Source organism: Arvicanthis niloticus, chromosome 1 (genome assembly GCF_011762505.2).
Source record: "Arvicanthis niloticus isolate mArvNil1 chromosome 1, mArvNil1.pat.X, whole genome shotgun sequence".
Classification (NCBI taxonomy): domain Eukaryota; kingdom Metazoa; phylum Chordata; class Mammalia; order Rodentia; family Muridae; genus Arvicanthis; species Arvicanthis niloticus.
This window is the reverse complement of record NC_047658.1, coordinates 93,358,736-93,499,427: the sequence shown is the minus strand read 5'-3', so window position 1 is coordinate 93,499,427 and position 140,692 is coordinate 93,358,736. Positions and strand designations below refer to the sequence as shown.

The window sequence follows — 140,692 nt, the reverse complement described above, 5'->3', positions numbered from 1 at the left end:
CCATGCCATCCTGACCACAACCATTAAGTGCTAACTCAGCTTCCATTCCAAACTTGATCCCAACATGTGTTGGATCTCAACTCTAACTTGGTAAACTCACCCTACATTTTGACCATGATTATTCCTTAACTGCAGCATTAACCCTCTCTTATGCCTCACATTGCTAGGATAATACCCATGCTTTGTATGTGGTTTGTCAGTGTTTTGTGCTCTGTGTCACAATCCTTGTCCTCCTGGGAACAACTGGTTCTTCCTTAGCAGAAGGGAGATGAGTCCCCTGAAGAGATTAAGACTTTAAGTCTGTGTCTTGCTCTGGTCTCTCAGCTGTATGTCCCTTGAGGGGGTTGAGGAGAAAGATGCATTGTGGGGTCCTTGTCTCAAAGCACTTTCCTCCTAGCAGTGTGGCTCTGGCTGTTGAGGACTGGTGGATGGATAGTCCCAGTTGTGACTTTAGTATATGTCAGCGTCTGTATGGTTTCTCTGGTGGCTTTTCTCTATTTTCGAAGAGGTAAGTCATGCCCCTGAGTTTCCCCAAATTCTACCCATTTTTCTCAGAATAAACCCACACTGGCCAACCTGATACATCCCACAGTCTCATCTCTCCTTTATACTGTCTCTCATACTTCCTGGGGCCCCTGGTATTTATACAACCATCCCCTCTATTGACCTAAGTGACCTCCCCTGTATCTCCCAAATTCACCTCCTGCCTGCCAATTCCTCTCCTGATCCATCTCTTTAAATCCCACCAGCCTTTATTCTGAAGAGGAAAAGAAAGCGAATGACTGACCCCGCTAGGAGGTAAAGTAGCAGGTGCCCTTTGCTGCAAGCTTTACACTTTCCTCTGTCACGTGAGCCTTGGTGCCATCTCTATTGGTTGAAATACTGCCCAAGTTCAGAGGTCACCTTCAAAATCACCTTCCTTGGCATGGTCCCAAACTCATCGGGTAGGCATCCCTAACAGTTAACTTCCAGAACAGATTGGAACTGGGCATCAATCCCTACATGGTTCAGCCTTAAGGTACACAAACCCTTTCTCCCTCCAGATTCTTCAAAGTGACGCCTCCCTCAGGAAACGGGACCCAGAACCAGTATGGGAATGTGCTCTCCCTTCCTCCATCCACCTCTGGCCAGGGTGAGGGACCACCCACCTCAGGAGGCTTTCAGCTCATGCTATCCTCTCCCCCCCCCCCCCCCGGCCGCCCCAGACTAGCCAGCTATAAGTTGTCCTCATTTCTCCAATCTTCTCAGAGCAGAACCTTCCCCAGAGCAAAGCCCAGCAGGACCGAATCTCATCAGATCAGCCAAGTCTAGTCCCTGGACCTTGGCCAGAGCCAGCATTGTCCTAGAATTTGAGGCCACAGCCCAGATTTTGATTCCTTCTCCATGGCTCAGGGCTAGTTACACAGGCACACAGAGGCTTTCTGCAGAAGCTAATACATTGTCTTCTTTCCCTCTGATGGCCATCATAAATCTCTCTTTTCATCAGGCCATGCTCAGCGTTGGGCTGCTAGCCTAGGGAGTGGCCCTGGGTCCTATGGAAATCCACGCATTGAAGTCCACGATGTTGGAGCTCAGAGCCATGAAACAGGTCAGATTAAAGGGTTGTTCCTTACCTTGGGAGTGTCAGAGCAGCCTGTGGTGGGATTAGTGGACTGGAGGTAGAGGAGGAAAGATGTCAAAATATTGCTCAGTTCTCCACACTGGTTCCAAACTCAGGACTGGAAGAAGACGGGGAGGCCTATGAAGAGCCAGACAGTGAGGAGGGCTCTGAATTCTATGAGAACGACTCCAGTCTTGGGCAGGACCAGCCATCCCAGGGTGAGGCCCCACTCTCCCTGGTCCCGACACTTCCCCAACTGTGGGCTGCCAGCCTTTGCTAGAGATGGCTCTCTTTCTCTACCAGATGGGAGTGGCTATGAGAACCCTGAGGATGAACCCATAGGACCAGAGGAGGAAGACTCCTTCTCCAATGGTAATGTGGGGTCCTTGTGGGGCTGGTGGCTAGGAAAGCATGCTTGGAGCTGCAGAGCTCCTGCTGCCGGAGCAACCCCTGGGCTCTCTCTTCCACAGCTGAGTCTTATGAAAATGCAGATGAGGAGCTGGCCCAACCTGTTGGCAGGAAAATGGGTGTGTATCTGAGTGAGTGAGGGTTGTCACTCTTGGAAGAGGCTGAAGACCAGGAGAAAAAGTGACATCTTTGTCTCTCTTCTTGTTCCAGACTTCCTGAGCCCCCATGGGTCTGCATGGGACCCCAGTCGGGAAGCATCTTCGCTTGGTGAGAGTACTTAGGACATCCTTCTTTGGTCAATTTCAGCTGATATAAACTCAGCTCTGACCTGCAAGCCCAAACTTAGCCCTGGTCTTAGACCTGATTCCTAACTCCACCCTCTATCCTGTTTCTCAGTGTTTCTACCATCTCTAACCTTGAAGACCAATCTTGACCCAAATGAACCTGACATAGTTGTTCATGTCTAGAATTCCAACTTGTCGAAGGTTAAGGCAGGAAGACGGTCATGGGCTTGAGGCTAGCCTGGGTACTTTGTGAATTCCAGGCCATCCTAGGCAGAATGAAACTCTGTAACAAAAACGTAACAAAAAATACTCAGCCAGCCAACTAAAAAATTGACCCCAACATCTTCTCCCCTGGAGTTTGACCTTTACCTCACCCCAGTCTAACGCAGACTTCAACCTTGACCCCAGCAGTCTGTATCATTTCCTATGACCTTGACTTTGACTCCTCCCAATTCTGTTCTTGACCCTTCCTTTGGCCTTGGCCATCTTACAACTGAGTAAGATCTTGATGCTGACAGATCAATCCTAGTTTGATATTAGGAGCTTCTACTTCTTGCCTAGCTCCTCTCTCATGGGTAGGCAGCACTTCCCTTCCCCCAAGCCCCAGCAGCATTTCTGGGTTTTTCACTTTCTGTCCCATGCTTAAGCAGGGTCCCAGTCCTATGAAGATATGAGAGGGATCCTGTATGCGGCGCCTCAGCTCCATTCAATGCGGTCTGGTCCTAGTCACGAGGAAGGTGAGTGTCTGCACTGTTCCTAGTTGTCCTCTGAACACACCCCATCTCCAGAGTGTCCTTCTCATCCTAGTCACACTTTTCCTGGTCTTATCCAGATGCAGACTCTTACGAAAACATGGATAAGTCTGAAGACCCAGAACCAGCATGGGGAGGAGAGGGCCACATGGGGACTTGGGGTACCACGTGACTCTCAAGTGACTAGGTGAGCTGGACACTGCCCCTGGGAGAGGGGAGGAAGAGGGAGATAAACAAGGATGGTAATGCAGCACTGACTCTCAGGGAGAGAAAGGGAACAGGTTTCCTGGGTCCCGAATGGGACCTAGACTTCTTCCCTTACTTGTTTGTTTGTTTTTTATGTAGCCTGGACTTCCTTAGGTCTCAAGAACCACATCTGACTCTGAAATCTGGAGATCCCAAGCAGATGGTGTCAGTCAGTCCTAAACAAGTCAATAACCTTGTTTAGGATGTGTGCATGCAGACACACACACACTCACATGCATACACAAGCAAAACTTCCTTCTAACCCTTTTTGCTTTCCCCAAATAAACTCAATTAGCCAATCAAATTCTCTGAAGCATGCCCTTGTGTGGGAGAAGAAGGAATGATGGGGCTGAATCCAGCCCTGAATCACCCTGAGGAAGGAGAACTAAGGTCTGAATACATCCTGGCTCTAGCCTTCCCATGGCCTGGCATTTAGCCACTAACATCCAATGATGCAAATATGATGTTCAGCCACTATTCCATGGTGCCACACAAGGGAGAGACAGTGATGGGACTGGCAGTCTGGCAGTCTGGCAGTCTGTTTGGTTGGAACCCCTGCTCACCACTGCACAAACTGGGAAACCCTGTCTGCCCTTCTCTTGACCCTGCCTGCTTCAGGCTAACAGGTCCCCCTCACCTCCTCAGGCAACCCACCTGAGTGTCTGTCCAGGGGTTCAGCTTCTGACTATATGTGGACACCATCCCAGCTCTGAGCTTACATATCATCACCCCTTGTCTAAGACCTGTAAAACTCCCTTACCTTAGCCCAGGTGTGCCATTTCCCTGCCCCCTCCTCCGTCCTTGGGAACCTGTGAATCTACTCAAGAGCTGCTCTCAATAAATCTGCCTTTATACTTCTTAATTTGGCTTGAATTGGCTCATTTCTTTGGCAGAGAAAATCTACTATCTTGGTGCTGAAGACCTGGGAGGAATTGAGCCTAAAGCCCTGTGTGCTGGGCCCCTGGCCTTAAGGGGACTGTACCTCTCCCCTTCTTTCTCCCCTGACCCCTGCCTGCCATGTTCCTGAAGACGATTCTTCTCACATCCTTCTTCTCACATCCTTTTCTGGTCATGCCCATCTACCCAATGCTTTTACTTGGCTGTGATATCCTCAGCTGCTTTGGGGACACCCTCCTTTCCCTGGCTCCCATAATCTCTCCTGACTCTCATCTTATCCTTTCTCGAGTTGCCTCACAGATCACTACCTGTCCTGTCCTTACCCTACTGAATTCTGTCGACCCCCATGTTGGGATATTTCAACCCCGGTGATTACTACTTACCACCAGATGGTCCTAGTTCTCTTCAAGGACCCTTCTTCCTTCCCTTCCAGATCCTAGTTTCCCATTTCTGAAATCATCACCACAGTCTTAAGCCCATCCATCATTAACCACCTCCTGTTTTAGGGATTTCTAATGCAACACTCCCAGTCTCCCGGTGAATAAGCCTACCACTTAGTACAGAACCTCCACCTCATTAACGAGGCAGTAATCCCAACCTACCCATGGTTACCAACCCCTACCCTCTCTAACATTCCTCCTACAATTTCCCACTTACCATCCTGGACCTAAAAGATGTCTTCTAACTGTTTCCTGCATTCTTGTCTTGGTTAGGGGTTTTATTGCTGTGAACAAACACCATGACCAAGGCAACTCTTATAAGGACAACATTTAATTGGGGCTGGCTTCCAGGTTCAGAGGTTCAGTTCATTATTATCAAGGCTAGAATACCGCAGCATCTAGGCAGGCATGGCACAGGAGGAGGTGAGAATTCTACATCTTCATCTGAAGACTACCAGTAGAATACTGGCTTCCAAGCCACTGGCACACTGACAACTATCTCCCTTCACATTCAACCTTGATGATCTCCCTTCTGGTTCTTCATCTGTGTGCTTTGTGGTGCTGGAGATTACATGTTGGGCTCTGGGTATGCTTGGCCTCTGCTCTATCACCGACCTATAGCCCATCCTCTTCCCTCCTGACACAATACTGTGGAAGGAGAACTGACCATCAGAGAAGCTAAGTGACACACCTACAGTCATACCACTCAAGTCTGAGCATGTAGTCTCTTGCTTAAGTGGAGCCTTACCTTTACACAAACCACACCTGCCAAGCCTTTCTGAGCAAACTGCCATGAGAAAGCACCATGACACGATTTTGTGAAAAGGCATTGGTCACTGATTCCTGATATCTTCCATGGGTCATGTTCTCCCCATCACCGGTGTCCCTAGCTCCAGTGACCTTCTGGAACTCAGACTGGAATCTGAAATCTAGTCTTTCTTTCTTTTAAGAAGTTTAAAGATTTTCATTACTTTATGTGTGTGGGTGGTTTGTCTGCATGTATGTCTGTGCACCACATACTTGCCTGGTACCTGAGGAGGCCAGAAGAGGATGTTGAATCCTTTGGGACTAGAATTACAGGTAGTTGTGAGCCACCACACAGTTGTTGGGAATTGATCCCAGGTTTTCTAGAAGAGCACCCACAGTTCCTAACACCTGAGTCATCTTTCTAGTCTCTAAAACCCAGTCTTTCCTACAAAAGAAATTTCAAAATTTTCTGTGAGAATGACTACATTAAAAAAACCCTTACCATTGTTCATTATATATATATAATTCATATATATATATTATATATATGTATTTTATATATATATATATATATATATATATATATATATATATATATATATATATATTTCAATATATATATATTGTGTATGAGTATTTGCCTGCACATATGTGTACTATGTATGTGCCCGGAATCCACAGAGGTCAGAAGAGGACATCAGATCCCCTGGAACTAGAGTTACAGAGGATTGTGTGGCTCTGGAAACAGAACCCAGGGTCTCTGTAAGAGCTGCAAGTGCTCCTAACTGCTGCTTTTCAGTCCCTATAATGTATAGTTTATCTTTTTTTTTTTTTTTTTTTTGAGACAAGTTCTCACGTATACCAGTCTGGCTTCCAGCTCTCTCTCTAGCTTAGGATGACCTTGGGCTTTTGATCTTCCTGTTTGTACCTCCTGAGTTGTGGAATTGGTGGTGTGTGCCACTGCGCTGGTTCACGTGGTACTGTGGATGGAACACAGTATCCTGTATGTTAGTAAACACTATCAACTGAGAGACTTCCTCAGTCTGCACTATGATGGCCTCAACTCCCATGTTTAACACCAGGGCTCTGGGAAGGATTTTTCTTCATTGTCTATGTCCAGAAAAGAGGCAATTCTTTGTCAGTCCGGACCGCTGTCTCCAGGCAGTAGGTATTCAAACTTCAGTCCATGAACTGCTTGACCATACATTTCTTCACTTACCAATTACAGTGGCTTTGATCTTTATTTCTGTCATCATGAAGATTCTTCTTACTTTTGAGCTCAATTATTAAAAAAAAAAAAAAAGGCTGGGGGTGTGACCCAGTGTTGTAGTACTTGTTTAACATGGGTGAAACCTGGAGTTCCATTCCTAGACCTCAAAGCCCACATCAACAAAGAAACACTCCAGGCTGGAGAGATGGCTCAGTGGTTAAAAGCACTGACTGCTCTTCCAGAGGTCCTGAGTTCAATTCCCAGCAACCACATGGTAGCTCACAACCATCTGTAATGGGGTCTGATGTCCTCTTCTGGTGTGTCTGAAGAGAGCAATGGTGTACTCACAAATATGAAATAAATAAATATTTTATGTGCATTAGTATGAAGGCATCAGAACCCTTGGAACTGGAATTACAAACAGTTGTGAACTGCCAAGTGGGTGCTGGGAATTGAACCTGGGTCCTTTGGAAGGACAGGGCCTTTAACAGCTGAGCCATTTCTCCAGCGCCCTGACTCACAGTTGAGAAAGAGAGAGACACAGAATGCTTGCATGATAACTCCTTTCCTCTCCCACAAAATAACAGCTTAGACAGGAAACCATTAAAGAGAACTTTTTTTTTTGTTTTGTTTTTTTGTTTTTTGTTTTTTTTTGAGACAGGGTTTCTCTGTGTAACCCTGGCTGTCCTGGAACTCACTCTGTAGACCAGGCTTGCCTCGAACCCAGAAATCCGCCTGCCTTTGCCTCCCAAGTGCTGGGATTAAAGGCGTGTGCCACCACAGCCCGGCAAGAGAACTCTTAAAAATTGTAATAATGATGCTGAAGTGAAGTTCTCCATAGCTGATAGCTTCCAGTTGGAGTACGGGTGCAGCTCTGAAGAATCATCCTCTGTAGAAGAAATGCACATTAGGACTCTCAACAATAAGGCCAGGTAACACATGTCTGTAATCCCAGCACAAGGGAAATCAAGCAGAAGAATCATGAGTTCAAGACCAACTTAGGCTAAATATCAAGACTATGTCAAGGTAGGAAAGGTGGATGGGATGAAGGAAATAAGGAACGATGGACAAGAAATACAACGAGTAAACAGGAGATGTAAGATAAAAGCATTTACTCAAGATCTCGTATGGCTTGCCTCTACTTCCCATGTCATTTCCCAGCAATTTGTCACATAAAATCCACCTATTTTAGTTATCCCGCCAAGGTGAATGCATGCTCTTTTATCTCAATCATAATTACTAATATTAACTCTCTCATGACACAAGATACAATAAATTATATCTCCCGGCACATATACGATTTACAGAATAAACACAAAAGGCTGCATCAGAGTTCAAAAGGTCTCACAAGTGAGCTGATAAGAGTCTGTATTGATAACTAATCAGGCCAGTGATAGGAGGAAGCTCCTGGAACCAGGGTTCAAGAGCAGAAAACGGTGGCTTCAAATCCAGGTTGGGACAGGAGAACAGGTGTAGGGGTAGGCAGGTGAGTAGGCAAGGGCAACAGTGGGAAACTGAGAGAAATTGAAGCTTCAGAGAAAGTCAAAGAACCCTTTGCTTATCAGTCTATGATGTACCCAACAGGTATCAGGTGATAGGTTAGTGTGAAGACATAATCATCTCAGTGGAAGGTTGAGCCCTTCCCCCAGCCTCCAGAGAGCGGAAAGAGCTGTTTACCAAAATAGACCAAACAACAATAGGACCTAGGAAGTGAGCCAGCCTGGGAGACCTACAGTCTGCCACTGGAGTGGAGATGAATAGACTGCCTGCTGAGCTTCAGTGAAACACCTCCGGTAGGGCATTAAGGATGCATACCCCTCACTCACTCTGCAGTGCTGAAGTGAAGAAGAGACTCTTCTTGTGTGTGGGGGGGTTCCCCCTTTTTATTTGAAAGTCAAACAATAAACCTTAAGCCTCAATCAGAGAACTTTGTCCTGGCTTCATCTCTTCCCGCCCTCCTGTCCCTTCTCCCATTCCCAGCCTCTCTTTCTGGTGAATCTGGTTGACTGTAGCTACTGGAAGCTACAGTAGATGTCCATCACTTTATGGGCTCCATACGAGGGAGTTACACCTGGTCTGGCCTGTCTGATAAGTTCTTGGATCTGGTTTCCCCAATTTAATTGGGGGGGGGGCAGTTGAGACGGGGGACTTTCTCTGTGTAGTGCTGGCTGTCCTGGGACTCACTCTGTAGACCTCTCTGAATTCAGACCCTTCTGAGTTTTGAAGTTGTATCTTTTCCCAAGCTAGCTAAGTGTGCATAGCCAGAACCCTCGAGCCGAAGCTCCCAGTCTGTCTACAATCACGAGCATGAACCCCAGGCTTCTGTAGGCTAGGTGTAGTAAATGCAAGGCCTTTATCAAGAGTAACCTGCTGTAAATCAAGAAGCATTCATATTTCAATGGTCAGAAAAGAGGGGCCCGAAGGAAGCCTCTTTGCATCAGGGAGAAGTAAGCCTCTTATTTTAATTTGTAATTGTCTTAAAAGTGTTTCTGAGTTGTGCTGTGCTATGATATATGTTGTGTTGATATTGTGTTTGTAGAGGATATCCGACGTGACATGCATGAAAGTGTTTAGTATTGAATGGAACTCCTGCCACACAGAGGTTGAGGACACAAAAGGAGTCCATAGGCCAAGGTCTTCAGCTTCTAATGTCTGTCCCACAAGGCTTTTCCTGTGACTTCTGAGTATGCGGACTACAATTCCCAGGATGCACCAGTCTTTTTTTTTTTTTTTTTTTACCAACCAGGAAAATGGGTTTTTCTAATGGGCGGGTCCTGCGGAAGGCTGAGTCAGAAGGAAATTTGGCCAATGGGAGAACTGTACAGAATCGAAACCCTTTTTTGATTGTACCAAAGGGATTGGAATCTTTGGCGCCTTTGTTTTAGTGGAGGGTAGATGATAGACAGGTAAATTGACCAATGAGGAGGTGGACAGGCGGATCCAGAGCGTATGGGCGGGAAGAGGTGATGACCGGCAGGCAGTTCGTCCAATGAAAGGTACAGACGCTGATGTGGGGGATCCGGCGACTGTGTAGAGGCCGGTGTTTGTGGAAGCTGTGTGGGAGATGGCGGAACCTCTGAGGAGACGTGGTCCGACGTCCCGCGGTGGCCGGTGTCCTCGCGCTCCGCACTCTCCAACTAGGCTCATTCCAGACACCGTGCTTGTGGACTTGGTCAGTGACAGCGACGAAGAGATCCTGGAAGTCGTCGCGGACCCAGTTGAGGTGCCGGTCGCCCGCCTCCCCGCGCCAGCCGCACCTGAGCAGGATAGCGATAGTGACAGTGAAGGGGCGGCCGAGAGGCCTGCAGGAGCCCCGCGTACTTTGGTCCGACGGCGGCGGCGGCGGCTGCTGCTGGATCCTGGAGAGGCGCCGGTTGTTCCTGTGTACTCCGGGAAGGTGCAGCAAGGTCCCCAAGGAGGGTTGCTGAGGGAGTGCTAATACTGGCGTGGTGGGTTTGGCTTGGGGCAGTGCGTGAGTGTTTGCGTGCGTGCGTGAGTGAGTGAGTGAGTGTGTGTGTGTGTGTGCGCGTGCGTGTGTGTGTGCGCGTGCGTGTGTGTGTGTGTGTGTGATGGATACTTGAAGATTGGGGATACGAGGGAGTTAATGTTAGATGTATGGAGTTATCCGGGCTTGTATCTTCGGGCAGAGGGATGCTAGGGAGATTGAGGGAGGCTTGAGGGTCTAGGTACCAGAGAGGATCCGGAAGGACCGGGAACTGGTATTTGGTGCATGCTGGATTTTGAGGTTGGAGGAAACCGGAGAGTTGGATATTTATTGGGGGTGGGATGGGGATTTACAAAGGACTAGGTGTTTCCAGGAACACAGGAGGGTCCTTAGATATTAGGGTGAGGCATATGGCTGGGGCTAGCAAAGTAGTTTAGAAGGAGTAACTAAACCTGCACCCTCAGAGTGCCCTAGGGAAACAGGGTGGGAGGAGGGTACTGGATCATGAGGAAGCTGGCCTCCTAGATGCCATGCCCTTCAGGGACTGGAGTCCTTAGTGAAGACAGGTGTTAGAATCGGGGGAAGAACCATTCCTGTCTTGAGCAGAGTTGGCAGGATGTGAGACCCACCTCCTCTCCCCCTTTTGTTTTTGTAGGTACAGAGCAGCCTCAACCTCATTCCAGATAACTCATCCCTCTTGAAACTTTGCTCCTCTGAGCCTGAAGATGGTAAGAGTGGGCTTGTAGGGAGTGTCCTGCACTGGCTTCTCTGAGACTTCCTAGAGTTTACATCTCTGCAGTTAGTGATGTGCTCTCTCTCTCTCTGTTTCTGTGCTTCAGTGGTATCTAGGGTCTGGAGATAGTGATCAAGTGCTGTCCAGTTGACACACATTTTTGATTCTAAGCATTGGGAAAATGGACTCCTGCATCTAAGCTAGGGGAAAGCCATGGTCTAGAAAGGGGCTGGCTCATTCATCAAGTCACACACAGGAACCTACTTACAGCCATGTCGACCTCTTTCCCCCTTCAGGTCCTAATGGACATAAGGATATGTCAGTTTTTGAGGTTCCTCCCCTTGCCATTCTGATCTGTGTTATCATAATAGGGGTGAAGGGAGTGCTGAGACTTTGTGACATCTTGTTACACCAGCACTTCTACAGGGTTGCATTCCTTGGGAGCACTCTGGAGCCAGAAGACTGTTCTTTGACTTTTATCAGGACTGCCTATTCTCTATTCTTCTCTACTGATAAGTTTTTGCAAACCCTGTAATAAGGCCAGAGACTAAGAGTCAAGGCTAATAGGGGAGTGACACAGTCTGCAAAGACCTTGAACTAAGACTTCTGTTAGGTGAGGGAGTGTGGTAGGCTGATTAAGAGCAGGCTCAGGAGTCATATGGACTGTATTTGAATCCTTCATAAGGGTTTGACTTTGGGCAAGTCTTCCTCATGAGGAAAATGGAGATAATAGTGGATAGATCTTAAATGATTTTTGGTGAGAACTAAAGGAATTTTATGTGTATTTTATTTGCCATGTACATAGGCAAATGTATATTGGTAGGATAGCACCTGGTATGTAGAAGTGTGACATAAAAGATACCTGTGTCCTTGATGGCTGGAGTAATGAATGGCTCAGTGGTTAAAAGCACTGACTGCTCTTCCAAAGGTCTTGAGTTCAATTCTCAGCAACATGGTGGCTCACAACCATCTGTAATGGGATCTGATGCCCTCTTCTGGTGTGTCTGAAGACAGCTACAGTATGCTCGTCATATACATAAAATGAATATCTGTGTCCTTGATGTCCAGAAGTGCAGGGTATCTCAGGAAGGTTTGTGAAAATATAGACTTGGAGTTGGGGAGATGGTCCAGTGGGTAAAAGCACTTGCCATATAAGCCTGGAACCTGACACCTACATAAGAAGCTGGATGGGGTGGGGACACATTCATACTGGGTACAGGAAGAGACTGCTGGAAGCTCACAAACCCAGTGGCAGAAATAACAGGGGAGATACTGACTCAGAAACAGGGTAAAAAGAGAGAAAGTTGTCCTGACCCCAACAAGTATGCTCTGGCATAAACAATGTCTCCATCTCTCCAGTAAATACATCTTAAAAAAAAAAAAAACAGGATCTCAGCCCTACAGCAGCTGCTATATTTAGTTAGGACAGTGTCTCTTAACCTCTGCTCCTCTGTGTTGTGACAGCCAAAATCACCTTCAGACACCTGGAGGCAAACTTGTCTGTGACTGAGAATGAGCATGTAGGGTTTCCTGTCGTAGCTCCCCTTGTTCCATCTCTATCTCGAAGTGTGGAGAACTGAATGATGAGCATGCCCACCCTGAGCCACGTAAAGAAACTTAAGTTCCAGGGAATGTTGTAATGAAAAATAATGCATCGGGACGGGGAGATGGCTCTGTTTGTGCAAGAGCTTGCTGAGCAAGCATGAAAACCTCACTTAGTCCCAAGAATCTACAGCGGAAGGAAAGAGCCAACTGCCAAGAGTTGCTCTCTGATTTCTACATGCTGGATTCATCGCTCACAGACACGTGATTTTTTTTTTTAAAGCATAGTAAATAAGTAAACAATTAAAACACCTTCATATATATACCTGTCTAATACTGGAAAGTACTACATAGGGGCTGAGCATGGTGGCAACGCTGAAAATCCCAGTACTGGAGAGCTGGAGACAGGTGGATGCCTAGGGCTTGCTGGCCAGCCAGCCTGGTCTAACCAGATGCACGGTGCCTGAGGAATGACACTTGAGGTTGACTTCTGGTCTTCACATGTACACATACACACTCAGACATGCCCTTATACATGTGTACATGTATGTTCAAACTGCTGTGTGTGTGCCTCCTATCTTTTAGCATCCCCTCCTTTTGTTAGTGGGGATTGAACTCAATTTTTAGGGCCTCTGGATACTAAACATGTGCTTTATCACTGAAATACACTGCTAGCACCTCTGGTCTACCCACTTTTAGAACAAAACTCAGAAGAACAAAAACTCCAGATTGTGGTCCATGCTGGTCTCCAACTCCTGACCTCTGGCTTAGCCTCTTCAGCACTCTGATTTGCACGTGCCACCACTCCTGGCCTCCTGCCTCTTCCTAAAGCCTTTGACTTGTTTCTTCTTGGCCTCCCCAACCTGGTTATCTTTTAGCTAACCCTTTCCTCTCTCTTCTCTGCTCCTAGAGGCAGATCTGACAGATTCTGGCAGTCCTCTCTCTGAGGATGCCCTGTCTCCAGGTTCTTCTCCCTGGAAAAAGAAGCTGAGGAAGAAGCAAGAGAAAGAAGAAAAGAAGGTGGAAGAATTTGCGTGAGTGAGGCTAGGGCATTAGGGCTCTAGGGGCAGGAAGGGCACTGGAAAGATAGGCTGACGAGACAGGACTTGGGTGGCTTCCAGAAGGTCAAGGAGAAGGGGCTAATGATGAGGCTCAGATGTAGAGGAGGGCAACTTGTCCTGGAGGGTGATACCAGGACCTTCTAGACCATCCTTAGGAATGGTGATGGAATGTGGGGTGTGATTCAGTCTCCACCAGCTATCCCTGCCCACTCTGCTTCTTGTTCCTTATCTGTAAAATGGGGCTGATCATGCACTTGAGAATTGTTGAGTAGCTGAATATTAAGTTAGTGCCTGGTGTCTGTTGAGTACTTGACATTTTCCTAAAGTAAGATTTTGCATTCCTCATTTTGGGGTCATGAACATACAAAAACAATGTCTCTTACTACACATGTGCTGCTGCTGCTGGAAGGTTTTCCTCTATAGATTCTCCACTCAGTCATGTTCCTGGAAGCCTCCAGCCCATGGAGGGAAACGTGCTGAATCTCTCCTTTGCTGCCATCCTGCCCTTCTCTTCTTTCTGTAGGGACCAGGACATCTTTCCTTTGCCCCAGCCTTCACCAAGGAACAAAAGCAGAAAGCATACCGAGGCGCTCCAGAAGTTAAGGTGCTGGGTTGGGGACTTTGGCTGTGGTGAAGAAGGGCAGTTTGAGAGGATCTTCAACCTCAGTTGTCCCAATGTCTTGTCTATACCCAGGGAAGTGAACAAGCGTCTCCAAGATCTCCGGTCCTGCCTGAGCCCCAAGCAACACCAGAGGCCAGCCCTTCAGAACATAGATGATGAGGTGGTCCTAGTGGAAGGGCCTGTCTCGCCACAAAGCCCTCGACTTTTTACACTCAAGATCCGGTGCCGGGCTGACCTGGTCAGATTGCCTGTCAGAACAGTGAGTACTTGGAACCAGCTTGGGCAGGATCAATATCTTTCTTTGGAGAGACGGGTATTGAAATGGTAATATACTAGCAGGAGGAACCCCATCTTCCTTCCAACCATGCTGGGGGTGGGGAGGGCACCCACCTTTTTCATCTCGCCATGTTTTGGCACTTGGTGTTCCATTTGTCTATATTTTTTCTCATTCTTAGCTCTTTTTGGCAAAATTTACCTATTTTTCAAGGCTTCTTAGGCATATCATCTTCAGGCCAGGTATAATGGATAGCACATATTTATAATCTCAGCACATGGGAGGGGAAGGCATGAGGATCTAGAATTTGAAACCACCATGAACTATATAGCTATACCATATTTGAAAAAACAAACACATACACAAAAATACATGGTATCTTTATGAATGTCTTAGTTAGGGTTTTAATACTAGAAAGAGACCGTGACCAAGACAACTCTTATAAAAGAAAACATTTAATTGGGTCTGGGTTACACTTTCAGAAGTTCAGTCCATTATTGTCATGGCAGGAAGCATGGCAGCATGCAGGCAGACATGGTGCTGGAGGAGCTCAGAGTTCTACATCTTCCACACTGGGCAGAGACTGAGCATAGGAGACCTCATAGCCCATCTACATAGCCCATCTCATACCCATATACATCTACATAGTGATGCACTTCCTCAAACAAGGCCACACCTCCATATAGTGCCATTCCCTATGGGCATACATGCAAACACATGAGTCTGTGGGGGCCAAACCCATTTAAGTCACCACACGGAAGATTTTTTTTTTTTTTTAAGGTTTATTTTTTAATTATGTCTGGGTGTTACCAGGTGGCACTGGTGTGTGTATGTGTGTGTATATATATATATATCCATCCTTAATCCCAGTACAGAGGCAAGTGGATCTCTTGAGTTTGAGACCAGCCTGGTCTACAGAACTAGTTCCAGGACATCCAGAGCTACACAAAGAAACCTTGTCTTGACAAACAGCCTCCTCCCACCCCCAGCAAAAATTATGTCTAGGTGTGTGTCTACATTTGGGTATGTGCTCATGAGTACAAGTACCTGTAGAAGTTGAAGCATTGAATTCCCACATGCTAGAGTTACAGACAGTTGTGAGCTGCCTTATATGGGTGCTGGTAACTAAAATCAGACCCTCTGGAAGAGCAGCAGGTGCTTGTAACCACTGAACAATTCTCCCCAACACCTGAAGCTTTTTTTTTTTTTTTTTTTTTTTTAAGAGAATCCTCTAGGCTGAGTGTTCTGCATCTCTCCTTCCTGGGCCTTGTGCTTCTCTCTTATGGTCTTACTGCCTTGGACATGGCAGACAGCACACAATAATTCCTGAGCTCCCCCAACTTTCTGGCAAAGGTTGATATTTGTATAGGAAGATCAGTTCAAGAGGGCTTGCAGAAATGAACCCAGGATGGGCAAGCAGCTAAGCCCAGGCTTGCAAACGGGTGTGCCTTGGCCTCTATAGTGTACTTCTACCATAGACGAGTGGTTGGAGTTGTGCTTTAGTGACAGAGAACTTGGCATAGCGTACATGAGGGTCCATCTCTAGCACTGAGAGAAAACAATGAGTTTACCAAACTTTGTAATGGGAGAGTTCCTCAAAGGCCTAGATGTCTGATTATAAGGAAAAAAGTGGTAGCAGTGTCTGGAGTATGTATGAGACCGTACCTCCTATTCCCTTTTACCTTCTAATCCACAAATCCATGGCTGCACTATTTATTTATTTATCTATTTATCTGTCTATTTATTTATTTATTTGGTGTATGCGTGCATACGTGTACTGTCTATTTTTTTTTTTTTTTTTTGGTTTTTCGAGACAGGGTTTCTCTGTAGCCTGGCTGTCCTGGAACTCACTCTGTAGACCAGGCTGGCCTCGAACTCAGAAATCCGCCTGCCTCTGCCTCCCAAGCGCTGGGATTAAAGGCGTGCGCCACCACCACCCGGCTGTGTACTGTCTTTATAGATAAGTTCCTGTGGGTGTGTGCCTGAGTGCATGGGGTGGAGGGTGTATATGAGTGTATGCATGTGCTTGTAGAAGCCAGAGGATGGGATCTGGTATCCGTTGGTGTTTTGAGATGGGCTCTTCCTGAACCTGGAGCTCGTTGGTACAGTTCTTCATCTCCCCCCTTCAGCACAAGGATCCCGGGTGGGGTCCTACCTGTTATTCCTAGCTTTTCATGTAGTGCTAAAGATCCAAGGCCAGATTTTGCTTACACGCCAGCCACTTTCTGAATGAACCATCTCCTTAGCCCCAGCTATTTAATGTCTCTGTGCTACATGCCAGGACAAGTGCTTCACAGGTAAATATGAAGAATCTCACAAGTAGCCCAGGCCAGAAACTTATATTTGGGGTGGTGGCTCAGGGGTGGGATGTGGAATCTCCAGGCTGGAAGATTCCTTTGTTTGTCTTCTAGTCGGAACCCCTTCAGAATGTGGTGGATCACATGGCCAATCATCTTGGGGTGTCCCCAGACAGGATTCTTTTGCTCTCTGGAGAGACAGAACTGTCTCCTACTGCCACACCTAGGACCCTAAAGCTTGGAGTGGCTGACATCATTGGTGAGTGGAAGGCACGGAAGAGGGGCCTTGTGGAAATTTTGCCATGGGTGGCAAAGTTCCAGAGGCAGGATCTGCTCCTACTACTGTTATCTCCAATCCCGCTTTCCACAGATTGTGTGGTGCTAGCAAGTTCTTCAGCGGCCCCAGAGACGTCCCAGGAGCTCCGGCTCCGGGTGCAGGGGAAGGAGAAACACCAGATGTTGGAGATTTCACTATCTCCTGTGAGTAGAAGGGCTGCCCATGCCCCTCCCCTTCCCTTAGCCAGTCTTCTGTCAGTTTCTCAGTTGCCAAGCAATGTGACTGTTCCTAAACCTGACTTGCTGCAAATGCCCCTCTGTTACTGGGTGCCTACCCAGCCTAGGTCATGCAGAGAAAGAAACTGTTCTGCATTGGTTACTCTTTGTTGCTGTGATACACCACTATGACCAAGGCAACTTACAGATAGAAGGGATCATTTTTGGGCTATGGTTCCAGAGGTTAGAGTCCATGATGACTGAGTTCAGGCAGGCTGCAAGGTTGCTGAAACAGCAGCTGAGAGCATCCCAGGAAACATCTAAAGAACATGCTTTGTTTTGTTTATTTATTCACTTTATATCCTACTAACTGTCCCCCTCCCAGTCACCCCCTCTCAGAATCCTTCAGTCCATCCCCCTCCCATTCTCTGAGAGAGTAGGGCTTCCCCTGGGTATCCCTCCACCCTGGCACTGCAAGTCTCTGGGAGGCTTGTCACTTCCTCCCACACTGAGGCCCGACAAGGCAGCACAGCTAGAACATATCTCATCGTCAGGCAGCAGCTTTTGAGATGAGGAGAGCCCCGCTCCAGTTGTTTGGGACCCACATGAAGACCAAGCTGCACATCTGTGACATACATGCTGGAGGCCTAGGTCCAGCCCATGTATGTCATTTGGTTAGTGGTTCAGTTTCTGAGAGCTCCAAGGGTCCAGGTTAATTGACTCTGTTGGTCTTCCTGTGGAGTTCCTATCCCCTTCAGAGATTTCTTTCAATTAATTAATTTTTTAATGTAGGATGCATTTACCACAACTTGTGGGCTTGGAGTTACAGAAGTTGATTCTCACAGTTCTTTAGACTCACTCCACATTGACTCTTCTTCCTCTCTTTGTAGCTTTGGTAGCATCCAAAGTTCCTTGGTGTATTCCTGATGTCCCTCTGTTTTTTCTTGTGAAGACCTAAATCATAATGGATTAGCCATCTGAACAAGGTGTGACCACATCTTACCTTGATTGTAACTGCAGAGGCCCTAAATGCATTAAGGCCTCATTCACATGTACATGACAGGGTGTATTTGGGGGCACACAGTTCAAGCCATGACACTTTTATAAGTCACATGTAACAACTTACTTAAGAATCCGTGTTCACTCTGTCCATGCTTCTGTTTCAGAAGGGTGTGATTGAAGCTTAAAGAATCTGTTTATTCCATATTCTGTATCTTGGAGTCTTGTTCTCCACGGTTGCCACTATAGTTCCTGAAGAACCTGTGACTAGTTCCCAGAGAGGAGCCTGCCTTCCCCTCCAGGGGTCTCAATCTCCTGATGTGCCCTTGTCTTCCTTTTGTCATGTTTTTTGTTTTGTTTTGCTTAATTTATTTTCAGACAGGGTCTCTTTATGTAACCTAGGGTGGCTGGGGACTCACTTTGTATGTATCCCATGCTGGTCTGAAGCTCACTGGGTAGCCCAGGTTAGCTTGAGACTCACTGGGTAGCCCAAGCTGGTCTAAAATTATGATCTATCTGCCTCCACTCTACAAGTTCAGTCATTTCAGGCATGGGTTGTATGTTTGGTTAAAAGTTAACTTTTTTGTTTTGGTGCTGGCAAATAAATTTACTAGGACATTGGACTTAATGTGTGTGTGTGCGCGCGCGTGTGCACGCCACTGCTTCTAGCCACTGTCTCACATTCTGTCTGTCCCTGTAGGTTCTCCCAGCCTGCCTTTCACATTTTCCCATGTGTTCTTTGTGTCTCTGCAGGATTCTCCTCTGAAGGTCCTCATGTCACAATATGAGGAAGCCATGGGACTCTCGGGACAAAAGCTCACGTTTTTCTTTGATGGGACAAAGCTTTCAGGCAAGGAGCTGCCTGCTGATCTGGGCCTGGAATCTGGAGATCTCATCGAAGTCTGGGGCTGAAGACTTCACCATGTTCAGATGCAGAGCCAAGACATGGGGGCAATAGCTCCCACTTTTATTATGATGATTTTTTGCCCAATAAGGGCTAACAGAAACTGAATTAGAACTCATTTACTTATTTATTTCTGGTGCTGGGGACTGAGCCCTGGACTGTGCATATGCTAAGGACGTATGTATGAAATTGAGGCAAAACCAAGGCATTACCTTTGGCCTGCCTCTAGTAGACTGTAGTGTTGAGCAGGTGGCTACTTGGTAGTTGTGTGGCTGTGTGTATGTTTGTGCTGTATTTGGCAGCCCCTGGGGCATGGAGAAGGAAGGGATCTTGGCTTCCCTGCCATTTCATGGTCACTAGTGCCCTTTACTTCATCTGTTCTGTGACGCTGCCTGTGTTGAATGTGTTGAACTCAATGAGCATTGCTTTGGGTGTCCAGGCCTGGGGTTTGTGCCACAGTTGGGGCCAACAGTGACTTTCATTCTCATTTGGGGGCTGAGAATGTAGTTTGAGGTACATTTCCTGGTGGGGACACTTGATTGCAAGATAAACAGGCAGTGACATATATGCTGAAGTTGAGGACTAGGTAGAAAAGTGTGTAATTTTTAAAGGCTAATGATTGTTGTGTCTTCAGCCTTAGGTATCCACTCTGCCAGCACTCTAGCCAATGTCTGGAACATACTTCCTGGCATGGACACCTAGCCACATTCAAGCACATGCATCTGTTGAGTGTGAGATCTTTCTAGTTCTTGGTCTTCCTCCCTCACGCTCTCTTTCCTGTTAGTACCTACCTAAGATATTTGTATCCTCGAATATGAATGTCCTTATAAGAAAAAGTTCGGAATGCATGTGGTTTTACCATATATACATGGTGTTGTGCAATAGACAGTCTGTTATCACTCAGAATGAGTAATCATCTAGCTACGTTAGCGCCTTCTAGATCCCTGTTGCTCTGACCCTCTGTGAGTGCCACATAGTGGCATTAGATGATTTTACTCACACATTGCCTTAAGAGGGGATGCCCAAGTCTCTGGCTCCTTGGAACCATATTCCAGGCCACAGCAAACATCTTTAATGTGTCCCTTCTGAGCCAGGGTAGGTCATTCTTTGGTGTACTTGTCCAGGCTGGGACTGTGGGTTAGACATGTTCATTTTTCCAGTTTCTTCAGGGTTTTCTTTAGAATGTGGACTGGCCTTTCTTGGCTTCTCTTTCCTTATCTTTACAGCATTTGGTTCTGTTGAAATCCTGGTTTTGGTAGTAGATGCCTATAAAGCACCACATATCTTAATATCCCTTTATCTGATGACCATTTCTTATGCATGGCCACCTTCTGGGTTTTTCTTTGTTAGCTGCTGTCTTCTCCTGAGGTGGCTTCCTTTTGTGTGTGTTTCTTTTCCTTGAGGAGTTGCTTGTGTTCTGGGCAGCTGCAAAAAAACCCCTCAGAATAGCACTTTGTGTATCCAGATGATTTTTACCAGCAGACATTCTTAAATTTAATGTAGACAGTTGGCTTTTGTTAGGAAGTTTTTGGTTTGTTGTGTTTTTAAGGGAAAATACAAAAGAGCTTCCAGAGTGGGTGGGGCTCTAGTGGAGAATCTCAGGATTGACACTTTTGGATTTCTAAGCTAGTTTAAGAAACTTTGATTTTCTTCTGTTAGCTCCATATTTTTGTTCTTTTGTTTTTTCTCTCATATTGAGACCACTAAATGAGACTAGAGTTGTAACTGCTCTGCCCTGGTGTAGATAGACTGTTCTGAGCCCTCAACCCTGGTTCTCTCCGGTTTCTGCTGGCCTGTGCTGGTTGCTGACTATTGTATGTTACTTATAAACTGTCTGAAATGCACCTTTGTGTGGAAGAACAATTTTTATTTTAAATTATAATGAGCCAGTTTTCTAAACATTGTCTACTAAAAAAACCATTAATTGACTAATGTGTAGCCTGATTTCACAGAAGTATGACGACTCCTTTTTTGTGAGAATATATGCCATTCCTTTGACTTTGGTAACATTTAAAAAATCCATGATATAGTATGGCTTCCAGGTTTTTCAGCTCTTGTATGCCCATTAATGAATGAGTCTGAACACACTAGTATGTATCCAATCTCAACCGAATAAAGGGAGATGCCTTTAGATTATGAGCACTTGCTGGTTTCTGTCTTTGTGGCTCTCATGTGATCCCAGTTGACCTTCTTGTGACAGAGACCATTAGTAATTCCCATACACCTATTCTTCCTTGTTTTCCGTTAACAAAATCCACGGCTTGTAACCCATACAGAGCTTGACAGTGAAGACACTGTAGACAGTCCTGAGAGTCTGTGAAGCTGTGTGGACTCCACCATGGATCGAAATTATTAAGGGAAACTTGGCCATGAGATTACCTTGCCTGTAATCACAGCACTTGGGAGACAGTAGGTTTATGAACTTGAGGCTAGCTTGGGCTACACAGCAAGACTATCTAATTTTTTATATGTGGGAAAATATTTGTGCCAGGACTCTTTTTTTTTTTTTTAAAGAGGTTTTTATTTTTTTTAAGATTTATTTATTTATTTAATGCATATGAGTTTACCACCATTGCTCTCTTCAGACACACCAGAAGAGGCATCAGACCCCATTACAGATGGTTGTGAGCCACCATGTGGTTGCTGGGAATTGAGCTCAGGACCTCTGAAAGAGCAGGCAGTGCTCTTAACCACTGAGCCATCTCTCCAGCCGGTGCCAGGACTCTTACAGACTGTTCTTCATCACTGTTCCCTGAAAGTGAACTGTTAATAATATGCATTAACTGTTAATAATATGCATGAGATATCAAAAGGCCTCTATCTAGCTGTAATTCAGCCTCCTGGGGTGGAGGTGGTAGGCTTCCTTTCCAGGGACATGTCTCTGCTTGCTTCCTTCCTGACAATTGGAGGCAGAGTGTTCTATGGACACAGAGACTCTCAGTACTGGAACTCAATGGGAACAAAGGCAGGGAGCCTGTTTCTGGTCTCCGTGCCATATCTTAGGAATCCCACAATGCTCAGATAACTGCCTTGTTGAAATTGCTCATCTAAGGATTTCTGTCACTGATAGCAGCACAGAATATATGGCTATTACAAACAGAAAATTATAGTGGTTCTCGCTGGGCAGTGGACTAATTTTCCAGATGTCTAGTTTCAGGAGTGGAAGGGACATGAATATGTGCCTAACTGCTCTCCAGGCCTGGTGATTCAGGCCTATAATCCTGGTTATTTAGTTGACTGAGGCAGGGTGTTAGAAAGCTCAAGGCCTGCCTGGGCCAGAGTGAATTCAAGGCCAGTTTGGCCAGTGCACTAACAAAACACTGGGCTGAAGGCGTCGCTCAGCAATAGTGTGCTTTCCTGGCTTTAGGGTCAATCCTCAGCTTGTTGAATTCCGTAGGATTGCTCAACCATGTGGTTGGACCTTTGACTCCTTAGCTAGACAGTTTAGTTTCCTCCAGTTTTCCCTTGTACTTAACAAATGCTATTTTTTAAAACTTTAATGAACATATACTGAGTGTCACAGGTCAAGGGTGGCATTTTCCTTGATCTCATTCCTCAGAGCCCCACTACAGAACAGAAGTGGGGCTCTAGAGAGAAACTAAAGGTGAATCAGGTGAGCCTACGGGTCACCCACTGTAGAGCCAGATTTAGATACAAGTGAGCCTGACTCGGGACTCAGAATTCGTGAGATTAACACACTTGAGTGTGTATATAGTGTTCTGGGATCCTGGTAAGACACTGGAGAGATGGCTCAGTGACAGAGTAATTGCTGCAGAGGACCAGAGCTCAGTTCTCAGCATCCACATGAGGCAGGCAGCTCACATCTGCCTGAAACTCCACCCAGGGGACCCAGTGCCCTCTTCTGGCTTCTCCAGGGATTTGTACACACGTGGCCTATACTCACACAGGCATATAAACACATATAATCATTTTTTAAAAATGAAGGGTCAGCTGTGGTGGTACACACCTTTAATCCTGGCTCTCAGGAGGCAGAGGCAGGGGGATCTCTGAGTTCAAGGCCAGCCAGAGTGCTATAGTGAGACCTCCATCTTGACAACAACAAAAAGAAAGTGGGAAGGAGCTGGAAAGATTACTCAGAGGGTCAGAGCACTCACTGCTCTTGCAGAAGAAGACCCAGGTTCAGTTCCCAGCACCCACATAGTGACTCACAACCACCTGTTGACTCCAGTTCCAAGGGTTTCCACATCACCTTTAGACTTCTGAGGGCATCAGGCATATACATACATGCAGACAAAACACACATGCTCGCCAGGCAGTGGTGGCGCACACCTTTAATCCCAGCACTTGGGAGGCAGAGGCAGGTGGATTTCTGAGTTCGAGGCCAGCCTGGTCTACAGAGTGAGTTCCAGGACAGCCAAGGCTATACAGAGAAACCCTGTCTCAAAAAACAAAAAAAAACCAAACCAAAAACACCCAAAAATCATTAAAAAAAAAAAAAAGCCACATGCTCATAAACGTGTGTGTGTGTTCGCGCGCACTGAATCCTGTGACTACAAAAGCGGGGATTTGGGGATTTGAACTAGAAGCCTGGGATTTTTTTCCCTGATGAACATAATTGGCAGGGGGTTTTCCTGTGTAACCCAGGCTGTCCTCTAACTCAAGATCTTTCTGCCTCTGCTTCCCAGACGCTGGGATTGTAGACGTGTCCACCGCACCAGCTATTTTGCCTTTTGTAAAATGTGCTTTTACAGTCTCCAATCTTCCCAGCCCCAATACCTTCTAACTCAGGTTAGTTCTTCCTGAAAGCTTCTGCAGAACTGGTCACATCATTTTTTTTATGTTCCACGTTAGCATGAAGCAGGGCTCTAGCTGTCTCTGCTTCTATTTGCTTGTCTGTTTCTTGCTTTCCCATCCATTTGTAAGTGCTTGGCAAACACTGTCTTGTTTTTTTTCCAGCAATGTCCAGCCCCATGTTCATGATCTCACACACAGTCACTGCCTCCCAGAGTTTCCTGAAGGGATAAATTTCCTGTCTCAAGAAAACCCCATTGTCACCCATCTTAGTGAATGAACTAGAAACTGTGTGTCACTCGTGTCCCCTTTTTGTGCTGAAGATGAAAACCAGGCCTTCATTAAGACTGAGAGGTGCTCTACCACTGAGCTATGTTCCAGCCAGGCTTCATACATTGCTCTGTGATGCTAGGGATGGGGACCCAGGGTCTTAATGCTGGAAGCACTTCACTATTGCCATGTATCTGTAGCCCTGCAAGCCTCACCCTTGATATTTGCTTCATCTTCCTTATCTACACCATAGCTGACCCCCCCCCCCCATCTCTTGATGGGGTTTTGATCTGTAGCCCAGTAGCTTCAAACTTCAGTTTATTCTCAGACCTTTCTGCTCCTCCATCCCATGCCCTGCCTGCAGTCTAGTAAAAGCAGTACTTTCAAAGAATTATAGTAATTTGTATTCAGATTGTGTGTATATTAAGGAAAACAAGCAACCTGGGCGTGGTGGCACACACTTTTAATCCCAGCATTCTGGAGGCAGAGGCAGGCAGATCTCTGTGCACACCTTTAATCTCAGCATTCTGGAGGCAGAAAACTTGGAAGAAATTAAAAGAAAAATGAAAAAACAAGCCAAAAAGCGGGTGGGGGTGGGGGGAGCCTCTGCCCCGCGGGTGCTGAGATAAAAGGCTTAAGTCACCACATCTACTGGGATTTTTTTGTTTTGTTTTTTTTTCAAGACTTTTTGTTTTTGGTTTTTTTTGTTTGTTTGTTTGTTTGTTTCTTTTGTTTTTCGAGACAGGGTTTCTCTGTGTAGCCCTGGCTGTCCTGGAACTCACTCTGTAGACCAGGCTGGCCTTGAACTCAGAAATCGCCTGCCTCTGCCTCCCAAGTGCTGGGATTAAAGGCGTGCGCCACCAGCCAGATTGGGTTTGTTTTAAGATAGGGTTCCTCGGGCTGGAGAAATGGCTCAGCCGTTAAAGGCTAGGCTCACAACCAAAAATATAAGATAGTGTTCCTTTGTGTAGCCTTGGTCATCAGGGAGCTCGCTCTGTAGACCAGGCTGGCCTTGACCTCAGAGACAGGCTGCCTCTGCCTCCTTAGTGCTGGGATTAGAGGCATATGCCATCGCCAGCCTGGTTTTCAGTGTGGGGTACTTAATCTTGGTTCTTCCCATTGCAATTTGTTGGTTCTGAGCCCCTGCCTGTCCTGTAGGGGCCACTAGAGGGCGCGTGGACACCAGTCTTGGTTGGTTGGAAGAAAACTCCGTAAAGCATCCTCCTCTTCCTCCTAATCTATAGGCATCTTTTCTTTAAGTCAGGGTCTCATTCTGTATGTAGCCCTGGCTGACCTGGAATTCGCCACGTAAACCAGGCAGTCCTTGAAGTTGCAAAGATCTCCTTCCCTCTGCCTTCTGAGTCTTGGGATTAAAGGCATGCGCTACTACGCCCAACTCTAAAAGAATCTAAATGTCCATAGTGAAAGCTCATGGTTGGTAAACAAAAGGAAGCAGCAGCTCGCTGCAATTCACAATTACTGAGCAATGAAGCCATCAGCCAGTCACTGAAGAAGAAAGAGAAAACTACTCACTAGTAAAGATGTATTATTTCCAAATAATCCTCTATCTCGTGTGATGACGCGAAATCGGATAAATGGGCATTCCATCTAGGGCGCTTGTCGTTGCCAACTTGCGAGGACCCCTGGAGGCTTCTGGTGGAAGTAGGAACGAGCATCGGGTTACCATAGCGCAGGAACCCAAGAAACCCTGGAGGCTTCCGTAGTTGGTGGCAGGTCACGTGTTCAATGCTTGCACCCGGTGACTTTCTCCGGTAAAGCTCCAGTGTCACATGACCTGCTCTTGGGCAACATGGCGGCAGTTGTGTTGCTGCTCTTGGACTAAACAACAGAGAGTGTGGCGTGCTCCTTCCCGGGGTGAGGAGTACGTCAGCGTGACGAGAGGGACTGGGTTCTGGTCTTCCTGCTTCTGTCCCAGCATCATGTGTCCTCTCCTCTGTCGGAACCAGAGGGAATGACGAAGCCCAGGGCTTTTCGCAGTGGTGCACTGTGCATCGGAGCACGCTCCTAGGCGACGGCGGGCGAGTCTCGCAATCCTTTTTCGAGCCTCCTCCTGTCGGAGGTGAGACCGAAGCGTGGGCGGTTGCGATTCCCCAGGGACCATGGCCGGGTCCGACACGGCGCCGTTCCTCAGCCAAGCAGATGACCCAGATGACGGGCCAGCGTCTGGCCATCCGGGGTTGCCAGGGCCCATGGGGAATCCCAAGTCCGGGGAGCTCGAGGTCCCAGACTGTGAGGGGCTACAGCGCATCACTGGTTTATCTCGGGGCCATTCGACCCTCATAGTGGTGGTGCTGTGCTACATCAACCTCCTGAACTACATGGACCGCTTCACCGTGGCTGGTAGGTACTGACGCTCCGAAGAAGGGACATAGGCAAGGAAGGAGTTCCCCAGAATGGGGTTGCCTCTCCGCACTCATCTTCTGGTTTTTCTTTCCAGGGGTTCTTACAGACATCGAGCAGTTCTTTAATATCGGAGATGGTAGTACCGGCCTCATCCAGACTGGTGAGTGAGGCTCCTGCTCACACAATCCCCCTTTGCTGCCTCAACTAGACCTACATACATGCAGGTTTGCCTAGTGAGGCCTTATTGGCCAGGGCTCTTGGAGGTAATGGTCGTGGCTGCTCTTGGGTTGCGGAGTTGAGCTGGAGCATCACACAGAGGGAGCCGGCTAATTATTAGGAGTCGGCAGGCAACATGCACACCCTCTCTAAGCCCCATCTTTCAGGTCTGTAGAATGAAGCTAGTAATAAAATGGGCTAGTTCTTTAGACTGGTGTGAGAACTAAGACATGCCTTGTGTGGCTCATAGTGGGCACCAGTAAACAACGGCAGGAGTGTTTGGTGCTGCTGTGGTGGTGGTGGTGGGGTCTCTATTTCTTTCTGAGAGCCTATTATGTGCTAGGTCCTAGTAGTGTACCCTAGAAGTGGTAGGAGCCCTACAAGGACGTTGGCGAGGCATTCTTGCCTATGCTTCCATCAGCCAAGAAGTAGTGTTGCCTTTCCTATTTGTACGGGGAGTAGACAGAGCTACCTGTATTTTTATCAGTTATTTGCCCAGGGTCACATGAGCAGATAGGTGAATGAGAATTTGAAACCAGGTATTGAAGTATTTGTTTTCCCTACTCCAGGCCCATGAGGAACTGGAGGCATTTAAGGAGGAAAGAGAACGAAGTCATAGGTCAAGATAGTGTTGAGTTAGAGAGGAAACGTCTTTCTAGAAGGTTTCATTTATCCTTCTATTCAACACATGTGCATTGAGCACGTGTTTTATGCTAGGTTGTGGATTAAAGGAGACACAGTCCTGGCCTACCCAGGAGCTGACACCCTGCTGTGCCTGGGGGGGGGGTAATTAAAATGGGATAATTTTCAGATGGATAAGGCTTATGTCAAAGAATCGTAGAGCCAGCTGTGGTGATACACTCCTTTAATCCCAGCACTTGGGAGGCAAAGGCTGGAGGATCACTGTGAGCTTAGGGTAGCTTATGTACATAGTGAGATCTCTTCTCCCCACTCCCAGAAGGAAAAGAAAATGGCAATCTGATTTTGTCTGAGTTGGACTTTGAAGCAGTTGAGTTTTTGTGAAGCTCAGGAGAGAAATGCAAATGTTCCAGGTAGACAGGACGTTGGTTGCTGAACCCTAATGTGGTCTTGGCAGTTGGTTGTCTTGAAGGTGTCGAGAAGGGGGAAGTGAAGGGGGGGTTAGATAGGACACCATGGAAGGGTGTGGGCGGTGGATTTTGTTTCAGACTGGGTAGAAGGGCCGGACCTTCGCTGGATGGTCCATTCTATATAGGAGGTTATGGAAAGTTGTGGCCATGATCCTGGATCATCCCTCTGGCCCTGATGGGTTACAGGGTTGGGCTGGGGATGATGTGACATCAGTGAACAGGAGAGTGGTGAATCTCTGGTTAGGCGGTTTTATGCCCTACTCTCTAACTGGAGGAGTGTGTGTGTGTGTGTGTGTGTGTGTGTGTGTGTGTGTGTTGGGGTTTGCTGAGGGACCTGGACTGGGCTGTGACTCTCTGCTTCCCCCCAGTGTTCATCTCCAGTTACATGGTGTTGGCACCAGTGTTTGGCTACCTGGGTGACAGGTACAATCGAAAGTACCTCATGTGCGGGGGCATTGCCTTCTGGTCCCTGGTGACACTGGGGTCATCCTTCATCCCCAAAGAGGTGAGGCCCTGAAATCCCTCCCCACTTCCCATCTGTATTTGCTGTTGTTCTCTGGAGTCATTTTGGATTGAGAGTGGGGGAACCTACTTGCTCTGTGCCATCTTCCATTACCTGAGTTATCCTGCTCACTCCACCCTGTTCACTTTTCTTCGAGAATCTTCTTCCACTCACCACATGGCTTATCCCCTAACCCTTTCACTGCACACCTGAACACTGGTTTTCCTTCACCTTTGATCTCTGTGTAGACAACCATTGTCCTTTCCCTTCCTGGTGCTGGGCTTCCTCCTGAGCCTGGTGCTAGTGTGGGTGAGAGAGCAGCCAGGGTCAGCTGTCACTTGACCTGCACTTCCCCAGTTCACCCACCCCCAAGTGCTGCCCCTGTCACTCTGTTGGCTCTGTGGACAAATGTTCTCCTGGTTGCTTCATGTGGCTCTCCTTCTGGCCCCATTCTTGCTAGATCTCAGGGGAGCCTGTGACACAATGACCCACTTCTCCCTTCCAAAAAACTCTGAAAACACATGATGCCACCACATGTTGCAGTTTCCCTGGCTAATGGTTTTTTTTGTGTGTGACTTTGAAACCTTCCCCTATTTGCTGCCCTCAGCCCCAGGCCCTAGTGGCCTTAGGTGATCATGTAGCCTGGCCTTAGCTCCAGGTATCTTTGGTAAGCAGATGATCCCCAGCTAAGTTCAGTATCATCATTGGGGTGTCTTAGGTGGGAGGGAAAGTAGGTTTATTCTGCACCTAATTGAGTGCAAAGTCCTCACAGTGTTGTGAACAAACGGTTGTTATTCCCCTTTTACAGATGAGGAAAGTGAGGCTCAGAGAGGTTAAGCTATTTTCTCAAAGTCACAGCTAGTAAATGGAGCCAGGATTCCAGCCAGGTCTGTGTGACTTCAAACCCAGGCCTCCCTCACTGCCTCTGCTGTCTCTCCAGCACTAGCTGGAGAGGTCTCCTGGGAGGCTGGCTCCAGGGTGGGGTGCCACCTCCCCCGTGTCTCCTTTCCCAGCATTTCTGGCTGCTCCTCCTGACCCGGGGCCTGGTGGGGGTCGGGGAGGCCAGTTACTCCACCATTGCGCCCACCCTGATCGCCGACCTCTTCGTGGCAGACCAGCGGAGTCGGATGCTCAGTATCTTCTACTTTGCCATTCCTGTGGGCAGGTGAGTAGCCGTGAGCCTGATGCGGGGCAAGGGCTTGGTGGGGCATTTGACTGACCTCATGACCCCCTTGCCTCCCTTCCCACAGCGGTCTCGGTTACATTGCCGGCTCCAAAGTGAAGGATGTGGCTGGAGACTGGCACTGGGCTCTACGGGTGAGTCTGGTTATAGTGTGGGGAGCATTCTTAAGGATCTCCCTCTGACCTTCAGATACTCCCTTTTTTAACTCTCCTAAAAAAAAAAAAAAAAAAAAAAAAAAAAAAAAATTATGTGTGTGGTCAACTTTGGGAAGTTGATTTTCTTCTTGACTCAAGGGTCTTGGAGATTGAACTTGGATCATCTGGCTTGGCCCTTTACTCACTAAGCCAGCTTGCTGGTCTTGTATACGCCTGATTTATTTATTTATTTATTTATTTATTTATTTAATTAATTTATTTTTGTGGCAGTGCTCTCTCTGCTGAGCCTGTAGCAAGCCTGGTTCTCAACAGGAAGCCAGTTTTGCTTACAGGTGACAGCAGCCACTGTAAAGCTCTGACTGAAGCTGACCCGGGACTCCCATGCTGTTCCTGGACTCACTCATTTTTATCCCAGCTTTCCCTTCCCCCGTGTTGACTTTATCCTCATGCATCTAGGAGTCCCAAGAGATCACCTTTCAACTGAGCAGCTTGGGCCACTCAGATGCCTGAACTCTAGTCATGAGATGATATCTGATTGGATGATCGTGGGTCATATGCCTCTATTACATAATCAGTTACTGAGGGCTAGAGATTAATTTCCTTTTGGCTAGGTCTCAAATCCAGTTTGAACCATGTGAAGTAAGAGGACTTGGGTGGGGGTCCCTGAAACAATCAGGGTGCTGTCACCAAAGAAGAAGCAGTGTTAGGCTTATAAATTAGGATGTCCCCAGTAGCAAACCTTCTGAAGCCCTCAGTGCTAGTGTCTCTGACCTTAATGGATACTTAAGCCCTTGGGGGCTAAGTTGTCCATACCCCTTGATCCCCAAAGCACCACAGGTTCAGTATACCCCTGCCCATCTCCCAAAGCTTGTACTTTCCCCAGGTGACACCAGGTCTAGGGGTGCTGGCTGTCCTGCTGCTGTTCCTGGTGGTACAAGAGCCCCCAAGAGGAGCTGTGGAGCGACACTCAGGTTCACCACCCCTGAGCCCCACTTCTTGGTGGGCAGATCTGAAGGCACTGGCACGAAAGTAAGTTTACACCTTTCTTCCATGTCCGAGGCCTCAGAAGGGCCAGAGCCTTAAATCAGGCCAAGTGTTCTCTCCTGCCGGGAGGCCATGTATTTAGGGCCAGAGATACAGGGACTGTTGCCTGTTTGTGGCATTTGCCTGAACACAGATCACATCAGATGTCTGACAGTAGGCTAAGCCAGGGAAAGGAGGACACGGCTGTGGGGTCTGACTTCCTCCCAATGTCTGCAGTCCTAGTTTCGTCCTGTCTTCCCTTGGCTTCACTGCTGTGGCCTTTGTCACGGGCTCCCTGGCTCTCTGGGCCCCAGCGTTCCTGCTGCGCTCCCGTGTTGTTCTGGGAGAGACTCCGCCCTGTCTCCCTGGAGACTCATGCTCTTCCTCTGACAGGTACTTGTGAAGGGCTGGGTGGGTGACTGCATGTAGGGGGCAGTGGAGGGAATTCACACTCAGGCCAGGAGAGTGTAAATTCTGGCTCTACCAGCTACCTCCACTCCTGGAGTCTCAGTTTCTGGTCTAAGAACCATGTGATGAGGTAACAAAGACATGAGCCCTGGGGTTCTGTGCTGCGTGGATTTGGGTATGAGGGCAGTTGGGATGGACTGTCCTTTCTGGGTGGGTCAGAGGGCCTTGCAGAAGGAATAGCTCTCATGCCCCTACTCCACCCCTAGTCTCATCTTTGGACTCATCACTTGCTTGACTGGAGTCCTGGGTGTGGGCCTGGGCGTGGAGATCAGCCGTCGCCTTCGCCGCTTCAACCCTCGTGCTGACCCACTGGTCTGTGCAGCCGGCCTTCTGGGTTCTGCGCCTTTCCTCTTCTTGGCCCTGGCCTGTGCCCGAGGCAGCATCGTGGCCACCTATGTGAGTGGGATACTGGGGTCTGGTGGGTATCTTTGCATGGGGGCAAAAGGGTGGCTCAGCCTTTCTGGGAACCACCATGTTCATTGGGGATGACCACCATCAGCCAACTCCACGGGCAGGTCAGCCAGACCGGAGGTGGAATCCCCTCCTTTCAAATCTCACCTCTGGGCCTTCCCAGCTGGGTGACACTGGCCAACAAACATGACCTTGCTGTTTCCTTGGGTCGGAAGTGATACTGAGGCTAGCACCTGCCTTATGGGGTGCAATGGGGACTGAGTTAATGGGTAAGCCTGGTCATGTGATTCTCTTCCACTTCTGCCATGTAGATTTTTATCTTTATTGGGGAGACCCTGTTGTCCATGAACTGGGCCATTGTGGCTGACATCCTGTTGGTGAGTACTTGGGCAGATACAGGTTAGTCCAGAGGCTGATGGGAGCAGGGAGGGGGTTAGGAGGTAGCGTTTAATCTGGAGTCTGGCCTTTCCCCTTCAAACATCAGCCTGACGTGTGTACTTGAGTCCAGCCACAGAGGGACCTCTGGGCTTGGCCCACCTCATGTTGCCTGCCCTTAACCTGAGTGAATATTTGCCATGAATCTACAGTGGGCTTTGGCCTTGGTTTCTCTGGGAACTTACTGAGTTCTTCCCCATCCCCATCCCCCAGTATGTGGTGATCCCAACTCGACGGTCCACGGCTGAGGCCTTCCAGATAGTACTGTCCCACTTGCTGGGTGATGCAGGGAGTCCCTACCTCATTGGTCTAGTAAGTGCTATCCTTGGCTGGGATAGGATGCTTTTGGGGACCTAGTTTATGGCTGGGTGGATGGGATAGTTTGACCCAGTTTTGGCAATAGATGCCTATGGCACATCCCCTTAAGTCCTCTGGTAGATGGGAAGGAAGCTGTAGGAAGGTTTGCCCGTTAGGCTCTGGGTCTTACCCTACGGCCCAAACATCCCTCTTCCCAGCCTCTGTTCATTCTCTTGGTCAGTGCTCCGCACCCCTGGGTCTCTGACTCTCCTCTCCCTGCAGATCTCTGACCGCCTCCGACGGAGCTGGCCCCCTTCCTTCCTGTCCGAGTTCCGGGCTCTGCAGTTCTCACTCATGCTCTGTGCTTTCGTTGGGGCACTGGGTGGCGCAGCCTTCCTGGGAACCGCCATGTTCATTGAAAATGACCGCCGGCGGGCTCAACTCCATGTGCAGGGTCAGTGAGGTCCACTGTTGGTCCACCTTCACAGTACTGCCTGCCTGTCTGTCTGTCTGTCTGTTGGCCTACATGTATGCATTCCACAGTTCTTCCTCCACTCAGACTATCACAGTACTGCCTGCCTGTCTGCCTGCCTGCCTGTCTGTCTGTCTGTCTGTCTGTCGGCCTACATGTATGCATTCCACAGTTCTTCCTCCACTCAGACTATCCCATCCATTCATGCCACCAGCCACCTGCCAGGGGCAAGAGTCCCAGCTTCCCAGGCTCATCAGCTCAGCTTTGAGCCTATCTGAGGGCTCTCACTGCTGCTGCTTTGCCTGTGCCCCTCTGCCTGTTTGTCCTCTGTCCCCTTGCTGGCTCTTATCTTACTGGCCTAGCCCTGACCCCTTTCTCGCAGGTCTGTTGCATGAGACCGGGCCCTCAGATGACCAGATTGTGGTACCTCAGCGAGGCCGCTCTACCCGAGTCCCTGTGTCCAGTGTACTCATCTGAGGAGCTGTTGCTTCCCCAGCCACAGATGCATCACAGCTGGTCCTGGGCCCACTCTAGACGGTTCCCAGGCAGAAGCCCTCACCAGGCCCAGGTCCAAGAAGGAAGCCCTGGGATATATCCCAGCTCCCAGACACTACGTGGGCAGCCCAAGGAAGAGATGGGGGTCCAGAAATGGGGGGTGTCCTCTCTACTAGGGCAGCCCAAGGGGTTTGGTGCTATTTGTAATGGAATAAAATTTGTAATCAGACTCCTGACTGACTGCTTGTCTCTCTGTGGGTGCCATTGGACTCAGGGAATACCTGTAGCCTCAGGACTACCAGGGGCTGTCAGGTCACCCTATGGGTAAGTCCCTATCTTCTGGGCTTGGTAATCTGGAAGAAGGGCTGCCCTTTTCTGAGTGAGCTGGCTCGGTGTGACCGTGACTCACCATGGTCCCCTGGAAGTCGCTCTCCCAGTAAATAAGCCTGGGACCTGGAGGCAGTGGTGCCCTCGATCCACACAGGTCCTGGCAGAGCCTTCTTGCAGTTCTCCCGGGGATGGGGAGGCTACAGCTGGCTTGGTTGGCACGTGTCTCCTTTCCTAGTGGAGGGGTTGCCTCATCCTGCAGCCTCAGACCCTTCCTTCACACAGTCCCTTTGCCTCCTCCCCCTTCCCACAACTGGGTGGGGGTGAGTGGGCAGGGGGCAGGCTCAGCCGGTTGAGGAGCCGGATGATTTCCTGCCCTCACCACAGCTTCCTGTCGCACGCGGGGTGGTGAGAAGGAGAGGCAGGCGGGGAGCAAGAAAGGGGCAGGTACAGCTGGGCACAGGGATCGTGCAGCTGGTAGCTGGGGCACAGGCCCCAGCTCTGGCTCTGGAACTAGCACCTTTCCAGAGCCAACACTGATCTCAACTCAGTCCATCAAGAGAGTGGAGCCGTCAAGCCCAAAAGGACGCAGCTGCCTGCTGCCTGCTGCCTTGCTGCGGATCCCAGGCTGGGGCCCACTTGGTCCCACACCCCTGCTGCCACTCTGTCTAGAGGGGCTGCAGTGCAGCAGGGCCTGGGGCAGGTGCTCTGCAGATGGAAGCAGACGCCCTGAGCCCGATGGGGCTGGGCCTCCTGCTGCTGCCCTTCTTGGTCACGCTCCTGGCTGCCCTGTGCGTGCGCTGCCGTGAGTTGCCAGGTAAGTGGGGAGGTTTGGGAACTGCATGCTGGGCGCTCCGCTGGATCCTCAGACCATCCCCAGGCCCTGCACACTCTAACTGTTCCTATCTCAGTCCTGCTTGGGGGTCGGGGCCTGAGTGTCTTAGTCCCCAGTGCACCCCGATCCTGCCTCATTGACTCTTTTTCCTCCAGTCTCCTATGACAGTGCTTCCACAGAGAGGTGAGTGGCCCATTTCCCCGTGTGTCTTCCCTTTGTTCCAATCAAGGGCTTGGGGCTGGGGCTCTCTTGGCCCTGTACCCAAGCTGTCTCTTTCTTGCCAGTTTGTACCCAAGGAGCATCCTCATCAAACCACCCCGTGAGTTCAGTGTCCCTGGCCTTCCTCGAGGGTTCTTGAGAATGTGCCTTTGTCCTGTTCACCTTTAGCTGTTTGAAGGGCTATGGGATAGGGGGAAGTAGGAACCCCCATGCCTGTCTAGGGCATGGCTTTTAGGGGTACATTTGTCTTTAGAGGCCTCGATAAAGATGGGGGGATGGATGTCTGGAGGCCTCCCCTCAAGCTTCGTTCTGTGTCCTCAGAAATAACCGTCCCCCGAACACCTGCTACTTCCTACCCTCTTGTTACTTCCTTCCCACCCCTGAGGCAGCCTGACCTGCTCCCCATTCCGTGAGTATCCCCTAACTCCCTCCCTCGGATCTACTGTACCTCCCCACCTTCTAGGACGGGGAGACACGTTTTCCTTGTTGTAACCCCTCTTGCTCCCAGAGTCTTACCCAGACATAACCCCTGACCTTTGGCTTCCAGGAGATCTCCACAGCCCCTTGGGGGCTCCCATCGGATGCCATCTTCCCGGCAGAATTCAGACGATGGTAAGGTTGTAGAGCACAGGAGGGCTTTGGGGAGGACGTGCAACCTGAGCTGATTCGCTCTTCCTCTCCCTCTTTCTTTGAAGCCAACAGTGTGGCAAGCTACGAGAACCAGGGTGGGTCTGGGTCTGGGGTCCTGGGTGGGGTGGGGAGGCTGGACCTGTCTGGGTCATGTTGACTCCCCTTTCTCATAGAGCCAGCCTGTAAGAATGTGGACGAAGATGAGGATGAGGACGACTATCCCAACGAGGGCTACCTGTGAGTGGGAGGTGGGGTGGGGGTGGCTGTGGAAGTTGGGTTCCCTTTATCAACTCATTTCTTCCTTCCAGAGAAGTGCTGCCTGACAGTGGTCCTGCCACCGTCCCTGCTGTCTCCTCTGCTCCTGTGCCCAGCAACCCTGACCTTGGAGACAGCGCCTTCTCTAGTGAGTCAGGCTTTCTGTCTACCTCCTTCCGCCATGTGCTGCCAGCTACTCCTCTCTTCCCTCTCACCTCTGAGATGATTGCCGCCCTTCCATTTCCTCCTTCAGATGTTGGGCTTCCTGCTCTTCACTTCCTACTGTCTTAGTTTTCCCTTCACCTTTGCTCCTTCTCTGTTGTCTAAGAAATTTCCTGACTCTTCTTGAACCCTTCCATTGAAATTTCGTTTCTTAGTTGGATGCCTATAATCCCAGCATCAGGAGGCTGTGGCAGGAGGGTTGAGTTGGAGGCTAGCCTGGGCTACATAGTGATACCCTCTCTTCAAAAACCAAACCAGTACTAGGATCAACAAAAGAAAACAAAAGAATTTATTTCTTTTATCGGAAAGTCCCCTCTCCCCTATTTTGGCTTCTCAGTTCTTTTTGTATAGTACCCTGTTCTTGTTTCTTAGAAGCAATATTGTCAATCCCAGCACTTGGGAGGCAGAGGCAGGTGGATTTCTGAGTTCGAGGCCAGCCTGGTCTACAGAGTGAGTTCCAGGACAGCCAGGGCTACACAGAGAAACCCTGTCTCGAAAAACAAAACAAAACAAAAACAAACAAACAAACAAAAAAAGCAATATTGTCTAATGTATGTATCAGTAAGAACTTCGATTACAGATTGTTTCTCTCTCTGTGTGTCTCTCTCTCTGGCTCTATCTCTCTGGGTCTCTGTCTCCTTCTGTCTGTTTCTCTATCTCTGTCTGTCTCTCTGCATCTCTGCCTCTCTCTTATACACGCTCTCTCACTGAAGATTTCTTCTGTTTACCACATGGTCTTTGTTTCTTTCGGGCTGCTTTTCTCTGCTTTGGTCTTTCTCTTCCTCAAACTTTCCTCAGGGTCTGGTGATCTTCAGTTTTCTGCCCTCTTATCTCTGTATAACGTGAGTATTCCTTACCTGAAAGACTTCGATACAGATTTGGGAATATTTATAAACATATAGTAAATTCTCTTGGGGATGAAGCTCAAGATTAATCATGGAATTAGTTCATGTATGTTTTATATACACCATATATATAACATACACAGTCTGAAGGTAGGTTTTTGTTTTGTCTAGGTTTTATTGACATAGGGCCTCGTTGTATAGCCCTGGCTGTCCTGGAACTTGATATCCAGGCCAGGTAGACTCAAACTCAAAGGTATGAGCTACCATGCTCAGTCTTGAAGGTAGTTTTATATAAATTTTAATTAGTCTTTTGCATGAAATCGAGTTTCATGGAATTTTCTATTTGTGGTATTGCACCAGTACTTAACGGTTTTGGATTTTGTAATATGCTGACATTTTTGTAATATGCTGAATATTTTGGAGTTTTAATTCAGGAACACCCAACATTACCCTACCTTACTGTAAACTATTACATCTGTACCCTGGCTCTGTTTGTTTTGTTTGAGACAGAATCTCACTGTGTAGCCCTGGCCGCCCTAGTTTGTAGACTAGTCTGGTCTTTAACTCATACATTTCAATTGCCTCTGGCTTCTGAGTTCTGGAATTATAGGCGTATTCCGTTCCGTCTTGTTCCATTTGGGTTTGGGTGGTGGTGGTTTGTTTATTTAGTTTAGGTTTTTTTTTTTTTTTTGTCCTTCCCCCACCCCCCATATAGGGTTCCTCTGTGTATCCTTGGCTGTCCTGGATCTCACTCTGGAGACCAGGCTGTCCTTGAACTCAGATCCACCTGTCTCTGCCTCCTCCTCTGAGTGCTGGGATTAAAGGCGTGTGCCACCGTGCTCCATTTGTAATCCAGATTTCTAATTTGCAATTTCCCTCCTGAACCCCAGACTATTTGAGTGATCTGATCCATCCTTCCATGTGCTCTCTCACTCCTCATTTCCTGGTTACATCTGCTGGTTGACGCTAGGGATTCAGTGAACCAGCTCAGCAAACTCATAATGGTAAAAGGATCATTGCTAGGGGCAAAACGACTCCTTTTAAGTTCAGTGAGAGACTCTGTCTCAAAGAACTATGGTGTAGTGGATCCAGCCTCCATGTGTCCCTGAGTGTGCGCATCTGCATAACACACACAGATACTAAGAGAACTACTGTTAACTGAGGACCTACTTTATGCCCTCGTAGTGTGTACAACTCATTCGACCTTACAGTTCCTGGTTGCTCTGCTGACTGTACCCCCTCTTCCTCCTGCCCCTCACATCTCTTCTCTGTACTATGCTAGAGTTTATTCATTTACATTGATATAGTCTTGTTGTTGGGATGCCCAGTCTGTCCTTTAAGACCGCAACCTGGCTCAGGGTTTATTAATAGGCACGTGGTGGCACATAGTGAACTGAAGGATCTGTTTTACAATTTGCTGTTTACTCCTCGCTGTGGTCCTTGCAGGCAGGTCCTGTTATGAACTTCATTCTGCAGACGAGGAAACTGAAGCAGAGAGTATTTAGGTAACTTATCTGAGGTCAGATAGTTGCTTAGTGCTGGGGCTGAGATCTGAGCCAGTTTATTTGACTCCAGAGCTCAGCTTGTCCATATGCTCGTCTAGAAACCAGACAACCATGAAACCAAAAAGCAAAAAGCCGTGCAACATTGTGAGTGACCTTCGTGGACCTGAGAAGGTGCTGTGAGGGCAGTGACTAGTAATATTGAAAAGCCAGACAAGTGTGAGAAGAGGGCATGGCAACGGAACCAAGCGTGCCACCTTTTCACACCAAGCTCTCTGCACTCTATACTCTGAGCTCCTTTGAGCCCTGCTCCCCCCTCACTGCCTGAGTCCTGTACTGTCTCTGTTCCATTTCCCCAGATGTACCACCTCCATGGCCCTTGCCCTTGTCCTTGCCCAAACTTCTCCCCTTCCTTTTCCTGAATATGCTCTCTCTATTGTGACACTACCTGGGGGGAAGGTTGTGTTTGGGGACCTAGATACCAGAGTTGGGGGAGTCCCTGGTGAACAGTTCCTGGCTGAGTAACTGTACTGCAATGTCTGTCCTACAGTGGAGTCGTGTGAAGATTACGTGAATGTCCCTGAGAGTGAGGAGAGCGCAGAGGCATCTCTGGGTAGGTGACTCTGCACTGCATACATGGCCCATAGCCTCTCCCTACCCTCTGCATGGCCTGCCCTGCACATGACTGTCCCTGCTGATCTGTCCCCACAGATGGGAGCCGGGAGTATGTGAATGTGTCCCAGGAGCTGCAGCCAGTGACCAGGGCTGAGCTGGGTGAGTATCAAGGTGTAAGGGGGCCGAAGCTGTCGAGCAGCCTTGAGCAGAGCGCCTGCAGGCTGAACACCAGTCTGCCCCTGCCTTTCCCTCTCAGCCTCTGTGAACTCCCAGGAAGCAGAAGATGAAGGAGAAGAGGACGGGGTGGATGGAGAGGAGACTCCTGACTATGAGAACCTATAGGAAGTTAACTGAAAGCCTGGTGAGTGGCCTCTGTCCCTGCCCTTGTCTTGGGCCTTCTCTCCAGGACTCCCCTCCTGACCATCCCCAATGGTTAGGGACATACTTTGTGGCTCTGGATACCCGAGCGGTTTCATGAGTCCATGACTGTCCTCCCTGTCTCCCCTGCCCAGCTATGTTTCAGCTGCAGCTGTCTGTCCTGGAACTGAACTTGCTGGGGGTGTCGCTAAGGGGGTTCCATTTGACCTCTGCCTTGCCTACAGCCTGAGAATCTCCCCTAACTTATTGTCACTTTGGGGTCCAGTCTGTGTCCGGAGTATTCTGCACCTTCTGATGAAGCCTGAGAATGAATCTAGTTCCAGCCAGACTGTGTCACAGAATAAAGGCCATGTGGCTCAAAGTCTTCCTTTTGTTTTTTGTTTTTTGTTTTTTTTTTTAAACTGGAACAGGGTCTGCCAGGCAGTGGTGGTGCACGCCTTTAATCCCAGCACTTGGGAGGCAGAGGCAGGCAGATTTCTGAGTTCAAGGCCAGCCTGGTCTACAGAGTGAGTTCCAGGATAGCCTACACTGAGAAACCCTGTCTCAAAAACCAAACAACAACAAAACCCCAAAAACTTGAACAGAGTCTTGCTATGTTGATCAGGTTGGCCTTGAACCTGTGGGTGATTATCCTGCCTCTGTCTCCCAAGTGCTGGGATTACAGGTGCATACTATAATGCATAGCTGTCAGCAGCCCTTTTGGTTTTGGGGTCCTGGAAAGCTGGGTGATGGTAACAATGGGTTGAGGACTACTTTTTCTTTGTGGGATGTTTGTTTAATGTGTATATATGACCTTTGGGTCTAGATGTGTGTGTGTGTGTGTGTGTGTGTGTGTGTGTGTGTACATACAAGTCTGCAGCCAGAGTATCTAGATGGCTCCTGTCTTTCTGTCTTTGGGTCTCCCTCCTCTACAGGGAGTCCTACCAACCTCTCAACGGTCTTGGTTAAGAACTATAAGTGACAGCGGACAATGACTTGGACACAGCCATGCTCTGAGTGAGGCTTGTGACCCAAGCTGAGCCTTTTGGGGCTCAGGATGTATCTCCCCACAGATAATTCATGGAAGTGCAACTGTTTAAGTGACAGTGGCAGAGCAGGGTATGGGGCACCTCTGAGTGGGGAGTGTGTGTCCACCCTGATAATTCCTGTTTCCTACACTTGCAAAACAAAGGGCTAGCCTTGACAACCTCAGTTGGTCTTTTGGATCTTACCTTTTGTGTGCTTCTCAGTGAAATAACTGAAGTGGTCAGACATGGTGGGGTATACCCGTTAATCTCAGCTGCTCCAGGTGTTGAGGTGGGAGGACTCCTGAAGCCTAGGAGTTCAAAGCCAGTCTGATAAACATAGTGGAAACTATCTTACTGCCTATCCAATTGGCTAAGGCAGCTGCAGTTCAGATGCAGCCATCAAACTTCAGTTGCTATGGCAAGATACTCCAAGTCTCACTGCTGGATCAGTTTGCTAGGTCTGGAAGTGGGTGACAGCCTGATGAGTGGTTGTCCATGTGGCCTGGCTCCCTCACCTGAATTCTGGGAGTTTTCTCCAGGTCTCCTTCAGGACCCACTCTAATTCTGTGTGGATTAAGAGGCACCAGCACAAGCCTCAGTCCTCGAGTGTCAGCTGGTTCTTTCCTGCATTGCATGACGGTTCAAGTAGCAGATTTTGCAGATACATTTCACTGTAGCTCATTGGGCAGTGGAATCAGCCTGGGGTTTTTGCAGGAGACCCTTTTTGATCCCAACTATAACTGGGTTGGAAGCTGTAGTTCTGGAGACCCCATTTGCACGGCCTGTCCATGAGTGAAGCTGTGGGGAAGGAGAAGGGTGGCTTAGACATGGATGCTTTCCTGAATCTACTCATTTATGAGCAAGATAACCACTACAATTTCTCAGTCATGTGGGTCAGTAAATCGAAGCGCGTCAGCAACTGGCTTGGGCTGGAGTGTGTGTTGTATGACCAACACTGCTCTGCCATATTCCAGAGTTAGTGGTTCTTTCTGGCTGCAGAGGTACCCAAGCACCAGGGTATCCACTGTATCCCAAGTCCCAAGTTCTCATTTAATCATGGTGGCTTCTCTGTTGACAGTTAGGGCTAGCATATGCATTTTGTAGGTAAGGGAACAGAAAGGTGAGGTAACTTGTTGGAAAATGCACAGCCAGAAATGATCTGTGATTAGATCTGGGCCTCCAGAGTCACTACCATGCTTTTTGATAGGGTCTTTGCTCTGTTTATTTTGCAAAGTGGCAACAGCAGGAGATGGGGAAGCCCTTTAAATAGCCAGCTGCAACTGACTGAAGAGGTAGGGTCTGGGAAGTCTCGACATTTGATGGGCTTAAATCCTTTTATTTGGGTGGTTGAGGCAGAAGGAATAGGCAGAGGGAACAGCAGTTTACTAGCAAGAGCAAACTTTTTTTTTTTTTTTTTTTTTTTTTTTTTTGGTTTTTTGAGACAGGGTTTCTCTGTGTCCTGGCTGTCCTGGAACTCACTCTGTAGACCAGGCTGGCCTCGAACTCAGAAATCCGCCTGCCTCTGCCTCCCAAGTGCTGGGATTAAAGGCGTGCGCCACCACCGCCCGGCAAGCAAGAGCAAACTTGCAGAAAAGCCTTGTCGAGTAGTCTAGCGACGAGAGGTAAAGCTGAAGCCAGGCAGGCCCTTTGCTTAGTGCACTTGCTGAGTGGGACCTTTACCAACTCCATGGACGCTCAGACACAAGCTGTGCAGGGCAGTGTTGCAGTGGCCACAGCAGGAAACAACGGAGGGACCCATTACTTGTGAATGGGTGGGATGCTGTCACTGGTAGGTGCCAGCAGCAGAATGGGTCTAGTCCATGGTGGTTCATGTCTATAACTCTAGTCCATCAGCAGGAAGTCATGAGCATGCGTGCACTGGGACAGCAGCGGGAGCCATGTGTGGGCAGTTAGACATGTGGAATGGGTTGTGGGGCTTTGCCAGAAGCTCCATGCTCTCTTGGGTTTGTTTGTTTAGACAAAGCCTCACTGTTTAGCCATGGCTGCTCAGGAACTCAATATGTAGATCAGGCTGGCCCTGAATTCATGCAGATCTGCCTGCCTGCCCCCTCCCCCCCTCTCTCTGTATAAAATTTAATTTGGAGTGTTTGGCTACCTTGGGAATGGGATCCATATGTAAACCTGGAATTTTTGTGTTTCATGTGCATATTATACGCAAAGCCCTGGGGGCCAGCTTTGTGCATTGCTTTGAATGTCCCTGTATTTGATTGCTCTGTATTTGATTGAAACCCACTTCATGAAGTCAGAAGTGGATTTTCCACCTACATTTTGGAGTTTCTCCGGGTTCAGATGTTTGCCTTGGAGAATGTTCTCTGTATGTGTTGCTCAGAGATACAGGTGCATTGTGTAGCAAGGAAGGTGGGGAGTGCTGGATACCAAATTCAGAACAGTGTTGCCTTGGGTGAAGGAGCAAAATGAGATTGGAGGTCAACAAAGGCCTCCGGGGCCTGTCCAGTTTGGGCCTGGGATACTCAGTGGTAGAGAATTTGCACATGTGGGAAATCCTGGGAAGTCCCCACCACAGTCTCCCCCTGAACACTGTAATGGGGAGGGCTCCACAAGTGTTTGGTAAGTATTCTTGAAGGGTTTTCAGATCTGAGTGGTTTGTAATAATTAAGACCAAGGGCTGGGGCATGGTGGTTCATGTCTATAACTCCAGCACTTGGGAGGCAGAGGCAGGCAGATCTCTAAGTTCAAGGCCAGCCTGGTCTATGTAGGAAGTCCCAGGTCAGCTAGTGCTACATGAGACCTTGTCTGAAAAACCAACCAAACAAACCAAATCATCAAACACAAAACAAGACCAAGGCCCAGGAAGGAATGGGTGGGCACATAGCATGTGGCTTAAGCAGCTGTGGGAAAGTGTCACTGGTTGGTTTGTGACAATTGGATGAATTGCCTGAGATGCTCCAGCCTTTAGGCGCAATGTATACTGAATTCCTAAGGTGAGCTTGAGGAACTAAAAAAATTCCATGTTATGAGACCAGAGAAGGCATGGACTCCAGGGTGGACAGACAAGGGTTGTGCAAGATGCCAGCTTCATTCTGAGACCGTGGCTGGTCCCCGAAGGTTATGGAGCCCAAGGATGTCAAGGCCCGGTTTGCTTTTTTTTTTTTTTTTTCTTCGAGACAGGGTTTCTCTGTGCAGCCTTGGCTGTCCTGGAACTCACTCTGTAGACCAGGCTGGCCTCGAACGCAGAAATCCACCTGCCTCTGCCTCCCAAGTGCTGGGATTAAAGGTGTGCACCACCACTGCCCAGCTCCAGGTTTGCATTTTAACAACTATCTCTGCATTAGTTGTGGAGACTAGCTATGGGAGGCAGATGGCCTAGAGGTGGGTGAGCATGAACAAGCGGTAGGCTAGCAAAAAAAGGGCCACACAATCCAGGGACCACACAGACTGGCTGCCTGTGGCTGGGAGGCACAAGGATAGTCTGAGTGATCGTTGCCTTGGTAGCTGAGGGAGTTGAGGGACATCCTCGAGTCAGCCAGCATTTTCCATTCATGTTTCTTGGCTCCGGTATGAGGCATGGCTTTGTTCCCTCCAGTCTTGAGCCAGGCTGGACAGAAGAGTGGACTGCCACCTGGGCTGTGCTGGTCAATGGGGAAAATCGCTGTAGATGAGAACGTTTTAAAGCTAATGAGATCGTTTTCCACAATTGCTTTTGCGGAAAGATAGGGGTTTTTTTTTGTTTTTTTTTTTTGTTGTTGTTGTTGTTTTTGCTTCTAAATGGCATAAGTGGGGATGGCTTTCTGGATTTCCTCTTCCCACCCCCACCCCCACCCCGAGAGAGGAGGGTCCTGGGATAAGGGGTTTATGTGGGAGATCTGGTCTCAGAATACACTGTAGGGGAGGCGGGGATTTGAGACTGGACAGGAAGGGCAGTCAACTGAGGGTGTATGATGAAGACCAGCAACTGCGTTGGGCACTGTCCTCAGACCTGTGAGGGTTCTGGATGTGTGTGGAGCACACCCTGGGGACGGTGTGTATATCTTCCCTTCCAGTTTTCCACCAAGCATGAGTTTTGTGTATGTGCTGGGATCTGAACTCAGGGCCTCGTGTTTACAGCAAGCAGTGTACCCACCCAACCTCTGTTCCACTCTGAGTTCGGTCTTCTCTATTGATCTACCTTACACAGCTTTTCCCTGCATCAGAATGTGATGGTTCTGGCTGCTCTAGGGACCACATCTTTTCCAGATCCCATGAAATATATCCCAGCCTCTCCAGCACAGCACTAAAATTATTCTGATTGGGCTATATCAGGACACGTGACTCCCGTGAGCCAATCACTGGCCGATAAAACTCCCCGGTGCAGACCAGCTAGTCTTGCTCATGTTGTATAGTCCCACTCTGAAAGCTAAGGCCCTGGGCCGGGCAGTGGTGGCGCACGCTTTTAATCCCTGCACTTGGGAGGCAGAGGCAGGCGGATTTCTGAGTTCCAGGCCAGCCTGGTCTACACAGTGAGTTCCAGGACAGCCAGGGCTACACAGAGAAACCCTGTCTTGAAAAGCCAAAAAAAAAAAAAAGCTAAGGCCCTGGAAATGAGAAGGCACCTGAGGAAAACCAGGTGCTCTCCTGCTAAGATATGTGTTGATACACTTCTGTAGACAAGGACACATATTAAATGACTTTCTTAAGGTCACACAGTTAATTCCAGAATTATTCAGAATTATTAGCAGAAGTGCAGTTTACTGTGAGGAGGTAGAGGAAGGAGGATGTTGACAAAGAAGAAAACACTATAGTCTTCCTTTACATGGGAAGACATTCTCCCTGAGATGGCTCAACAGTTCACAGACCTACAGGTTCTGGAATCATCACAAAGGGATAGGCAGCAGGAGTGGGCAGCACGGAGACATGAGGGAGGCAGGTTTCTGAGAAGTCCAGTGAAGCCTAGAGCCATTCTGGGAAGAGGTCAGACCTACCCAAGAAATTACTGCTATGGGGCATAGCTCTCCAGCATCCTTCTTTGGTCTAGATGGGCTTCTTCGGTTTGTCTGCTGTTTGTAAATGAGTGTCCTGACTCACAAAGGCAGGATGCCTTGGGAGCATCCTGCGTGCAGCAGGGACTCTGGCTCCAGGCACCTGCCGTGCTCTCAGTGTTCCACACCCGACTCTTTGTGTGTATATTCTGTTCAGGTGGTCATCCTCGGATGGCTTCCCTATGCTACTGTTTGTCAAATGGGGAAACTGAGGCTCAGAGAAGACAGGTGGTCGGGCTCAGCCAGGCTTAGACAGGATTGTGGCTCTCCCTCCAGGAGTGGTTCAGGGCCAGTCTTGTTTTGGCTCTTCCTTCTTGCCCACCACACACTCTTGTTAGCTTGCTCTTTGGAGTGGCTCCCAAGACCTGCCTCTGTGTCGTTCCAGGACCTCCCCCACAGGACTTCTCACTGGTGTTACTTCTTTAGGACACAGCCATGAGAGCCTAGTGGGGTGGGCGCTTAGTGCATCAGTATCCTGGGGGTCTGGTGGGCCTTGAGGAAGAAGTTAGCAGTCCTCCCTCTCACTGAGCCTCTAGCCAGCCCTTCCTCCCCTTTGCATACCTGTAGGTGTTAAGCATTTCTCACCCTCTCCCACCAGACTCAGAAGCTTACTAATTTTCTCTGTGTTTCTGGGTCCCTGCAACACCCCACACCCTAAGCCCTCCTCTCTCCCTCTCCCACAGACTGCTTTCGGTTTTGTCTCATTCTCAACATCCCCGCCTCTGCCTCTGTTTCCCTTTGAAAGAGCGTCACCTTTCTGACTCTTTCTTTCTTTCTTTCTTTCTTTCTTTCTTTCTTTTTTTTTTTTTTTGAAACAGTCTAATGTAGCCCAGGCTAGTCCTTGACTTCAATATGTACTTGAGGATGACCTTGGATTTGTTGTTCTATTTTGAGACAGGGTATCACTATCCTTGACTGGCTTGACACTCTCTATGTAGATCAGGGTGGCCTTGAACCCATAGAGATCTACCTGTCCCTGCCTCTAGTACTGATATTAAAGTAAACCACCACAAGATCCTCCCTGCAGGAGTGTTTTGTTTTTACCACATCTTTTGTCTGTTATTTCTTCTTTTTTTTATGTTTTGCCTGTTTCTCTCTGTCCTTCTGTCTGTCTGCCTCTATCTTGGAAGCATTTTCTCTCTTGTGCCTGTCACTGCCCTCTTGGTATCAGTCATTCCATCTCCTCTGTCTTTGTTTCTGTCTCTCCTTCTCCCTGTATCTCCCTCCCCCCTCTTTCCCTCCCCTCCCCCTTGGTCTCCTCCTCCTCTCCATGCCCCTCCTTCCCCACATCCTGAGTTGTCTTTGGGGAACCGGAAATCTGGGGGATCAGAGAGATACCAGGAGGCTCAGCTGCTGCTGCCTGGAGATAATGCTTTGGGGTTGCTGGGAGGGGGAGGGGCAGGATCCCAGCATCTTTTAACCCCTGTGCAAAGGCAGACAGAAGGTCTTGCCACCTGCCTCCGATGCAGACCTTCGTTTTTCTCTCTGTGGATGGGGCCCGTGGAACCCACCATCAGTCTTCGTATGTTAAGGGACAGTTGAGGGCAGTAGGAGAGAGCGTGTGGTGGGGTGTAGCGTGGGAGGTTAGTCAGCCGGGACTGGCAGGGTTCAGAGGAGAAGCTCCTGGGATGAGCAAGAGGTGGGGTGCCCCTCCCCCGGCTCCCCATTTTGTTGTTGTTGTTGTTGTTTTTTGAGACAGGGTTTCTCTGTGTAATTCTGGCTGTCCTGGTACTCACTGTGTAGACCAGGCTGGCCTCCAACTCAGAAATCCGCCTGCCTCTGCCTCCCAAGTGCTGGGATTAAAGGCGTGCGCCACCACCGCCCGGTCTGGCTCCCCATTTTTAATGTAGTAGCACTTTGTGACATGTCCCACTGCTTTCATTTTACAGCCCTGTGAGGTAGGTACTCTTACTAACTCTATTTTGAAAGTGTAGAAACTGAGGTACAAAGAACTTGAGTCACACAACCAAGGTGCCTCCTGACAGAACCCTGATCCAATTAAACTGGTTTTTTGCCAAAATCTGAACTGGCTATAAGCCTGTTCATTTTTTGGTTTTGTTGTTTTTGTTTGTTTGTTTAGACAGGATCATGCTATAACTTTAAAAATTAAAAAATGTAAAAACAAAATTATTGCTGGGCGTGGTAGCACAGGTCTTTAACCCCAGTTCTTGGGAGACAGAGACAAGCAGATCCCAGTTGACCCCTAACCCTGAACTTTCCAGCCCAGGGGCTGGGCTGCCCTTCCCCCAGAGGCTCTTCCTATGTAATCCAGACACTTTGGCCTCTGATCTCTCTGTCTTCTTTTCTCTCTTTTTCTCCCCACACCTTCTCCATGGCAAGTCCGCTGGCTTTAATGTTTTCGGCCAGTGAACTTGCCTGAGAGCAGTTTCCCAATAAATCTGTCTTGATCTAATCTAATCTTTCTTGCACTGGCTCTTTTCACTGGCGGAGAACTAACCTATCAGTATAGAGAGACCAAATGTCCCAGTAGCCTGGGACACTATCCAAGTCCTTCCAAGTGCCTGGCTGAATCTGCAGAAACCAGCTGGGGTTGTTTAAAGTCAGAGAAGCACTGGAGGGATGGCCACGCGTGAGCAAGCAGCCAGTGAGGAGGCAGGGGTGATCACACTGACTAGTGGCTGCTGTTACTAGCCCAGGCACTCCCAACTCTTGCATATGAGGTGATGGCACTGCTTCCCACTTGTTTCCCAAGTCACTTTTGCTGCCTCCCAGGTTCTGCCGGCTCGGACACATCTTTCTGCTTCTGGGCCTTTGCACTTGCTGCTCTTTCTGTCTGATGCTCTGGCCACCTTCTGTCACATGGATCTGGGCTGAAATTCTCCCCTCATGCAATCCCTTCTCTCTCCCAGTGTATCCTGTTACAACCATGGGGACTGGATTCATAATGGTAATCTTTTATTTTTTCAGTGTCAGTGGTGGGCTCAGGAGCCTTGACATGCTAAGAACATGCTTTGTGCCTGAGCTCAACCCCTCGGCCTCTAACTGTGATGCAGTGGATCCCTTGAAATCTGTCCCTTGGACATGGACTGTGTACTGCTTCCTCTTAGTGTTCACTCCAGAGGTCCACATAGAGCTTGGTGCAGAGTAGGCACTCAGCCAATGGTGCTGGAAAAGAGTTCGTTCCAACTGCTTTCATTCCAACATAGCCTGGGTGGCACAGCAGTTGCCTGACATTCCAGACCCTGTGTTCAATCAGGCATCACCATCAATGCAAACAAACTGCTTTTAAAAACGGGCAGATTTGTGCTGGAGCCGTGGGTTAGTAGTTTAGCAACGCCACTCTTATCAGGACCCAGATTCAGTCCCCAGCACCCACATGATGGCTTACAACTATCTGTGACTCCAGTTCCAGGGGTTCCTGACACCTTCTGGCTTCTGAGAGTACCAGACACACATGTGCACAGATGTAAGTGCAGGCAAAACAATCCTATAGGGGAAAAAAAAAAGTAAAAAACAATCCTATAGATCAATTAAAATTAAATTAATAATAATAAAAGGCCAGGCACCTGAGCTTCACAGCCTTCCAGTTCTAACAAGCAAGCCGAGGCACTATGTGAAGCAGAAAGTGGGAGACAATTGATGTGCTCAGTATTAAAACCTGTAGTAAAAACCTCCCACAGAACATAAGTTACCATCTCAGCCGCATGTGAGTTCAGTTCATACGTTCACATTGCTAAGAGACAGACAGAGCTCCAGAATTCTTTCATGTTGTAAAATGAAAACTCTGTACCTTTAAACAGTGTCCCACTTCCCCTGTCCACTACCGCCGGCGTTGTATTTTCCATCTCTGGTCTGTTTTGTGACTGGATTCTCTCACTTAGCATAATGTTCTTAAGATTCACCCATGTTATAGCACATATGAACATTTTCTGAGAGAGACAGGGAGGGAGGGAGGGAAAGAGAGAGAGAGATTGAGAGAGAGAGAGAGAGATTGAGAGAGAGAGAGAGAGATTGAGAGAGAGAGAGAGAGAGAGAGAGAGAGAGAGAGAGAAATGATGTAGTCTATTGGCTGGTCTTGAACTGGGCTCAAGTGATCCTCCTGCCTCAGCCTCAGCCTCCTGAGTCACAGGCCATCTTGCTCAGGCGTCCCTTCCAGAGGCTAAATAACACCACACTTCATAGATAGACCACATTTCATTTATCCTTCTGAGTCTTTGAGGTGGCATTGCTCATGTGAGTGATGGTGCTGTCTTCGTGAGAGAGTACACATCTCTCTCAAGCCTTGCCTTTAATTCCTTTGCACATACTCGCAGAAACAGAATTGGCAGATCGGACGTAAGTCACATGTTGAATTCTTTCAGGTAGGCCACACTGTTTTCCACAGTGCCCACACCACTCTGCGTTCTCATCAACAGCACACCTCTTCCAGTTTCTCCACGCCTCGATGACACTAGTTTCCTCCACACCCCCCATTTCCTGCCCCTTCTTCCCTCCCTCCCTCCTTCCCTCCCTCCCTCCTTCCCTCCCTCCCTCCTTCCCTACCTGCTTCCCTTCTTCCTTCCTTCCTTCTGTCCTTCCCTTTTTTCCCCTCTTTTCAGACAAAGTCTCACAGTGCAACTCTGGTTTAGAACTGGTTTAAACTGGCCATCTCTTGCCTAAACTGGGATTATAGGCAGTGCCACCGCTTTGCTGGGGCTCAAACTCAGGCTGTCAGGCTTGGGAACACCTGCTTTCTCCTGCTGCTCCATCTTGGTGGCAGTTTTGTTGGTGGCAGGCAGCTGTCGTAGTAGATTTGGGGTGGAGTCTTTACTTTGGTTTGGATTTGCATTTCCTGATATTACGTAAAGTTAAGCTTCTACATTTTTCTTGGTCATTTGTGAGTTTGTCTCTGTTTTCTCTGTTGGTTTTATTTTATTTATTTATTTATTTATTTATTTATTTATTTATTTATTGTAGAGCTACATCTACAAATCTTTTACAAATTTTCAAAGCTGGGTAATTTTTTTTTGGGTTATTGTTGATTTTTAAGAGTTATTTACTTTCCGTGGTCATTAACTAGTTATCATATTATGATTTCACAACTTTTTATTTCTTCCCTGCAGAAGATCAGGATTGTTATATTTTTGATGGATTTTTCATTTTTTTTTTAATGTCTGTGGTATGTGTGTATATATGTGCTCATGTGTGCATGCCAACAGAAGCCAGGAGGTGCTGGAGCTGGAATTATAGGTGAGGCACCCAATGTGGGTGCTGGGAACTCAGCTCCTTTTCTTTGCAAGAGCAGCAGGTGCTCTGAACAGCTGAGTTCTCTCTCCAGTCCTGCTTTTAATTTTTAAAAATAATTTCCTTATGAATTAAAGATTTTAAAAATTAGTATGATTTGTCTAATCATAAGCATATATTTATGGCCTGCATAAATAGGCATAAAAAGGGTTTACTTTGTTTTTATTGTTTGAGACAGAGTCTCTATATGTAGTCCAGGCTAGCCTCAAACTTGTGATCCTCCTGCCTCAGCCTCCCAGGCACTGGGGCTGAGTGTGTTGCCAGCATTGGGTCTGGCTACAGTGCATTATCTTGTTATCAGCTTTTTCTTGTGCTTCTGGGCAAAGAAGCCAGGTCTTCTCACTTACGAGGCATTTGCTCTTTCATGAGCTACACCCCGGCCTTATTATTAAATGTGACTGTAGGCAGGAGATCTCGCTACAGCGGCAGAAAGAGAATGATACATTACATTTCTGGCCAAATGAAAACACCCAGCCGGGCAGTGGTGGTGCGCATGCCTTTAATCCCAGCACTTGGGAAGCAGAGGCAGGCAGATTTCTGAGTTTGAGGCCAGCCTGGTCTACAGAGTGAGTTCCAGGACAGCCAGGGATACACAGAGAAACCGTGTCTCAAAAAGAAAACACCCCAGAGGGAAGCAGCGGGATTTTTTTTTTTTTTTTTTTTTTTTTTGTAAGTGCTTTCTCTTCTCTGTATTTTCACGTGTTGGAAACTACTGTGCTGATTTTGTTAAGTGAAATGCTTCACTACTATACTGAAGAGAACCGTCACAATCTGCACACGAATCTGCAGTGTCCCCTGTATTCGTGAAGTGCCTCTGGCATAGGAGCTCCCAGTTCGGGAGCAGACTCAGCTTGCAGCATGCATGACCCAGATTCCTCTTGCTTTTCTGCTTCATCTTTGTTCTTAGCTCCATCTCAGAGTGACAAAGCTGATGGCCAATAAGTGAGTCTGTGTTCTTGTGAGAAAGAAAAGGAGGAGGGAGCCAAACGGGTGCCCCTCCCACCAGCTTGAAGCCTGTTAGAGAACTATGAAGAATCTCCATTCAGGGAGGTCACAGCTGAAGTCAAGGCCACTTATCATTGCAAAGATACTTGGAATTGTAATTTGAATCTGGCCCCATAGCAACCAGAATACATACAAACAGAATTCTGTAACTAAGGAGGAAGCACTCAGGCCAAAGAGAGGGCAACCACAGGCTGCCTGTTGTGGCTGCCATTCTGAGCACAGTTAGGTCATGGGCCTTTTCACTGCTGGCTGGTGTCAAAGGGTGCTCTCTACCCACGAATCATACATCTACGGGGGCAGCCAGGCTCGGATTAAAAAATGTCTGATGAGGCACGCCTTTAATCCCACCACTCAGGAGGCAGAGGCAGGCGCATCTCTGTGTGTTCAAGGCCTGCCTGCTCTACATGGATTCCGGTCCAGCCATGGTTACACAAAGAATCTGGAGAAGCCGCTTCTGTACTGAGCATGTGCAGTCCGTCTTGTCATTATTTAAACAGTGCCGCTCAGAGTCTGCTTAATGCCATTTCTGTAAGAACGTATTAGTTACCTTCTCTCCTTGTGGTGACAAAAACACCTGGCAAAAGCAACTTCAGGAAGGAAGGGCTTCTTTTGGTTACAGTTTGAGTGTGAGCCTTTCATGGGGCTGAATCGCGGTGGTGGGAGGATGAGGCTGCTCACGTGGTGTCCGCAGTCAGACAGCAGAGCGGGATGAAGGCTGGCAGTGCAGCTCACTGTCTCCTTTTATTCCATGTGGGACCTCAGCTGAGAGGACACTGCCACCCATCCACACTCAGAATCTGTCTTTCTTTCCTTGCTCTCTTAAGCCTCTCTAGAAACAGCCTCACAGACACAGTGTGCGTGTCTCTAGTGATTCTAGGATGCATCAGGCTGGCCGTGAAGATTCACCACAACATGGAGGTGCTACGAATATTCCAGAGTTGACTTAAGGCACATGAGAGGACTTCATAGGCTACACGCAAACACCAGACCTCTTTACACCAAAGACGTTGGAATCTTTTGGGTCCTGGAATCAGAACCCAGGATCAATTCTGGGGGACAGCTATCCATGGAAAACAATTTTTCCAACAACCAAATCTTTGTCCCAAGCACTGGTGATGTTATTAACCATCAAGTGTTCGTGAGCTGGCTCAGTGGGCAAAGGTGCTTGCTGCCATGTCTGGTGACCAGAGTTGGATGTCCCAAGTCCCACATGGAAGAAGGAAAGACTCGACTCCAGCAAACTGACCTTTGACATCCGCATTCTCACTGTGGCATATGTAAATACACATCCTCTTTCAATAAATAAGTAAATAATAAAAAAAGATTCACAATAATTTACATTTTAAAATGATTTACAATAACCCAGGTATGTTGGCTCATGCCTGTAATCTTAATATTCAACATGCTGAGGCAGGAGAATGATGAGTTTGAGCTTTGCCTAGAGTACATAAATCCTGCTTTATACAATAACAAGACAAAATGACAAACAATTTTTTCCGTTACTATAGAAGTGAACACGTGTAGGCTTCTGTAGGCTTCTGTACCACCTGGATCTGGCAGTCTTTACTCATTCCCTCCTCCTTTGCCACTCTGTCATTTCAAGTTACCTGGGGCAAATTTCATCAATCAGAAACAAACAATTCATAAGTTTTAAATTGATGCCATTCCTAATAATGTGATGGTTCTGTCCCAACATGCACTGTCCCAACATGCATGCACTGTCCCACATGCATGCACTGTCCCACATGCATGCACTGTCCCACATGCATGCACTGTCCCACATGCATGCACTGTCCCAACATGCATGCACTGTCCCAACACACACTGTCCCAAAGTGCATTGCCTCTTTGTCCCCCTGAGGACAGGGGCGGTTCTTGTGAATTACTTAGCATGTCTGCAGATCGACTATGATGTAGGTCAGCTCTGCTTACTTTTTCTTTACGATATATTTATTTATTTAATTTGTATGAGTGTTCTGGGTTTTTATTTGTTTGTTTGTTTTAGAGTGTTCTAACTGCATGCACATTTGCATACCAGAAGAGGGCATCAGATCACATTATAGATGGTTGTGAGCCACCATGTGGTTACCGGGAATTGAACTCAGAACCTCAGGAAGGGCAGCCAGTGCTCTTAACTGCTGAACCGTTTCTCTAGCCCTTCTTTTTTTTTTTTTTTTTGCTTTTTCAAGACAGGGTTTCTCTGTGTAACCTGGACTGTCCTGGAACTTGATCTATAGACCAGGCTGGCCTTGAACTCAAAATGATCACCTGCCTCTCCCTTCGATGCTGGGAGTAAAGGTATGCTTAGCCACCGCCCAGTAGTCACTTTTTTTTTTTTTTTTTTTTTTTTTTTTGAGATAGGATCTTTTCATGAAGCCCAAATTGGTCTTCAGCTGATAGGCATTTAGAGGCTGTCTGCTATCTCTCAGGATGAGAGGAGCTAGGAATGTTGTAGAGGATAGATGTTCTGTGTCCTCTTGCTACCAGGTTAGGACCAGGCCTCTGGCCTCCTGTCTGAGCCTGCTGCCACCTTCTCTGCACTGAATCCTAACGCACAGTAGTAGCAGGTGTGAGGAGCTGCTCCAGCAGCCTAGCCAGGGGAGGGGGAGGGTGGGAACCCAGAAAAGCTGCTAGTAAGAGGAGACCTGATAGGTACTCACTCACGGGAGGGGCAATATGAAAGAAGGGTGTCGGGGTGTGCAGAAGCTAGCAGTGTGGGTGGCTGTGGAAAGCCGTGAGCTGCCCAGATTCACAGGGGACACAGCCCATGGTGGAGAGGCCCAGAGTTAGGAAGATTCAGTACTTTGTGGCTGTGTGACTTTGGCAAGCAACTTTCTCCTCCACACCTCAGTTTCCCCACCTGCACTGTCAGGCTAGCCCGCGTCACCCGCAGCGTCACCCGCAGCCGTGCTACCTTACCTCTGAGCACTAGCCTACTTTCTCATGCTTTATTGGATCCAGGGGGTACTTCTTACCTCCAGCCCATTCAACAATGTGCAGTTCTTTCCTGTTGGAGGTAGGGTGGGGTGGGGTCTGATAGGACATGTCTACGGAGAACCTACTCTGAGGCCTTCAACTTTTTAAAGCTCCACACAAACATTTTTTTTTTTTCAGAGACAGAGTTTCTCTGTGTAGCCCTGGCTGTCCTGGAACTCACTCTGTAGACCAGGCTAGCCTCGAACTCAGAAATCCACCTGCCTCTGCCTCCCAAGTGCTGGGATTAAAGGCGTGCGCCACCACTGCCCAGCCCACACAGACTTTTTTATAGCTGGGAGAATTAGCCCTCTGTGGGGGAATCGCTAGTCAGTTCTACAGAGGAAGTAGGGAGGGGAATAGGGAGAGAGGAGGAAGGGGAGAGAGCAAAAGAGTGAGGAGGGGGCAAGCAGCCCCTTTTATAGTGAGTCTGGCACACCTGGCTGTTGCCAGGTAACTGTGGGGCAGGGCCTAGACAAAATGTTAACAAGTATAGACAGACAAGATACAAAAAAATCCCAGCAGGCATTATGGGAATTGATGTGACAATTGCTGATGAAAGGTTTTTGGCAAACTTTCAGATAACTTATAGACCATTTATTAGAAAAATATAGGAAAAAATGTAATCTACAGAAACAAGAGAAACCCCAATAAGAAGCAGTTAGTTCCTGATGGGGAGTGGAGAGCCAACACAGGAAAGAGAAGAGGCTGCTCAGAGAGGATTCGGAGAAAGGAGCCAAGACACACGGGCGTGGGGGCAGGCGGCTCGGTTCACTGCAGCGCAGGAGGCTTCGGCAGAGGTTTCTAGAGATAAAAATTACAAACCACCTAATCCAGCTGAACTGTGGAGAAATGATTTAAATAACTGACAGAGGGCTCCAGGTTGAACTAAAAGTTAGCACATTACTATTCTAAGAAAATAAAAAAGCATCAAAATAAAAGTATCTCCAGATTGAATTACTGTGTGGGTATTCTAACAGTTGGTTTTTAGTTAATGTTTGGCTTTGGACTGGGACATGGGACTGAGGTGCACATTTTACCTATCAGAGCAGATCTGGCCTCCAGGTTCTCCCAGCATTCCTCAGTCTCTCTTGACATACCCAGCCCCCAACCCTGAACTTTCCAGCCTAAGGGGCTGGGCTGTTTTCTCCCAGAGGCTCTCCCTTATGGGTCTCCCTTTCTCTCTCTCTCTCTCCATTCCCTTTCTCTCATCTTCTTCCCCCTCACCGCCTCCCCATGACAACTTCCCAGGCCTCAATCTTTGGGGTTAGTGAACTCTCTGGAGAGCAGCTTCCCAATAAACCCGACTTTAATATAATCTAATCTGGTTTGAATTGGCTCATTTTATTGGTGGAGAACCAACCTATCAGTCATATTTAAATAAAGGCTTACCAGATAGCTCTTTTTAATGGTGTCCTGGGACTTTCTTTAAACTTAATTGATTTTATAATGGAAGTTCTTTGTAAATACATACCTATTTACTGAGTGATCAAATTGTGGCTTAAGGAGTGGGTCTGCACCAGGCCCTCTGTATATACTTTGGCTGTTAGCTTGGTGTTTTGTGGGACTCCTAACAGAGGGAGCAGGTGTGTCTCTGACTCTTTTGCTTCTTCTTGGGACTCTTTCTAACTGTTGGGTTTGTTAGCATTCTATCTAAACTCCACCTCCACAGTTACCTGGCAACAGCCAGGTATGCTCCTCCTCACAGTTACCTGGCAACAGCCAGGTAGGTCTGGCCCACTATAAAAGGGGCTGCTTACTCCTCTCTCTCTTACTCTCTTGATCTCTTTCCTCTAGCTCTTCTCTGTCCCCTTCCTCCTCCCCCTTCTCTTTCCTCTCTCTCCACGTGGTCATAGCTGGCCTCTACTTCTCCTCTCTTCTTCCATCTTCTTCCTACATCTTCTTCCCCCCACCTTTGCCCTATCTCCTGAATAACCCCCCCCCCAACTGTTTGGTCTGGAGTGGTCTGTTCTAAGCTGTGTGCGAGGAAGTCTAACACCATCTAACAGGGTTGCCTCGTCCAGCCTAGATATGCCTTGTCTTTATTGCATCTTGTTTTGCCATGTTGATTGTTGTCTCTTGGAGGTCTGTTCTTTTGAAGGGGAATGGGGCAGGAGGAGTGGATCTGGGGGAGATGGGAGGTAGGGAGAAACTGGGAGGAGTGGCCAGAGGGGAAACTGTGGTTGGAATATATTGTATGAAAGAAGAATCTATTTTTAATAATAATGTAATTTTAATAATAATAATAACAATGAATATCACCAATGAGGGAAAATTAATAATCCACATAATTCGTTAATAATTTAATGGGGTTGGCACTCCTTGTGGCCTGAGAGGAACTCTCTGAACACTTTGAATTCTTTGGGAGCCACTGAGAAGCAAAAAAGAAAATCAAAGGGGGAAAGAATCATATATACATGCAGTCAGTGGATGAAGCAAAACAAGCTCCAACAACTTCCCACTACACATACATACATACATACATACATACATACATACATACATACAATTTGTATTTACCAAGAAACAGATCATTGTCTATCTTATATCTTATTTTTGAAATCTTGTTCAGCTAAACTAGGTAATCCTCTAATCTTATAATAGATTTAATCTTTATTCATAACCCTGTCTTTTCATGGTGTACATGGAAACCTGTGATCCCTAGATCACAAGACCATGAACTTAGATCCAACCTAGAATGAATGCTTTCTTTGAGCATTAACCTGTCCCCAGCCCATTTCTCTTCCCTAGTACAATTCTGTGCTGTAACACATGAGAGCTCACCGTGCTCCTTTCTCATCTATGCGGCCCTCACTATTCTACAAGGAGGAGCACATTCTGTTCTTAATTCTAACTTTATTAATATGTTTCTGGGAAACAACTTGAACCATCTCCTTAAACTTTCTATCAGCTACCCTAACTTCTTAAAACTATTCAGATCAAATCAGGAATTCCATAAAATCATTAATTCATCTAAACAGTATTATTTTATGAAAGTTCATCTCCATGTTGCTCTGCAGGAAAATTGCCCAGCAGAGTGGGCCATCGCCCAGGAGGTAATCACAGCATGCTATTGGCAGTGAGGGTCTCCCTGCTCCCAATCACACCACATCAGATATAGGAGAGATATAGCAATGACAAACTTGAGAAGGCACAGCAGCAGCAAGAAGCCATCTGGAGCTGTGCCTCTCCAGGGCACGCCCATCGCAGCTGTGCTGTGCAAACCGGGGCTGTCTCCAGGAAGCTCACCCATTAACCCTGAGTGGTCTAGAACTCACTATGACAGACAGGCCCAATTCATGGAGACTACTGCTTCTGCTTCTCGAGTGCTGGGATTAAAGATGCTCCCCGAGGAAACGGATGTAACAATGAAGAATGAGGAAGCTGCCTCCCGAGGGTTAAAGTCCAGTAGGACAGGGATGCTGATCCAATTTAAACCCAGTAGATACAAAACCATGCCCAAGGGCTGGAAAGATCACTTTGTGTGAAGTGCTTACCGTGTAAGCATGAAGTCCTGAGTTTGGGTCCCTACACCAGTGCAAAAGCAGGGTGTGGTGGCACATGTCTGTACCCCAGCCCAGAAAGCAGGTGAGGGTGACAAGCAGATTCACTAGCCAGCAAGGCTAGCTGAAACTGAGCTCCTCCAGGTTCAGTGAGATATCCCACTGAAAAAATAAGTCGGAGAACAATAGAGGTCGTGGATCTCGGGCTCTATATGGACACAAATGGGGCACGCACGCATACAAACACACATGCACACACATGCACTCGCCGTACTCCAAACAAACAACATAGAGCTGAGCCACAGTGTGTGTGGGCCTTGTACTCTGACCTAGTCAGGGAGTCAGAATGGAACTAAAAACAGTGACAGTGTAACTGAGAAAGTTCCTTGTCCTGCTGTGTCTGGTGGCATAAGCCATGAGACAGCGTTTGAAAATAAAGACAGGCTGGGATGCAGTTCTGTGATGGAGCGCCTCTCACGAAGCTCTAAGTTCAGCCTCACCACCACAATAAAGAGGGAAGGAGAGAGAGAGAGCAGGGGGGAGGGAGGGAGGGAAGGAAGGAGGGGAGGGCCTAGTTCTGCTGAGAGAGAGCCAATACTCTGAGACGAGTGGTGGAGAAGGAAGCTAATCTCAAGGCTGGCCTGGTGGAGGGCGAGCTGCTCACACCTGTGCCTCTTGCATCACCAAGAGTGTATGTAACACATCTTGAGAACTGTTATCATGATTCTTTAAAAGAGTTATTTTCATTACTTTTAAAGTAATTTAATTCAATTTAATTTAATTATGTGGATGGCTATGAGTCTATGTGTGGGTTTTTGCAGACAGTGCAAGTACTTACAGAGGCCAGAGGCACCAGATCCCCTGGGGCTGGAGCCATAAGCAGTTGTGAGCCATCTGATATGGGTGCTGGGAATCAAACCTGGGTTCTCTGCAAGAACGATATCTGCTTTCACTGCCGAGCGCTCTTTCCAGTTGGCCATAACATGTTTTGTTATCTGGGCCTGAGGCCGCTGAGCTCCAGGGTAGTTCATTAGTCTCGAAAAATAACCAGTTCTGGTATATGGGCTGCTAGCCTTTGATATCTGTCTGGAGGTGACTGAGTCATGCTGCACCTGGGAGTCTTAGCGACTGTTCTAAGCTTGGCTTTTGAAGGTGTGAGGTCTGGTTTGAGGCTAACCTTTTTATTGTGATCTTTTCTACAGCCTGGAAAGGAGCAGCACACCGGAAAGAGTCTGTGCATTTCAGCTAATTCTACACCTAATTGTTAAGATATGGAGCAAGACGCCCAGGGAAACAAGGTTTTGCCTGTGAGTTGAAAAGAAGAATGTTGGGAGGAAACACCAGGATGAGCTTCATGGAGCTGAAGAAGCAGAGGGGGAGGCAAAGCACACACATGTGTTACTGAGACAGCATCAGTATTCTGTGATACAGAGGGGAGCAGTGTGGTGAGACAGGCCAGCGACAGATAGGTGCGCCCCACAGTGGCCATGTAAAGGTGTTTAGGAATGGGAGTGGCAGTTGGTATCTGAAGCTGGCACAGTGTGGAGGAAGCACATGGATTCCCAGCAAGCTGGAGGCTATGGAGAAGCAGCAGAGTGAACACCCTCTGTTCCACAGCTCATCCTAACATGATTGATTTCTCCCCTTTCTCCAGGGATTATTTGAAGTGGGCAGCTAAAGAAATCTAGGCCATCAACACCTTTGATGAAAAGAACTACTAGGAGTCCCACCATGGGTCCAGATTCACTGTTGACTGCATGCTGAAAGAATGCACTTGACATCTAGACAGCCCCCCCCCCCAACCCCTCTCCTACCCCAGAGTGGGAGTGAGATGGGGGCAGCAACAGTCGGGAAGGCTGTCTGGAGGCCTCTTGCAGTGACATCAGAATACTTTCTTAGAACAAGCGCCACGGCCAGGTGGTGGTGGCGCACGCCTTTAATCCCAGCACTCTTTAATCCCAGCACTCGGGAGGCAGAGGCAGGTGGATTTCTGAGTTCGGGAGTTCGAAGCTAGCCTGGTCTACAGAGTGAGTTCCAGGACAGCCAGGACTACATAGAGAAACCCTGTCTCGAGAAGAAAAAAAAAAACAAAAAAAAAAAAACAAGCGCCAGGGATCCATCCAATGGCTCACCCCAACAAGCTGAAACCCAATGTTGCTGCCAAGTTCCTTGGAAGGCTCAACATTTTGGCCCTTGAAAATCTGCATTTGCAGCCTGGGGACTGAGGATGGGTTCTGCAGTTAGGGTACAAGGGCTTGCACCGTCACGCCAAGGAGATATTTAAAATCTGACCACTCACTTGTAATTCACTTGTTTCCAATATTTGTCGTCAGCTCTAGATGTCAAACTTTTGACTATACTAATAAAATCATTAGTCCTGGAGGGGGCTGCTCTGTGCATCCTGGAGGTCTTACCCTCACCTGCCTCATCCCAGAGCTGGACCCCGGTTTCAGTCCTGTCTCAGGAGAAGTATTGTTTCTTTTTTTCTGCAGACTAGAAACTAAATGAGGATCATACCCGACCCTCACAAAAACTTACAAGTGTTAGCAAGTGTTAAGGGTCTGGAGTCATTCAGAGATTTACCAGTCTATTAATAAAATTTAACAAAGAAGAGGCTTTTTGTTCAGACACTGGTACCAGTTCTACACTGGAGAACAGAGATTTAGGATTCCTGAATGCAGCGCCCAGCCACTTCGGTGAGGGCTTTGTAAAGGCAAAGAATACAAAGTTACAGTTTGCTCTGGTGCAGCAGAAGGATCCTCTCTACAGAAGCAGAAACAGCCATAAAAATGTAACCCTTAAAAGCCCTTAATGTTTGGAGGTCTAGTTTTGCTTTATAGTTCTGTTAAGCACAGAGATGTTAAACTTCTAAACATAAAGTTAGCTATTTATAGAACTTTAGCCACTATATCTCCCACTGAGTTTACCCTGAGTCAAATTCTTGACTCTGTGTTGAGTACCTGTTCATATTGGGACTTAATTACTATCAGCTTAATAGCTCATAAGCAGGAATTTATATATCTGGTTTTTTTTTTTTTTTTTTTTTTTTTTTTTTTGTTTTGTTTTTCGAGACAGGGTTTCTCTGTGTAGCCCTGGCTGTCCTGGAACTCACTCTGTAGACCAGGCTGGCCTCGAACTCAGAAATCCGCCTGCCTCTGCCTCCCAAGTGCTGGGATTAAAGGCGTGCGCCACCACCGCCCAGCTTGCCTCCAGGTTCTTTTTTTTTTTTTTTTTTTTTTTTTTTTTAGATTTATTTTTTTATTGTGAAGAAGGCATCAAATCCAATGACAGATGGTTGTGAGCCACCATGTGGTTGCTGGGAATTGAACTCATGACCTCTAGAAGAGCAGGGAGTGCTCTTAACCGCTGAGCCATCTCTCCAGCCCTTGCCTCCAGGTTCTTATCTTGAGTTCCTGCCTTGACTTTTTTCAATAATGCACTGTGATAATGGAAGTATACATGATATAAAGCCTTTTCCCTATGCTGCTTTGGTCGTGGTATTTACCTCAATAGAAATCCTGACTAAAATACCCAGCTTCTTGGGGTTACACAGATGCTAAGGATGTGAACGAAAGCCTTCGCCTTGGCTGACTAAGCACTTACCAGCTAAGTCATCTCCCCAAACACTGTTTTAGAATCTTCAAAACTATTCAACCCTCCACGTTGAAGGTGGTAAAACTAAGTAATTATCTCACCCAAAGATTTTGATCTTTCTTTTTTCTTTCTGTCTTGCAAAAAGGCCTTGATTTTCCTTAGTTTTCCAGGGCTTGCTGGTGGGAAAAAAACTCACAGCGGTGAGAAATGAAAAGAATGGAAAAAGAAGCAGTATTTGACTTTCTAACAGTTAAATTTCACAAAATGTACAATGTACAGCTAATCAGCACTCCCTTGAACACGGTTTTAGTGACTTGCTCTCCTGTGTTTCTGTGAGGAGAACTGGCTTTTCCCTCCTCTGGCTTCACTGTAACATTAGCCCCTGACACACTATGATGACAGAATGAGTTATTATTATTTTAATCATCCCAGAAATCTTTATTAAATATTCTTTGATAGAGTGAGTTGTAAAAACAGAATTTCTAGCCGGGCAGTGGTAGGCAGAGGCAGGTGGATTTCTGAGTTCGAGGCCACCCTGATCTACAGAGTGAGTTCCAGGACAGCCAGGGATACACAGAGAAACCCTGTCTCAAAAAAACAAAAGCAAAAACAAACAACAAACAACAAACAAACAAACAGAATTTCTGTAAAATTACAGCCAAACTCAATCAACCAGTGTCAGTAACCTCCAACCCAGAGCTGAACATTTGCTGGATAGCTGGCCTCCCAGGACAGTTGTTCTTGCTAGATCCAGGAAAGCAAGACCACAGACCCACACATAAACCCCTGATAGCTGCATCAACATTCTCATTACCAGGCCTCTACATAAACTCCAAGTGTTCCCCACCTGGCACATACCCTCTCCAGAGTAGAAGAGTTGATGCCCCTCACATGTGCTACAAAACACAATGTCATCTGTTGAGGTCAGATTTTGGTCTCTTTCCTGTTCTGCACTCTGAAATCTAACATACTTGGTGGATCAAAAAAAAAAAAAAAAAACTGAAGTTCAGGAAGATTAGTGCCAAATAAGGAAGGCATATCACATTAAGCTTGTGCTTTAATTCCTTTCCAGTGTAGAAGATTGCTCAGCAGGGCACCACCCATGCCAATAAAAGTCCATCAATACCCCAGGCTAGGCTGGGAATTGCTCCCCATATAAAGAGGCTATTGGAAGCTAACATCCTTACCTCATGCCAGTCAGCTAGAAATACCCCTTTATTGCCTGTTCATAAACCAGGTACCTTACTTAGACTATCATACAGTCCCGGATCTCTAAGAGATGTAGAAATGGACTGAAGCCATTCATCCTACTGTTCTAAATCTGTACACTTTGCTCAGTCTCCTCCCATCAGACCACCAGATCTGTATAGTCCTGAACATTACAGATACTTTCTTCTCCATTACCCTGGCACCAGTGAGCCTATGAATGGATTCAACTGGATGGTAGACTTTATCAGACTCAAGAATTAACTTCCAGGGATGTGTCCTTCAACTGGTCTGTTTGCCCACTCCCAGAAACTGCTATACATTGGATGATGTGACTGGACATGTCGTATGTCTGGTCACTGCAAATTACCCCCATTTTCTCTCTTGTAATATTAGTCTCACAATTACTCAGAAGTTTACTTTCACTCCCATAGGAACTTGGTTTGTTTGTACTGCCAGACTTACCTGCTGTATGGCCTCAGAGCATCTGTGTAATAACTTAGTTTTAAGTAAGGTTGTATACATATTACCCCAAATGTATGCTTATTCCCCTTTGGGTTGCTTCACTGGCAGTACAGAGAGCCTCCCCTCTCTTTGTTCCAGTAACATTAAGAATGGGGTGGCAGAGCCGGCCAGTGGTGGTGCACGCCTTTAATCCCAGCACTTGGGAGGCAGAGGCAGGTGGATTTCTGAGTTTGAGGCCAGCCTGGTCTACAGAGTGAGTTCCAGGACAGCCAGGGCTACACAGAGAAACCCTGTCTCGAAAAAACCAAAAGAAAAAAAAAAAGAATGGGGTGGCAGGGACCTTGTGTACTATGGCCTTAATTTGAGGAGAAATGAATGCATTGATGCATTGTCAAGTAGATGCAGATATTAGACACCTCTAATTCTCTGTTGAAAGGCTCCATGCCCAGGCCAGTATCTGGCAGAAATTGTGCCCCAAGACAGTGAGGTGTAGACTTCACTTTTATGTCCCAGGGAAGACTTTGTGTGACACTAGGAGAGGTTTTTTGCTTCTATGGCAACAAATTGGGAGTTATGAAAGAGACTTTACAAAAGGTTGTAGGTAATTTAGATAAAAGACAACAGGAACATGAGTCAAATAATCCCTGGTACCATAAAATGTTTGATCAGAACCCATGACTCTCTACCCTCCTCACTGGCCTGGCTGGTCCCTTACTCCTCATTTTTATAGGGCTTGCTCTGGGGTCTTATATAGTAAATTGCCTTATAAAGTTCATCAGACAAAGAATTTCCTTGATCAGCAGGGCAATGGTGATGCATACCTTTGATCCCAGCACTCCAGAGATGAGAGAGGCAGGTGGATATCTGTGAGTTTGAGGCCAGCCTGGTGTACAGAGCTAGTACCAGGACAGCCAAGGCTATACAGAGAAAACCTGTCTTGAAAAACAAGAACTTAAAAAAAAAAAAAAAAGAATTTTCATTGGTTAATGATCCTCAGGACCCTAATACTTACTCATTAGTCCAGATGAAAGACTTACAAGTAATAGGGGGTGGGGAGGCCGGGTGCTAATAAAATGATGAGGGTAACACCATCGTGTCTCAACTTTGTTTTGCATCTGCCTAAGTCACTTCTCAGCCTTCAACTTCCCTAGCAGCCACATCTGCCTTGGCAATGCTTTTGGGACTGTCCATGACCTTGACCATGGTCTAGATGTCTATAAAGTGTCTGAAAGATACGGCTGTGCTTTGCGGAGGTTCAGACGTTACTAGACCACCCTGAATCCCTCACTGATGTAGACCTGCAACTCCCCAACCACTGGTATTGTAGCAGGATACTTATTCTGCTACATTGTATTCACAGTGGAGCTGGTTGATTAGGCAGTAGAAGAGGAGGTGGAGCTTGGAGAGGAAGAGAGGAAGGGGCGGGGAGAAAAAGAGGAAGGGGAGGGGAGAAATAGAGGAAGGGGAGGAGAAGAAGGAGGCTATCAGCCATGGAGAAGCATGGATGGGTTGAGAGCTGTCCTGGGTAGCAACTTCTATCAAAAGGTTAGATATTGAGTAACAATTCTAATTGTGTGGGCATCTTGTTGACTGAGCATTTCTAAATATATAAATCCTTTAGATAATCATTAAGCTTTAAGAGTTTCATTTCTACTGGGTACTGCAAGGATAGCAGATAATGTCTGGGGTTCAGCTGAGCTTTGTGAATGCAGCATGGGGGATTGCAGAGCCATCCCCCACGCTGGTGTCTTGTGGGTGCCAGGGCCTGCGCATCTAGCTAGCCGGAGCCCTGGTCAGAGCCAAGGAGCAGTAAGAACATAGTGGCTACCCGGGAACAAGCAGGGCTGGGCGCCATTTTTAAAATATCATCCCTACAGGTATAATTATTGTTTTGTCTTTTAAAATGCTGTACCCTTGAGCTTAGACACCAGGAGGCTTTTCATTGACATGAGCTTGCCCTTGGTCTAGACATTATTAAAACAACTAAAAAACTTGTAATTGGTGTAACCAGCCTGGTTGTCAGTAACTCTTGCATGTGGATCCTTTTATTGTGGGTCCTGAGAACAGAACTGATTCTCTACAAGAGCAGTATGTGCTTTTAATTGATAAGCCATCTTTGTCACCCTCAGTATTTTTATTTAAAAAGGAAGATACTGGGGCTGGAGAGATGGCTCAGTGCTTAAGAGTGAGTTTTGTAGTACATGAAAGTTCACAACCATCTATAACCTCAGTTCCATGATCTCCACTAAGATACAGTATCACACACCACCCCTCACCTAGATTTAAAAGACAATGTAACAAACAAGCAAGCAAACTCTTCCCATTTCCCTTTTGTGTCCACAACTCCTGCCCCCCCTCCCCCCACTTGCCTGCAGGTGTTTGCAGTTGCTATTCCTTCTGCTAAACAGTTTCTGTTTTTATTTCTTAGTCTGGGAGCTTTTTCCAAACACCCGAAGCCTCTCAACTTGAGTCATGCTTTTCCTTCTGTATGTTCCTAAAGCATCCTACACATACTCTCCCTGAGCAGTTGCCACGATCTAGTAAACAACGAGTTATTTCTATGCAGCATTTTTAGTTGCTGTCTCCCTGAAGCCAGTCCTTGAGTGGCATATCAGAAAATTTCATGTGCATCAACTTAATATTTTAAGTCTTGATACCAGCATAGTGTCTGAAAGATGGAAGATGCTGAACGTATACTCATTGAATGAATGTGAGCAGTCAATTTTTTACCTAATTGTGGAGAAAAGACTAATCCAAAGAGAGAAAGCAGAGGAAAGGTAAGTTCCCTGATCTTGGTGGCGCACGCCTTTAATCCCAGCACTTGGGAGGCAGAGGCAGGCGTTCTGAGTTCAAGGCCAGCCTGGTCTACAGAGTGAGTTCCAGGATAGCCAGGGCTACACAGAGAAACCCTGTCTTGAAAAAACCAAAAAAAAAAAAAAAAAAAAAAAAAGTTCCCTGATCTTATTCACTCACCTACCATCCACTCAAAGTGAATCTGCTCTTCATCTGTGTGCTCTCCTGAAAAGACCTAGTGTACGGGAGACACTTAGTACATCTGTTGGAGCTGAAATGGGAAAAAAATAAGACTATCCCATCAAAAGAAAATGTAAGAACGCTTCAGAAATAACGAGGGCTTCTAACCAGTGCTTCTATTATAACTTGATCAGTGAATAAGAGTTCAGAGAGGCTGGACAGCAGGCTTGGCAGTTAAGAGCACTTGCTATTCTTCCAGGTTTGGTTCCTAGCATCCATATGGTGCCTCACAACAGTCTGAAACTCAATTTCCAAGGGACCAAGCCCTCTTCTGTCTTCTTTGGCACCACACACACACACACACACACACACACACACACACACACACACGAGATGCACATACACAGATGAAGGCAAAAACTCAGACACATAAAGCCAGTAAATTGGGGAGGGGGGAGTTGCATAGGAATGACCCCCATAGACTCACGAGTGTAAATGCTTGGCCCACAGGGAGTGGCACTATTAGGAGGTGTGGCCCTGTTGGAGGAAGTGTCACTGTGGAGGTGGATTTTGAGATCTTACATGCCCAAGCTAGGCATAGTGTAGCTTACAGTTTCTCCCTGATGCCTGTGGATCAAAATGCAGAACTCTCAGCTTCTTCTCCAGCACCATGTCTACCATGCTTCCTGCCTTGATGATAATGGATTGAACCTCTGAAACTGTAAGCCAGCCAGCCAGCCTCAATTAGATGTTTTCCTTTAAGAGTTGCTGTGGTCATGGTGTCTCCTCATAGCAATAGAAAGCCCAATTAAGACAGGGGGATCCAAAGCTTGCCCCATCTTGGCACCGCAGTTGGGAGGTGTGCCCTCCCCCCAGCCTTGAGCAGGCATGAAAGACCTTGTTTACCACAATAGACCAAATAATAGGACCTAGGTGGAGTTACCCACCTTGGCTGCACGTACAGACTGCTACAGGAACTTAGAAGAATAAACTACCCACTGAGTTTGTCTTGAGACATCTCCAGCTATGACTAAGAATGGGTTCCTCCACCCATCTCCAGCTGAAACAAGAAGGGGTTTGGTGGGGCTTTCCCTTTAAATTAAGAGCCAAACATTAAACTTTGAGCCTTGATCAGAGAGAATTTTGTCTTGGCTTCATCTTTCACCCTCCGTCCCTTTCTTCATTTCTAGGCTCCCTTTCAGGAGAGTCTGGTTGGTCCATGGCCATTTCTAGGCTCCCTTTCAGGAGAGTCTGGTTGGTCCATGGCCGCAGGCGGCTGCAGGGAGGGGTCATTAGAGAGCTGGTATGGAAGAGATCAGGGGAGAGAACATCCTTATCTATGAGTTATAAAGAGAGAGCATCCTTATCCAGCTGGTATGGACTCATGAAACATCACTCAACTTTGTTTTCTTCTTGGTTAAGGAGTTGAAGCAATGGGAGAGGACGAGAAGGGAGAGCTCAGGAGGCCTATAATGACCAGGTCACAGACTTGGTGGCCTCTTCAGAGAGCATTGTCACTTCCCTTTGTTTAATAACCACGCTGGACTATTCTTCCTCTAGCAGCAGTGTTCACTCCCCACCATCTTCAGTGGACTCTGTGTGTTAGCATTCCTTCTAGGCTCTGCCCTACAGTTACCTGGCAACAGCCAAGTGTGCCAGACTCTGTATGAAAGGGGCTGTTTGCCCCCTCCTCACTCTCTTACTCTCTTCCCTCTCTGTCCCTTCTCTCCCCATTCCCCTCCCCGCTCTCTCTCCACATGTTCATGGCCAGCCTCTATTTCTCTTCTCCCTCCTCTCTCTCTCTCCTCCCCCCACATCTCTCTCTCTTCCTTTTTCTGTTTCCACTCCTTCAACTCCACTTCCCATACCCTGAATAAACTCTATTCCAAACTGTATTAACTGTATTTGTTGAATGGCTGGTGCCCCAGGGGGAAGGAATATCTCAGCATGGGCCCACAGAAGCACCCCCTTCCACTTCACCATACCTCACTCTAACAAACATTCTCTCTCTCTCTCTCCTCTCTTGTGCCCTGCAGCTCTGCTTCCTGGCTGTCTTTGTTTTCTGCTTTCCTTCCTCAAGGTTGTTCCTCCAGCTCATGATTATGTGACAAATTCAACAAATACCTCTTATTTTATTAACAAAAGATTTTGGCTGCTTGATTGATTTCAAGGCTCAGTGTTTCCACTTATAGTCCTAGTTATCTTAGACTATGCTGGTGTTAATGACCACAGAGTGGACTGTTTTCAGAGCTGCGAATCTCACCCAGTGCACATCCTCATCTGGTTCTAACTCAGTAGCATTGGAACCACAGAAGCAGAGGTGGCGCCACATGACAGAGTCACTCTGAAAATGTGTTATTTGGTAGATGAAGGCAGGGCACAGTCTGTTCCTCAGTGAAAGGACAGTAAAGAGCCTGTACATTCTGGGAGAATCTATTCTCACCATGGTACTATTCACTGACTTTCCTTATGTACACAAACATCTTCCCCTGATTGCCCAGTGGGGCAAAATCACATCACCAAAGAACCAGACTTCAAGTGTTTAATCCTGATCCTGTCAGAAAATTATAAGTCATCGAAAGAATGAGTTGTACACTTTATGTTTAAGACAAAATGTCCAGTTATGCAAGAGTTTATATACTATCAGGTATTTATACTTCCCCAAAATGATAAGAAATAAAATAAGAACCATAGCCTCATCAGGACACATAGCCTAGAAAAGTCTGTTTAAGTAATTTTGTCGCATAACAAAATAAAACCAGCTGTAAAGTCTTTACAGGGACCAGAGTACTTACCATCGGTAAGCTACTTAACATAGGCTCAAAGCCACCGTTTGGTCTTCAGCATAGTATGAAATGTAAAATTAAATTTAAAATGTATTCTATGACCAAATGTGGTAGCCACACCTTTAAAATCTATGTACCCAGGAAGCAGAGGTAGATGGATCTCTATGAGTTTGAAGCTAGTCTGGTCTACATGGTGAGACCTTTGAAGTGTTTATAAAAAGATAAAGAGATAAAGAGAGTATGTTCTGTGGGTGTGTGGAGAGGTATGGGGAAGGGGATGTCTCAGTGGGCCCATGTAGAGGCATCTCTTCCCGTGAGGGACCAGCCACACACCGGTATAGTATAGAATAGAGTTTATTAAGGGCATGGAGAGGGGAGCCAGGAGGGTAGTAGAGAGAGAGAGAGAGAGAGAGAGAGAGAGAGAGAGAGAGAAGCAGGAGTAGAGAAGTAGAGGCCGCCATGACCACATGGAGAGAGAGGAAGAGGGGGGAGGGGACAGAGAGGCAAGAGGGTAAGAAATTAAGAGGGTAAGAGAGTAAGAGATTAAAAGAGAGAGGAGGGGGCAAGCAGCTCCTTTTATAGTGGACCAGGCGGTTGCCAGGTAACTGTGGGAAGGAGCATACCTGGCTGTTGCCAGGTAACTGTGGAAGTGGAGTTTAGACAGAATACTAACAATCTTGTCTCTCTATCTATCTATCTATCTATCTATCTATCTATCTATCTAGTCATACATATATATTCGTGTACACACACACACACACACCCTGAACCTGTGCACATAGACCAGCTCTGGACTTCTGTAACAGTTGCCATCTGTTTTAAACAAGCTGCTCCGGTGAGGGACGAGCTACACTGTCTGTGGGTAAAAGTGTTTAGAATACCCTTAGGAATTCTGTTGGCTTGTGGAAATGGCCATCTGCCATGTGATTCTGCCCTAACTGCAGGAAGCCCTGTTGCTCTCTGAGGGACTAGAGTAAACAGAGGATACAAGATTGAGGAGACAGCTTTGGGGAGGTTGTCACTTATGCTAGGAAGACTTGCTGGTGATGCAGCTGCTTCAGGATCAACCACACTCTTGTAAGTAACCTCTCCCCAGGCTCTGAACAGAAACCTAATAAATTCATTGGTTCTGCAGTTTGGAATTTGGGCTGAAGCAGGGATACTTTAGGTGGGGATTATTCTACAGAATCTTAGCCACTGCTTAGGGGTAGCTGGCTTATAGGAAAATACTTCAGGTAACTTGGAGAAGACGTAGTTCTATGTGTCTCTGTAAAGAAGATGGCTGCATAAGCCCACCTTCTCCACCTCAAATGGACCAGTCGGTAAGTTAAAATCCAGGTGTGGCAGCTGTAGCAGTACTGTTGGCTATACCCTGGTGTTACTATGTTTCATAGAGGTAATCTTTTTATGTTGCTTGTTCGCTTGCTGGCTGTTTATTTGGGAGGTGGGCATAGAGTTTTTAGGCTCACACATGGAAGTTAGCGGGCAACTCGCAGGAGGTGCTTCTCTCCTTCCACTGTGTGGGTCCGAGGGTTAAAACCTGAGCTGTTTAATTTGGAGGCAAGCGTCTTTCTCTGCTGAATCTTACAGGCCCAAGCTCCCCACCTGTAGCTCAGTGTCACATTTGCTTCGTGGAGTCTAGAAGAGAACACTTGATTTCTTATAAGCCCAGAATTCTTTTATCACAGTGGGAGCAACCTGTGTTCTTCCACATTTGTTTATTGGCCTCTGATGCTGGACTCTGTCTAGTGGTTAGCTAAAGTTTATCAGGTTGGGGCTTTCCCAATTAGCCTTGGAGATATCTGTCTGTCCTTTAAAGGCAGGACTCTCTCAGCAGCATGATAAAGAGAATCATTTCATCCAGTTTCTGTGATGTCTCATGTTGAAATGTTCTGTAACTTTATAAAGTCTGATTATACTGCCCGGGACTGCATCATTTCTGAAAATTTCTTCAAATAATGCTGTTCATTTATAACTCGGGAACTCTCTGCTTTTAAAACTTCTTCAAGGAGACGGGGCTCCAGAGAGGGTACACACTGCCACCTGCTGGACTAAGCGAGCATTGACAGAGGTACTACTTTACCACAAATGCTGTGGAAGGAAACTGTGCCATTTCCCACAATGTATTTTACATGGTCCAACTTTAGACCCCACTCAACTTTAAACCAAGACACCCTAACATTATCCAGGGAAATCCCAAGGATGCTTCTGAGTAGCCATATATGGGTTGTCATAGTCAGAGGTGATATCTTGTATGAAGGAGTATTGTGGTATCTAGTTATTGCAGGAGAACGATGTGTTGAGCTGTCTTGCAGAGTTCGCCTGGGACAAAAATCAACATGATGGGACCCATGACTAGAACATCAGAGCAGCTTTTAAGTGAAAAAGGAATCTGTGGGTGACAGGACTCACTTTAACCATAGGACTCTAAAGATCATGCAAGTCTTCATGTTACTAAATTAAAATCACTAATATAATGATATGATCAACAAATGCAGCCGGGCAGTGGTGGCGCACGCCTTTAATCCCAGCACTTGGGAGGCAGAGGCAGGCGGATTTCTGAGTTCGAGGCCAGCCTGGTCTACAGAGTGAGTTCCAGGACAGCCAGGGCTACACAGAGAAACCCTGTCTTGAAAAAACAAAAAACAAAAACCAAAAAAAAAAAAAAACCAAAAAAACAAAAACAAAACAAATGCATTAAGCCAGGGGGGTACCCCGGCCACTCTGCCTTGCCTGCCACCATAGACTGGTTCTCTTTCTTAAACTGTAAGCCAAAAGTGACCCTTCCTCCCTTAAATTGCTCCTGATCTAGTATTGACAACAGTGATAAGACAATAAACTGATGGAGAAGTCGCTGCCAAGTGCAGGCAGGTTGCTGTTATAAACCTGACCCTGTGGTTTTCAGGCTTTTGGAACTGATTTGTATGAGGAATGTGAAGGAGTTTGCTGCTGTGGGTTAAAGACATCTTGCCGGGCAGTGGTGGTGCATGCCTTTAATCCCAGCACTTGGAAGGCAGAGGCAGGTGGATTTCTGAGTTCGAGGCCAGACTGGTCTACAGAGTGAGTTCCAGGACAGCCAAAGGCTATACAGAGAAACCCTGTCTCGAAAAACCAAAAAAAAAAAAAAAAAAAAAACCATCTTAAAATGCTGTATGCAGAGTTCAAGCGCACCGTCGTTCTGGGGCATCAGGAGGACAGGAATGCTGGGAGAGATGTAAAATGTGGAGGACATTCGTTCTTCTGCTCATTGCCGTGAGCGAATCTTCAACAGGTTAATGTCCATTTCTTTTTTCTTTTTTTTCTTTTCTTTTCTTTTTTTTTTTTGGTTTTTTCAAGACAGGGTTTCTCTGTTAGCCTTGGCTGTCCTGGAACTCACTCTGTAGACCAGGCTGGCCTCCAACTCAGAAATCCGCCTGCCTCTGCCTCCCAAGCGCTGGGATTAAAGGCGTGTGCCACCACCGCCCGACTAATGTCCATTTCATGATATAAAAAATGCATCCAGTATAACATCAAAAATCCCCATGGTTTTAAAACAATTCCTATAATGTCTCAGTCTCATTGAGTCAAGGGACTCCCTTACCAGTGAGGTTCTATAAAATAAAAAGGTGGTCATATCTTTCCAACACACAATCGTACACAAACATTCCCATTTGTCTCAGTTACTGTTCTGTTGCTGTGACTAAACACCATGACCAAGACAATTTATTAAAGAATTTTGTTGGGCTTATGGTTTCAGAGAGTTAGAGTCCATGATGCTGGAGCAATGGCAGGGCAGCAGGAACAGCTCAGAGATCACATCTGATTCAAAATCTGGAAGCAGAGAGAGGACACTGGGAATAGTGTGGGCCTTTGAGACCTCAAAGACCACCCCAGTGACACGCCTCCTTCAACAAGGTCACACCTCCTAATCGATCCCAAACAGTTCCACCAATGAGGACCACATATTCAAATATATAAGCCTATGAGGGCAATTCTCGTTCAAACCACCACGCCATTCCAAAAGAGAAGAATGGTTCATACCATGGAATGGCCAGACCAAAGCAAGACTGAAACCCACTGAGGGAACACTAAAATCCCACAGTCCATGCCTAGCATCTGGAAATCATGATGGGAACGTCTGGGCCAAGAAGGACTGATGCCCTTCCCCAATAAACATTCATCTCAAGCAGGTGCTCATGTGCGCGCTCGCGCACACGCACACACACACACACACACACACACACACACACACACACACACACACACACTGTCTACCCAGAATCACTACAAACTATTATAATATTCTTGCGTATTCTCCTTCCATACACTGAGTTTATATGCAGTGATGTCAGCATATAAACTCACAGCTGAAAAGTGAAATAAGCTAGAAGACTTTTTAGAACAGAACACGAATACTCATTCAGGATTGCATAGCTTAAAGGTGCAGCCATACTTGGTGATGCACAGCTTTAATCCCAGCACTCAAGAGGCAGAGGCAGGTGGATCTCTGTGAGTTTAGGGCCAGCCTGGTCTATAGAAGAAGTTCCAGGACACTCAGGGCTACACAGAGAAACTATGTTTCAACAAACAAACAAAGGTTCTCCTTTTTCTTTTGTACTATTTTTAGTGGAATCCTAGGGACTAAATGCAGGCCTCCATGTGCTATACAGATGCTGTGCCACCAAGCCATATCCAAAACCACTGACATTCTCTTCTATTTGCTTTGCAGTTCTGTTTTCTGTTTTATTTTTTAGTAATGAACCTCTTCACATAATTTGATATTTAATATATTTCAGATTTTATTTTATGTGTTTGAGTGTTTTGCCTGCATCAAAGCAATCAATCATGTGTATGCTTGATTAGGCCAGAAGAGGACACTGGATCCCCTGGTTACTGGTGTTACTGATGGTTGTGAGCCACAGTGTGGGTGCTGAGAACCAAAGTCAGGTTCTCTGCAAGGACAGTAATTGCTCCTCACGACAGAGCCATTTCTCCAGCCCCATCACTTGAAGAGTTGACTTTTAACTTATATTTTATGATTGGATGCCAATTTTTAAATACTGAGTACTTTAGGTCAATATGAGGTTTTATGCAAAAGGAAGACACTGAGTCAGATTACCCACTTGGGTAAGAAGTTAGGAAAAACACTGTGGTGGAAATTCTTCATAGGGCTCCGTCCCATGGAATCTGATGCAGTTTCCTCTCTCACAGATTTGCAATGGAAGAGGAGGTCTCGTTCCGTGTAGTTACTAAGTAGCCCACAGCTACTTAGCTGTACTTAGTACTGTAGATAGTTTGCCTCTGAATCCCAGACAGCAGAAGGGGGAAAGTTCTGCCCTTTGTCACTGCAAGGTGACTTGTCATCTCCTTGCAGTGGTACCTAGTAACGAACTAAAGGGGCACTGCCTGATCTACGTGGTTCCTGTCTTTTTATTGATATTTTATTTTATTGTTTGTTTTTTTAAGACAGGGTCTCTATGTAGCTCTGACTGTTCTGGAACTCATTACGTAGGCCAAACTGGCCTTGAACTCACAGAGATCATCTTGTCTTCGCCTCCCAAGTGCTAATGTTAAAGACATGTGTCACTATACCTGGTTTTGTTTATATTTTTAAAGGGAATTGATAAATGATTTTATAGAAAAGGAAATAGAGGCAGAGACAGCTGATATAATAAGCATTGGATTCACATCTGGAACTGCTTTCTGATGAACTGGGCCATTGAGTTTGGAGGCCTTTCCTTCTCTTGAAGTCTGAAGAGGCTGGCATCTCTCTCTATTCCTGCATCACAACTACGATGTCCAAGGGAGTCTGTTTGGTGTGCTGCATGACCATCTGGAAAAATCAAATTATCAAATGGCCTAATCAATGGGGCTATGGATACAAGACTCAACGCGGTTATTAAATGAGTAACTACAGGCGTGATTTATAAGGTTCGTGATAAATTTTGAAATAATTTGGGGGTGGGTGAGATGGCTCTGTGGGTCAAACTACTTTTCATACAAGGCTGACAAGCTAAATTCAATTCCCTGAACCCACTTAAAAGTGGAAGGACAGAGCCAACTTCACATAGTTGTCCTCTGAACTCTACATTCATGCCATGGCATGAGAGCTTACACACGTTAAATGAGAAATAAAATAAAATTGAAAACTATTTTGAGTTGTATTTGTTGAATAGAAGGAGTCAAGGGTAAATACAAGAGTTAATAACTGTGGTGTTTTGAATCGGCTTGGCCCAGGGAGTGGCACTATTTGGAGGAGTGGCCTTGTTGGAGGAAGAGTGTCACTGTGGGTGTAGGTTTTAAGACCCTCATCCCAGCTGCCTGGAAGCCAGTCTTCTCCTACTTGCCTTCAGATAAAGATATAGAATTCTCAGCTCCTTCTGCACCATGGACAGTAAGTGCTCCTCATGACAGACATATTTCTCCAGCCCCATCACTTGAAGAGTTTAGTTTTAACTTATATTTTATGATTGGATGCCAATTTTTAAATACTGAGTACTTTAGGTCAATATGAGGTTTTATGCAAAAGGAAAACACTGAGTCAGATTATCCATTTGGGTAAGATACTTCTATGCTTCTGCCTTGATGATAATGGACTGAACCTCTAAACCTGTAAGCCACCCCAATTAAATGTTGTCCTTATAAGAGTTGCCTTGGTCATGGTGTCTGTTCACAGCAGTAAAACCAAAACTAAGACAATAACAAACTAGGCATCATCAGAGAGGGGAATCCATTACTTTGCAAGCTAATTGTTTAATACATGTTTTTTTTTTTTTTGTTTTGTTTTTTTAAAGAGAGAAATTTGAAAACAGCTATTCTTCATGGCTGGATATCCTGCAATGCTCTCCCTAGAAGAAATGAGTTATTATAATCATCACTCTTATTGCCCGACAGAACTAATAGTAAGATTGTATTGTTGCTGTCAGGTAGTGGCGGCACACACCTTTTAATCCCAGCACTCAGGAGGCAGAAGCAGGCAGGTTTCTGAATTTGAGGCCGGCCTGGCTACAAAGTGAGTCTCTGAGGACAGCCAGGGCTATTTAGTGAGATTCTGTCTCAAAAAAACACTCTCTCACAGACAAACAACAAAACTGACACACTTTGATTGCAAGACATGCCGAAACCAAGCTAGACCTGGCCTGAGAACAGCCTTCCTGATGGCAAGTTCTCATGGTCTGGGGATCAAGGCATCATCAGGGTTTTTACCCAGCACTGCACACTGAATGCTACAGCATCTGTTAGGCTCTAGGTTGCTCACTGGAGCGTTAATGGCATAAAGGTTATAGTGGTAACCAAACACTTTCTGGTTGTGTTTGAGGTGTATTCCACAGAAAGAAATTCATACACGTAACCTGCAAAATTCAAGAAGTTACCCGCAAAAGATCTGCATAACGTTGAGCCACAGGACCAGTCCATATCCTAGCAAGCAGTCCTAATGAGACCGGTGGTGGGTGTAGAGGTGACAAGAACATGAAGTTGGGAGGGGGATGTGTCGGGATGGCATCCGGGTGAAGTCTGAGGAGAGTTGAAAATTCATATGGTCAATAGCCATTGTATACATATGTGAAATTATTAAAGAATAAATGAAGATACTTATTTTTTTTCTGAAAAAATACATATCAGCAGATATTAGGAAAAACAGGATCTTTCTTTGTGCTGCCTCCTGGAAACACACCTCACCATCAAAGAGACACTATGTGAGGGGGGGAAGGATGGGAATATACATCCCAGGTAAATCAGGATGCAGCAAGCATTACAATCCTAATACCTGACAAAATAGAGTTCAAACTCTAGTCAGAACAGATCAAGGTCACTCTAATTAAGATAACAACCCATAGAAAGGACATTATATATCCAAGTATATATACTTTAAATTCAGATTACTAAAACATCACTATATAAAGCTACAGATTAACCCAATACAGCAATAGTGATTGACTTCAATACACACTCTCACCATTGTATAGATATATACCAGTATATACACAGATCTATATAGATCACATACATATCATTCAGACAAAAGGACAAAATTAAAGACAGAAACTCTGGAATTACATGACACCATCGGGGCTGTTGAGATGCCTCAGTGGGTAGGGACACTTGTTATGCCAAACCCAAAGGGGTTTGAGCACTAGAACTCACATGCTTGAAGAAGAAACCTGACTCCCACAATTTATCCCCTGACTTTTAAAAGTGCTTCGTGGCATGTGCACATGTGCACATTTATAAATAAATAACACCACAACTCAAATAGACCTAGTAATCATTAGGATATTCCATCCAAATATTACAGAATACACATTATTCTCAGCATTACATGAAACTTTTTCTAAAATATATTAGATTGGAATACAAAGCAATTCTTAACAAACATGAGAAAATAACACCTTGTATTATCTGACAGGATACAATAAACCTGAAAGTCAACATCAAGGGAGACTGCAGAAAGTGCGCAAAGGCAATATTATTTTGATGGCAAAAGCAGATAAGTTCACAACAAAAATAAAAGTTATCAAGCAATTTCCTGTTGAGTGCAGATGTAAAAATTTTCAGTAAAAGACTTGCAAACTAAATTCATGAACACATCAAAAATGGACCTCCAAGTCTCAGTCCTTCTGTCTCTGTGTCCAGAGTGCAATTTGTAAGCGTGTGCTCCTACAGCCAGTGAGAGGATTTTGAGTGTCCCACCACAAAGAAATTATATGTTTGAATATCTTTGGGAGGGTGTTATAATGGTTTATATATGCTTGGCCCAGGGAGTGGCACTATTAGAAGGTGTGGCCCTGTTGGAGTAGGTGTGCCACTGTGGGCGTGGACTTTGAGACCCTCATCCTAGCTGCCTGGAAGTCAGTCATCTCCTAGCTGCCTTTGGAACAAGAGGTGGAACTCTCAGCTCCTCCAGCCCCATGTCTGCCTGGATGCTATCATGCTCCTACCTTAATGGACTGAACCTCTGAGCCAGCCCCAATTAAATGCCATCCTTATAAGAGTTGCCTTGGTCATGGTTTCTGTTCACATCAGTAAAACCCTAAGACGGATATCAAAAGCCCTAGAACTGGAGTTACAGATAGTTGTAAACAACCATGCCTGGAATTGAACCTAGGTCCTCTGGAAAAGCAGCCAGTGCTCTTAATCACTGAGCCATCTCTCCAATCCCATCACACAATATATTTTGATAATGTTTTCCCCATCCCACAACTCTCAGATCCTCCCTCCTCTACCAACATCATATTCTTTCTCTCCAAAAACAAAGCCCAAACAAATAAAAACCAAACCCAATAAGATAAAAGTACCAAAACAAAACAAAAAACCTCCCAATATACAGAAGACGTGGAGGCTGTTTTGTATCGGTCACCTACTCCTGGTGCTTTGGCTTGCTGAGTTCTTCTCTGGTTCCATACAAATTTTAGAATTTCCCCTCTATTTCTGTGAAAAACATCATGAATATTTTCATTGGGATTGCACCGAATCTGTAAATTGCTTTTGCTAGGATGGTCACTTTCACAGTACTAATTCTATCTATTTGTGATCATGTATGCGTTTTTATTTTCTTGTGTCTTTCTTTCTTCATAGATTTGAAGAATTCATGGTAGAGCTCTCTTACCACCTCAGTTAGGTTTATTCCAAAATATTTTATTGTCTTTGATGCTATTGTGCATGGGGGAGTGTCCATGATCTTTCTCAGTGTGTTTGCTGTAGGTTTATAAAACGGCTACAGATTTTTAAAAATATATATTTATTTATTTTTTAAATAAATATAATAAATAAATACAGTACACTGTAGCTGTCTACAAACACACCAGAAGAGGGCATCAGATCCCATTACAGATGGTTGTGAGCCACCATGTGGTTGCCGGGAATTGAACTCAGGACCTCTGGAAAAGCAGTCAATGCTTTTAACTACTGAGCCATCTCTCCAGCCCAAGGCTACAGATTTTTATAAGCTGATTTTGCACCCTGACACTTTGCTGAAGTTGTTCATTGTTTCTAGAAGTTTTCTGGAGGAATTTTTGGGATTTCTTATATATAATATTATATCAACTGCAAATCGGGATAATTTAACTTCCTTTTCTATTTGTAACCCTTTAATTCCTTCTCCTGTTTTATCACTCCAGCTAGTGCTGTTGTTGCCAGGCTGCCCCCGACAGGATAGCAATGCCCATGGGTCATTAAAGGATCTGGAGATGAACTACTCCAGAGACAGTCTCAGGGGAGTGTCTGCTTCATTGCATGTGAGCAACCACCTATGTAATGGCAATCTATCTAGTGATTGGTTAGTGTCTTGGATTGGACAGTGAGTTCTCATACCACCAGGGTCTCTGTGAGGAAGGAGCACATTAAAGGAGTCATGAAGAGTGCAAACTCATCTGCACGCCAGCTACCAGCTACTCAGGCTCCTTCAGCATTCAGTGCTCTGACTTCATGCTGTACCATGCTTCTTATTTAGAAGTACAGAGTGCCAAGCAGGCTGGCCACATCTTCTCCTACAAGCTAATGCTTCCAGTAGTGTATTGAAAAGGAGAGGGGATGGGATGGCAGCTGAGGGTTCCTCATATACATCCTTTGTTACATTGAGGGATGCTCCCTTCAGTTGTACTCTCTAGGACTTTTATCATGAAGGCATGCTGGATTTTGTCAAAGGCTTTTCTGCATTTATTGAGACAACCATGTGATTTTTATATTTAAGCCCACTTAGGTGGATTCTTAGATTTATTGACTTATTTATGTATGTTAACTCAATGTGCTAATTCAGTCTCAATGGAAATCAGCAATATATATATATATTATATATATATATATATATTCCATGTGTGTTTGCTTATGTGAGTTCTTGTGTACCAGGTACGTAAGAGCCGTTGGAGGCCAGGGGTGTGGAAACCCATGAAGCTGGGTTGCAGACAGTTGTGAGCTGTCTGACATGAGTGCTGGGAACCAAACTCAGGTCCTCTGCAAGAGTGATGGACACTTTTAACTGCTTCCCAGCCCCTGGAGTTTTCTTTAAAAACTGCTGTACTGTATAACCTGGCTATACCACTCCTGGGTATTTGCCCGAAAGACTCCAGGATAACATATCACTGAGGTAGTTTCACATCAATATTTATTGCAGCATTGTTTACAATAGCTAGGTTATGGAAACAACCTAGGTGTCCAAGAACAGAGAAATGGATGGATGAAGAAAATCTGCCCCCCCCCCCCAACAAAGGCCTCATTCCACTCTGCATGGCCACTGGGGAGTCGAAATGCAGAAAGCTTGACTGCGCTTATGCCAAGCCACTGCTGTTGGATGCTGGACTTCAGGGAAGCAGCTAAACACCAGGGGGTGAGAAAAACGCAGTCTAAGATGTGGGAAGCCTAAGTTGGTATCCTCTGACTTCTGGGCATCTAGTCACTGCTAGAAAACCTGCACAGAGAAGTTGGGAACGAAGCGGGGAGGGAGAGCCCAGGGGCCTCAACAGGGACTGTTGGGGAACCGCAGGCTGAGGACAGTGTCTGGCCTGGGTCCAGGGCTGGGAACTCTGGCTTAGCTCAACAGTGAAGGTAGCAGAGGTTGTGTGGAAGTGCAGAGAGGCCTGCTGATTTCCATAGAGACTGACTTAGACTCTGTAGGTGAAGGCCTTCTCCATGCTCCCCATGGCAGCAGTAGATGAAAGAGACAGTCCTTGGCTCTAAACTGTTTATTGGTTGTTCATTGTGGAAAATGGTGTGTACCTACTTCTCAGGGTGGACCTTTTTCAGGGAGGAATGTCCAGGAAGGGGAGCTTATTGGCTAAACCATCAGGGCTTCTAGGCACATCATTAGCATGGAGAACTCTATTCTGGGTTTACATGACCACAGGTCACATTTCTTTATGTAGGAAGTGTGGCATGTGATCCAGGCCAGGAATCTGGCAGGGAGCAGGGGGCCGCCTACTGTCTCAAGTGTGTACTGAGTTTCCGGGGACTCAGATTTGCTCTGCCTTAACAGGTTTTCTGGTAAGGTCTATTGTCATACACACACATACACACATGGAGGGGGGAGGTAGAAAGAGGGAGAAAGTGTTTTAGAGTGTTTTTACTCTTAAAAATAAAATTTTGACATTTGTAGGAAAATAGATGCCACTGGAGACAATCATAGTTGGTGAATAAAACACCATTAGGTACCAATCAAGACAGGAAAAGATACAGGACCTGAAAACATAGGAGTGATATACAGGCAAGAGCACACAGACTTTTATTGAAAACAGGGACATGGCTCATAGGTATCTTTATTTTTAAATACTACTAAGTTTATATTTTAATTTACACACACACACACACACACACACACACACACACACACACACACACACTTATATAGATACGTAGCATGCTGACCTTATCTCTCCCTGTGCCTCCAGCCCTTGGTTTTCTAGCGCTTTCCCTTCCCATTTTCTCCTTCCCCAACAGATGGGTTCACGTCTACTTGCATCTTACACATGCATGCATGAGTTTATGCCACTTTAGAAAACCCAGGAACCACAAATGAGAGAAAACAGGGCGTTTATCTTTCTGAGACTGGCTTAACTCACCAAACATGATCATCTTTAGTTGCATCTATTTTCCTGGAAATGTCAAAATGTCCAAAACAGATGCCCTCTCTCCGGGATACTGCTGCCGCCAACCAGACAAGACAAACACATGTAAAAAACAGATGCCCTGTTTTTAATGGTAGCTGTCCTTTTTATGACTGAATAATATTTATACACCTGCTATTTCTACATTTCATTTTGTCTCAAGCTCCTTAGGTCAATGGAAGTTTCATTCGCTTTCATCTTTTGTGTTCTCGGATAACGTTTGTGTAGGACGGTATGCAAATGTGTCTGTGTTCACTCATGTATATGAGAGTACATTACACTTGCTCAGTTTAGCATGGGTGATCACTTCCCTGCAAAGACAAGCCTTAGGAAGAATGTGCTGAAGTCTTTATTGGTGATTCACCTATCATTCAATGGGAGAGAAAGCCATGGCTGGGGAGCTCATAGGTCCCAAGTGGGAACCCACTACGATCGTTCTTCTCAGTAGATAGAATATTCAGCTGCCCTCTAAATTTGCATCTCTTTACACATGGATGAATACAGCTCTCAGACCTCGCCAGTGAAGCATCTCTGTGCAGTGACATTCATCGGTCAGTTACAGAGACAAGAGGTCAAAGTGCAGAAAGTATCTGTGGAGTGCTTTGCCACAAACGGGACATCTGTATCACACTCCTCTCCCTGCAAGGCTTGTGAATCATCATAGAAAAAGAGAGGGAAAAATTATACAAGCCAGAGGTTGGGGGAGACCAGACTAAAACACTGTTCTCTGGACTCAGCAGAACAGCATCTGTGGTTACCTGCACAAGACCTGCCAGTCAACATTCCAGCATGGCATGAGAATGCATTCATGCATCCCTACTGATAGATGAGAAGCAATTGACAGCTGATGGCTTCTCTGTGTGTGTGTGTGGGGGGGTGGTGGGGAGGGGGTCAGTTTTCTTTTTCTTTCTTTTTTTAAAATTTTATTTTGTTTTTCAAGACAAGATTTCTTTGTGTAGCCTTGGCTGTCTTGGAACTTGCTCTGCAGACCAAGATGGCCTCGAACTCATAGAGATCCACCTGCCTCTGCTTCCCATGTGCTGGGATTAAAGGTGTGCGCCACCCGTATGTGGTGAGTTGGTTTTCTTTAAGAGACCCACAGTACCATGACACACACATGAGTGCATGAGCAGCTGTTAAACAGAAAAGGACTAGGGGCTGGGCAGATGAGAGAAGGCTAGGAGTGGATGGATCTAGGAGGAGTTAGAGGGATGAGTGGGGTGAGTATGACCAAACTGTATTTATGCTTGTGTGAATTTTTTTTTAAAAAATTAATTTAAATGTGTTAAAGAAAGAAAATGAGGTGGATATAAATTGAAGGATTTTATTTAGCCATAAAGAAAAATGGAATTGGCTTCCGGTTCCGACGCTGAATTGGCTTTGGCTAGGGGAGGCCTTCTTACCAGTGAGGTGGCACTGAGTTAAGTGGTGTGGAGCTGGGGATTCAGGCGGGTTGCAGGACCTGAATCTGGAAGACCGTGTACCACCAGACTACAACAATGAGTTGACCCAGTTTCTGTCCCGAATTGTCACACTGAAGAAGCTTCCTGGTGCTCAGTTGGGATTTAACATCCGAGGAGGAAAGGTCCCCCAGCTAGGCATCTTTATCTTCAAGGTGATTCCAGACTCGGATGCACATTGAACAGGACTTCAAGAAGGGGACCAAGTTCTAGTTGTGAATGATGTGGATTTCCAAGATACTGAGCACAGCAAAGCTGTTGAAATCCTGAAGACAGCCCTATAAATCAGCAGGAGTGTGCAGTTCTTTCCCTACGATTACCACCGCCAAAAAGAACGGACTGTGCACTAGAAACTTGCAGCCCACAGCCTTCCATGTGGAATCTGCCAGGGCAAGCTGGCTAGACCTCTGAGAAGTTGGAGAAGTCAGGAAATTCTACTCTCCACACCCTCCTGGTTTAGTGGATGGGGAGGATGGGGAGGATGGGGAGGATGGGGAGGATGGGGAGGATGGGGAGGATGGGGAGGATGGGGAGGATGGGGAGGATGGGGAGGATGGGGAGACAGCTTACCAGGTGAATTATGTATTAACTGTACTGTACTAGGAGTTCCTAGTGTGCTAAGTGAGCTTCATTCTGGAAAAGGAGAAAGATAGTGATGTCTAGATGTCTGTAGCCTGTGGCGGAAAGCCAACTAGAAAACAACTTGCATTTATCAGGTACCTTAGATTGGTCACTTATACAGCTTTGATTTCATTCTTAGAAATCAGTAGAAAAAAAAGAGTCTTGGGGACCTTCCATCTGATTTGCCTGGCCATTCCATCCAGTCCTTGTACACTTGGGAGACTCCAAGGAGACGATTCCCTCTCATCCCCTCCCCCACCCAAAGCAAAACACAATACTGAATAAAAAAAAAAAAAAAGAAAAATGGAATCATGGCATTGGCTGGAAAATTGATGCAAATGAAAGCATCATGATAAGCAAAACAAGATAAAACCTATGGCTTTTTCACATGTGGAGTCTGGGGCAGGGTGAGGGAATACACATTCCATGGAAGTACAAGTCAGGGTATTTCCACCAAGGAGGGAGGAAGGGGGACAGGAGAGAACATGTGGGAGATGGATAATTAAAGTATGCTTCCACATATGAAGATGTCTTAATGAGGTGCTAGAGGGGTGACCCACTAGAGGGGTGACCCTCTAGATGGATGACCCCGTGGGTAAGAGCACTTGCTGCTGTTGCAGAGGACCTGAGTTCAGTTCCCGGAACCCACATCAAGCAGCTCACAAATGCTATAATTCCAGCCCCAGGGATTCTCTGGCCTCTGTGGGCACCTGCACTCACATGCACACGTCTGTACACAGACGAAGATATACATAATTAAAAATAAAAATAAAAGCATTTTTAAAAGGAAATGCTGTAATGAACCCATTACTTTGTATGTTAAATTAAATGCTAATATTTTTTTTTTTTTTTAACATTTTACCATGGAACTTCTTGTCCTGGAGTGTAGAGAAGACACCTGGAGCCTTTGGGAATGCTTACTTACGTAATAATCTGTTTGTAATAGTGGAAAACAACATGATACACAAACTTCTTTTCTGGAATTTGAGAACATGCCACATACACACCCATACATGTGGATGCATTTTAGAAATGACATGATAAACTCCTTGATCGGTAATGAGTGCAGGCCTCCACTGAATACGGGAAATGGACTTACTAAGTACAATGTGTCTGTGCTAGATAACTGATGTATGATCAGAAAGTTCTCTGGTACAATGGAAGAATGTGCCACATAATAGTCCATTCCTCTGCCTGTGTTCTGAAAAGTATCGAAGCCCAAACTGCAGAGGCTGCAGCCGAGCAACAGGAAATGTGTATGGCAGAGTAGAAGCTCTCCATGCCATGGGAACCGAACCACACAGAAGCCGGAAACTCTCTTTCTTTCATGCTCACGCGTGCTGACGGGGAGAAACAAATGTCTCCTTACAAATCAGGATCTGCAGCATGTGAAAATCACCTCAAAGATGCACTCTGTCACAGAATGGAAGAATGTGCTTTCTTCTCATCCATGTGTCATGCTTTTAGAAACAGTCTAAGAAGCAACTTTCCCCATAGTGTAGAGACCTACACTGAGTCACTGGGAACATGTCCTTATAAAAGTGTGCGTGAGCTAGTTACAGTGAATTAAACATCTGGATCGCTGAATCCATAGTTAAGAGTACTTATTCTTACAGAAGACTAGGGTTTGGTTCCCAACACTCATGTGCTGGCTCACAACCACCCACAATTCCAGTTCCAGGGGATCTGATGGCCTCTTCTGGCCTCTGTGGGCACCAGGCACATATGTGGTACTTATACATATATTCAGGTAAAGCACTAATACACATAAAATAAAAATAGATATATCTTTTTCACAACATATTAAACAGAACCTCTTTCATGGAATGGAAGAGTGAGTGCATCGTATCTCTGCCATTCTCTAGGATCTTCTCTCTGAGAGGTGAGTGATATGTGCTTTTAAAGCAAATGGTAAATAAAAAATCTACTCTATGCTGTCTTAGTGAAGGTTTCTGTTGCTGTGGTAAAACAGCATGGTCAAAAGCAACTTGGGGAGAGAAGGGCTTACTCAGCTTCTGCTTCAACATCATGGTTCATCATCAGAGGAAGTCAGGAAAGAACTCACACAGAGCAGGAACCTGGAGGCAGGAGCGGATGCAGAGGCCACAGAGGGGTGCTGCTTACTGGCTTGCTCCTCATGGTTTGCTCTGCCTGCTTTCTTACAGAACCCAGGACCACCAGCCCAGGGATGTGACCACCTACAATGGCCCCTCGCTTATCAATCATTAATTAAGACTATGGCTGGATCTTATGGATCTCTCTCTCTCTCTCTCTCTCTCTCTCTCTCTCTCTCTCTCTCTCTCTCTCTCTCTCTCTTTTCGAGACAGGGTTTCTCTGTATAGCCCAGGCTGTCCTGGAACTCACTCTGTAGACCAGGCTGGCCTCGAACTCAGAAATCCGCCTGCCCCTGCCTCCCAAGTGCTGGGATTAAAGGCATGTGCCACCACTGCCCGGCAGGAGCCTCATCTTGACTAATGGTTACACCTACGGGGGGTGGCACCATGCCTAGGCAGGCAGGTCTGGACTGTACAGAAAGCTGACAGGGCAAGCAAGAGTGAGCCAGAGATGGAGCCAGTCAGCAGCCTTCCTCCTAGATTTCTGCAGCCATTTCCTGCCTTGAGTTCCTGCCCTGCCTTCCTTCAATGACAGACTGTTACCAGGAGGTGTAAGCTGAAGCAAACCCCTCCCTGCACCCTGACCTGCTTTTGATCACAGCTTATCATAGCAACAGGAAAGCAAATTAGGACAGTTAGCTTCCCTTTGTATACCAAGAGCTCTGAGGCCACACTTATCTTTGCACGGGTGGGGGGGGGGCGGGCGGGAGTTGGGCAGATTCTCCACCCTCCTGAGTTAGGTTCCCCAGGAGAGAAAGGAAGATGAGCACACACAGATCTGCACATGCAGGCCAGTCTCCCTACTTTCAGGACCTGCTCAGCACTGCATACCCTACTAGAGGGCTGAGGCTGCACATGCCAAGAAGCCTGCAGAGCTTTGGATGTCCATGTCACTGGGGCATGAACCGCGCAGCAGACAGGCCAGCTCAGAGTCTAGCTCACTGGCTGATGTTGGATTGGGAAATATCAGCCTCCGTGGTTATCCTGAGGTGACAGGCTCACTAGCCACCGATAATGAGGCTACCCACGCTTCATGACCAACCTAAGCTTTTTCCATGAGCTTCCTTTGGCATCTCACCACCATGGCTACCTCCAGTGACTGCCTCTTGCCCTGGGGTCATGGCTGGTTGACTCCTGGTTCCTGGCTTGTGGCATTCTTCTTTGTTCCCTGTTCTCTGGTAATATCTGTCTTGATCTCTCGGTTCTGTCTCAAAATGATGCACAATTCTGGTTCTCTGAGAAATGAACCTCTTTCCCACTGCTGGCCTGTCCCACCAGAAGACTCACTGTGTCACCAAAACCTACTGGATGTGAGGTGTGTGGGGACCAGAGGCTGGTCACATTGGTAAGACTGTGGATTCTTTTCACTGGGACTACCTTGAGGGTGATCGAAAGAGAGTAAAGACTATAGGGACATGGGACAGGGAAGAATCTGGGTGAGAATCAGAAACTGCCACACAACTGATAAATTAAAACAGCTTACAGTTTCTCCATTCCTATAAATGTCATGAGCAAGGATGCCAAAATGATAAACACACCATGCTTACCAGAACCAGAATGTTCATGGCCTTTGAGTTAAGCCAACAGCCCTCTCTTATCCCTACAGCTAAACAAATTACCTTATAAACTACCTTACAGTTTCATCTGCAAAGGGAAATTCTTTAAGGAAAAATAGTTTTACACTTAATTTTAAATTACAAAAATATTTATTTTTTAGTATGTCTGAATTTTTGTTTGCTTACTGTGTATGTATGTATGTATGTATGTATGTATGCATGTGTACCACATGCTTACCTGGTGCCCTTGGAATCCCTGGGATTGGAGTTACAGGTGATTGTGAGTCACCACGTGGGTTCCTGGAACCAAGCCAGGGCACTTTGGAAGAGCAGTGAGTGCTCTCTGCAGTCCCACTTCATCTTAAATCTTGCTTAATCTAAAAGTGTGTTGTAAATTGCATGCTTTGGACAACGTAATTGACACAGCACCAAATTAGGCTTGTTGGTTCACTTCTGAATCCCAGAGCACACGAAGGCAAAGACAGAAGGACCTCTTGAATGTCTGGGGCCAGCCTCTTCCACACAAAGTCCCTGACCTGCTAAGGGCAGGCAGTAAAATCTCATCTTGGAGGAAGAGGAGAAGGAGAAACAAATAAGCAAAGGGAGGGAGGAAGGGAAGGAGGGAAGGAGGGAAGGAGGGAAGGAGGGAAGGAGGGAAGGAGGGAAGGAGGGAAGGAAGGAAGGAAGGAAGGAAGCAAGGGTGTCCACAGAATCTTGTGCCTAGGGGGAGCTCTCTCCAAGGCTTCCACCTGAAGTGTGTACCCTCCCTCATCCCCCCTTAAATATGATAACCTTACTTCACTCTGACTCTCCTGAAATTCTTCTCTGTCCTATAGTCTAGGGTCCAGCTTTATCAGAGTGGAATGGCAGTTTTGGATTCTACCTCCCTTCTCACCCCTTTGAGTAAGATTTCTTGTTTCCTTCCCCTGCAAGGGAGCTTGAACAGCTAGAAGGCCTGTACACTGCCTGCCCCTTTCCATGTTGGTGCCCTTCTGCTTCTACACACTTAAAAAGTCTATTTTTATTTATGTACTATGTGTGCATACTCAGGCACTCAAGGAGGCCAGAAGACACCCTGTAGCTGGAGCTGTGAGCTGCCATGAGCCACCTGATTTGGGTGTTGAAAACCAAGCTCAGATCCTCTGGAAGAAGACTCTTGACAACCACCATCTCTCCAGGCCTGTGTCATTTCTGATGCTATTTCATTATGTATAGCTTTAGGATGGGGCAGTGATTCTCAACCTGTGGGCTTCAACCCCTTTATGGGAATCAAATGCCCTTTTCACAGGGGTTACATAAGACCATGGGAAAACATATTTACATTACAATTCATGACAGTAACAACATTACAATTATGAAGTAGCAATGAAAATAAATAATTTAATGGTTAGGGAGTCATATCAACATGAGAACCGCATTAAAGGGTCAGGGTCAGGGTCAGGGCATTAGTAAGGTTGAGAACCACTGGGATAGCCTGTCCATTGTCTTCCTGGCTATTTGCGTCTTCTGTGTCTGAATACCATGAACCACCACTAGATGGCAGACAAAACCTTCAAGTTTGCTCTTGAAATTGCTCCTTCCAATACTCTGTGTCTTGCTGTGCTTATCAGAGACTGGCAAGGAGTTGGAGAATTCTGCACAGGACTCAAGAAGCATTTTGCACAGAAAGGGAACTTCCATCTAAAATTCAATATCAACTGGAACTTTAAAAAATCTTATTTATTTATTTATTTATCGGAGTGGGGCACGTGTGGGCTGCAGGGGGAATATGAAGGTCAAAAGACAACTCAGAGGACTCAGTTCTCTCCTTCTACCTTGTAGGTTCTGGGGACCCGACTCCAGTTATAAGGCTTGGGGGTGAGGCACTCTTACCATGTGAGCCATCTCACCAACCCAGTTAGAACTCTTTATATTGAATTAGTCTAGAATGAAGAATTTGGACAGGAAAGGACACCAAGACCCCAGATTGAACATCTCAGAGGCTGTAGAGACAGCCTGATCCTCTTGTAGCATGTGAGGCTGGGTTCCTTATGGTTAAACCACTGACATGGCAGACAATGGTTTTGTCTCCAGAGGCTACAGGCGAGTGCTAGACTGATTTCACAGCAATAGGAGGTTCACAATCCTTGGTGATAAATATTGAGGTGGTTCCCCTCTGATAACCTGGGAAGTCCTCAACACCAAGCTGTGTCCACTTGCATGTGTGGATTTCTCTCCGCCCTCCAGTCATTTCAGAGAAGTGACAGGCACTCTGGAATGACTGTTTTATTTAATCTTTGATAAGAGCTCTCACTTTGATTTGCTGAGTGGAATCTTTCTTTTCTTTCCCCTTCCATTTCATAGATAATTATGTAACCTATTAAATATCTTGTTTTAGACACTGAGCTTCAGAGGGTGAACTAAAGATTGTCTGTCTTGTTTATTTGTAGACTCTCAGCCCCTAAAATAGTCTTAGATGTTCATTCATGAATGACAGCTTGTGACAGTTTCCTTACTGTGTCCTCTGTCAGGCATGGAAGGGCCAGTGAGAAGCAGCGCTTGCCCTCTCTGTCTTTGCTCTTAGGGGACTTATGGTCTAGCCAGAAGATGGGGTGACAATATGGCAATGCAAGGAGTGGTGGTTGCAAGAAATCACCATCCTTCCTTCAGATTCATAAAGATTTTTCTTTGGATCGGAGCAGGGGTCTGAAGGAAGGGGGAGGAAGGAATCCTGGGAAGGTCTAGAGAGACCAGAGGGAAGTTAAAAGCCTTAGGGTGTGAGCATGCTTGGTGTCCATGGAAGAGCAAGAAGGCACCAGCAAGTGGTACCAGAAGTAGTGGAATAAGGCGGGACAGTAACAGCCAGCCCAGGCAGGGTCTGAGGGGGCACTCTAAGGACATCAGCTTTGACTTGGGGTGTCAGAGGGAGCTATTTGTTTTATTTTATTTGTATTTTATCTTTTAAAGCTTTTTTTTTTTTTTTTAAAAAAAAAGCTTTATTTATTTAATGTGAAGAGGGCATTGGATTCAATTATAGATGGTTGTGAGCCACCACGTGGTTGCTGGGAATTGAACTCGTGATCTCTGGAAGAGCAGCCAGTGCTCTTAACCCCTGAAGCATCTTTCCAGCCACAGCTATTTAGGTTTTAAACGAGAATGGCTTGGGCTGCTAGAACTTGAGGGGACTCCAGAGTTGCTGAGGGGTCAGAAAGGAAACTGCTGAGAGGGAGGAATGCTGTATCGGACAGTGGGCGTGCTGTATCCGACAGTGGGTGTGCTGGCTGTGCTTGGTGGTCAGTTCTTGATATGGCAGGGTTTGAAGGCAGAACAGACACTGTTCTGCTGGCACGGTGGGTTACTAGTGAGTATGTTTCGTATACCTTCCTACAGACATCCCAGCGTCAACTCTTACTTGGCCCTAAGACCACTCCTAGTACCCCACTGTGCCCTAGCCCTTAGAATTCTCTGGCTTGTCTATTCAGAGCTCCCCCGGGCATCTCAAAACCTGGTGAGCTCAGTCCTGTGCCTTCCCAAGCCCTGGCCTTCTGTGACATGCTTGTAGTGACAAGTTTGGAATTTTGATTTCTTTAAAAACACAGAAATATAAGAATGTGTTTTCATTTTAATCCCAGGTATGGGATATGGGGCTGCTTCAGATTGTCCACAGCAGCTACTGTGATTTGTCTCGTGCTCTAGCTGGGGTGTGGTTTTGCCAGCTGCAGATAGTTTCTGCAACTGTGTGATGTTTAGAGTTCTGGGAACTTTTCAGAGGGTACATAAATGCTAGGGCCCTGAAAGGCAGGGTGGTTGGTGGCCGCTCAGGGAGGGTTGGTTGCAATTTGTTAGTACTCATGGTCAGAGAAGAAACAAACATTTGATTCAGGGATCTCTCTCCCCTCTATCCTTTATCCAGTGATGGAGTGAAACCAGGAGGGCAGAAGGAAAAGAAACCCTCAGAGCAACAAAGCCACACACGTGCCTCACTAGACTATCACTATCACTGACATGCATACATACCAAAGGTGCTCACCAAATACTGCCAAGATAGTGCCAGGAGCTTTCTGTTTTGGCCCAGGATGCACAAGTCTAAGCTGAAGCTGAATTTCAAGCCAGGACAGCTCTCTCTGCCCCTCTCGCAGAAAGTTCAGGAAACATACCCTGCCTTTAGCCCCAGCCTGGGTCCACTGGAGGCCTAACAGGCCACACAAGGCCTGGCCACTGCAGATGCTACCTCAGAGTGTGCTGTAAAGGAAGATCTGGGTACCCTCCCACCCTGCAGCTGAAACAATCATTTTTCTAAATTTTTATTTTATAGCAATTGTCATAGTTAGAGAAGTAAATAACACATTTAAAAACCTCCTCAGGGCCAAAGGAAGCCAAAGTATTTACAAACACATGGGGTAGGAGAGGCAAGACAGGGGTATGAGGCTCTACAGCTTGAGAATAACCCAGGCTCTGCCCCAGACTTGGACACTGATGCCAGCCACCAGGACTGTCCTGTGGGCTCAGGGAACGTCACACAGCCATAGGGCTCTCTGCTCACAGAGCCTGGTGGGAGGCCTCCAGTTAACCTGAGGCCTCACTTCCCATCCAGGAAGCTCCCCTACACCCCAAAAGCCAGCTCAAAGGGGCCCCTGGGAAGCACCAAAGGACAGGGGACAGTGTGAGGGACACACAGGCTGGGACAGGTGTCAATAGGTGATTTGGCCTGCCCTGGGGTGAGACAGAGATGTGCACATATGTGTGCATACGTGAACAAACTGTACTTCACAGAAAAATCGCAAAGGGGTAGGTTCCTCTGTGGTTTGTCTTCTAAGCCTCCATGTCTACCGTGTTACTAATTTTTTGCTATGATTTTGTTTCTTCAACAGTGACAAACTGAGGTAAACATCTGTAACCAACACCTCTCCTAAGGGGCAAAGGGTCCCAACCCAACTGACAGAGACAGTACCAGAGGTGGCAAGAACAGTGGGTGACCCAGTCGGAGTCCTGTTCCGGGTCAGGCTGGTTGCTGCCTCTAAACAATGGGGCTGGGCTACGTACCTAAAGTCTCTTCTGAGGACTACCATCCTAGATACTACAAGGGAGAAGCCTCCCACACAGGATCTCAACAGAGAGGGCGCTTATGGGATGCGGGATGTCTACTGTGGAATCTCGCTTCCTTGTTATTGCAGATCAGGGTGGAGAGGCCTAAGGCAAGAGAAGTAGCGGCTGGGAAGGAGGGCCTAATGGCCCCAGGTGGGCCAGGGCAGTGATGGGGGCCTTCTGAGACTCGGCTCTTGGCAGGAGGAGGGGTTTGCTACTTACCTGGCATATGTGGGCCCTGTGTCCACTAGGGAAGTGGTGGCACCCCAGGAGAGTAGGACCAGGCCCTGGAGCAACCACAGTTTGTAAACTGGACTCAGGCAGGGCAGGGAGACCTATAGCCCTTTGTGGTGGGAGTAAGGGGGTATAGAGGTGAGGGCTCTAGGCTGAGGGGTGGTTAGTGCCCCTTGTAGCTAGCCAGCCAGCCCCAAGATGGAACCTCCTTGAATGTCCCGGAACTTTTTGGAGGGACCCTAGAAGAGGCAACCCAGGCTGGCCAGTTGGGTGGTGCCAGGCAGAAGGCACAGCCTCCTTGTGTTGAGGTTATTGCAGGGGTTCCTCAAGCCTCTTTTGTGTAAGGGTCCCGAAGGAGAGCTGGGGCAGGGTGAATTCCTGTTTTGCCGCCTAAGAACCTGAGCCAACAGCAGGTATCTCCTGGGATTCCCTGAGGAGTGTGGTAAAACATAGGCCTGGCTCTTGGCAGCTGCCTGGCGAGGTGTCTGGACGCTCAAGTCACCAGACACATATCACACTCCTTCCTCACTTCGGTGACGTCCTCTCCCATCCGTGATGTGCTCCGCTCCTGAAAGGGTACTGGCCTAGAACCGAGGCTTAGACATGTGACTCCACCAGAAACCCAGGAATAACTGGCATGATTGTTTCCCTGCTTGTGGAGTGCTCAGGGAAGGAGCAGCTGGGCTGTGCATGTACTCCCTTGCCCTAGGGACACAGGAGTGCAGGCCTCCTGTTCCCCAGCCATCTGCTCCCCTACTCCCAGGAGGGGCACACATTGGAGCTCTGTTCCCAAAAGCCTCGTGGCTGCTGTAACAGCTCTCCCTCCTGGGTTCAAAGTCCCCATCAGCAGGAGGAAGTGAAGGGTATCACTAGATATTCAGGTCTGTTCCTGCACACAACTTTTGCTACATTTAAGGGGTTTGGCCTCTTCCTCTGACCTCCTGGACACCACTGTTATCAACCCAGTGCCTGTCCCTAGCCAGTTTCTAAGGATCTCATGCCCATATTTGCCAGATACCAAAGACCCCTTTCTGTGCCCAGGTTTGGATGGGATATTGTAGGGTTATCTGCCAAGGGGTGTGAAGCGCCAGGAGTATTCAGGTTCCAGAGCTCAGTCTGGCCCACAAGCTCCCGGCCTTTGTCAGGGGCCTCGGCTCCTCTAGGCTGAGGCCGGCCATACGCATGGTCATTTGCTAGCTATGTCACCAGCCCACCACCGACCCGGTGTCTGGGCCTCCTAGTCTACGCTACTCCTTCCCACTGCCGCGCAGCGGCTGCTCCTTGTCCCCAGTACGGGTTAGAGCGAGCGCGGCTTCCCCGCAGCAGCTGCACTGCAGCGGCTCAGACGCAGATCTCGATGGCCGTGGCCAGTACCACCTGCCCTTTGCTCTTGTCCGTGCGGCCGTCGGTCCTGCCCGGGGGTGCGGGCGGAGCCAGACCAGCCTCAGGCACGGGTACTGGAACTGGCACTGGCACTGGCACGGGTACCACCGGCCCCACGCTGGGTGGGGAGGGCCGCGAGCCGCTGCCACTCTCGGTGAGCACAGTGCGCTTGAGCGGCCCGGGAGCCTCAAGGCGCAGGGACCCAGGTAGCCGGTCCCCAGGCGGCTTGCGTGTGCGGTGCGAAGGCCGCCGCCGCAGCTCAGAGGTGAGCTCGTGCTTGAGGAAGCGAAAGACCTCCTTGGCGGGCCCACGCCGCTCAGGCTCCAGCGCCAGAAGCCGCTGGAACATGCGCAGCGCTGGCTCAGTAAAGCGGCGCCACTGAGATGGCAGCCCAGGCAGGCGACCCCGCTGCCAGCGCACGAACTCCTCGAAGAAGGCATCCGCACCCGATGCAGCCTCCCAGGGGAAGTTGCCAGTGAGCACACAGAAGATGAGCACGCCGAATGCCCACACGTCCACGCCCGTGTCCACCGCGAAGCCATCAGCGCGGCCAGCCTGGCACACCTCGGGCGCCGTGTAGGGTATAGTGCCGCTCACGCGCTTCACACGGCAGCCCACGCGCCGCGTCATGCCAAAGTCAGCCAGCTTCACACGGCGGCACTCACGGTCAAACAGCAGCACATTCTCGGGCTTGATGTCTCGGTGCACCAGCTGCCTGCTGTGCATGAAGTCCAGCGCCAGCCCCAGCTGCTGCACACAGCGCTTCACCGTGTCCTCCGGGAGCCCCACCTGTTGGGAACAGAGAGAGCTGCTCAGGCCGGCCTGTCCTACTCCCAGTTCCTTCTTTCAGACCCTGTCACCTGAGGGCCACAACTCTCCTGTTGTCCTCTAAACCTGCCTTGATCCTGGTGCCTGTCTGTCCTCCTCCCAACCTGGTGGGATACCCCTCTTGTTCCTCTGCTAGGTGGCTTTTGACTTTACCCAAGTGGAAAGATCCTGACGGAGCACTAGGATCCTCCCCCATTTGCTCCAGGGACACCTCAGCGCCATCAATGCTTATTCATTTGCTTATTTATCATTTGCAGTGCTGAGGAAGAATCAACCCAGGCTCATGTATGCTAGACAAACACTACCACCAAACTACACTGGCAGTTTTCCTGAGATAGGGTCTCACTGCTCAGCCCACACCGGCACAGAGCCCATGATCTTCCTGCCTTTGCCTCACTTCCCAATAGCTGGGACTGCAGGCATGCACTACCATACCCAGCCTGCAGGTTGATCAACCAGTCCGACTCCTTCCAGGATTTCATACTCTGGCAGCCCCAATGCCTATCTCCTCTCTCTGCCACTCTCTGAAGTACCTGAGGAGGGATGATGTCAAACAGGTCCCCTGCAGGTGCATACTCCTGGGCAAAGACATAACACTCCTCAGTTTCGAAGACCACATCGAAGACCTTGATGATGAAGGGGCTGGATGACAGGCTGTTGGTGATGCTCACCTCTCGCAGGAAGTTCTTCAGCTTTGTCTTACTCTTATTCACAAATTTCAGGGCCATTTTAGTGCCTGGCAGTGCCACAACAACAACAGTGAGACCCCCTCTCTCAGATACACCCCCACACCTGGCTGTACAACCTGTCCCTGCAGTATGGCTAGTGGCACAGATGGAAAACTGACCCAGTAAAAAGAAAAGACTTGTCTAAATCCACCCAGGAGATTGTGGCTGACATAGGTCTTCTATCTTTTAGCCTTTGATATGAAAAATAGCCAGGAAGGCTTACTGCCTCTACCCTGAGCGACTTTACTGACAGCCTATCTACCTATCTGTCATATGTATCTCTCTAGCTAGAACATGACTCCCTGAACACAGGGCCCCCTGTCTTGTATCGGTATTGTGTATTCTCCAGAATTCACCACACAACAGGCTCATCAAATGCTTGCCAATGGGTGAATAAGAGAATCCCCTGTAAGGAACTAGTCCCCCAGACTGGGCAGGCATGTATACCCTACTGGGCAAACAGCTATGTAATAGCAGCAGAACGCTACACAGGACAGGCCCTACCTTCTTTCCTAAACAGAGAAAACAGGTTCCATTGCCCAGGCTCACACAGAAAGCACTAAGGTGTCCCCATGTAAGTGTTCCTCCTGCTGCCTTAGTTCTCTGTCCTAGAGACTCCTCCTGCCTGGCCAGTACAGTGTCAACCTAGTCCAAACTCACTGTAGTGCTGTGACCGTGGCTGCCTGGCTGAACTTCAGGGGCTGTGTCCTTATTGGAGAAACATGTCCAGACCAACCCCATAGGGCCATCTCCCCATACCCTCTAAATAAAGTGTCCCGTTCCCAAAGACCTGTCCTCACCTCTGTCCAGCTCCTCAGCATCCGGTGTCACCTATGTTCTTCAAGAGCCACTTTCAGCAGTATCTTGTCCCTGGGCTCATCTGTCTCAAAGGCACCCAGATAGCCCCAAAGTAGCCTAGCCTTGGTTTGGGCACTTTGCCAACTCCTCCTTTGCTGGCCCTCTGTCCAGGCATATTCCCAACTTTAATACTCTGCCACCCTACCAACACTCACCTGTGCCCTTGTAAGCCACCAGGTCGACCTTCCCGTACGTCCCTTTACCCAGCTCCCGCACAAGCTCGTAGTGCTTGGTGACATCGCTGGCAGCCAGTGTGCGTAGAGTCAGCGCTTGCATGTCTTCTGTGAGGAGGGGCACACCTGCACCTGGTACAGGGGTGGCCCCCGGCCCACAGCAAGGCAGGGAGTGGAGCGGTTCAGGCTCAGGGCAGCCCACGCTCATCTTCTCCCTGTTGTGGAGTACGGCATGATGAGTGACAAGCCCCCTCACCATCTTCCTCCCACCCCCCAGCACCTAGGAGATTCCTAGCTGGGCCACAGGGACGCTAAGCATCATGGATCTTGAGATTGCCACTGCCCCTCATTAGCACTGTGTATCACAGACCCATTTGTCTCACACTGACCCACACAGTACCCAGCAAGCACACAGCTTTATGTCACACAGCAATAGCCACACATATGTTCCCATTCACAAGTTCTGGGTTTCTGTTGTGGGCGGTGCTGGGGGATGGGGTGCGTCAAACCTACAGTTTTGCACATGCTAAGCATGTGGTCTGTCACCGACCTACAGCCCGAGCCTTACTCACAAATAATGATGAAGCATCTGCTGTTTGCCAGGTGACATCAGAGCCTGCACTGCACAAATACATGAGAATCCTTGCCCTTGAGGTTTATGCGTCAGAAAGATGGACAGTAAACATGATGAACATACAAGTGGCATGTCACAGTCAGAGGCAGAGTGGGTTCAAGAGCATGGGCTGGGGCCAATGAATGGCAGCCTCTGCCATATCAAATACTTTGGCTACACCATTTCACCCCACACAGGCAAGAGAGTGCCACACAGTAACAACACACGCAGCCATGACCAATGGCATCCCTGGGGACAATACAATCCTCTCTGATATATACAATGCCTATGGTCCTGGGACCTGTTCCACAGAAGTTCTGCCTGTCCTCCATTGTCCCGACCCGAGACCCCTTTATGTCCATAGCAGGGATGGTCTTCATGCATATGCCCCTCACGACTGCTATGTGTTTCTATATAGACCACCATCCTCTGCCCTTCAAGGATGTTAGCGGCACAGCACCACCGTGGCTGAAGTCCAGGCTGGGGACTGACTCTGTGACAGTCAAGCCAAAGGCCAATCTGGGGCCTCACTTCCGCTTTCCACTTTATACTTTGCTTCATTTTTCTGTGGCTTTACTGGGGTTTGCTTGGTATATGATAAACTACATATTTAAAACACGATTTGATGAGTTTAACACATAAATATTCATGAATCCATCATTGCAATCAACATAATGAGCATGTCTGTCATCCCAAGAGTTTCCATTGTCCCAATGTAAGCCTGTTCTGTCTCTATCCTTATCTTCTAGGCAGCCATCCAGAACCTTCTCTTAGCGCTTGCTCTCTCTCTCTCTCTGTATGTGTGTGTCTCTGTCTGTCTGTCTCCGTGTGTGTGTGTGTGTGTGTGTGTGTGTGTGTGTGTGTGTGTGTGTGTGCGCGCGCGCGCACGTACTGGGAGCAGAGCTTCCCCCAGACACACTGGGCATGAGGACATGGTTACAGGTGTGCACGTGCATGAGTGTTACCAGCCAGAGGCTGGCACTCAGACCTCCTGTCGGCTGCCTCTCATCCCAGAGCCCCCTGCCCACATCACAGTTATACCAAGTCCTCTGCTCCATCTGTGATGAGGCATGACCTACAAGCCTCAGGCTGGGTTTGAACACCAAATGTCACTTGTTAGTTGGACATCCTTGGGCAGGATACATGTGTGCCTGGTTCCTCACCTATCAAGAGATTTAACAGAACTACTTCCCATGAGCCACTGTGAGGTTTAAATAGCCATGAAGCACCTGACACACAGTAAGTGCTCTCTCTGCAGGTGTGTGCCATGCCAAGTCCCCAGAGTCACAGCTCCAGACAGGCTCTGCCACAGCCATGACGTGACTAGGTAAGGATGGTGCAGTTACTCCTGGGCCTCAGACCATACACCCATCTTATCTGTGCATTTCCAGCTGGAAGCTGGGTGTGCTGGAACATCCCTACACCCAGAGCCCTAGCCAGCCACTCCCTTCCAGGTCAAGCCCTTTCCCCTGCCTTCCCTTCCTTTTAGGCAGCACGACCCAGCCTCCCACTTCACACAGAGAGGAGGAACATCAGGAGGGAACTTCCTGGCCTCCCACCAGCCATGGGCGGAGTTCCATCTGTGCCATCCTCAGCAATGGCTGAGACAAGAGGCCCCTCCCTGCACTGGCTCCCACCTCTTCTACTTCCCAGGGCCCTGCTCTCTCCATTCACGAACCAGCTCTGTCCCCAGACCCTGTTCTCACAGAACTGTCCCACCCCCAGCTGCAGCCCTTTTTGAGTCTAGTCTGTGGCATAGCTATGCTTTCACAAAACCAGAGGATGGTGGGAAACCCAGTCCGGCTTCCCCTTACTCTATGTGACTGTTGCCAGTCTCCAGAGTCCCACCCAGTTCCAGGCTACAATTCTGCCACAGCCATGATTAGGCTATATTGGGGAACTGGGGAGGGGAGTCTCTCTCAGTTCCACAGACCGTGAGTGCTGTCAAATATCCACCACCTACCTGGTGAGGAAGACAAGTTAGCTAGCTTCATCTCAAAAGGGAAGGGAAGCCAATTTTGAAGGTGCCCCCAGGCCATTGTCTCTAACCTTTCACGGCCAGTGTGGGGTTTTCCTGAGGGTCTCTGATGAATAGACAGTCCTCTGAATCTGGAGTCTTCCTTAGCCCCCAGGGAGATGCTGGGCTTCTGTCCTACCCATCTGAGAGTGTACACTCCTGGAGACAGAGACAGCCTAGTGTGTGGCAGACATGTGCTCTCTGATACAACTCCCCCACTTAGAGCACCAGCTCTGCTGGGTCACCTCAGATGGTTTCTGTGCCGTCTGGGATGTTGACTGGCAGCTGTAGGAGGCTTTATTCCTTCCAAGTGTGACCCCTGGGCCTCAGCACTGCCTCTGCAAACTTCAGAAGCTGCTAGACAGGCCACTCTTCCTAAGCACACTCCACTTTCCACTCCTGTTCCCCTGCCTGACCTCTCAAGTGCCACTGTCCTTGGAACCCTCTCCTCTGTGAACCTCTGCCGCCCCAGCAGGTGCAAGTCACTGGCACTGAAGAGCTTACATCTGCGTCTCCCCTGCTGACCAGGTTGGAGAAGGTGTCTCAGCTGTGCCTACCTGTCAACAGGCCAAGAACTCCTGAGGGCAGAGGCCAGACCAGATCCCAACCCATTCTGTATTGCACCCTGAATGTACTGGGTAAGTTTTGGGGCCTCCCAGCCCTCCTCTTCCTGCAGTCATGTTTTCCACAAGGTGTCAGCAGGAGGCAATCACTGAATCCACATGTCTGTCCCTGATGTTGCTGTGTCATCCCTCAGGTACATGCTGCCTCTGACCCAGTTACCAAGCATGACTTAGAGGCACAGTGGGGAGCTACAGAGATGGCATGAGCTTGGAACAGTCTGCGCCTTGATCCTTCTGAGAGCCACTTCACCTGAGTGACCTACGGCCAGTCCTGGGCCTCAGTTTACACATCCACACATTAAAGAAAACAAAAACATTAACCCAACCATGCCTACTGCAGCCAACCTGTTATCAGGACTCCAAAATTCTTAACACTACAATACTGTACTGTTATTTCATGATGAAATGAAGTCCGGAGACCAAGAGGCTTCCCTACAGAAACACAGCTAGCTTTGGAACGGATCTAAAGCACTTCCTTTAAATCAGCTCTTTCCCAAGACAAGTGTTGGGAACAATACACCCAGATCCTGCAGTAGCAGGGTGGAACCTCTGCCAAGGATACCCATGTCATCCTCACAGCGATGTCACATGGCTCCTGGTATATGTGACAACTTGAGACTGAGTGAAGCACGACATGTCTAGCTCCTGACATCTGATATTAGGGGATCACTGTCCCCCAGGTCCTGACACACACCCTTTTGAATATACTGAGCTATAGACTGTGCCTGTGAACTCCCAGCAACCAGGAAATAGAGGTCTCTGTTGCCCTTTGGTTCCTCCCTGCTGGTGCTCAGCAGGGTATCCTCCCACACTCTGCTGCCCCAAGAGACCCTTTGGGTGGAGTCCTTCCAGGGTGTGTCTCTATTGGCTTTGATACCCATCTGTGTAGTGATCTGGAACTTTCCCCCACCCACCAGGGAGATGCTGGGCTGCTGTCCTGACCATCTGATGTGTACACTCCAGGAGACAGACATGGACATCCTAGTGTGCAGGCATGGCATGCTGACATGCTGGAGGGCCACCAAAATGGGGGAGGGTTTCCCAAGCAAGAAGCAAGACTGAACCGCCTACCACTTCCTGTTGGCAGGCAGCCTGGGTTGGGTGCCACCCTGTGATGCTACACCCAGCACAGAACCCAGCTCACAGTGCTTCGGAACTCTCATACCTCACCATAAGCAGAGACAAATGCACACATGCCATAAGCGTCTGCACACGCACAGATATCAAACATGCACACAGACATACAAACAGGTATACACAGACATACAAACATGCACACACATGCAACAGTGCCACCTTGGCAACATTTTTCTTGCTAAGTCCTCACAAGAACCCTGAGGAGAGGGCAAGGAGCTGCCTGTGCTTTACAGAAGCAGCTTACCTGTGGTGTGACTTACACACCCATGAACATGTTAATGATTTCAGTAAATGTACAAACTGGGCAGCCACTGTCACTATCAAATGATGTCTTCTGTTCTACAGATAACAACAGAGGCTCAAGAGTGTGGTGACTTGTCTGTGGCTGTGGCAGACAGCCAGCTGCTATCAAACAGTCTCCTCTCCTACATTACAAAGTCACACTTGTCAGCTTCCTTCATGTGGCCATGTGGCTGGCTCCCCTCCCCCACAATGGGATGTGAACACAGTGACGTGTTATTGCCAGCTCAGGACTTTTTCCAGTTGCAGAAGCCTTCTGGATGCTGACTTGAACAGAGGACTCCCAAACCCTCAAATGTGGTAGATAGAGCCCCCACTAGATGTCTCCCCAGGAAGGGTGAAGATTACCCACCCTGTATTGTTCTGTGAATTTCTACCATGTTCTCCACCTGAAGCATGGCTTGTCACAACAACTACTGCTCTTCTCGGGAAGGGCTATGCAGTCAGTAGACAGAACTATGTTTTGCACCTGCCTGGAACATGGCCAGACTCCCAAGAACGGTGACAGAGATCAAGGACAAAAATGCAATCACAGGAGTAGGTGGGTGACCCATCTGCAGAGAGGAGGGCTTGCCTTATCCTGTCGGTGGGAGAATGGTGTCACTATTTATTGAGACTCTGGGTACTCACAGCATGGTGGGCTAGACTTAAGTAAAGTAACAATCACAGCACGTGATATGGTTGCTATACACACTTTACAGAAATATCCCTCCAAGTCCAATGGTGAAACCTAATTGTCTTTTTTGTGTCCTGCATGCTCCATGCTGGCCTCAAACTCTTGTTCCTCCTACCGCAGCTTTCTGGGTCTTGGGATTACAGGCCTGTGCCACCATGCTCGGTTCTGTCATTTTAATAGTCTTAAGTGAGATCTGGCCAGATGTTGGGGCACACACCTTTAATCCCAGCACTTGAGAGGCAGAGAAAGGTGGATCTCTGTAAACTACATAGTACCCGCCTCAAAAAGAAACAAACAAACAAACAAGGAGGAGAGACCTGGGCAGGGCAGGTGAGATGGCTCAGTGGGTAAAGGTGCTTACAGAGCAAGTCTGGTGACCTGAGTTTGATGCCCACAGCCACTTTAAGGTAGGAGAGAATTGACTTCACAAAGTTGTCCTCTGACTCTTACACGCACACTAAGCATGATGTGTCCACCCACCATCAACATGTACCATATACACATGTACCACATACACAACAGTACTCATAAATATGATTTTTAAAAAGGCAGACCTTGGAAACTACTTAGAGGCTGGGTTCCTTTTAAAAGCTCATCCTGGTCTCTCTCTGTTTTCTTTCCACCTTCTACCACGGGATGCCCTTGACCTTGATGTTCTACCTTCTAGAACTGAGAAATGCATCTGCTCATTATAAACCACCCAGTTAGAGGTCCTTGGCGGCAGAAGCACCAAGCAAACCAAGACAGCTACTGGGGTACACATGGACTCAAAGCTGCACTCGGCAGACCTGGATCCAGATCTGGGGCTCCTATCCTGTAGGGCTCTGCAAGGCAGACATGGTACAGAGAAAAGCATCCTCCATCTCTGGGGGGTGCCAGAGAGGCTATAGCCTACCTGTGGGGACTGGGGGGCTATGAGAGGTGAGGCAGGACCAGACCTTTCTTTTTTGTTTGTTTTCTTACGCTGACTGACCTGGAACTTACTATGTCCACCAGGCTGGTTGAGAACCTGTGACCCTCTTGCCTCTGATTTCTAAGGGCTGGAATTACAGGAGCGAGTCACAATGCCTGGCTCCAGCTGAGCCTGTCAGATCCTTACACTAGAGTCCCAAGATTCTCTGTCCTATGTTTAGATCTCCTCCATTCGGCCCTGGACCTACACTGTGTCCCCTGCAAGGGCAAACTCCAGGGGTGTCTTAACAAAATCCTGGCTTCTCTGGATATGACTACTCACCCTCCCTGAGGGGGATAAATAGCTGTGTGGTAGGATTTCAGAACTGAGTGGAGGCAGCCCGGTGACCTCTCCCCCTTCGATCAGTGAAAGGCAAGTGAGCTTCAGCTGCGTTCTCCTGACTCTCCACATGCCAGTCTTCCAGTCTTCGTGTTGCCTCCCTCAGAAGTCCTTAGACTCCATTGGATGAACAGCTTTTCTCTATCTGCACTTCTTTCAGTTGATACACACAAGATAACGGCCTGTGGCATTTCACACAAGCCTGCCTTTGTGCCTTGGCCCACACCCCGCCCCAAGCCACTGAAAGTCAGATTTGACTCACTTTTTGTCTTGCTTACACAGCTGCAATGGAGTTTGGATCACTTGACTGTTATTTGAGACAGGGTCTTGCCAAGGTAGCACTGAATTCTCCATCCTCCTGCCTCTGTCTCCCAAGTGCTAGGACTACAGGTGTGTACCAGCACATCTGGCCTTGCAGTGTTGCTGTGGCTCACTGAAGAGCTATGTGTTGCCTTGCTCGGCATCGGTTCCCCTTTCTTTGGGTAGCATCTCTGCCTTGCTCTCTATACTGCTATCAGGCAGGGGTCCATTATTCCATCTGCCTCAAGACGAACATGTGCCCAATGGTGCCCCGCTGCAGGCAGCCCTGAGATGTCTGCTGGAGCTGTAGAGAAACAACATCCTCACTTTGGATGTGAGACCAAGCCAGAGGACACAGGCTACAGCTGGTGGAAGCTGGCTGGCCACACCAACGGGGAAACCTGCCTGACAGGAAAGTAGCAGAGACTTGCTGATGAGGCATGCCTAAGGCCAGTTACACTCCTGGACATTTGTTTCATGAATCAATGGAGTTCTGTTCTGGCTTAATTAAGCCAGCTGATGAGTTTATATAACTCTCAAGCTAGACTCCAGACGAGTGTACCTAAAACCCAGCGAGAAAGCCGCAAGCTCCTTGAAAGCCAGCCCCTGCCTTAATCATCTTGCTATTCCCGGCACTGAGCCAGGGGGTGACAAATGCCGGTGAATAATTCCTTACGTGTTTGGAAGTTGTAACTTTTTATATCTTGGCTTTCCTGAATATGACCCTGCAGGCACACAGTTATTTTTCTAGCACCACGTGAAAGACTGTTGGCCCCATTCTGCAGATGGACAGACTGATGGTCACAGTCATAGGTTAGTGGCAGGCCATGTCAGGAGCCAGGATGTCTTTGGGAGTGACGTGCTATTGTCCTCTAACAGCCCCAAGCCCAGGTGACATGAAAGAAGCAGCTCTGAGGAGCACTGGTCACTGTGGACAGGCTGGAGATACCAACAGTGACATTGATGAGCTGAACTCCACGAACCCACCAAATCCTTCCATTGTCTCATAGTGTGGGGAATGTTACTGACTCCAAGTTACAAACGGAAAAACTTAGGCATGGGTACTATCTTCTGTATGTCCTTAATGCTGGGGATGGAGCCCAGGCAAATGTTGCACCCTTAGCCCTTTTTATTCCAAAACAGGAGTCTTGCTATGTAGTCCAGGCTGTCCTCAAGCTTTTGACCCTCCTGCCTCAGCCTCCCAAGTAGCTGGGATGGTAAGTATATACCACCAGGCCCAGCTGGGTCATATCATTAGAGCAAAATCATCCATCCAGGAAGCAGTAGAACCAGGCATCGTCCTGTGACCCAAGCTTAACCACTGCTCTACTACCTCTAAAGTGAAGTGGTAAAAATTACCATTTATTTTGTCATTTAATCTCTGCAGCAACTCCTTTTTCACAGAGCAGGACGCTGAGACTCAGAGGAGCCTGCCCACGGTCACACAGCCCGTCAACCTCAGGGCCAGGACTGTATCCTTAGTTTCTTGGTCTGCACATCATCTTTTTTACTTTCAGTCTTCAACTCTGGGTCCCAAGTCTCCCTCCAACCCATGTTCAGCACCAGAGGCCTGGACAGCACCCACTGAAGCTAGGCTAAGTGCCTACTTGAGGAAGAGTAGCCAGGCGGGCAGCGGGAGTTGGGGGCACAACTGCAGAGCTGGATCTCCAGTGTCCATGCTACTGCTATACTAAGTAAGTGGCCTTGTGCAGAAGCAATTTGACACTCAGTAGAGTTGAGTGTATCTGTATCTAGAAACAGGCATGTAAGCAAACAAAGGGTGAGTGGGTTTAGAATTTTTGCAGAGAGCCCTGGACTAAGTTGCTATGCTGATGAGCACCTTACCAAATAAGAAGCCTGCCTCCGGGAGAACACAGCAGCAGTCACCAGTTACCCTGCCCTCTGGGCTCCAGATCATCTGATACAGTCAGATATTAGTACACTACTTACTTTGACAAGGGGAAAATAAGAACAGGGTTTTCACTTGCATGTACTTATATTAAGTAACTCCAGAACCCACACATTAGTAATGGTATTTGACCTTGACCCAAACTAGCTTGCAACTTCTAATTCTTCTGTCTCACCCTTCAGAGTAGCTAGGTTGTGTGCCACTGGGCCAGGCTATAGTCTACACACAGCGCCCAGTGTCGCTCCCTTCTCCACTCCCTCCACTAGCCCACCTCACACCAGTCTTCCTACTAGCCTTGTCCACCCCCACCCCTGTGACTTGCTGCTGTGCCCTGCCCCCACCCCAGTTTCCCTCTGTTCCCAAGTAGTCCTATCCAGCCTGGAGCTGTTCCTCCTGCCTGAATAGCTCTTCCCTCCAATGCCCACATGGATCTCTCGTCACTGTTCTGCTTGGGTGACACCTTCCAAACATGGCCACTTCCCACCTTCCCTTCCTCCACACCTTGCTCTATTTCTCCCCAGTAGAACGTAGCACCTTTGAATGCATTACATAATTTACTGACTATGATGACATCCATTAACTGTGTCTTTCTCCCACTCAAACTGAAGCACCAGAGGGCAGGAATTTTATGGCCTGGCCTTGTTCACTATGGAGTCCCCAGGAGCTGGCATGGAGCCTGGCACAAAGTAGGTGCTTAGTAAATCTCTTGGGGAGGGGGGGACTGAGCGAGGAGGAAAGGAAGGGTGAATGAAACTTTACCAGGTTCAACCCTGCATGGTCTGGGGAGCAGAAGGGACAGCTGACTGAGGCCAGGTGACAGGTGCTGTTAGAAGCAAATGAGAAACCTGCCTAACAGCCATCAGCACTAGGACCCCACCTCCAGGGATGCCACACCCTACAGCCTGTGCTTGGCAAGGTCCCCTCTCTTCCCAGGACAGGTATCCTAGTCTGGTGACATTGTGCTCCTAAATGGTCTCCCTCAGGGCTGTTCCTACCCTCTACCCTGGCTTACCCAGGACCACAATCTGCCTGCACTTGGACCCCTCTGCTCATGGCCAGGAACACCCCCACAGCATAGTCCTGTTCCTACATCCAATACTTGAGGGTTGGGGCCTCCTGGGAAACAAGGGATTCTAGACAAGCCCTCTCTTTTGTTTTATCTTTTAAGTCAGTGTCTTGCTGATAAATAGCCCATGCTGACCCCAAACTCAAAATCTTCTTGACCCTTCCTGAGTGTTGAGTGTACAGACATGCAGCCACCATGCCTGGATTGCCCCAGTTCCTTACAATCATACATAACCCATAGAGTACTGTATCCTGGTCCAAAAAGGAAAAGGAAAAAGAGGGTATTCAATGTCTCCCTTTCAGGGTGCAAATTCTGCCACTGTGCAATGTGACCTTGGGTAGGTTGTGCCCTACTGATGCCTCAGCTTGCTCATCAGTAGGACAGAGCTAAGAATGCCCATGGAGCTCAATGGTTTTACATTTTATTTTCACTCTACAGTGAAAACTAAAAAAGTATTTCTTTTTTTGTTTTTTTGTTTTGTTTTGTTTTTTTGTTTTTCAAGACAGGGTTTCTCTGTTAGCCTTGGCTGTCCTGGAACTCACTCTGTAGACCAGGCTGGCCTCAAACTCAGAAATCTGCCTGCCTCTGCCTCTCAAGTGCTGGGATTAAAGGCATGCGCCACCACCGCCCAGCAAAAAAGTATTTCTTACATGCCTGGCATGAAGCAGATACTTGGTAAGAATTGGCCAGATGGAGGAGGGACCTGAGGTCTAGTTCTCCCACTGACTGTGCAGGCAAATCTGCCCTTCTATTCCACACACAGAGGCCATCTTTCAGCTGCTAACTCTTACTCTTAAACTAGCTACACTCAGAAATAGTCCATGATCACTGGGCTCGCCCTCCCCATTTGCCAAATCTGTAAAGTGGAGATTCAGGACTCAGGGGTATTCCTGGGTCAAGCTACAACATTACTCTTCCTTACTGTCCTTGCCACCAGGGCTGTCTAGAGATCACTGTGCTGAGACTCCAGGGCTGACTTAGAGCTCCCCTCCCTCTCTTCTACCTGGCAGTCTACCCCTTCCCCAGGCAAAGCCTTGGCGGCCATTTAAGTTGGTGACTCTGTTACCACACAGGTTGTCTAGCCTCTCTGGCCCTGTGGAAGGTGGGAGCCTCAAGTCCCAAGGGGTAGGGCTCTCAAAGAGGGCCATGAGCAGGCCCAGGATTTGTGAAGGCCCCCAAAACCCAAGACCTGGAAGATGCAGACAATCTAGCACTCAGGACTTGGAATAGAGTGGGGCACAGTGGGCAGAGCAGTCATTTACTATTGGTTGACGGGCCAGTGCCTTTAGCTAGGTTGTTCCCAGGGAACAAGTGGTGACTGCTAGAAAGATAGCTGGGTAAGCAGAGGCTCTCTTACAGCCAAGGAAATTGAGGCACAAAGAAAAAGATTAAGTGGTTCTATCTCAAGTCACAACACAGCTGGCTATGGCTTAGAGATGATTTGTCTGATCCTAAAACATTTCAAAAGGGTATGCTGTGCACAGGCTACGTGCTCGGCACTGCTCCTGGATCTGAGAATACCTGAAGGCCATGCAGCCCAAGCTTGAGAGCTCAAACTGTGCAGCACAATAGCCAAGGCACTAATAGTGAAACAGACACATGTCAGGCAAGATGCCATCCCAGGGGAACCGCCAAGGAGCAAGGGGAAGGAAGCTGCCAAGTATGCAGAACAGATCTCAGAAGAACCGAAGCCTGGGGACACTGAAGACACCATAGGAAATGGCTTTCCTCTCAGTAGCCTGAAGTCCTCTAAGACCCTTGGTCCATGAGGGGTGAGGCACAGCATATGATCCTGACCTGGGACTTGCCTTAGGAGATTGATGCAGTGGAGCTGCAGGCCCCTGGAACAGGCTGGTGCCCAGGTGAAGCCCCAGAGAACTTCAGATCCACCAAGCCTCGTGCTTTGTGTATGAGATAAAAGTGACCAGAACCTTTCTTGAACCCCAGGACAGAAAAAGCCTTGGGGAAAACCCTTCACATCAGAGCCTTATTTTTTCCTTTTTTCAGACAAGGTTTCACTTGCAGTTTTGACTGGCCTGGAGTTTACTGTTAGACCAGACTAGCCGAAAACTTAGGAGATCTACCTGCCTCTGTCTCCTGAGTACAGGGATCAAAGGTGTGTGCCACCACACCAGGCCAGAGAACCACTTCATCTCTAAGAAGAGCTGCCACCCTTTCTGCTCAGGGCTTTGAGGACTGATATTAAAGGCAAACCTTTGGAGTGATATTCATAGTACTTCAGAAACACCCATCCACTCGGCCCTGTCAGCAGCCCCAGAGAGCTCTTACAGAAGCTGAGGCACTAGGGACCTTGCCCAAGGCCAGGCCCAGTGGGTAGAGTTGTGTACCCTCTTTGAGGTGGTCTGACAAGCAAAAGAGGAAGTTCTATATCCAGCCCAGCTCTGCCCAGCCTCCCACTAGAAGCCCAGAAGCAGCAGCTGGTATATTCTGGAACCCTCTTGCGACTGTTGAAGCTGCAGAGGAGTGCTAGGCTGAGGGAAGTCACAGCAGGTCCCCTGACTGGGATCAGTTCATCTGCATATGGTAGCCCAAGGTGAAAAAAGACCTAGAATGCTTGCAGACACTGCTGAAGCCTGGCCAGCACCTCCACTGTTGGGAGCTCTGAGCACCCCTTTTGCAGTCAAAACACAGGCCCCCAAGAACTGACTAGTCCAAGGTCAGGTTAGTTACTGGATAGGGAGCCGATGCTAGTTCAACACAAACCCTTGGTGGTCATAGAGCTGGGCTCAAATCCTGTCATGGGCCCAGTGCTGTGCTGGTCTAGGGGTAAAAAGATCTGTCCAGAGCCTGGCACTGCAGACTGACAGCAGAAACTGCTCCACTGCCTCCTTCCAAGCCCAACATTAATGACACGGCTTCCTGGGGGGGGGGGAGAGGGGGTGGCGGAGGAGAAGCTAGGAGCGTTGGGGGTATGAAAGAAAGGAAGAAGGGGGGTGGCCACGGAGGGGACCTGGAGGGTCCACCTCATGGGGCAGAAAGCCTTTGGCTACTCCTGCTGTTATTAAGACCCTCACCTGGAGAGACACAGAGGACAAAAGGAGCCTTTCTCCCAAGGACCGAGAGCTAACCCCACAGACCTTCTCCTGCAGGCTACAAGACCGGGCTAAGAGTTCTTGTTGCTCCCCATCTTGGAGCTCTGCAGCCCTGCCAACTACCATCAGCAATGACTGCTTCCCCGCCCCCACCCCAAGCCCTACATTGTCTAGAGCAGCCCCCAAAGGAAGCTAGGCCATCCCTTGCAGTGCCCCTTTAATAAGACTGAACAGTCTCTGGCCTAGGCTCCTTTCAGTTCACCCTACACAGTATTATCCTTATTCTATAGATAAATAAACTGAGGCCCAAAGCAGCAAAGCGCATCCCAAACCCAGGGCAGTCCAGAGCCAGTGCTCTCCCCACGGCACTCTGCTGACCTTTGTCCAGGAAGATTGCATACCTACCAAAGCCAAGGCCAGTGGCTAGGGCCTGGTGCTGGCCTCTGGCTCTGGCCCAGTTATTTGGCAACAGCCGTCAGCTTCATGCTTAGGGAATGACAGAAGCTGGGGAAGGACACGGTTACTTTGTTTTGTTGACTGGTTTGAGGGTAGAACCTTGAATGTGGCAGGCATGACCACCATCCTTTGCCCAAAGTTCAACCCAGGCCACCTGTTCAAACACTGAGCTCAATCCTGGAAAGCCTGAGAAGAGGAAGCTTGGGAAACCTTCACTTTCATCTCTGCACAAAGGAGTAAACTGAATTCAATAGCAGCCCTCCCCAAGTCCTCTGTCAGACTTAGCCTAGAACCCTGGTCTACTGGCCTGTGTGTGTGTGTGTGTGTGTGTGTGTGTGTGTGTGTGTTGGTGCTATGAGGAGGTGGAACAGAGTGGAGTGTGGGGCCAGTGTGGGAAGTCCTGGCTCCTCCCACCACTGGCCCTAACAACCCCAGATGGGCACTCTGCTCATCCTGACCCAGCCCTGGGGGTGGCAGGGAGCGCATGCTGGTAGACCAAGCACAGCCTGTGCTGAGCAATCATTTTTTCCAGCTTCCACTCTCCCCAGCAAACCTGGAGGTCAGCAGCTAGGCTCTAAGTTCACACCAATAAAGAACAGGTCAGGAGTTCTTAGGACAACTGGGAGCATGTGCCCTATCCAAACGACACGGCCGAGAGCTCTGGGCCTCAAGTTGCTGCATCCCCTGGTTTTTCAGGAAGATCTTCAAGTTAGCATCTGAATGTGAAATCTTCCAAAAATGTTTGAGCGCCAATAACAAACACAGACACGTGAAATGCACTGGTCAGCAAACTGGGGCTCCAAGCTGCGTTCTCCAAACGCCAAGACATCAGGCTGCAGCTTCAACAGGACTGGTGTGGCCAGAACAGGACAGCCCCAGACTCCCAAAGCTGAGGCTGGACATGCAGTCTCAAAGCACATGGAAACAAATGTCACTACACTGCCCAGGCACCAACCACCTAGACTGGGCTCTCTACAACATGCCAGTCTAAGCCAGAACAAAAAGGGAGGTAGAGGTAGAAACAGCTGCCAGCCATCCTAGAGTGGGGCTCTGGGTCAGGGGAATTTTATATGATAAAGAATTAGAGACATGGAGACAAGCCAGGTATAGTGGGGGTGCTCAAGACGTAAATTAGGGCAGGCTGCAGAGAGCTGGGCTGCCAACGCTACTTTATTAGGGCTACTCAATGGGGAGTCGCTGCAGGTTAACAAGGAAAGAAAGTCTTCCTGCCAGTCCCCTTCTGGCCTCATAATGATTCTTTTCTGCTCACAGTCATTTGAACTTCTGTTCTCCAGCCTCTGCTTCTACTTTCTTGCCTATGGAGTGTGTAACAAAGCCCTGGGCTCCAACCCACTGCACAAAATAAACTTCCAAGATGGTTAGGACAGACATACCTAAATGCTCCCGACAGTCTGGCTTCAGTCTACATCTGCTGGCTGCAGAGTATGTAGCTCACTATCATTCTCTCTGGGAAATGCCACAGGCTTGATCAAGGTCACCTCATCTTCAGGGCAACTGGCTTTCACACATCCTCTCCTGGGGGTGACTGCCTTGACTGTCCTTGAGTCTGCAGGAGGATCTGCAAGGGTGCTGACCCAGGCTACATCCTCACTCATGGGGCAAAGCCGGCAGAAAGGAAGAGATCGGACAGTGGTAACAGGAAGGCATCAGCTCCTCAAGTCCGATATGGTGGATCAGGTGTCTCACCGACAAGGGGCCAAGTGCTGGGTCTGGACAAACAGAACAGCCCAAGGATCTGAAGCCAGATAGTCAGGAAAAGATGAGGAAAAGCCCCAGACTCCAGGGCTGGAACTTCAGACACAGTAGAGATTGCAATGAATGGATAAATAAATGAACAAAGAAACTTCTACAGGGCTCTGTGTCCAGGGTCTTGCCTTCCCCAGCCTGTCTACTCACCTCCGACCTGACTCTGCACCTGTCTGTGGAAGGAAAACCTTCCTGCCCTTTCTTGGGTTACAACACTCCCAAGATCTTCCAGCTTCCCCTGAGTCCTGGGGTTTAGGACTTTGTTGAGCCTCTCTTGATTGTAGATTGCTTTGGAAAGCTAAGCAAGAACCCAGACTCGCTCCTGCATTGTAGAGGACACAGTGCCCCAGTTCTGAACTTGGCCCTAGGTGTTCCCAGGGTCAGGAAGAGACTCAGGTTTGCTGTCCTTGAGACTCAGAGGGACAGAAAGGGTGCTCTGACCTGAAATCCTGAAATGGTTTCTTCACCCAGGGTACCTTCCCTCCCCGAAAACTAGCTGCTCACTTTTGAGAGGGCTTACCCTCTCTCTGTTCTGCAGGAAGCACAAAGAGGGACTGGGTAAAGAGCCCCACTGAGACCTGAGTTGGGGTATGGAAGTCAGAAAATGAGACATTTCCACTCATTCTCTCAAACACGCCCCTTCCCTGCCCTTTCAGACAAAGGCACACACCCAAAGCCCCAGCTGTCACCCAGAGCTGCAAAACGCGGGCACCTCTCACCTTTGGGCGCCCCAAATTTTCTCTTTTCGGGGGGGCGTCACTTAAGAACTCAGCTTGGCCTTTGGAAGAGGATATCTAAGTCTCTTTATTCTTCAAAGGACCTAAGGTCTAACGCTCCAGGTTCGCTATAGATTCTCCACCCTCTTCCCCTTCTCCAAGGCATAGCAACTACTCTCTCTCTCTCTCGGGGTCCAAGGCTATGCCCAAATCTCAGGGTTGGGGTGGAAGGTGGGGGAAGGGAGAGGAGGAGGGGGCGGCTCCTTCAAGCGAGACACAAAGAGACGTCCTTCAGCCTCGGCTCCATGGCGACGCTGAGGAGGGGGAGCGCGCACTCCGGACTTCCTTCTCCACCTGCGGGACTCTGGGGACCTAGGTGCCACTCACCTGCCGCCCCTTACCTGCGTCCCACTTACCTGGGCTGGGGCCGCGGGGACGCCGCGGCAGGGGGCCTGGGCGCCGTGTCGATCTTCGTCTGCCCGGCCCGAGAGGGGCTCAGGGCACCACCACCACCATGAGCCCGGACGCTGAGGGCGTCGCAAGGGGCTTGGTCGCCCGGGTCCCGAGGCTTTGGGATGCCCGCGGCTTCTCGTTAGCAAGAGGATCTCGCTGCCCTAGGTTTAGGGTCCCTGTGTGCCGGAGCAGCGAGGAGGGGGCTAGCGCCCCAAGGCTGGGTCTCTCTGTGTCTTGAGGTGTGCGGTTGTAGCAAGCAGATCTTGGGGGGCCTGGGTTGGATCGGTCCCGGCAGCCGCGTGCGAGAATGGAGGTCACCGCTCAGCCGCTGGGGGGTTCGGGCGCCGCCGCTGCGAGCAGCCCGGCCCTGCGGGCTCCTGCCTCGGCCTGGCGCGGGCTGAGGCTGCGGCTCCGGCTTCGGCTCCCGCTCCGCCCGGCGCTTGGGCTCCAGCGCCGGCGCCCGCCCGGGCTGCGCTCCATCGCGGCCTCGCGGCTCCGCCTCCCGCCGGCGCGTACCTGCCCGCCCGCCGCTCCGCCCTCCGCCTCGCGCGCCGCCGCACGCACCTTTGTCCGCGGCGCAGGGTACGCGCCGCGCGCACGCGCACTCCCGCCGCGCCCTCCCGCCGGGCGCCGCTGGCCTGGACCTACCCCCGCCGCGGGAGCCGCGCGACGCCCCGCCCGCTTTCCGGCCACGCCGGGTCCTAACGCCCGCCCTTGATTGGCACAAGCTTCTTTTCTAGGTCAGAGCCCAGGAGGGGGCCAGAACGAGGTTAGCGAGGGCTCGGGGGAGTCACAGAGGGTCACCTGGTCCAGCTGCTTGGTCCCTGAGGGGCCAGACTGTCCCAGACTATTCCAGCCTGTGCTTGTGGGGCGGAGCCTGGATCTGTTTCAAAGAAGAAAAATAAATCCGAGCCCTCCTATTCAGAATGCACTCACTCATTCAACTACCGGTCCATCTGTTCATCCGCCTGTCTACCCATTCATCCTTCCACCTATCCATCCGATTTCCATGCGACCTCAGAAAACTACCAGGATACTCAGAGACCTGGGGTCTGCGTGTATGGTTCAGGCAGAGCTTTCGAGCTCTACTGTAGGAAGGCAGTGAGGGTTTAAGGAATAGCTGGGATGAAAGGTGTATAAGCAGAACAGAAGAAGGGGGGTTCCTGTTCCTGGCTGAAGCAGCAGCTGTGCAAAGCCACCCGAGTGTGAAGAGCTTTGTTCATTAACCGGAAATTGTAGCCTGGATGCAGGTGGGGCAAACGAGCAGAGATGGCGACAGAGTGGGAACAACGAGCGCATCCTTCCGGAGGCCCACTCTCCCATGCCTCGTCCCTGTAGCATATTATTTTATTCATGGAAAAAGCCCCCAACGCACTCAAAATCTCTCCTCCTTTTAATCTCTGATTAGATTGTTTTCTCAAGTCAGCATCCTCTCCCAACCACTCTGGCTGCTTGTAGAACTTTTAGAGCTGGTTATTGCAAACTCAGGTAACCTTAGGTGGAGCTGGTAAGATGCAAGCATGAGGACTTGAGTTCCACCAGTGCCATGACACCTGTCGTGTCAGTACTGGGAAGGCAGAAACAGGTGGATCCTAGGAGCCAGCCTGATCTGATCGGTGAGTTCCAGTGAAAGACCCAGTCTATACATACATACATACATACATACATACATACATACATACATGAGGGGAGATGAGGAAATGTGAGAAATGCTACTGAGACCATGGTTCAGATCCTCAGGAATCAGCTATAGCAGCCTGTAATCCCAGCATTTAAGAGGCAGACAGGATCCCCAGAGCAAGCTGACTAGAAAGACTAGCCGAATGAGTTAGCTCTGAGTTCAAGTGAGAAACCATGCCTCAAAATATAAGGTAGAGAACAAGTAAGAGAAATACTGCAGATGCACACACAGGCACATGCACTCACATACATGCAAACACATGCATGTGCATGCGCTCCACACACCCACAGGAAAAAAAATGAGCTGGGGAGCTACTCAAGAACACACCTGATAATGTCAACTTCTGCCCTACACACACACACACACACACACACACACACACACACACACTCCTGAGTTGCATAAACTACAGACAGGAACTGGAGATGTGGCTCAGTTCTGGCATGTGGAAAGCCCTGGACTTAGTCCCCAGAACTGGACTAAGAAACGAACAAACAAACAAACACCCAAAGCTGCTGCACAGACTTATACTTGGCAACCTGTACTACTGATGCTACTATTTTTAATTCCTAGCCCACCTTCCTCCCACCTTTACCTAAATTTAGTTTTCTGGAAACCAAGTCCTTTGTGGCCAACAGCTCTGTTGAAAGCAGTTTTGCCAAGGTTGTATTCCTAATGAGCTCACCAAGCATTTCCTGTGCCCTCCGGAGTAAAGCCTACCCTTCTTACCCTGTGCTGTGGTCTGAAGGCAGATGGCCTCCATGGGTTCTTAGAGAGTGGCACTATTAGGAGGTGTGACCTTATTGGAGGAAAGTATGTTGCTGGGGGTAGGCTTTGAGGTTTCAAATGCTCAAGCTAAGCCCAGGGTCATTCTCTCTTCTTGCTGCCTGTGGAAATGGATGTAGAACTCTCAGCTACCTCTTCAGCACCATGTCTGTCTGCCTGCTGCCATGCTTCCCACCATGATGACATTGGACTAAGCCTGTGAACTGTAAGGCAGCCCCAGTTAAATGTTTTCTTATAAGAGTTTCTATGGTCATGGTGTCTCTTCACAGCAATAGAAATCCAACGATGCCCTGTGTTGCAGGCTATCAGCGTCTAGTGCCCACTTGCAGCACCAGTCCAGGGGACCTCTCTTCTCCACTCAGCCTTGGCACCAGTAAGTTCTTCTGGGACATCAGTTTCTTGCTTTTCCATGTCTTTGCACATTTGGTTCCTTCCGTCCACAACTCCAACCTTGTCTGCTGATTCCCACACAAGTTTTCCTCTAAAATAATTGTGTGGCTGCCTGCTCTCTTCCACTTCATCCTACCCCTGTCAGGGCTTTCAAGTTGACCATGTTTTTGTCCTAATACTTGCCAAATGAGGTATTAGTGCTTCAAACAAGCAAATTGAGGGTGTCTCTGTGAGTGACTGGGTGTAAGAGCAGGAGACTGGAAGAGAAAGGGTGTCCTCTTATGTTTTATAACGGAGTCCCCAGACACTCGAGCTTAGAGAGTACTTCCTCATTCAAGGAAACAGGCCTTGACATGTTCTTGGCCATGGTTATTGCTGTAGCTGGCTCTTAAACGTCTCCCAAAGGCTTATACCAAGAGCTTGGCCCTTGCACTGGAGAGATGGCTCAGTGGTTAAGAGAATTGGCTGCTCTTCCAGAGGATCCAGCTCACAACTGTCTGTAACTTCAGTTCCAGGAGATCTGGTGCCCTCCTTTGACCTTCTAGAGCACCATGCATGCAAGAAAGTAGTGCACAGATATACACGCAGGCGACACACTCGTAAAGGGAGATAAGGTATTTGGAAACACCTTTTAAAACAGAAAGAAAAGCTTGGTCCTAAAGCTTCGTTCTATTAAATGGTGATGGGAACCTTTAAAAGGTGGGGGCCTAGTGGGAGGTTTCAGGTAATTTGTCTCAAAAAGAATTGTGGGACACTTTTGTCCCCTTTGTTCCTGACCACAGGAACAAAATGTTGTAAACAGGCTTCCCCTGCCACAGGGTCCCATCAAGTACACTGCCTTGCTACTGACCCCACTTCAACAGGGTCAAACAAATGGTTAAAGCCTCTAAAACCTTGGGCCAAAACACATCTTTCTTCTCTATAATTCTATTGTCACATGTGTTTTATTCCAGTGACAGACCTCTGACTAACAGTTGTCAAGAGTTACCCAGTTCAAGGCTTCTTCCTGCAAAAACTTCCTTGATTCCTCAATTGGGGCTTTGATTATCCACAAAGGAATTACAAAAAGTTTGCTAAGAAAAATTGTGGGGAATCCCTTCCCAGTTGCCTTCTCAGCAACTGATTCCCATAGGCCAAGTACTCTTCCAGGAAACACATACTCTCCTTAAACACAAGCTAGGAAACTGGGCTCCATCTGTCTTGGGGCCAGTAAGGAAGATGCAAAACCCTGGTGGAATAGGGCAGGACTGATCTCACAAAGCAGAAGCAAGAAAAGATAATGCAGACTCTGGATATTTGTTGATTATAAAAGCCAAGCAGCTGGACTATGGTGGTATATGCTTTTAGTTTTAGCATTCAGGACGCAGAGATGGGTAGATCTCTGAGTTTGAGGTCAACCTGGTTTACAGAGCTAGTTTCTGGACAGCCAAGGCCACACAGAGAAACCCCTGTCTTCAAAAACAACTGTCTCAAAAAAAAAAAAAAAAAAAAACAAGAAAAAGAGAAAGCCAAATACTTGGACTTGTAAGGACTGGAAGTTAGGTCATGCCACTGGGTGACACAACCAGCCCAAACCTTGGTGAAGTCAGTGGTTAATTCAGACTGCATGTTGGGAGAGGAGATAATGAGAGCCTGCTCTGGCCCCCAGCGGCTGCAGCAAGGTGCAAAGAGCACAGCTTGTTTCTCCCACCTTCCTCTTCAAAGATTTCACTTAAAAGGAGGCTCACGGGATCCATGGAACTGTGCAGGGTAAGTGGTGGGAGGTGATGGTCTGAACTTCTGCCACTGAGACCTGCCCTGTTTGGGACTGGAATCACACCCACCACCAGTAGCAGCCACTGTGAACCAGCCTCTAGTCGGGGAACTAGGGTTGAGTCATTGCTTGGGCACATAAGGCTCCTTTAATGGCAGCTTTGTGTCCAGGCTTCCCACTGGCTTTATGGAAGCATTCCCACTAGGCTCATGCTGCCCAGCATTGCCCTCCCCACAGCTCTCTTCAATTGCTAGGTCTCTTGCAATCTGACACTCTTCCTGAGTCTCCTCTAGTCCCCGCCCCCAAGCATTTCTGCAGTAAAATGCTTGTGTGTCTGACCCTACCTTGGTCTGTGTCTCAGAGGACAGAACCTGCTCAGTCCATCTGACCAGAGGAACAAGGCAGCTGACTAAAATGCTACAGTCCTCTGTCCTCGACACCTAGAAGTGTGCCCATCAAAGCTGCAATTTGAAGAGCAAAACATGGAGATAAAACGTGGCCACGGTTTCCACAGCCTCACAGAATACTGGAAAACAGAGAACTCCACGCATATTTGTTTTGTTTGAAACACTGCCTTGCCATGTAGCTCAGGCTGGCCTTAAACCCAAGGTCTTCCTGCTTCCACCACCCCCAAGGGCTGGGATTATAGAGGTACAGCACCACACCAGCAACAGTGGCATGCTCCTGGACAGCTAGGGACTGCTTCCCACACAAGGAATTGCACGAGGCCAGAAAACCCAGGGCCTTCTGAATACTAAGCACCTTCCCCATGGCTGAGTCAGGTTTCTACTTCCTGGGGTGTCAGGAGGGGAGGTTTGGGAAAGAATCACAAAAGTCTATGCTCTAGAACTTGTACATCACTGCATTCAAACTACTAGAGTCTGGGTAACGTTACTAGCTAAGGAAAGTGACCTTGGAAGAGCTTGGATTAGGTATGTTGGTCGTCTCCGTGCTAGGGAGGATTTCAGAGCATCTTGGACTACAGCTTTCGATCCTGTCCGGATCATTACACAGAGGCAATCCTGAGTCATTGGCCCATGTGCCTCTGCTATGGACAGGAAGAACTCCCTCCCCCAATGGCTACCCTGTGCCTACAGGACTGATGCTGGTGACCAGTTCATATAGCTAGTGATATTGGTGACTGGGTAATTCAGGAAGCAAATCAGGACCAAGATGACAGATATGATGTTATTTGGGTGCCCAGATATGGAAAGTATAGGCAACTGGAGCAGAAATGTCCAGGGCCCCGGAGGACAGACTGATCTGCTCTAGCTAGGGTTCCACCAGAACTCAGGCTGGCTCAGAGAGAATGGGGCATCTGGGCTTCAGTAGCTGGGGGCAGCAGGTCTCTGAAATCTCTGTTTGGAATTCATCCCACGGGAGCATCAGAGTGTTCCAGCAGTGTTCTTGTGCTCTCTGCCCCACGTGGAAATACAACTGCGACCGTGGGTGGCCAGCAGGAAGCCACTGATGCTGACAAGTGCCGTCTGATGCAGTTGGAGCCAAAGACCTGCTTCTCTGTGGTTCTGCAGGCCTGCTGTGCTTTGAGGCAGAAACTCTGCTCCTTGCTGGTGAGCCACCCAAAGGCAGTAACGTAATGTCTGTAATATAAAGGCAATGTCTGTAATGTCAGGGGAGTGGCTGCTCCTGGAATAAATTCAAGGTCTGGGATTAGGAAGGAAGGGTCTGATGGGATCCATGTCAGTTATGGGTCATTTCTTAGTAAAATTATGGGATGCAGAGACAATAAACTGTTAGCATTGACCTCAATGGTAATCTCCACTCACTACACATTTTCTAAAACAATTGAAAACTATTTTATGAAGGTTTTGATAAATGTGATTATTTTCCCCCCTTAAGACAGAGTCTTACTGTATATATAAGGCTAAACCAAAACCCACCATCGGTCTGTCCTTTTACCTCAACCTCCCAACTGCTGACATCACAGGTTTGTCTGCCTCCTTCCCTCCCCCCACCCCGCCTCTTCCGATCTTTCCTTCTTTGGGACCAATTCTCAAGCATCCCACACTCACTAGTCTTGAACTTGCTGTACACCTGAGCGTGACCTTGAGCTTCCCCTGATGCTCCTGTCTCCACTTCTCAACTGCTAGGACCACAGGTTGTGCATCACCAGGCAAAACTTTGAACTTTTCTACTCTGTGAGTCTATACTTCCTAAAGCCAGGATAAACCCCAGTGGGGAGGCTCCCAGAGGCAGAAGCAGGAGAACTGTGGGTAGTTCAAGGTCAGCCTTGACTTATGGAGTGAAGACTCTGCTTCAAAAGTAAAATAATAAAATAAAATACAAAACAAACATATAAAGAAAAACATTTACTCAGGATGACGTACTTCATTGGTCACGCTTAGAGAAGCAATGGGAATGGGGAGACCTTGGCACTGCTGGCCCTTACCACCCTGTCATCTGGTTACCATAGTGATAGATGCAGTTGTTGCTTTGGGAAATGTGGACCAGATGGAGCCTGACCCCAGCCACACTTACTGCATCTCTGTCGTCCTCCCACTAAGGCATAGACTCTCAGCGCTTACTCAGTTCCCGCTCTTGAAGAAGTGACCCCTGGGAACACAGACATTTGTAAGGGGTCAAGTGTGTCTAGCACACATCCCGGGAGGCCTGGAGGTGGGGGTGGCTTCAATGGTGTCCTAGTTTGATTTCTCTGAGACTGAGAGTTGAGTAAGTCCCTTATCTGGTAGGGAACCTCTGGGAGGGGAGCAGAAAGAGCAGGAAACATAGGCAAGGTGTGTATCATGGAGCCGCCACCACTGCAGAACCCACACAGCCAAGTCCACTGAGGAACTCTGAGACAGGGTAGGACATGCTGGCTGCATCCCGGAGGCAGAGATGGATAAGAGCTGCTGGGGTGGGAGTAGGGATGGGGGTGGAACCAGGAAGCCTTCAGGAAGAAAGATGAAGATGCAGAAAGCTGGGAATGAGGCCAAGGACATCTGGGTGGGGCCTGGCAGGGACTGCCTCACATGCCTGCATTTGGAACTTTCCTGAGCTTGGCACGATGCCCACGCAGTCCAAGCAGCGCAGACTCTGTTACCTAGCATCTGTCTACACGTTCTGCTCCCAGAGCCCCTGCTTCCCTTTAGGAACCTACCTTCCCTTACTCAGGGGATCTGATGATGATGGTGTCTGACTCCTGGGCTGGTCTTGTGATTCAGGCCCACCCATCAGTGTGTAACACCTTTTCCTGGCTACAGGGGTCCTTTCTGAGACCACAATGAAAGGCCTGAGTTGTCCCACCAGGGAGAGCCCTCCAGAGGAGGACACCAGCAGAGCAGAGACAAATCTCATCATTATCTGAACCCCTTGCCATCCCTGTGTGCCTGAAGACTTGGACCTTTTAGTTCTGTGGCCCAGAAAAGTCCCTTTTGAGTTTATTCTTTTATTATTATTTTATTTACATTGGTGTTCTGCCTCCATGTATGTCTGTGTGAGGGTGTCAGATCACCTGGAACTAGAATTAGAGACAACTGTGAACTGCCCTGTAGGTGCTAGGATCTGAACCTGGGTCCTCTGGAAGAGCAGCCAGTGTTCTTAACCATCAAGCCATATCTCCAGGCCCCTCACCTTTGAGTTTAAATCAAAGAGACTTGGATCTCTGTTTCTTACAAACCCAAGCTCTTTCCGTACCATGGGTTTCTTTCTTTCTTACTTGCTTGCTCCTCCTCCTCCTCCTCCTCCTCCTCCTCCTCCTCCTCCTCCTCCTCCTCCTCCTCCTCCTCCTTCTTCTTCTTCTTCTTTTTTGTTTTGAGACAGGGTTTCTCTGTGTAGTCCTGGCTGTCCTGGAACTCACTCTGTAGACCAGGCTGGCCTCGAACTCAGAAATCCGCCTGCCTCTGCCTCCCAAGTGCTGGGATTAAAGGCGAGCGCCACTACTGCCTGGCCGCCTTCTCCTTCTCCTTCTCCTTCTCCTTCTCCTTCTCCTTCTCCTTCTCCTTCTCCTTCTCCTTCTCCTTCTCCTTCTCCTTCTCCTTCTCCTCCTCCTTCTCCTCTTCTTCCTCCATTTCTCCTCCTTCTCCTCCTCTTCCTCCTCCTCCTTCTCCTTCCTCTTCTTCCTCTTCCTCCTCCTCCTTCTTTCTCTTCCTCTTCCTCCTCCTCCTCTTCTTCCTCCATTCCTTCTCCTTCTTCTTCCTTCTCCTCTCCTCCTCCTTCTCTGTCTTCTGAAACAAGGTTTTTCTGTGTATCCCTAAGTGTCCTGGAATTCACTCTGTAGACCAGGCTGGCCTTGATCTCAGAAATCTGACTGCCCTGCCTCCCGAGTGCTGGGAGTAAAAGTGTGCATGACCTGGATGAATGTGGGTTTTCTAAAATGGTTAGATTCTGGGAGTGAATTAAACAGTCACTCATCTGACTCAGGTGAACACCACTTACCCATTCTCTATCCTTGCATTTGAGGCAGAGCCTCACAATGTAGTCCAGGCAAGTTCAAATTTGATCTCCATGCCTCAGCTGCCATAGTGTTGGGGTCACAGGTATGTGCCACCATCCCCATACCCTTTCTTCTCTCCCATACACAACACGCTGCATACCCTTTCTTCTCTCCCAGGCACAACACGCTCCTGGCTTACTCCAGACCGTAGGGCCTGACATGATACTCTCCCTGACTGTCTCCACCCTTTCTTCAATTTCTCAAATTTCCACCCCTAACCTCTTTACAAGGCAGTCTGCGTATTTAACAAACTCAGATTTGGGACAGGACATGTTGTGTGTGTAGCTCCTTTCTACCCAGCCAGCCTCCTAGGAGCTGTCCTCTCTATCAGGGCACAGATAGAGGAGAGGCTTTCGTACAGCCTGGGACGCAAACCCATATTGCCTCTATGGTCCAGACTCTGATGTTTTCTGTTCTGCAGCCCAGCTACCCCCAGTCCTCCTTGACACAGGCTCAGGCTCATCTCTTCCCATTTTCCTCTCATTCCATCCGTTGCCCTGACCTGTTTTCATCTCTGCCTTGTGCTGCTGCTACAAAAAACAGAGTCCTGGTGTCCTGTGGCAGGGAGTAGGACATGAAGGGAAATCCTGGATGCTGAAGGTGTTCAGGTAACACCTGCAGCATTCCCAGCCTGTTAGGGGCTTGGCTGAGACAGGGCCTGGAAGAGAGACAGGCAGGGGTGGGAGCTGGAGGGGGCTGGGTGGAGCTGAGCCTGCAAGCCCTAATTAAGCGAGTTAATTAGGAGGGGAGGAGAAGTCTTGTGGGAGTTAATAAGCTCTGCTAATTAAGTGGGTCCTAGAGGATGGCTTGGATTCTAGTGGCTGGGGAGATATGCAGGGTTAGCCAGAATGGAGGATGGGGAATGAGACACAGGCCCCTCTCAAGTGTCACCAGGCTGCTCTCAAGGTCTATAGCTACCACCAGATCTAAGGACATGACCACACCTGCAACTTCCCCCAAGTATGGTCCGAAGCTACAGGCAGTGTCTGCAACCCTCAATGCAGCCATCACTATTTTGGTCACTAAGGTCCTAAAGTCACTACTGAACTCTATCGGGTCCCTTGTCACCCATCCTTCGGAAGTAAGAGGTAGACCCCCTCATTCAAACATTTCAAAGAGTAAGAATATAAATAAAGCCTAGACGTCTGGACTTTTAAGAATAGCCACAAACACTATCCATCATGGGCCAGGGCCACACTCCCTGTGATGGACAAGGATCGTGGCTGCCAACCACTGAATGCCCCTCACACCTCTGTGGGTCCGTGTGCAACAGCTTCTTGCCTAGTTCACAGATGTCACAACAGAGGCCCAGAGAGGAATCCAGAGGCCTGCACCAGCCAGTTCTCAGCCTGCTGCTTAAGCTACCAGGGACAAAGCCAGATGCGAGTCACCTCAAGACTCTTGTCTCAGGAACCTGGGGCCTTTCTCTTGCTTGGCCTGGTTCTCTCTAATGTGGGGCCCAAAATTACTCCAGTACTGACAGCTCCAGTGGACAAAAAGTCTAACCCCCACAATGCACCTGTTCATGCTAGTTATAGACCCTGGGGCCCAGGAGGCTGACCTGTGCTGCCATGCTCAGAATGCATGCACGGCACAAGGCTCTCTTTCTCCTAGGATCTTTCCCCTGTGGCTTTCACTTCTGTTTAATACCATACTCCCCTGCGTGTGAAGACATGTGCAGGACAGTTGCCCAGGGCCATCCTGACAGTGATCCATCCAAATCCAGTCCCCAGTGGAAGGGTCTCTCAGCCTTCAGTCACAGAGTCAAAGACAAACAGATGGAGAGCTTCAAGACACCAACCCCAGGGTGCTCAGCCCCAAAGGCAGGCTCTGTGCTTCTGTGCTAACAGGCCAGCAGCATCCCACACCATCCCACTCAGGCCTGGTTGGATCACTTAGTACAAAAAATGCCTTCACTGAACACATTCATCCACCCACTCAACAGGCAAATAATTCCTTTGTTTATTTGTTTATTTGTTGTTGTTGTTGACATAGGGTCTCACTGGCCTAGAACTCACTCTGTAGACCAGGCTAGCCTTGAACTCACAGAGTCCTGCCTGCCTCTGCCTCCCAAGTGCTGGGATTAAAGATCTACACCACCACATGCAGCCAGGCAAATACCTTTATCTTTTGTTTCTTTTGTTTTTGTTTGTTTGTTTGTTTGTTTGTTTTGGTTTTTTGAGACAGGGTTTCTCTGTATAGCCCTGGCTGTCCTGGAACTCACTCTGTAGACCAGGCTGGCCTCGAACTTAGAAATCAGCCTGCCTCTGCCTCCCAAGTGCTGGGATTAAAGGCGTGCGCCACCACCGCCCGGCTATCTTTTATTTTCTTTTGCAGTTCTGGGAATCAAATTCAGGGTCTCTGACATGCCAGGCAAACTACCCCTGAGCTACAGTGTACCCCCAAATATTTATTAAGTCCTCCCACTTGGTGCTAAGCACTGTGTGCAACTAACAACACAGAAAAGTCCCTGCCTTTGCAGAGCTTCTGCTCTAGTAAAGAGAGACAGTGACAAATAGGACACAGAAGTAAATGATACAGGCCAAGGCATTAAAGTGGAAAAGAGAGATAAGGTAGGAAAAGGGCGCACAGCATGCTGGGAAGTCCTCGCAGAAATGGTGGTCTATGAGCAGAGACTTGAATGGGGTGAGGGAGGGGACATGCAGACAGGGGAGCCGGGCCAAGGAAACAGCTAGTGTGAAGGTACTGCTATCAGTGTGCCTGGGGCTCTTGGCAGTGATTTAGTGCTGAGACTGGGGCAGCAGGGACAGTAAGAGGTGACAGAGCCACTGGAAGCCGTTGGCTTTAACTCTGATGGAGGAGAACTGCTGAAGGACTTGGGGTGTATAGGGAGAAAGTTGGAGTATGTGGGGAGAACAGACTATGGGGGAAGAGAACTCAGAAGCACCAGCCAGAAAGCTGCCTGCCTCAGACGAGCGGGGCAGCATTGGCCTGAGGCAGGCATGTGGGAGTAGAGTGGCCAAGAAGTCATGCATCCCACCTCTGTGTGAATGGAAAGCCTGGGCGTGGGAAGTACAGAGGTCCTTGCGCTCACAGAGAAGCATAGGGAACCCAGGAATGTTAAACACACAGGGTTGTCTCTTCAAAAGGGAGGGGTGTATAATCTGTTTTCCACCCAGAATGCTGGGAGCGGACATGATTAACAGCCTGGTGACTTTCGAGATATCTGTGTGGCTGAGACCACATCCTCCTCCCCTAGACCCTCATCAGGAACTTGCCAATGTGCAGAACCTATCTTTATGGAAGGTGTCACATGGAATCCATCTGTAGAACCCATCTTTATGAAAGATGCCACTAGTACCTTACAGAGGCTTCAATGTAGCCATGTCTTAAGCCTTATTGTGTGTGCAAGATTGAGTTATCGCTGGGAAATTTTCACTAAATTGTGCCATGTTTAAATGTTTGAACCAACGCTGGCGACTTCGTTCTACTGAGCCACACTACGTTCCTGCCTCCTGTGGAACATCCGTTACACGGCTGGTTGTGGTGCTGACAGAGACAGAAGGCAGGATCTGTAAAAGAGCCGCTGACCCATGCTTGAGGCTCATCTCCATGTGGCTGTGCCCAGTTAGCCATGTGGGAATGTAGACTCAGGTTCCCAGTGCCTCCAGCTTTCCAAAGATGTTAAAAATTTTGATCTAAGGACAGAATGTCCTGGGTTTTAAGTGTTGGCTCATCTATTTATTTATCTACTTATTTTTATAATTTTCTCCTTTGAATCAGGGTCTGTCTGTATAAACCAGGCTGCCCTTGAACTCAGTGTGTAAGTCCTGTAGTAACTCAGGCTGGGCTCAAAGTCACTATTCTAATGTAGCCCCCAGAGCTGGGATAATAGGCATGCATCACTACAAACACCTTTCTATGTTCATTTTTTGGCTGTTGAAACCACAACACAGAATGTTTACGTTACTCTGGATAACCCAGACATAGTGGACCTAGAGTATGCGGTTTCAAACTCTGAACCTGTCCAGACAGTCATTAGAAAAAGAGCAGGGACAATCCCTGGAAATATGAGCACAGAGCTCCCTCTAGTGGCCAAAAGTCTACAGTGCAGGACAGGCCAAAGGACCACCGAAGCAGCCCTACCTCCGACCCCAATGCACTATTCCTTTCTGGAAAAGAAGAGCACATTTCTATCATTTGCTCCCCATCGCCCAGGAATTTAAGTCTGGGCCCACTGGTCCCTCTGGTCCACTCAAAGCCTCCTTCCTGGATGTGCCAGTCCCAGTGCATCTTGTTCCCCTGTGTGTCTTTTCCCCTCTCTGTCAGGAACTTGGTCTCTGTCCACACTGTGGTCCTGAAGCTCTGCTGTATACTAGGAGGCTTCAGATGTCCCAGGTCAGGTCATGCCCCAGAACAAAAGACTTGTGAGGGACAGAGTTTAGAGAACAGATAACAGAGTGCTGTCCTCTCATTATCTGAATGTCCTAATGTCACCTCTAACCCACTCTGCCCCTCTGGACCGTGTCCCCAGGTACAAACCCCAGACCTCATGAGAACTCACCGATCAATTACCTTACTCTAATCTCTAAGTCAGTCCTTCCCTCACCGCTTATGCCCTCTAGCCACCTCATTGTTTGTCCAGTTCCTGCATGTGACAGCCCTTTGACCTCATGGGTGACAGCCACCCAGTACCATCTCACAGTCTCACTGCCTGGCAGCCTGGCAGCCACCACTCATCCTGCCTGGGCTCTACTCTCCATCACTACACTGATTCCTGGAATGTGCCCACTTGCTCACCCACCTCTTGCACTGGGCATGTTACAATCACCGACCCTCTTACTGCATTAAGCAAGTGGCTCCACCAGGAACAGCCACATCCCAACAGTCATGCCCCTTAACCTCCAGAATCATGGCTAGAATGAAAAACTCATTGTTGCTCCACAGGTCCCCCTCTTTCCTGCTCCCTCTGAACATTGCTACCCAGGATTTCCTCTGCTATGCATGAGTCTCGGAAGGATCTCAGTGAAGCTAGACACCCTGCACTTCAAGCTAGCTTCAGGTGATGTCCATGTGGCTCCCATAGACCCAACACTACACAGTAAGGCATGGAAGACTCTTGCCAACTTCTCTTCTCTCCTCAAGGTGTGATCCACAGGGATCTGAGTCACCACACTGACTCTTCCTACCAAGCCATGAACCCAGCAGCCACCCTGAAAATCAGTATGGAGGTCCGTCAAAACCTGGAAACAGAGTTAGGACATGAAACAGCAAAGGGACCTAAGTCATCACAACACAGAGACACCTTCATACCCTTGTGTATCACTGCATCACAGACAACAGCTAAGACAGGGGACCAGTCAGGATGCTCATCAACAGAGTGACAGGCAGAAGGTAAATTACATACATATCACAAAGGTAAAATGTATATATGTGAAGATGTTACAGTGAAATCCATTACTCTGCATACTAACTAAGCAACAACAATAACAATAAACTAGGAAAAGGAAACATGGAAGGCTAGGGAGATGACTTGGTGGGTGAAGTGCTCACTGTGTAAGCCTGGGGGCCTGAGTTTGGATCTCCAGTGCCATGTAAACGCCAGATGTGGCAGCCCATGCTGATAACCCCAGATCTCAGGACGGAGAAAAAAGGGGACAGATAGTGGCAGGGTAGGGGGTGCTTCCTGGCAAGCTTGTCTACCAGAAATGGTTAGCTGTAAGTTCAGCGAGAGACCCTGTCTCAATAAGTAAAATGAAGACACCCAGTGTTAGCCCCTAGCCTCCACACTCCACATTTACACATTAGATGAGCCACTAATGCAGAGAGAGAGAGAGAGAGAGAGAGAGAGAGAGAGAGAGAGAGACAGAGACAGAGACAGAGACAGAGACAGAGACAGACAGAGAGACAGAGACAGAGAGACGGAAACATACAGAGAGAAAGAAGAAAATAAAACTCTGTGGTGGTCTGAATAGGTATGGCCCCTGTAGATTTCACATGTTGAATGCTTGGCCATAGGGAGTGGCACTATTAGGAGGTGTGGCCCGGTTGGAGGAAGTGTGTCACTGTGGAGGCGGGCTTTAAAGTCACTTAGTCTTTAGGCTTTAAAGACACTTAGTCTCCTTCTGGCTGCCTTTGGATCAAGATGTAGAACTCCGGCACCATGTCTGTTTTCGGGCTACCATGCTTCCCACCATGACAATAATGGACTAGACTTCTGAAACTGTAAGCCAGCCCCAGTTAAATGTTTTCCTTTATAAGAGTTACCATGGTCATGATATCTCTTCACAGCAATGGAAACCTTAACTAAGACAGTCCCTGCACACAGTGGAGTATTATTAAGCCATAAAAAATGAAATGCTGTCACTTCTAGAAAAATGGATGGAGCCAGAGATTGTTATGCTTAGAGAAATTAGCCAGGCTCAGAAGGCAAGTGTCACCTGCCCTCTTACATATATTGAATCTACACTTTTTAAAGGACATGAAAGAAAGGAGTCTATTTAGGAAAAGGGGGACCAGTAGGAGAGGTGAGAGAGGGTTGTAGAGCATGTGAATATAATCAAAGTATACGATACACATGTATGAAGATATCATGATGGAACTATTATTTTGTATAAGTAATATATGCAATACAATCTCTCTCTCTTTCTCTCTCTCCAAAGCTGAGGCTGAGGATATGACCCAGGAGTAAAGAGCATGTACTACTATTGCAGAGGCCTGAGTGTGGGTCCTAGTACCCACATGAAATGCAACTCCAGTTGCAGGAAGATCTGGCACTCTGACCCTCCTTGAACACTGGTACTCATATGCACATCATAGGCGCATGTGCACACACACACACTTTGAAATAAGATATATATATATATTTTAAATCCAGGGCTAGAGAGATGGCTCAGAGATTAAGAGCACTAGAGTTCAGACGCCAGCGCCTACATCAGGCAGCCCACAGATGCCTACAACTCAAGCTCCCAGGGCTTAGACTCCCTTCTGACCTCCATGGCACTTGTGAGTTCACCCGCGCGCGTGCATGCACGCACGCACGCACATGCACATGCACATGTATGCACACGCACAAATAAGTAAAAGTAAGAAATAACCCAGCTAGCTCTCCCCAAGGATTTAGCCTTCTCTCAATCACTGTGCACAGAAGAGCGCCCTTCCCATGAGCATCGCCAGGGGAGAATGGAGGGATCTGGTTTTAACTCCCTTCTGCCGAGCCCCCACCTCTCTTTTCCAGGTCTGTCCTCCTAGGCTCTGGGGTGTCTCCCTATTAGCCTTCTACTCTCGTTTGTTCCTTCTGTTACCTCTACTTACAAAAATAAAGCAAGGCATGGTGGCACAGGCCTGGTGCTGAGGAGATGGGGGCAGGAAGATGGCAGGTTCCAGGACAGCCTGAGCTGCATATTGAGATGTCATATGTCTTAGTCTGGGTTTCTATTGATGAGACAAAACACCATGATCAGAAAGCCAGTTGGGGCCGGGCAGTGGGCACGCCTTTAATCCTAGCACTCGGGAGGCAGAGGCAGGCGGATTTCTGAGTTCGAGGCCAGCCTGGTCTACAGAGTGAGTTCCAGGACAAAGAAAAAAAAAGAAAGAAAGAAAGAAAAAAAGAAAGAAAGAAAGAAAGAAAGAAAGCAAGCAAGCCAGTTGGGGAGGAAAGGATTCATTTGGTATACACTTCCACAGTCCAACATGGAAGGAAGTCAGGGCAGGAACTCAAACAGCAGGAACCTGGGAGCAGGAGCTGATGCAGAGGCCTTGGAGGGGTGCTGCTGACTGGCTTACCTCACATGACTTGCTTGGCCTGCTTTCTTATAGAACCCAGGATTACCAGCCCAGAGATGGCACCACCTACAGTGGGCTGGGCCCTCCCCATTGATCACTAATTGAGAAAATTCTCTACAGCTGCATCTCAAGGAGGCAATTCCACAGAGGAGGCTCCTTCTTCTTGGATGACTCTAACTTGTGTCAAATTGATGCAGGAAACCAGCCAGTACATTAGTGATATATTTATGAAATACCCTTATATACTGTTCTTTTGAAACTAGGTCTTCCTAGATTCCAGCCCTAACTTTTGTTGCCTTTGTTTCTGGAGACACCCTCAGTATCTTTAATAGTTACAATGTATTCTTTTAGTCTCTGAACACAGAGCCTCGATCTTGTTTGAAAGTTTTGTTTCCTTGTGTACCCCGTTTTCTTGCTTGCTTGGGTTCTGCTTAGATTCAGGATTTTCTCAAAAGTGGTTCCCTGTTTTCCTGCTAATTCGTAGGAGCTTTCAAAGGCCAATACAAACTGTAGTAGTGCCCCCAGCCATGTGTGTGTGTGTGTGTGTGTGTGTGTGTGTGGCCAATACAAACTGTAGTAGTGCCCCCAGCCGTGGGGGGAGGGGGAGGAGAGGGAGAGAGTATTGACTCAATAGCAAGAGAACTTTTGGGGAAGACAAAAGTGTCCTTTGCCTGGATGGAGGCTTGGGTTATCCCGATGTATACAAATGTCAGAACTTCTTATGTTCATTGTTTACAAACTTTGCATTCACTGTGAGTAAACCATGCACCCAATTTTTAAAAAGTGAAATTTATAAAATTTGCAAGCAGTTGAGAAACCCAGTGCTTGCAGGGAAAGAGTTGCTGGGTGAAAGAGGTTCTACATAAAAAGTTTGGGCTGGGCCTCTTTATTTATATATATTGTTTATCCATGTAGCCACGGCTGTCCTAGAACCCTTTCTGTAAACCAGACTGACCTCAAAATCACAGAGATCCGCTTGCCTCTGACTCCCGAGTGCTGGCATTAAAGGCATGCGTCATCACACCCTACTGAGCTGGGGGATTCTTAAGCAGCCCTGCTGTACTCCCAAGCAGTGTCCTCCCTTCTAACCAAGTCATCATCTGAAGAGTTAACTGTGCTTTCGGGGCTCTGTGAGGGATAACTTCCTTAGTCCATTGAATCAGCCCCCGCACCCCATGCTGCCTTTTCCAGCGAGTGCTTTCCTGCTGATGTGTGCTGTGATGGGCAGAGGGAAAGAGAGAGAACACTAGGGTTGCCACAGCCTTCCCTGCAAGAGCCTGTCCCACGAAGGCCTGACTTCTTCACACCAGGCCCCACCTCTTAATGACTCCACCACTTCCCAGTAATGTCACCCTAGGGACCAAGCCTTTAGCGCATGGACCCTTGGTGTACTTGCAAGATCTGAAATTTAAAAAAATTTGCAGACAAGTCTGTCCTGCCCTGCCCACTGCTTTCTTTGAAATGTTCTAAATAAACTCATCCTTAAAAAAAAAAAAAAAAAAAGAAGGAGGAAGGAAAGAAAGAAAAGGAAAAGTTTGCCAGAAGTCAGTGAGTTGGCTCAGTGGGTAAAGGGACTTGCTGCTAAACTCGATGACCCAAGTTTGATTCCCAGGATCTACATGTTGGAAGGAGAGAACTTACACTTCGATGTTGTTCTCCGATCTCCACACTCATCATGGTACTTTGTGCTTCCCCCCTCAGAAATAAATAATTGAAAAAATAAAATAGAATTAATCCCAAGTATACTTCATACCGGCTGACCCAGAAATTATTTATATCTATATATCTATATCTACATATGTAAAAAGAGGTTGGGCTGGAGAGATGGCTTAGTGAACCCTAGTTTAGTTCCCAATACCCATGTCCTGTGGCCCACAACTGCCTATAATTCTATAACTCCAGCTGACCTCAAAGGGTACCCACACATACATGGCGTACACTTATACAGACATATACACATAAATTAAAATATTCTCTAAAAGAGTCTGTGCATAGGGTTTCAGCCTGGAAATTCATGTAGCATTGCACAGCCTCTGTGGGGAGCAGGAAGGTGTTGGCAGGTATGTTGTTATATCATCGCAGGAGTACACAAACGCCTGGATAGCCTCCACTCCCTCTGCTTACAAAGCCACCACAACAGTCACGGGAGCTCTCACTCCGATGAGCTAATCCATTGCAATCACTACCTCATCTCTAATACCACAACCACATTAATTTTCTATCTTTTGATATTTATTGACATAAGTCTTTGGAGACTGAACTGTGTGAATTCTTGGGACAAGCCATCTTCAAAACGAACTAGCAGCCATTGTCTTCCCTTGACCCTGGTGGGCCCACACGTCACCCATCTTGCACAGTCCTCCATGATCTCAGCACTGGTGTCCTCTATCCATGCTGTCCCAGCAGCCCTTGATTTGCCCAGAGCAGCCCCAGGGATCTTTTAAAATGTCAACCGGATTTTACCGTTTCTCCACTTAAAAGCTTCCAAAACCTTCCCTATTCCACCCAGTGTAAAATCCATTCTCAGCAGGGCTATCAAGGACTAATTGATCTGGTCTGTCCCAATTTCACTCTTGTCGCTGTCCCACAGTTCTCCTGCGTGTCCACACTGGCCTACCAGAGTGAGCACTTGCTGCATACCAGTGTCCTCTGGCCCTTTGCATCTCTGTTCTGTCTGCACGGATGGCTACTCCCCTTCCTCTTCCAGGTCTGGGATGCCAGCTTCTCAGTTACAAAAAGTGTGTTTCCTGTGTGTCTTCCCCCATGGGTTTGAACCTGATGATCACGTTATAAGTTTACTTAAATATCACCTATTCCTCATTAGCCCTGAGCTCTAGGACTGCAGAGCTGGTGTTTCTCCTGTGGTTTCTCACTCTCACCCATGAAAGATACCAAGCCACTTTGCTGAGTGAATGAATGAGCACAACTGGCACCAAAGGTGGCTTGTCTTCATACACCAAACTACTCCATGTTCATGTCCCAGTGAGGCTGCTGCACTGACTGCCTCTCCCAGCTCCCCTTGCAGTTATAGCCAATGCATGCAGATAAGTAAAAGAAGCTGTCTCCAGTTCTGACTCACAAAAACCTTGGCTGACATTTTAAATTTAATGTATTCATTTTGAGATGCAATATAACATAGGCTGGCCTTGAACCCACAATCCTTCTGCCTCAGACTTGTGAATGTTGGACTCACAGACATGAACCACACCTGGCTCCTCTACTCTTTCTTCTTTCTCTATCAGTGGAATGTAGTTTCTAGCAGTGGGTTCTGAGGTTCTGAGAGATGCCTGTCCCATAATGGAAGGATCCAGGGTCAGTGAGAGACTGCTTGGAGCGGAGCCTCTCTCACTAGACTCCATTACGTAGATATCAACTGTAAAGAATGGAATCCTATGTTCCAGGCTCATGGGCAAAACAGCTGCCTCACCCTAATTAACACATGGAGAGAGCGTGAGCAGGTGGTTAGTGACACTGTCACTGACATGTGGCACAGAGTGCATCAACCCACAGCGGAATCCAGGGCCACGAAGCTTACACTCTCATTACAGCTCATGGAGGTGCATGTTCACACAGCCACCATTTGTTCCCACAAGGCAGTGAGCCCCATTAAGGAGGTGTGCCTGGATCCTTCTCATCTCTGTGGCTTCAACATCCAGTCCCAGGAGGCTTCAGGAAGTTTCAACCTAAAAATGAACGAGCAGGTTGCCTATGCCCTGTACAGCCTCTCTGTCTCTAATTTTGCCTGAGAGGAGATCCAAAGAGACCTCAGGCTTACACAGAAGAGGGCTGTGGCAGAACCAGACTGGCCCATGACCTTTAAAGATGGAAGTTGGATGTTCCAGAAAAGCCCTGGTGCCAGAGAAAGGCTAGGAGAGATGGTGAGGGGTTTGGGTGCACCACACTCTAAGTCCAAGGTGACCTCACTTAGACTCTCAGCCCTCCCAGCCAGCTCTGCCAGGCTCCCACAGCCTGGCTGTCCACATCACTCAGTATTTTTAGCTTCACCACCTGGCACCTGTGGTCACCATCTCTGCCCAGCCTGGCAGTGTCCCCTCCCTAGGCCTTAAAGAGCCAGAGTCCATCAGTTAGAAAGTATAGCAGCCCCTACAAACATAGGCAATCACATCCCAGAGTAAGACAGAGAAGGACCTCTGCCACACAGGAATCCCCAAAGCTGCAGCAGGAATGGAAGAAAGATGAGGGAGAAAGGGCAGAAGATCCAGGCCCTAATGCTTCAGGCGTGTCCTGGGCCTTCCTGAGTCACTCACGGATAGGGATTGATTATATATGCATTGCTTCAAGACCTGAAGCCAGGGGACATCAGGGCAGGGCTTGGCTGTGTGTTGTTGACAGTCAGCTCAAGGCTGAGAATTAACCTAGAATTAACCTTGCACATTAACATAAATGTGCAAGGCCCTGGGTTTCATCCCCTCTGAGTAAGAGAGAGGGAGAGGGAGAGAGAGAGGGAGAGAGAGAGACAGAGAGACAGAGAGTCAAAGAAATAGACACACAGAGAGACAGACAGAGACACACAGAGAAACAAACAGACACAGGTACACACACACAGAGAGAGAGACAAAGACAGAGACAGCAATTACAGAGAAAGACAAAGACAGAGAGAGACAGGGAGAAACAGGCAGACAGACAGAGACACACAGAGAGACAGAGATACACAGAGGTACACACACAGAGAGACAGATAGACAGAGACAAACAGATACAGAGAAAGACAGAGACACAGAGAGAGATAGGGAAAGACAGACAAAAAGACAGATACACACAGAGAGATATACAGAGACACTCAGAGGTAGAGAGAGAGAGAGAGAGAGAGAGAGAGAGAGGCAGACAGATACAGAGAGACAGAGATAGATACAGAGATAGACAGAGACACACAGAGAGAGACAGACCCAAACAGAGACAGATACGGAGTTAGACAGACACAGAGGAGACAGAGAGACAGTCACCACAGATGATGCCAAGGCCCAGTTTCCCGTGACATTTCATTGGCTGCCTCAGTCATTCACCCAGTACTCCAAGCCTCTACTATGAAGAGTGGCTGCCCCGGGGTGTGGAGTCCTGTGGAATAAAGAACAGTGTCTCCCATCTAGTCTCACTGAGTCTCCTAATCCTCCTGTTGGCCTCCAGCCCTCCCATGGCTGCTCAAATGCTCAACTCAGAAGTGCTGGTCTATGTGATCTGATACTACTGTCTTAGCCATCCTCGACCCATCCCTGCAGTTACTTTTCCAAACCACCAATCTCCACCCTTGCCTCTCCACAGCCCACCACCTCTTCTTGGGCCTCCCAAACTCCCTGGGAGGCATCTGTGTTTCTAGACAGATTTAGTGGGATATACTGTGGTCCCTGTAAGCAGTCCATCCTGGCTCCTGACTCCATGGATGCTGTGTACCCACTCCCACTAATGTACCCTAAATCTCTGCCCAAGCTTACTGCTATCAGACCTCACCAGGGTTGTGCCTTGCCAAGATTCCAGGCCCCAGCTGAAGCCTGCCACTCTGCACGTGTCTAGTCATTGTCTTGCATGGTCAGATGGCAACCAGGGTAGGAAGCATCCTCCCACTTCACAGATGAGAACACAGAGGCCCCTAGCAGAGAAACTACAGATGCGGGGTCCAATACAGTCATGAGGGGTACCTGGTCCAGGATGCAGGAGCCCACATTTTCTCATCCTATTCTCTAATGGGCATGGACAAGACCCTAGCTTGGTCCTGAGTCTGCATTTCCTACAGTGGCACTGGCTTGGGCAGGCTGGGCTGGTGACCCTGTTGACTAGTACATTCACTACCAGAGGTCACAGCTTGGGTAATGCACTTGGTTGGAGACAGGGTTTCCCGGAGGGTCGGGGGGCATAGCAGTCAGTGTCTAGGCACTGGCATCATGCTAGCCCCTTTCATCGCAAAGGTACTCAGTCTGCTCCCACAAACCTGTGTGCAGTCACACAATTCTCCCACAAATACACAATCTCAACCTCAGAAACCTTCACCTTCTCTTTTCCTCCCTCCCCTCCTTTCCACACACGAGTGCTCACACATGCACATGCGCACATACACATTTTTCACTTATTAATTCAACAAAGACTGAGCATGTGTTAAACGCCAGTGCAAAGCTAGAAGGGCAAGGGGCTCTTGGATCAGAGTGGGCCTATGTCTTCTGGGAGGCCTTCCTGGAAGAAGAAGCATTTCAGCTGGGCCTGAGTGGAGGGGAGCCAGGGTATTCCTGGTAATATTGGGGAACAGAGTGAAATGTGGCATTAATCACAATCATACAGGTCTTGAATACTGAGTGCTGACTTTCTGTTTTAGGAACTGAGGAACCATGAAGGTCTCTAAGTAGGGACAAGACTTAACCACAATAAGAGTAAAGGGACAGGCAAGTCAATCTAGGGCCAGAGTAGGAGGAGTGGGGAGGTTGTGGTGACAGCCAGAGAGTTCTTCGGGAAGGTGGAGGGGGTGGTAAGCAGACAGGTCTCATAAACATCGCTACCAAGTCAGGCCCCTAAGTTCCTGGTGGAGGGCTGCACGGTGGCCCCGCCAGCCCACTGCCCACCCCAGCACTGACCTCTGAAGTGGTACTTCTTCCACTTCGTCCTCCTCTCTGTGGAAGCAGACCAAGCAGAAAGCTGGAACATCGTCAGCTCCACAGCCCAGGGGCCAGGCAGGAGGCAGCTGCAGGACAGGGCAAGGGTGACTGCTGGTGGCTGCCACAGCATCATCCCCAGCCAGGACATGGTTCTCTGAGCCAGTGTGCTCCAGGGTCAGCAGCCTGTCGGCCTCAGGACCCCGGACCTGCCTACCGGCCACCTGCGCCTTCACGCCCACGTTACCCGTCGCCTCGGTAGGTGGAAGAGCCCGTGGCTCTCTCGGGGTTCCTGTCCTGAGGCACAGGAGTTCCAGCCACGGGATCCACACTTGAACAGCAGCTACCAGCTGCCTGGACGCAAGAGATGGCCGGTACTGGGCAGAGGTCCTATCGCTGCCTCTGGAGTCGTCCTCAGCACCTTAGCTGTTCTCTCTGCTGATGCCTGCCAGAGCAGGACTGTGAGCACAGACCGACAGCTGATTTGGCCTTCTGTCTGTCTGTCCAGAAGTCTGTTCCTCCTAGTTGACCAGCAGCACAGAGGTGGCTGACAAAGTTTGTCTTCTGCTGGAGAAAGTAATGCAGTGACCTGCAGGAGAGCCAACTGACACCTGAAGCTGGAGGATAGACAAGGGTCAGGTGAGTCTGGCACAGTGTCTACACCGTCCCCAGGAAAAGTTCTGACCCTTGAAGTCAGGGGCGGGTTGGCCAGACTGGAAGCTGCTCTGCTCCCTGCTCTCTCTCCTCAGCTCTGGGGCTCAGCCTTGTGGTGGCTGTAGATGGCTGGGCTGTGGGTATTAATAGCTCCACATTCACGCTGAGAAGCCTGGAAGTTAACTCCTTCTCTGCCAGAGCTGGGAGGCTGCGGCTGGCCACTGTGAGGGAATCAACGACCACGCCTCTGCTGGGAGCCTGGTGTGCCAGCAAACACTCCGTAATACCTCCTGCCTGGGAGCCTGTGCCGCACAGTCCCTGGGGCTTGGTCAGATTTCCTGTGGCACCTGGACCCTCCATGCACAGGTAGGGAGGATCTGGGTGGGACTCAGAGCTCTGAGGTCCAGGGAGCACCCTGGAGCTGTCCAGTTCACACCTACACTGTCAAGTAACCAAGTCCCTCCACATTCCCAGAAATCAGCACTGCTGACTCTGGGTCCAATTGCATGACCACTTTGAATGGCAGCCAGGGACAAGGCAGACATTGTTCAGTAGTATGCTCAGCTGGGGGGAGGCAGGGAGGGTGGGCGGGGGGGGAGGAGATACCAGAGTGGCCCTTATTTACCTGTTTCCTTAGCATCATTGTGTATTTGTCAGGCACTGGGCGGGATGCAGAGCTCACAGTCAGAAAGAGGCAGAGGCTCCTCCTGCCTTGGTGGGCTTGTACCCCACAGGAGGAGCCTACAGCTGCTCTATATGGGGCCAGCGAATTAGAAAGCGTACTTCCTCCAGGCGACCCCAGAGCACCTGCCTGCAGTGGGGACCTGGGCTGGTTTTCAGCCCCCTTACCTGTGCAGAAATTGACAACACAGGCAACCATTCCAGTGGCCCTGGGAGCAGAGGAAACAAAGGATAAAGAAATTCAGGCTGTGGAAAGGGTGGGGTGGGGTAGGGTAGGAATTAAGCAGATGTGAGAGGGGCTGGGATGGACAGGCAGATACTTAGAAAAGCTGTTTGTGGAAAAACTCCCAACAAGGTGACATGGTCAGTTCCTACAGTAGAGGGAGGAACCAACTGAAGACCTAGACTTTAGGGGGAGAGCCTTCCAGCAGGAACATAGGAACTAGCTGGCATTTGGGGAGAGTGAGAGGCAGGCAAGGTCTTTAAGCTGGCTTTTCGGTATGGAGTAGAGCTTTCCTGCGGGATCAAGAGGTAGGGCAAGACCAGCAGACCAGAGAGTATGACTGCATCTTACAGAGCCTTGCAAAACAGGAAGAGATAAACATGGTCAGAGGCATAGGAAGTGTTTGTTCTGAGCCACTCTGCTCACTGTGGGGTGATGAAGAAGAGGGAGGGTGGATGGGGAAGATGAAGTGGGAATTTGGCTTGAGGCTGAGAAGCTGGGGAGTTTGGAGGTGGAGAGTTAGAAGCCTGGAAGGACCATCTGAACCGAACCGAGTGTCACTGCCTGGAAGAACAGGTCTAGACCTCCTAGGCCAAGAAAAACTGGAGCCGGCTCCAGAGCAGTGTACAAAGGACATGCTGGCAGACAGCAGCTTGGGGCTGGGATCCAGCTCCACCAGCCTGGCATGTGTGTATGGGAACTTTGGGGCTTTTCTTGTTGATTAGCCTAAAAGGCGTTCACCCTAACTGATCCTCCCCAGTTCTCTTCCCCTTCTTCTCTTTCTCTTTCCTTCTGACACCTCATTGTGTAGCCCAGGCTGGCCTTGAATTCATGATCCTCCTGTGGAGGCTTCCCTCACACTGAAATGCACACCTGCCTCTGGGGACAGGGTCTCTTCCTGGGTTGTCTGCTCTGACAGCCCTGCTCTCATTCACTCTTCTGGATGGAGCACCTTCCAGGAATTGGCCTGTCCCAAGCAGATACTTCTTTCTGCTAGTTCAAGATTGAGCTGGGGAGATGATCTGGGGGCCCTAGGTCCTCCACAAGCTCTGCTGCAGATTCGATATGTGGTTTTAGATTACTGTCCCTGACTAGAACCATGGGCTGACCTAGAGGCCAGCTGGTCCACTCCCTGCACTGCACAGCCGAAGAGGAAAAGAAGGTGTTCAGAAAGGAGGAGTAGCATCTCCTTAAGGGTTTGATACTCGGGGGTTCCCATCCCTCTTCAAGCGTTAATCTTGGGTATGCAGACTTGACAGGGTGCCCCTGCAAAAGGGGGGTGGGGCATGAAATAGGAAGGGACAAGAGGCAGGGTGGAGGGGGAGAGACTAGACAGCTCATGTTACAATCTCTGAGGTGGGAGTCAGAGGGGTCAGATTGGCCCTGGACTCTGGATGTCCCTTCCCCCTCCCCAGGTCCCATGAGGTTGTCATTTGCAGGTGTTAATTATTTATGAAGCTGTGCTTTGCCTGTTTTTAATGCACTCTGATGGCGTTCTTTAGCTAATGGGGAAAATCGATAGGTTTTAATTCTTAGTGGCTGTGAAGCTCTGTCTATCTCCTGTTTGGGTGACTGAACCTAGATCTTGGGTTAGGGGCAGAGTATGACCTCAGACTCAGGCACAGGAGCCTAAGTCTTTACCTTCCCTTGTCTACACACCGTTGCCTTTTTGTCTCCAGTCTAGAGAGAGGATTGTGCCCTAAACTCATGGAAAGGCTGAACCCTGCATCTCAGCCATTTGTCATACTCCAAGATGGATGGTGGCCATTCTCTCCTTTGAGCTAGACCTGTGGTTCAGATAGGGCAATGCCTCCCCAGCAGCATTGGGGGCTGTTGTCATGCCTGCAGCCCTTGACCTTGAAGTGTGGGGACCTAATAGGAATATAGCTTCCTCTGCTCACCACTCAGGGTCAGCGCTGGTCTACCTTCTGCTGTAGAGGGAAGCTGGCCTGAGCCTGAAGAGCTACAAACAGACCTCTCTGTGGGCAGCTACACATACACAGGTTGACATTGTTCTGGCAGGACCGAGAGCCGATAGATTCAACAGCCATCATTATGAGCACACCCCATTCCCAACCGCATCCTGTCCCTGAGTAGATGCCCTTCGAGATGCCCGTAATCATCTGGAGAACAGAGCCACCATTTGCACCGTGTGTGTGTGTGTGTGTTCTTGCTAATTAGACAAGTGTAAGCCTTTCAGGTGCGTGATGGTAGTGATCATATTGTTCTTTTTTTTTTGTTTTTTTGAGACAGGGTTTCTCTGTGTAGCCCTGGCTGTCCTGGAACTCACTTTGTAGACCAGGCTGGCCTCGAACTCAGAAATCTGCCTGCCTCTGCCTCCCAAGTGCTGGGATTAAAGGCGTACGCCACCACCACCCGGCGATCATATTGTTCTTTAAAAAAAAAATTGTTGGTGCTTCCAAAACATAACAAACCTCAGAAGATGAAAGGTCTCCACAGGAGTGGGGTGCCTACTTCTTTTGGGGGTTGTTCTGGTGCTGCTATATATTCAGATGGTAAATCCTGTACCCCAAGATCTGGTTGCCCCAAGATGAGCGAATTCCCAAGCACACCAGCTTCTGTTGTGCCAACCTTGCACCCTAACTTAAAACAATTGGGTCAATGAAAATGGAGACAGCCAATTACTGAGGAGAATAGAGAGAGGTGGAGTTTGAGGTGGGCTGGGGATCACAGGTGGGGACCATGTGGAGAGAAAAAGGAGGGAGGAAGAAGACAGAGAGAACAGAGGTCTCCATTAGACATAATGGACCAGGAGCACATATCTAAGTGAAGTCCTCCCTCAGGACAGACTGCTGGAACACAAGCAACCCAGGCAAGCCTCAAACAGCAAGTACTCGGGGAGCATAGCTAGGAATCAACAGTCTAACAAATAGAAATATAGATTAGGGGTAATCACCCAGTAATTGTTCAAGCACTAAGTAAATAAATCATAGTCTGAGTCTCATTCATTTGGAAGCCAGACAGGGATAAACACAATTCAATTAATTTACATGTTTCCCATGGTCCTGCCTTTCCTGATGGCCCAGAGTCCACTACTTCTGGTTGAAAGG

The 140,692-nt window shown here is 48.2% G+C and overlaps 5 protein-coding genes and 1 long non-coding RNA gene across 12 annotated transcripts in view; 4 read left to right on the top strand and 2 right to left on the bottom strand.

The window, feature by feature from the left end:
* The window catches only part of Cd19 (CD19 molecule), a 6,461-nt gene extending 2,309 nt beyond the window's left edge, over positions 1-4,152 (top strand). Inside the window, exons 5-15 of one of the 4 annotated variants that reach the window (XR_013113389.1) lie at positions 398-508; positions 750-798; positions 1,044-1,132; positions 1,487-1,588; positions 1,717-1,818; positions 1,904-1,972; positions 2,071-2,127; positions 2,219-2,275; positions 2,943-3,029; positions 3,100-3,231; positions 3,390-4,152. Coding sequence is in view for 3 of the 4 variants with exons in the window: in XM_034520922.2 (XP_034376813.1) it covers positions 398-508; positions 750-798; positions 1,044-1,132; positions 1,487-1,588; positions 1,717-1,818; positions 1,904-1,972; positions 2,071-2,127; positions 2,219-2,275; positions 2,943-3,029; positions 3,125-3,216 (815 nt within the window). In the remaining variant the exon portion in view is untranslated. Of the gene's footprint in view, positions 1-397; positions 509-749; positions 799-1,043; positions 1,133-1,486; positions 1,589-1,716; positions 1,819-1,903; positions 1,973-2,070; positions 2,128-2,218; positions 2,276-2,942; positions 3,030-3,099 lie in introns of all 4 variants that reach the window. The other 3 variants (XM_034520930.2, XM_034520922.2, XM_076942460.1) reach the window with 3 other exon arrangements.
* A 5,305-nt stretch (positions 4,153-9,457) lies between these two features.
* Positions 9,458-21,092, top strand: Nfatc2ip (nuclear factor of activated T cells 2 interacting protein). Of its 2 annotated transcripts, XM_034521893.2 has the most exons (8): positions 9,478-9,981; positions 10,685-10,757; positions 13,215-13,338; positions 13,889-13,969; positions 14,060-14,246; positions 16,673-16,817; positions 16,929-17,038; positions 18,803-21,092. In XM_034521893.2, exons 1-8 carry the CDS (start codon positions 9,649-9,651, stop codon positions 18,959-18,961), a joined length of 1,212 nt encoding a protein of 403 aa, XP_034377784.1. In that variant the 5' UTR covers positions 9,478-9,648; the 3' UTR covers positions 18,962-21,092. The 2 variants fall into 2 exon arrangements, with proteins under 2 accessions (XP_076798522.1, XP_034377784.1); XM_076942407.1 differs by lacking the exons at positions 16,673-16,817; positions 16,929-17,038 and having other exon boundaries at positions 9,458-9,981.
* On the bottom strand, positions 20,465-25,694 carry LOC143443936 (uncharacterized). The gene is made up of 2 exons (XR_013113388.1): positions 25,509-25,694; positions 20,465-21,716 (listed from the first exon to the last, which is right to left on the bottom strand). It is a non-coding gene; the product is annotated as an uncharacterized LOC143443936 (long non-coding RNA).
* Positions 25,695-25,741: 47 nt separating this feature from the next.
* On the top strand, positions 25,742-33,334 carry Spns1 (SPNS lysolipid transporter 1, lysophospholipid). Its single transcript, XM_034507251.2, has 12 exons — positions 25,742-26,336; positions 26,434-26,499; positions 28,033-28,169; positions 29,180-29,331; positions 29,417-29,483; positions 30,388-30,533; positions 30,765-30,920; positions 31,202-31,391; positions 31,718-31,783; positions 32,055-32,153; positions 32,421-32,592; positions 32,993-33,334. Exons 1-12 carry the CDS (start codon positions 26,096-26,098, stop codon positions 33,085-33,087), a joined length of 1,587 nt encoding a protein of 528 aa, XP_034363142.1. The 5' UTR covers positions 25,742-26,095; the 3' UTR covers positions 33,088-33,334.
* A 470-nt stretch (positions 33,335-33,804) lies between these two features.
* Lat (linker for activation of T cells) lies at positions 33,805-39,297 on the top strand. 2 transcript variants are annotated; one of them, XM_034484349.2, is made up of 12 exons: positions 33,805-34,249; positions 34,423-34,450; positions 34,552-34,586; positions 34,808-34,895; positions 35,034-35,098; positions 35,182-35,211; positions 35,290-35,353; positions 35,425-35,519; positions 38,491-38,553; positions 38,652-38,714; positions 38,812-38,916; positions 39,068-39,297. In XM_034484349.2, the coding sequence occupies exons 1-11, from the start codon at positions 34,147-34,149 to the stop codon at positions 38,895-38,897; spliced, it is 720 nt and encodes a 239-aa protein (XP_034340240.1). In that variant the 5' UTR covers positions 33,805-34,146; the 3' UTR covers positions 38,898-38,916; positions 39,068-39,297. The 2 variants fall into 2 exon arrangements, with proteins under 2 accessions (XP_034340240.1, XP_076798534.1); XM_076942419.1 differs by lacking the exon at positions 35,182-35,211 and having other exon boundaries at positions 33,808-34,249.
* A 51,981-nt stretch (positions 39,298-91,278) lies between these two features.
* Sbk1 (SH3 domain binding kinase 1) lies at positions 91,279-136,800 on the bottom strand. Of its 2 annotated transcripts, none has more exons than XM_034502455.2 (4): positions 136,046-136,800; positions 96,262-96,494; positions 95,054-95,256; positions 91,279-94,481 (listed from the first exon to the last, which is right to left on the bottom strand). In XM_034502455.2, the coding sequence occupies exons 2-4, from the start codon at positions 96,485-96,487 to the stop codon at positions 93,651-93,653; spliced, it is 1,260 nt and encodes a 419-aa protein (XP_034358346.1). In that variant the 5' UTR covers positions 96,488-96,494; positions 136,046-136,800; the 3' UTR covers positions 91,279-93,650. The 2 variants fall into 2 exon arrangements, with proteins under 2 accessions (XP_034358346.1, XP_034358337.1); XM_034502446.2 differs by lacking the exon at positions 136,046-136,800 and adding an exon at positions 112,620-113,186.
* Between the last annotated feature and the right edge of the window lie 3,892 nt (positions 136,801-140,692).

Bases quoted from the DNA above. Each gene is read 5' to 3' on its own strand.
- Lat (XM_034484349.2), top strand. From the start codon at position 34,147: ATGGAAGCAGACGCCCTGAGCCCGATGGGGCTGGGCCTCCTGCTGCTG. The intron at 34,587-34,807 runs GTGAGTTCAGTG...CTGTGTCCTCAG, and splicing joins CATCCTCATCAAACCACCCC to AAATAACCGTCCCCCGAACA. The intron at 35,212-35,289 runs GTGGGTCTGGGT...CCTTTCTCATAG, and splicing joins GGCAAGCTACGAGAACCAGG to AGCCAGCCTGTAAGAATGTG.
- Sbk1 (XM_034502455.2), bottom strand. From the start codon at position 96,487: ATGAGCGTGGGCTGCCCTGAGCCTGAACCGCTCCACTCCCTGCCTTGC. The intron at 95,257-96,261 runs GTGAGTGTTGGT...TGGCACTGCCAG, and splicing joins GGTGGCTTACAAGGGCACAG to GCACTAAAATGGCCCTGAAA. The intron at 94,482-95,053 runs GTACTTCAGAGA...TGTTCCCAACAG, and splicing joins TTGACATCATCCCTCCTCAG to GTGGGGCTCCCGGAGGACAC.
- Spns1 (XM_034507251.2), top strand. From the start codon at position 26,096: ATGGCCGGGTCCGACACGGCGCCGTTCCTCAGCCAAGCAGATGACCCA. The intron at 26,500-28,032 runs GTGAGTGAGGCT...GCTTCCCCCCAG, and splicing joins TACCGGCCTCATCCAGACTG to TGTTCATCTCCAGTTACATG. The intron at 29,332-29,416 runs GTGAGTAGCCGT...CCCTTCCCACAG, and splicing joins TTTGCCATTCCTGTGGGCAG to CGGTCTCGGTTACATTGCCG.
- Nfatc2ip (XM_034521893.2), top strand. From the start codon at position 9,649: ATGGCGGAACCTCTGAGGAGACGTGGTCCGACGTCCCGCGGTGGCCGG. The intron at 13,339-13,888 runs GTGAGTGAGGCT...TTCTTTCTGTAG, and splicing joins AAGAAGGTGGAAGAATTTGC to GGACCAGGACATCTTTCCTT. The intron at 16,818-16,928 runs GTGAGTGGAAGG...CGCTTTCCACAG, and splicing joins TGGAGTGGCTGACATCATTG to ATTGTGTGGTGCTAGCAAGT.